This window comes from Argiope bruennichi, chromosome X2 (assembly GCF_947563725.1).
Source record: "Argiope bruennichi chromosome X2, qqArgBrue1.1, whole genome shotgun sequence".
NCBI classification, from domain to species: Eukaryota; Metazoa; Arthropoda; class Arachnida; order Araneae; family Araneidae; genus Argiope; species Argiope bruennichi.
The window spans coordinates 18,507,851-18,652,029 of record NC_079163.1 but is presented as its reverse complement, the minus strand read 5'-3'; the positions used below and the strand labels follow the sequence as shown (position 1 = coordinate 18,652,029).

The 144,179-nt window shown below is 27.9% G+C and overlaps 3 protein-coding genes across 11 annotated transcripts in view; 2 read left to right on the top strand and 1 right to left on the bottom strand.

Annotated features, from left to right (window-relative positions):
* Nucleotides 1–40,052, top strand: part of LOC129960269 (kelch-like protein 5) — a 40,853-nt gene extending 801 nt beyond the window's left edge. The window contains exons 1-10 of one of the 4 annotated variants that reach the window (XM_056073560.1): nt 1,143–1,281; nt 2,619–2,988; nt 4,334–4,530; nt 5,511–5,723; nt 8,847–9,036; nt 11,954–12,178; nt 12,708–12,870; nt 25,427–25,639; nt 30,300–30,471; nt 32,545–40,052. In XM_056073560.1, the coding sequence (XP_055929535.1) occupies nt 4,495–4,530; nt 5,511–5,723; nt 8,847–9,036; nt 11,954–12,178; nt 12,708–12,870; nt 25,427–25,639; nt 30,300–30,471; nt 32,545–32,604 (1,272 nt within the window). In that variant the 5' untranslated portion in view covers nt 1,143–1,281; nt 2,619–2,988; nt 4,334–4,494 and the 3' untranslated portion in view covers nt 32,605–40,052. Of the gene's footprint in view, nt 1–958; nt 1,282–2,618; nt 2,989–4,333; nt 4,531–5,510; nt 5,724–8,846; nt 9,037–11,953; nt 12,179–12,707; nt 12,871–25,426; nt 25,640–30,299; nt 30,472–32,544 lie in introns of those variants that run through there. The other 3 variants (XM_056073561.1, XM_056073559.1, XM_056073562.1) reach the window with 3 other exon arrangements.
* A 31,750-nt stretch (nt 40,053–71,802) lies between these two features.
* Nucleotides 71,803–85,534, top strand: LOC129960016 (leucine-rich repeat-containing protein 59-like). Of its 4 annotated transcripts, none has more exons than XM_056073018.1 (9): nt 71,803–71,929; nt 72,330–72,460; nt 72,549–72,608; nt 75,885–76,148; nt 76,240–76,263; nt 77,535–77,607; nt 78,993–79,151; nt 81,631–81,681; nt 85,142–85,534. In XM_056073018.1, exons 2-9 carry the CDS (start codon nt 72,380–72,382, stop codon nt 85,432–85,434), a joined length of 1,005 nt encoding a protein of 334 aa, XP_055928993.1. In that variant the 5' UTR covers nt 71,803–71,929; nt 72,330–72,379; the 3' UTR covers nt 85,435–85,534. The 4 variants fall into 4 exon arrangements, with proteins under 4 accessions (XP_055928993.1, XP_055928992.1, XP_055928997.1 ...); XM_056073017.1 differs by lacking the exon at nt 71,803–71,929 and adding an exon at nt 71,968–72,119; XM_056073019.1 differs by lacking the exon at nt 71,803–71,929 and adding an exon at nt 72,086–72,194.
* A 1,075-nt stretch (nt 85,535–86,609) lies between these two features.
* LOC129960014 (proton-coupled zinc antiporter SLC30A9, mitochondrial-like) lies at nt 86,610–143,841 on the bottom strand. Of its 3 annotated transcripts, XM_056073015.1 has the most exons (20): nt 143,641–143,841; nt 134,429–134,537; nt 133,378–133,481; nt 132,072–132,202; nt 128,004–128,216; nt 124,958–125,063; nt 123,911–124,003; nt 123,155–123,237; nt 122,121–122,188; nt 118,276–118,331; nt 112,162–112,264; nt 112,012–112,067; nt 107,719–107,854; nt 106,093–106,132; nt 105,927–105,998; nt 101,522–101,732; nt 100,994–101,056; nt 90,989–91,118; nt 90,119–90,232; nt 86,610–86,894 (listed from the first exon to the last, which is right to left on the bottom strand). In XM_056073015.1, the coding sequence occupies exons 4-20, from the start codon at nt 132,193–132,195 to the stop codon at nt 86,850–86,852; spliced, it is 1,713 nt and encodes a 570-aa protein (XP_055928990.1). In that variant the 5' UTR covers nt 132,196–132,202; nt 133,378–133,481; nt 134,429–134,537; nt 143,641–143,841; the 3' UTR covers nt 86,610–86,849. The 3 variants fall into 3 exon arrangements, with proteins under 3 accessions (XP_055928990.1, XP_055928989.1, XP_055928991.1); XM_056073014.1 differs by lacking the exon at nt 133,378–133,481; XM_056073016.1 differs by lacking the exons at nt 133,378–133,481; nt 134,429–134,537.
* Between the last annotated feature and the right edge of the window lie 338 nt (nt 143,842–144,179).

Here is a 144,179-nt window from a genome sequence, read left to right as displayed (position 1 = left end):
CCACTCAAAATTTGGCTCAATTATTAATTTCTACATTGTTAGCAATAGCCATGTATTGTCATTTAAAAAAATACTCTGAATAATTTGCATGATTATATTTTATGTTTTTGAATCGGTGAATGTATTCATGAAGAAATTACAGCACCCAAATTTTTATACTGCCTCTTTATTCTATTAGTCTAATTTAGTAAAATAGTCTTAATATATTACTATTTTAACAACAACAAAAATGTTCTACCTATATGCTACCAAGATATGACATTTTAATCATTGATGTTTAGATAATTTTAGATTCAGGAATGCATGCATGATGCTCCACAATTCAGTGAATTTTGGTTGTAGAAGACTTTTAATTTTTATTCTTTAAAATGTTGCTGTATCAAAAATATTTTATTAAATTTAATTGATAGGATCAAAGGTCTGCATAAAATTTAGACATTGTAATTTAAAGCTTACTGACTGCAGCAATATAAAATACTAGTCTTTATTTCATTATAGCATTTTTCTGATTGGAAGTATATACTTATCTCTAAAAATTTAAAAATTCATTGTTGGACTACTATTACAATGGACACCTTGTATGTTTTCATTCAAATTAAAGATTCCTTAATATTATTTTTCTCAGTGGCTGGTTTACAGCCATTATATTTTCATAACAAAATGTGTCAATTTTATTATTTTTTATAAATTAATACTCATTTATTCTAGCTTAAATATGTCTTGTGTTCTATTGTGTATTTTTCAATTTTCCTTTAAACTTCTGTGTTTCTACAACTTTTAAAACTGTTAAAAATAACTGATTGTCCTTTGGTGTAATAATAACTAATGTATTGGTATTATTTTTTTAACTTGTTGTTAAGTCATTTAAATTTTTCTTAATCAATTTCAATTTACACTTATTCTAAAAGTTTTGATTAATTTTATAACATTTTTTTTTCATTTGTTTTTGAAAATTTAGGTTGTGCCATTTATATTTTATGATTTAAGTTAATATGGATGCTGAAATTTCACCTAGTTCTGAGGAAATTTTCACTTCTGACAGTCATGCTAAAGACAGTTTAAAGAAAATGAGAACTTTGTGTCTAGCACAGAAACTTACTGATGTAACTCTTGTTGTATCAAACATTGAAATAACTGCTCATCGTCTTGTTCTGGCTTCAGCTAGTGATTATTTTCATGCTATGTTCACCGGTGAATTGATGGAAGCCAGTATGAGCCGTGTTCATCTAGAAGGCACACATCCAATTGCTGTGAAAGCTTTGGTTGATTTTTGCTATAGTGGTAATTTTTTATTCTGTTTTACGATTTTCTATTTTATGATTTACAATTATTATAATTTTGGTGTAGTTACTAAAAATTGTTTTAAATGTTATTTTGTTTTATATAATTTTTTCTCTTTAAAACCGTATTTTTTCTGTTATAGAGATAGTTGCATGCATAGTATTGATTTAATCTGCTATAATTTTTAATATAAGAAATTTAAAATAATCTATTTCAGGATAATTATTGCTTTTAAAGCCTTTGTTCTGAAATTATATTATTTCATTTCTAATTGTTTTTGTAACAAAATAGCTATTTGTAACTGTGAAGTACAAAATGACATTTGTATGGTGTGCTTATGCATCCATTTGCTATACTATCCTAGGTGCTGTTTGCTATATTATTTGGAATTGAATTCTTCAGATACTCGATTTTCATAATAATAATTTTTTTCTAAACTTAATTATTTGAAAATAGTGTTTTTTTTAAAAATACTATATGAAAATTTCCCATTTGAAAAAAATTACTTTACTATGGTATGAAAACTGGAAATTCTTGGGGGAAAAAAAGAAGGAAGTTATAGATCAATGAAGAATATTTAATATTTTTGAAACCTTAAATGAATAAAAGCATATATGTTGGGAAAGCAAATTTTAAATTTTATATGAAAAAATATTGAATATATTATATGACAGAAAAGCATTTTATAGTTAATTCTACAGTAATCAGTAGTTATCAATTTAAAATTGATCTTAATGTGTTAAAAAAATAAAAAAAAAATAAGTAAAGATGTGAATCCAATTAAGGCTCTTAATTTGTATGAATTTTTGTTAAATACAAATAGTTTGTGAATTAAAAAAAAGGATAAAAAGTGTGGTTAAAGGTTTTACCCCTTGATTCAAATAATAATAAACTCTCTCAGTTCTATTTCTTTAAGTTTAAATAATATTCAGTAAGTGTAAAAACCATTTTAATGAATTGAAGGCATTTTGTATTCGTTTTTTAATTTTACTTGTCTTTCCACTGGGTTGTTCAGAACTTTGTTCTTATAAAAAAAAAGGGTGTTGTAATAAAGTAAAAACATTTCCATCTTAGCCCATTATGTGAAAAAATAAGTCATTTTTTTGACCATCGCACTATTAATATTATTCACCATCACCCTATGTATTATTCACCCTGTTTTGACCATTACCCTATATCACTTTAAACTCTCAATATGTTTCAAATATATAAATTTTTAAACTTTAATTTATTAACACATTTTGTAAACTAACATTTCTAGATTTCAAAATGTATGCCCATTTAAAAATGTTACTTATATGAAAATGGAAAATAATAACTTCAAAATTTAATTTCAGATTTCTTAGGCAGCAATTATACTTAATAGAAAACATATGATTTTAATCTTTGAAAGATGATAGAAAAATTCAAATTATCAAAATTCATATTAATTGTCTTACAGTGGAGATTTTGAAAAGAAGAAAAAGGGAAGTACTTTCATTTATTTTCAAGTAATTGGAAGATAATGTTTCTGATCTCCCTTGATTGCCCATTGAGTTTTTATTTTTATTTTCTCTTTTTAGTAATCAATCTATACATCACACATGAGATGACTGAGTAGGAAAGAGAAATGAAATCTTAATTGTTTATTACTATAGTGGTTTACCAGCCTCTAAAGGAAAGCAAAAATCCTTCAAATACTGCATCTTAACTACCCATAGTTAAAAGGTTAATTGACTTGCATTTTTAAATCATATTATCAATGAAATCAATTATTCAGTAAACATATATTCATTACTTCTAGCCATTTTGTAATATATGATTTGGATTTGCTTTTGAAGTACTTCATTTCCATTGATATTTAAGCATAGATTTATTTTCTTAAATATCGATTTCATTTAAATTGTAATAATATTTTTATTTTTTTAAGAATTTATAGATATGACATATATTTCACTTTTTTATGTAATATATTTTTTCTATTAATGTTGTATTAATATAGAACAGATTATTTCATTTCTCTACTTTCTAATTAAATAGTGATCTGACAGGTTGAAAAATAGGGAAGGAGGACTCTAGTTAACTTGTCGATGAGCTTATACCTTATATTCAAATTTAGTCATTTTATTAGCATCATGTATCGAAAACTAATTGATACAGTATAGCAAACGATGCTTGGCATTTTCTTATATTTCCTTTTATATATCATGATACAGGGCAAACATATCTTGACAAGTTTACCAGAATAGCATTATGTTTCAATGGCTATGATCACCTTTAAAATATCTTTCACAGTTTCTGAATTGATTACAAATCATAATAACGATTGACAGCTATCTAGAAAGTCTGATTCTCTTGGGTTTCAAAAGTATTCAAATAGACTTTATATTTATATTAGAAGTCTAATTCAATGTCTCTTCTAAAAGTTTTCACAAAATTACTTGTCCCATCAATCAAACACATACTGGTAAATGCAGATTCTTTCCTTCAATTGTATATTGTCCCCTGCTGTTATATCTCATTTTTCAAAATAATTTCAAACCTTTCTCTGTAAATGTAAATTACATATCACAAGAGTATTTTAATTTTTGCAGTGTTACAATTTAAAGGCAAAATAATTCATGTAACATTTATGTGAAAAATATTTAAAAGATTAAAAATACAAATAAAATTCTACATTTATGTGCAATGAAAGTTGATTTTTTTTCAATTTTTATTTAAATAGGAACATTGAGTTTTTTAGATTAACATTTTATTTTAATAAAGAACCTCTTAATTGCTCGAACATATTCTACTGTTCCATAATGAGATGGTTATTCATATGCTTAATTGAGTCATACTAGATAGAATGTTTGCTTCATGCATTTTGTCCTCAATTTGTAAACATATGCTGATTTTATAAAATCAATTTTTTAAAGTGTCCAGCTTTTTGTCTAAAATCTTGCCTATGATATTTTAGTAAAATATTAATTTTTAAATAATAAAATCTGGTATCATTTAGGATATCATTTTGTGTATTTTAATTCAAGGTATTGTTTCAGTATTCTTTCCTAAAAAAATTTATTTATTCCAGGAGAAATATCTCTGAGTGAAGATAATGTTGAAACAATACTTTCCACTGCTAATATTCTACAGATTGCAGAAGTGGTAAAAGCTTGTTGCACATTTCTAGCCTGTCGTTTGCATCCATCAAATTGTATTGGATTTTCAATTTTTTCTGAATCTCAAGGCTGTATGGATTTGCACCAAATAGCTCATACATATGTTATGGTGAGTATGTGTCTGATGATGTATATTTAAAGTATATATCAAATTAACTAATGTATTTCTATCTTCAGGCCTTTGAATCAGTTATAATTTCCCTGAAGAAGCTATTCTAAAGATGTTATACTTTTATAGAGCTTGTTTCATATGGTAAATCACTTATAGCAAATATATTAAGTCAAAAACTCACTGGAACAAAGAAACGTTTGCAACATCTTTGCTAACAGTTTTCCACCTTGTAAGAAGTATTTGATTCTGTATCTCACAGAAATTTTATTACTATTTATAATTGAAAATTTGTTTTTACTGATAAGCACTTCTAAATTTGCCATAACTGTGTCTTTACTACATGAAAGAAGAAAGGGGGAAAGGATGTCTGATTAGAATTTCATGAAGGATGAAAGCTGAAAATGGTGTTATTTTGAAATTTAAATTTTTTGTAGATGCTTCTATTGTTAGTAAGAATTGAAAACCTCATATATATATATATTAAAACATTGTATATATAATAATGTTATTATTTTTTTCGTACATTTTGAAAATTCACTGCTGTTTTCTTCCTTGTCGGATAATATATTTACTTGCAAATTGCATTGTATTAATGAGTATATTCTTAAATGATAAATCTGTAATTGTAAAAAAAAAAAAAAGCCAAATTAGGAGTATTGTATAAATTTATGTAATTTGTATTAGTAAACTTATACGTTTATATGCAAGTAATTTCTTAATAAATTGGTGGTTTTCATTATTAATAATATGACTTTTTACCTGTTTGATCTTAAAGCCAAAAATTTGTGTCTGCATTAGTATTGAAAAAAAAATTAGCTTTTTTTAAAAATCATTATCTGTACTTTGCAAGAGTCTTTGATTTACTTCAAGTATTTTTCAATATAAACTAAGCAACCCATTGGCTGATGTTTTTTATTCCAATATCGTTTATTGCATATACTATAATAATTCTGTGTCTTATTAAAATGCCTTTTCAGGATCATTTTATGGAAGTGATTTTAAATCAAGAATACTTATCACTCTCAGTTGACGATGTCAAAAAACTTCTATCTAGTGATATGTTAAATGTTCCAAGTGAAGAAAAAGCTTTTGAGTCTTTAATGCTTTGGGTAAATTATGATTTGGCAAACAGAAAAGATGATTTACCCAGCCTTTTAGAAATGATTAGACTTCCTCTCCTGTCACCTCAGGTATTAAAATTTTGTAGCTTTACATTCTAGTTTTTTTTTTAATAAAATCATTTAGCTTTTTTTTTGTTAGTAGTGTCATATTTTTAACTTATACTTTGATATAGGAAAACTTTAAATGTATTAAAATACACAAATGTATGGAGAAATAGAAAAATTCAAAGAAAGCTTGTTTTGATATACAATGTTTTTTTGTGTTCAAACTTATATGTTATGCAAAAAGGAAATTCTTAGTAAAGAAAAATTATGTTATTGTGCTTTTTCAATGTCTTCCATAAATTCTACTTTATGCTATTGTAGTGTAAATATGAAGTTCATATTGTTATAGTTCAGATAATTCATACATTTTTAATTCTAATTTCTGTTGGTGTTAACAGAATTGAATATTAACCTAACCCATTAGTGAATGCAACTTTCTAACTGTCATATATATTTAAATTTTTATATAGATATTTTTCTGGTTTCTTGAATTACTTATTCAATTAATATCAAAATATTTTTGATAATTCGAATTGGTTTTTGTGAATTCATTATATAAACGAGTATCCATTTCTAAAATTTTTATTATTTAAATATATTCGTGTATTGATCTTCAATGTTCATAACAGAACAATTTTCAACTTCATTATGTTATTCTAAAGACAGCAGGAAGTTTTATAAGCAATTAGTGAGAACAAAGATTCAATTATCATAATTCCAGTTTCTGTCAAATTTCAGTCAATTCCCCCTCCCCCTCACTTTATATATTTTTATCCACAAAACCTATTTTTAGCTGTACAATATTAGAAAAAGAGTTAAAAATTTTTTTTCATACCCTATGGTAGCAATATGCATAATGATACTCTTGTAAATCTCTATTATAATGATCATTGTTATCTATGTGCTTTGAATGCATTTAGATAAAATGCATATGTAATAAATAATTAATTAAAATGCATATTAGATAAAATGTGTATGTAAATGCATCATCAAAATAGTGATTGAATACTTACTATAATTCAAACAAATTTATTCTAAATCTTCATCGATCACCCCCCCCACACACACACACACAATTTTCTTTCTTTTACTATTTTGTACAAAATTATATATTACTCGACTGAATTAGTAAAATTCTACTTCGGACATTTTTTCAAGAACAAGAATATTTCCTTGGGGAATTGAAGGGCTGTTAAATTCTGTGAAAAATATTTATATTTTCCAAATGTTTCAAAAGTACCATTTAAATTACAGAATGTTCGATCTTCAACTTCCAAAGTTGTTCATATGATTCTAATATTATCTTTATCTTCGGAATCTTGTGAAAGATAATTTAGTACTCTGAGGTTAGCTTTCCCTCTTTCAAACAAATAAGTGCGATTGACGTTTAGATTAATTAATGTTGTTTTTTTCTTCAAAAGTCATAGTGCTAGATTTAAAATTTGTGATGTAAACAAATTATCTCAAATCTCTGTAAGGTAAAGCAGTTGACCAAGCTTTTTTTTAAAGAAAACTCTGTAAGAACTATTATTATTCATAAAAGTAAGTTTAATCTTGATAGAATCTTTTGTGTTTATTATCATTCATATTTATTTTTTACATTATTAATTTTTCCTGAATACTTTGCAGGCTTTTTGTATCATTGCTCTTTCATTACTTTCTGAACTAATTGATCGCATGATGCAATAATAGATTTTGTAGGAAATATAATCTTCGAATTTTGAATTAAAAATAAAGTTAATTGAAAACGATGCTGTATCCCCCAATATATGAACACGATTGTTGATTAAACACCATAGAAATCTTTTTTTTTAAGTCGACAGCATTTATTACAAGAATCAGTACTTTTATTGCTTAAACCCTCTTCCTCCTTCTATATAAGTATGATGCTCATTATATCCTGGCCATGCTTTGTTAATTATTTGATAAATGCTGCAAGTGGTGTGTAATTTTGGGATAATTTGCATCTAATCACCCAGCTGACGATATCTTAGTTAAAATTGCAAATTCTGTGGATATTTAAATTTTTTCATTACAGTTTTTTAAAAGTTGGAATTAATTTATTATTCTTAAATAAAATGAAAAGACAAATAAATGCCCAGAGATGCATTTCAAGAAATAAAGAAGTTCAGTTGGCAGCAAACGCCGAAGAGCATTTCAAAAGAAATTTTCTGTTAAATGATTAATGAAAACTATAAAATACAATTACACAAAGCAATTATGTCTTAGAATTCCTTATAGTACTTCATTTTGCGATTAGCTTCTTGTTTTCTATGCCCTAGTGGTCTCTACAGTAAGTGGTACAAAAAAGTTCAAAATTACATTTTCGATTTGCTATATGAAGGGAAAATTGCGTTCTGCAATACTTAAATAACAATAAAAAAAATATTCAAGTCTGATAAACCCTTCAATATTGTTTAATTATGCCTGTGTTTATTGCAGATCATTAAAAAAAATAGTAAATTTGTTTTTAAAATTCATGAAAATTATCAAAATAATGCATTTTTCGTGAATTTTAAGTTATTTGTGTGATCGGAAAATATTGTCTTTGTAGAGAAATAATTTCCTTTTCTTTTATAGCTGTTACAATTGCAACTTCTTTGTACTGTAGCATTAAAAAAAAAAAAGCGGGAGAAAAATGTTAAAAAAAATTAGTAAAACACATTATAATTCTCCATTTTTAAAGAAAATATTTTGACACTGTACACGATCGGGAGATATTGTTATATTTCAATATTTTTCTTTATAACTTAAATATGCACCATTTTTGGTAACTTAAATAAGCATCTTTCCCATGCTTCTAGCGGGAATAAAATATAAGTTTGAATTTTTTCTTGGCACCTACTATAGATGTGTCTGTTCTTAATATTGTCTGGTTTATTTTTAAATCGAAATATCGATTATTATTTCTGAATAGAAAAATTATTTTCAGATTATTTATTCTTTATCGTTTAGGTTACTTGTTATATTCATGGTTTCTGAATGAATTGGAATTTAAACCTTCATAGACAAAATGATATATTAATGCATAATAATTCTTTAAAATATAACAATCTAACTCAATCTGCTTGTAAAAATAAGATTTTGAATGCATTATCCTTTTTCTTATTTTAGAAACTATAAGTAGGTATCTCTGTTTACTTGCAGTATTTAACGGATCATATTGAAAACAACCCACTTCTTAAAGAAAATAATCATTCCCGAAATCTTATTATGGAAGCCATGAAATATCATCTTTTACCTGAACGTCGCTCATTACTTCATTCTCCTAGAACTAGGCCCAGAAAATCCACAGTTGGTTCATTATTTATGATTGGTGGTATGGATGGTGGTAAAGGTTAGTATTTTTTTTTTTTTTTTTTTTTTTGTAAATAAGCAATGGATTTTATTAAGTTATTATTATTTTGAATATGTTATTTTAATTGAGCTTTCCCCCCCTTAATATTGGTAAGATTTATTATTTTATTTCACCCTAATAATAGTTTTTTTATGCAAATATGAAATCATGCTTCATCACATATATGCACTTCATTTTTTATGACATATGCATATGTTTAATCTGTTACTCTTCATTACTAATTTCCACCCACTGCTTTTGGATTTTATTACACATATTAATATTCTATTATATTCACAGATTTAATATATCATTTCTGATTTGCATAGGGTTTTTTTTGTATTTAAATGTTTTGAATATTTATTCTTAAATAATATTCCGGATTTTATTAAGATTAATCAGAATTGTTTTCAAATAACTTATATTAAAGATCCCTTCATAACAGAAAACATAATCTGCAAGTAAATATTTTTATGTGCTTTATTTAACATTTTATTGCACCCATTAGGAAGTGTAGCCATCTTATTTTAAATATATAAAGCTTAATATAGTAGTGACTGAAATTTTGGTATCCTTTTGGAAAAAGTGCATTTTTGAGATTTTGATGGCTCATGACCGTAATTTTATTGTGAGAAATACTATAAAGCTATATATCATTTTGAAAGTAATTGGATCAAAAAGTCAAAAAATATCAATTTTTATAATGAATACTAGTTTTGAAACGATAGATATAGTAGAAGCAAATATAAGGAAGAAAAAGGAACATAGAAATAATTACACATACAAAATTTATTACTTATGGCAGTTAATACTTGGTTGAATTACCTTTAGTATCAATAACATCCTGCAACTCTGTTCTTTCGCGCTCACGAATGGTTTTAGTTCCTCGGCTGTTATTATGCAATACCCTGATTGGATCAGTGCTTCAATTAATTGGGTTTTATTGATGGGATGCTTCTATGTAACAAGTTTCTTTAGCCTACTGCAGAGATTTTCGATTGTGTTAAGGCCTGGACTACTCCCAGACTATTCCGAGGTGAAATATGATTGTCTTGACACCTTTTTGACATATAGTGGCAACGTGACATAGAGGGGAATCCTGTTGAATTATAAATTCTTCATTATCTGAGAAACGATCACATGTACATAAAAGGCAGCAGTTCTGGAATGAATATTTCATTTATATATTTTGGAACATTTATATTTCTAAAAATCACACAAATTCTGCATATTCTTATTGCTGTCATACATTCCCTGGTTATATTTTTTATTGCGTGTTTAACAACAAGTGTGATGCAGTCAGAATGGAAATTTCCTAATCTTTTCCTTGCATATTTTATACCATCTACTAAATATGGAGATTTCTCATCTCGCCATATCACATAGTCCTATTGTTTTGGTATTTAGATAACAGGACTTTTTACGCCCAATTTAATCTTTTCAACTTTTTTATTTAAAATGGCTTTTTTTCGTGGAATTTTGCTTTCAAACTAGATTTCCGCAATTTGCGATGAATGGCCCTTGAACTCTATTTCACATTGCATTGCACCATTACCTTTTTATGCTGCCATCCCCATATGATTTCATTCTATCGTTTAGACACAATTAATTATTCTATTATCACTTGTGGTGTTCACTTTTTCCTGCTTTTACCAATTTGGTTTTCTAATGACATTAGAATTAATTCATCAAGAACCGACTTCGACTTTAATACGTTTCATGTATGAAAGAGTAATCTTTTTTTACATGTACACTAGCGAACAAGCATGATTTCTGTTAAACTGACTTTCACATCCTACAGCCAAAAAATCTTGCATTTTTTTTTTCTATGATGTTTCCCCCCCCCCCCCCTTCTTTACTGATTTTTTTTATCATTACTTTGCTCCCTATGTCGTTTATTTATTTTTATGTGTTTTGTGTATGTATCTTTCATTTTGTACTTTTCAGTTTAAAAAATAAAATTCATCTCTTTCCATCCAAATCAGAAGTGAGCCTTTTGGCTTTAAAAATAGGGATGTTGCTGGTGTAATATAAAGTATTTAAAATTGGTTTCAACTTATATAGAGTACTGTAGTAAACTGAGTTAATTTTTAATTTCAGTTTTGACACCACTGTTAAATGGTATATTTACTCAAGTCTTTTAATAAGGTTGTCTGTAATTTTCTTCACATATTTTGGTTGTACTAATGTTAATTTTATGTCTGTGTGATATTGTGTTTGGTAACTGATTTGGAATTTTATTGAGTGAACTATTTCAATGTAAAAGATTTTTTTTTATGCAGCGTAAGATTTTTTTTTTCCCTTCAAAATCTGATTTTTCATCTTATTGTGCTTCTTTTTTATGCTCAATGTTTCAAAATTCTGATGAATCGTAGAGAAGTGTTAATGGAACTGAAAACCAAATTCATTTGGCCTTTACTCAATTTTATGCAAATGATAATAATAAGCAGTAGCTGAGACTAATTCCTAAAATCTTATTTAATATATGAAATGAGGCACTATTTATAGATAAATTTGTTCATTTGGCTCTCAAATTATCTAATATAATCTTTTGTTTCCCTTTTTGCTTTCTTTCTTTCTTTTTTCTAAATCCATTCATTCTAAAAGAAGGAAAACATTTCAAATTGTGCTGCATGACAGAATTTTGCTTCCTATGTAATCTCTACCCAACAAAATTTAGAAAATAATAATAATAGTTTTTAAAACATCTTTTTTTTTCTTTTTTAATGTTCACACATTTATTTTTTCAATATGTTACGAAATATGGACAGCCGAAGTTTATTTAGTTTAGGATTATTAACTGAACTGAAATTCGAATATGACTTGTTCGTACAAAAGGATGTACCATTATTTTCATTTTGCTTCTATTTTTTTTTTTTTCATTTTTTAAAATTCCTACTACTTTTTCTAATTGTAGGTTCATGGCGAATTGAAAAGTATGATCTCAGAAGTAATACTTGGAGTAACTATGGTGTGATGACATCAAGGCGGTTGCAGTTTGGCGCAGCTGTGATAGATGATAAATTATATGTTGTTGGAGGCCGAGATGGTCTAAAAACTTTAAATATAGTTGAATGCTATGATTTTAAAACTAAAACATGGACAGCAATGCCTTCTATGTCCACTCATAGACATGGGCTTGGTGAGTAATTTTTTTATATTAATTAAATTGTATGATTTGTAAAATAGTATTTTGTACAGCTGTGTTTCAAATATATGGCTCAGTTTCTACTGTGAAATTAAACCAATATCATGCATAAAATTTACCGTAAATAAGATTTGAAAATTAATTCAAAATGTCTCATTTGTTCAGTAATAAATTAGTTTTGTTAGTTCATCTGTAAAATGTCATCTATTTTGTTTTATTAAATGTTATTAATTTCTTTGAGAAAGTAGCTGTAAATACTTGTTGGTGATTTGTATGTTAATATTATTTAAAAAATGATTTATTAAATTAATTCAGTTTTATTTTTACTATTTATAATATAAATGAATATTTATTGCATTAAATAATTTTTATGCAATATAGGGAAATATTGATAAATTAATGTTGTTAACCAGTTAAAATCTATTCCAGCTACTACTGTTAACTCACTTTTTATATTTACCAGTAAAAAAAAAATCAATTATAATGTAGATTTTTAAATCCTTGTTGCTTTTTACCTCGAAAGGTGTTGGAGTATTAGGAGGTCCTATGTATGCTGTTGGAGGCCATGATGGTTGGACTTATTTAAGTGCTGTTGAGAGATGGGATTCCACTACTCTTCTGTGGAGCTATGTAGCTCCTCTAAATACTCAGCGTAGTACAGCAGGTGTTGCTGTTCTTAATGACAGGTTTATAGCTTTCTAATTTTTTAAGAACATGAGAAAAATTTTATGAAATTAACTATACAACCGTCAAAAAAGTATCCGGACATTTGTTATTGTACATAATCTATAAAAGTTAAATTGAAGGGGGAAAAAATGTCATTCGTTTTGAAAGAATGTCGTCTTTAAAAATATGTAAATGGCATTCTTACAAGGGACCATCTGCATATTTATGTTTGCATTCTTTTCAAATTTTTCATGTTTAACTCCTAATTTTTCGCCTTTTAACTGATTCTGCATACTGAGAAATCCCTAGATATAAAATTTTTGACAAGTCGGTTCAAAATAATGGGAGATATACAAAAAAAAAAAAAAAAAAAAAAAAAAAACCGGTTTAGGGATTGTTTCAACACATGCAAACGTTGCAAATATGTTACTATATTAATGCTTTCAGTTATTTATTTCAATCATTTATACAGTAGCTTATCATTACTAGAAATAAAACAGAAGTAGATAAGAATTTGAAATCCATGTTTTTATTTATATATTTAGTTAAAAATAAAGAGTAGGTAGTATTTTCAGAGCATATTGTTTAAAATAATCAAACATTTTGGGTAATCTTAGCAATTAATATTAAAATAATAAGCTTGACTTAAAAGTTTTTGGACCAGCTGAAAAACAAAAATTAAACTTATTTTCTAAAACATTCCTTTATAATTTAAACATGAATGACATAATGCTGTTGATTTGCATGTTCGAATTTCCACCATATGATAAGTAATTTTTCAGAATTTTTTTTTTTTTTACTTAATCTTTTTTTACAATAAAGCATATTAAATAATAAAAAAAATAATTAATGGAGCATTTAAAACTGTGTTTCTTGTTTTAAAAAAAATAATGTTTTGTGAAAATCTAGTGATATTGTATAATCCACCGTCAAGGAAATATTTTCGTATTTTATTAAATAAGGTTTTATTTATTCATATAATTCACTCTGTATAATTCACATTGTATAAATATTGTACTTTGTACAAAAGTTTGCTTCTCTGCTTTTTTTGATGGACTAAAAATGTCAGAAGTCATTTATAGAACTGTAATCGATTCCTGTTTGTCCCAAACGAATCTTTACTTGTGATGCAATTGGAGTAGAGTACGTTACAGGTGTCGAATTTTTCCCTTTAAGTTAATATTTACTTTGGAAAAAATATTTTAATCTAAAAAAATGTTAAAAGGCATGCTTTGTGTTTGGTTTCATTTTAACTATTTATTATTCTTGCTAGATTGGAGAGCCCCCCCCCAAAAAAAATACAAAAATCATGCAGCTTTGAAAGCTTTTGGTTATTACCTCATACTTTTAAAAAATTATTTGACAGAAATGAATAAAATTTGGTATAATCATGATTTAGATCTTGCTTTTTTAATTGGTATCAAGATTTGAGCTTCTCTGCAAAATTAAAAGTAATTAGTAAAAAATATAAAATATGCTTTTATATTTTTAAAAAGGCATACATTTTGTGTTGTTTAGAATACTTTAATGCATAAAAAGAATTATTTTCAACGATTCGTTATATCTTGAAATGTATTGTAAAAACGGGAACTCTCATTTAGCACCATGAATTCAAATTTTCATTTGCTTATAACTCATCAATGGTTTACAAAATGCTTGAGCTATTTTAATCCGAATAATTCACATATGTATTCCACACTGAGTGTTATTATTTCAAAACAAATTGTGTTAATTTAAATTTGGAGACGACTTCTTACATGATAAAATGATGCAAACATTTATATTGAACATATTTCTACAATGACAGGCGTTTGCAATTTCATTGTGCGATAATTAATTTTGGAATAAAGTGTAATGGCCGGATACTTTTTTGATGGACTGTAGGAAGAGAGTTTTAATTAACCTACAATTATTAACTGATATAACTTTTCAAAACCTCACTAGATGCTGTAACGAATGCATATTGTGAGAGATAGTGTAAAAGAAAACTGTTTCATGCTACTCTTACTCTTCTTTCATTGCGTCTTTGACAAACCATCATAGTGAACTAAAGAAACTATCAATCCAAAAATAGTCAATATGAAAATTTACCTATATAATATTTCCTGAATCTATATAATAAAATATACATTGTATTTAGAGAGCGCTAATGATGCTACAACTAAAACACAAATGAACTTAACCAAATTAGAAGAATTATTAGAAATAAATATTAAGTTTACAGCCAAAGAATCAAAAAGAAAGATATACTGAATCCGGCCTGAAGACTCTTTCAAGAGTCACCCTCAGGCAAGGATTCAAACTAGGGATTTTTTCTGTGAGGGGTCTGACTTTCGTCCAACAAACTCACCCCTCGTGACCCGAAAATCCCAGGAAATTGAGGTTTTGGAGATAAAAGTAGTATCACAAATTAAAGATAATTATACAATAACAAATAAAATCATTTCCAAATTTTTTAATCCAAGTAAGAACACAGCAAATCAAAAAACAAAATACCCTGAAAATAGAACCAAATTCATTTAAAAGAGAAAGTAAAACACTTACCAATTGAAAGTACCATTCCAAAAGACAGTGTGAGGCAAAAAAACTTGTTAGCGTAATTGCACTTCGTTAAATTTAATTTTTCCGCGTTTAAAGCTATATACGCCAACCACGTTTCGCATAATGCTTCGTCATCATAATTGAAGCGCCATCTATTGAGTTAAAATTAAAAGTGAATAAACTAGAGGAAGTCAGAAATTAGATAAACTTTTTCTTATTAAAACTTCTATATTGCAAATTTTTTGGGGAAATTCATTAGTAGTTAAGTTTTTAATGTGATTGTTCGTTGCTAAAATATAAAAAAAATTTATTATTACAAATTTTTTGAATAATAAATTGTATTTGTTAGTGAACTAAAATCATATATTTTTTAAATTTATATTTATGTTATGAAAATGCTACACAATAAATACAGAAATTGTCTTCAACATTTCAATGCTGACTTAAGCCATCTAGAACAATAGTAAAAGCCACGAGAAGAAAAATTTTAAAGTTTTGGTTAAAGGGATTTTTTTTTTATTTCATTGAATTCCTGCGTTATCTCGAAAGGTTCTCACTTTGAAAATCTTATCCATTAAAGACCTTTTCCATATTCATAAAGAACTTTATTTGTTATCACCTAAAATTTATTTCAGTTCAAAATTGTAGTTATATAAAATTTACTCCATTAATATATATAATGAAACTCATCAACAAAAAGTTCTTCATTAAACTAATTAGTTCTTATTTGTTAATATTTAATGTATTTGTGGTAGGGTTTTATAATTGGAAACTTTGATAAAAATAAAAATAAATCATATTTTTTAAGAACTTGGGGGATTTTTTTAATATATTGCATTTATCACATTTAATAAAGTGTTTTAAAATAGAAATAAAGTTATGAACCAATACACATTTTATTTTATTTATTTATTTATTTTGTCTTCTTGATTTCTACTCTTTAACCTATGTTTCTATTCTTTAACTGCTGTAAAATATTTTTTCAAAGTGCAGTGGTGTCCCAGTTAAACATAATTAAGATTTTGTACATTCGGTATTTAACTTTGGGTCACGAACTGAATGAATATACCATTTGCTTACATCCCTGAATGTATCACTAAGAAAAATTTTTGTTCCACATAATAGCAGTCTTTTTTAAATTTTAATGTCTTCTTTATTGCCAAGCTAATCATGAAACTTTTGCTTCAACTACTTGTCTTGACTTATTTGTGTTTCAATAAAGAATTTAAATAAAAACAATCATCAATTAAATCTCTTCAAATATTAAAGATTATTCGTTTTTGGTGACCACTTGGTTTGCTTGGATTAATGATTGCTAATAATTTCGATTAAATATTTTGCGTAGCTTGATCTTAATTGCTTTTTCAGCAAAACATTTTTAAATTTTGGAAAATAGATATATAGCCTTATACTGTTCTGTTTTCTTTGCTGCGCATTTTGACTAATTTTCAATCAGTGTCTTAATGCATCTAATAATATTAAATAAAAAGCACATATGTTTAAAGATAGCCACCCTTAAAAAAGTGTTCACCATTGCTTGTTTCTGAAATTAAACCTCAATTGAAAATATAATTAAATTTCAAAACTTTTATTGAAAGCAAGCTTTATACTAAAACCAATTTAACATTGGAAAATAAACTGAATTTTCGTAACTTGATCGTCATCAATGGAAAAAAATCGGGATGAATTATTAGTAACAAGAATAAAAGATTTCAATTTTAATTCAATTATAAAAAATATTGTTTAAAATATACGAAAAATATTCTTTTCATTAAAAATAGAAAAAATTGGTTAAAAACTGGTATCATTGATTAGAAAGTTTTTAATTTTTAGAGGATGTAAAATTAATTTTCATGCTGTAATATTTTCAAAAGTTATGGTAAAATATAACTTTTGTTTTAAAGTTTTGCATAATTTATAATAATTTAAAATTCGAATTTTTGTTAAATGGTTCTGAAGTGCACATTCCCACTTTCCAAAGAATGTATTTGCCAAATTTGGTAACTCTGAGCCAAATGGTCTAGCTTTTTGAGGACTATCACGCACAGTCACACGCATATCCCCCTTTATTATTAGTAGAGATGAAAGTGTGTTGGCGCTTTACAGAACAGACCATTAGAATTAAAGCTACCACATTTGACACATATATCTTGGAAGATGAAAATAAGTTTTTCGGAGCGATTTTTTTTTAAAATTTTTAATTAAAATGTAACGAAATGTTGATATTTTTTCACCATAATTTCCGCAATTATTGCTGCACAAAAAGGATTTTTACATTATCTTAAAATTCAATGACCATGTTAACCAACAGTCTGTTTGCAAATATTCTGATTGTTACCGATGCAATATGACTTGAATTTATGTCTATCATTACTTGTAAAAATTTTGAATTTGTTTTTTCTCCTTAAATTAGCAGGTTTGGTTTTGAAGCAAGGAATTTTATACTTCTATACAAAAAAATGGTTGAAGATAAAGCAATTGATTCAAAAGTTTTGTGACAGACGCGCCTTGATATATCAAGAAGTCCTTTTTATTTAAATTATATTATCGGGGGTCGGTATATCATAAATAATTATATAGGGTGGGTATTCATTCTTAACATGGCCCAACAACTAATTTCCAGACTGCTAGAGACAGACTTATAATTCTAATTTGAAAAAATTCTTTAAATGACGGAGAAAATTGTATTTTGTTTGATTCAACAAATGCATTTCTGAAAAAGTTATGAATTCTAACCTTTTATACGATCCCTCTGCCCTATCAATCATACTCAGTAAGAAATTGTCAACATTCTAAAACGTATGATATAAAATAACTCATCGGTTTATGACAAAAATTGACCGAATTATAATTGTTTAATCTAAATAGAGGCCGTATGCTGATTTATTTTAAAGACAATTTGGAAAAGTAACACAAAGATGCATAATTTCAATTTGCAAACGATCCCTTGTCTCGATGCCACGAATTTATCAGCAAAATTCATTTAAAATAATGTTTTTCAATATTTCCGTAAGTCGATGAATTTTAATCGCTGAAGAATGGAATGTTTAAACTGTTTAAGTGGCAAGAACATTTTACTAAATATGATTGATAGTTCTGGGAGACTGAATAAAAAGTTCGATTTCTTGATTTTTGAGAAATATAATTCAAAACTCAAACAACATAAAATATAATTGTTCCTGTCATTTAAAGCCTTTTTCTAATTGAAACTATATGCCTATCCCTTGCGTTTTAGAAATTAGCTATTGGTTCAGGATAAGAGTGGGCTCACTGTATATTATATCAAATTTTCTCCCGATTCTTTTATTTGGTGACATATTCCTTGGTTCTTGAAAGGTGCAGCGGCCAAACAGGCGATAAATGACTGTTTGTTTATCGCCAACTGGCGATAAGCATCAGTCATACCTATGGAGATGAACTTTGCTCTCCTACGATCACGAGTGACTCACTTCCTTCCTTCGCCAGCTGGCTTAGAACTTCTGCCTCGTACTGGTCGATGGAATTACGGCCAATGTATCATGTTCTATATTTGTTAATTTAATTTGTAATTAAAATTTATTTTTGTTATTTACATGGCTGGCAGTTTTCATTAAGTAAAAATGTTTTAATACTTTAATTTAAAGTAAATTTGGCAATGCGTGTTAAACCACGCACCAAACTGGTGACCCGGTACTTTCGTTTTTACTCTTCTAAAATTTGCGAAGTCCAGCCTCAAAATTTCTAAAATATGCTCAAATCAGATTTTGGTGATTGAGCTTCTCAATTACTTTTCGTAATGGATTATTTTGGATTATTGTGCCGAGAAGTGCATGCATCAAGGACCAGGTATGTGCTCGAATTTTCTGTTCGTTTCTCTGTGATTGGTCAATAATTCATTTCCCCATTATTTTGGCGAAGAAATCTTATTATTTATATTCAGTATTAATTTTTGTGTTATTTTTCGTATTCGAAGTATTAATTTCTTATTACTTTCGTTTTGGCTACCATGTTTATTATTATGATTCTTAACTCCTAATTTTTTTTAAAAAAAATGTGTATTTAAATAATTATAACTTTTTCTAATACTCATAATTATTGTAAAAATTATCAGTTTTCCACAAAGAGAAACCAAAAATGCTTAATTCTGAAAACGAAACTGTCAATGCTGACGCTCCGACAGAGTCGCAGGTGTCCCATCTTTCGGTGAAAATACCACCGCTGTGGAGGAACAATATAAAATTGTGGTTCATCCAAGTAGAAAGCAATTTCGCTCTAGCAAAAATAACGAATGATCTTACAAAATACAATCATTTGATTGCAACTATTGATCCGGAAACTTTATGTGCGGTAGCGGATATTTTACTCGCACCCCCCAAAACCAACAAATATGACGCGTTAAAGACTCGACTTATAGCCGAATTTTCCGCTTCGGAAAATGAACAGATCCGTCGACTGCTTTCTGAACTACATTTAGGCGCCGATAAACCATCGCAGTCACTCCGAAAGATGCGCGAACTCGGTGTGGCACGGGCATAAAAGACGATTTCCTCAAAACTTTATGGCTGCAAAGACTGCCGTCAGAAATGCAGGCAATTTTGTCAATAAGTTCTGAACCCCTGGACAATTTGGCCAACATGGCTGACAAAATTGCCGAGGTCCGTATTTCCTCAACAGATAGTAGCGTCTTTGCCTTAAGCCGAAGCGCGGAAAGTAATGCCATGCGGAAAGCTTCCACTCTGGATGAGTTTACTGCACTCCGAAGCGAAATCGCCGCTTTAAGTAAACAGGTACAACAGCTTTCCCGCGACAGAAGCAGAGGCCCTTTCCATCGGAAAAACAGACAACGCAGTTTTTCGCGTGGGCGTTCCGGTGATCGTGGGAGAAAATTCTGTTATTATCATTCGCGTTTCGGAGAAAAGGCACTGAAGTGCGTATCGCCATGTTCGTACTCAACTAACGCGGATCCGGAAAACTCGCAATAGCGGCTGTCGATCAACCTACATCGGCGGCAGCCGCGCAATCGTATCGTTTGCATGTTTTTGATAAGAGATCACATTTCAAATTTTTGATCGATTCTGGCTCTGATGTTTCATGCATACCGCTCAACAAAAACCAAAAAAATCTAAAGCCTGATTCTCTGCAACTTTTTGCAGATAACAACTCCAGAATTTATACTTATGGATCTAAATTATTAAATGTGGACTTAGGTCTCAGGCGAAATTTCCCATGGAAATTTTTAATTGCTAATGTGCCTGTTCCAATAATAGGGGCAGATTTTTTGCAAACCTTTGACCTATTAATAGATCTCAAAGGGCGCAAACTTATTGATAATGTAACTAAATTTACCCAACCCGGAATAATTTCAAAATCAACAAATTATGCATCTCTAAAACTTATTTCTGGTGAATCAATATACCATAAAATTTTGGAAGAGTTCCCAGAATTAACAAAATTAACATTTGGCTTAAAACCTGTTAAACATAATACGGTGCATTTTACTGAAACAACTTTCCATAGTAAACCTAGAAGGCTAAATCCAGAAATGTATGATGCCGTCAAAAAAGAGTTTCAGTTCATGATGGACCAAGGCATATGCCGACCATCAAAATCACCTTGGTCATCTCCCCTTCATGTCGTTACCAAAAGTTCGGGCATCATTCGTCCCGTTGGTGATTATAGGAGATTGAATGCCTGTACTGTACCGGACCGTTACCCCATACCCCATATCCAGGATTTTTCCAATGCACTCCACGGGAAAAATATTTTTTGCAAAACTTGATATAGTCCGTGCTTATTTTCACATACCAGTCCATCCGGATCATATACAAAAAACCGCAGTTTGCACACCATTTGGACTGTTTGAATTCCCATTCTTAAATTTTGGACTGTGTGGGGCAGCACAAACTTTTCAGCGATTCATGAATGAAATCCTGGGAGATATTAAGTTTTGCTATGTTTATTTGGATGATATTTTAATATTTAGTTCCAGTCAAGAAGAGCATAAAGCTCATTTACGAACCGTACTGGAGAGATTAAATACATATGGATTAACCATAAATGTTTCAAATGCATATTTGGCGTCTCAGAAATTCCTTTCTTAGGTCATTTAATTACTAGTTCGGGAACTAAACCTTTACCCGATAACGTTGAACCGATTCTTAAGTATCCACAACCAAAAACGGTTAAAGATCTTCAAAGATTTTTAGGTTTTTTAAATTTTTTCCGTAGATTTTTACCGAACATAGCAAAACATCAGGTACATTTAACTTCCTATTTAAAAGGAGCTAAAAAGAATGATAAAACGAAATTGGACTGGTTAGATAAAGCGGAAGAAGAATTCCAAAATTGTAAACAATTAATTGCAAATGCTGTTTTATTGGCACATCCAAAACCAGATGCCACATTAATTTTACAAGTCGACGCTTCAGACTTTGCAATCGGAGGATCATTGTCTCAATTAGTTGATGAAGAATTGCAACCACTCGCATTCTTTTCTCGGAAACTCTCCCCAGCAGAAAGAAACTATAGCGCTTACGACAGAGAGTTATTAGCAGCTTGTGCTGCCATCAAACACTTTAGGCATATGCTTGAAGCTAGAAATTTCTCTTTGTTTACGGATCATAAGCCATTAACGTACGCTTTCCAACAGCGCTTGGACAAATGCTCTCCGAGACAGGCTAGACAATTAGATTTTATATCTCAATTTACTACCGATATTCACCACATAAAAGGCTCTGAGAATATATTAGCAGATGCACTTTCTAGGATAAACGCTATAAACATGCCAAATCCCATAGATTATAACGAAATTGCACAAGCTCAACAAATTGATTCTGAATTAAAAAATTTAATCGATAATTCTGAAACATTACAATTTAAAAGAATTGCTTTTCCAAATTCCGAAACTCCCATTTATTGTGATGTATCAACAGGTACAGCTCGACCTTATATTCCTGAATCATTTCGTCAACAAATTTTTGCATCACTACATAATTTATCTCATCCTAGCATTAGCAGCACTTCAAAATTAATTCGATCGCGTTTTATTTGGCCTTCCATTCGAAAAGATTGCAACAATTGGGCTAAGCATTGCATCCCGTGTCAAAAATCGAAGGTAATTCGCCATACTAAAACCCTAGTAGGAAAATTTGTAGACCAATCACAGAGGTTCGAACATGTGCACCTGGACCTTGTAGGCCCTCTACCTCCTTCTCAAGGAAACTATTATTGTTTAACAATGATAGATAGGTTCACGAGATGGCCAGAAGCCGTACCAATTCCAGATATGACAGCACAGACAGTAGCACACAATTTTTTTAAGCACTGGATAGCCAGATTTGGTTGTCCTGTAAGAATCACTACTGACCAAGGCAGACAGTTTGAGAGTGACTTATTCCGTGCTCTCTCTCAACTACTAGGAATTAAAAGGATAAGATCTTCTCCTTATCATCCTCAGGCCAATGGCTTGATCGAAGAGTTCCACCGCCCATTAAAGGCAGCTTTGAAAGCCTACAACACAGATCAGTGGTCTGCAGTACTGCCCACCTTGTTACTCGGATTCCGATCCGTCTTCAAAGAGGATCTACAAGCGACAACTGCTGAGCTGGTATATGGCAAGTCTCTGCGACTACCAGGAGAATTTTTTGATCCAACACCTGGAGACGCATCACCAAAGCAGCTCGTGGATGACTTAAAACGCCATTTTGCAACGATGAGACCAGTTCCAACGTCCTGTCATGGCCAAAGAACAATCTTTGTGCATCCTCACCTCAACGTGTGTTCACATGTATTTGTGAGACATGACGGTGTACGCAAACCCCTGCAAGCACCATATGATGGACCATACAAAGTTCTTGTCAGGCGACAAAAAACGTTTGATCTCGAGATCAAGGGAGCTTCCCATACCATCTCTATAGACCGCCTGAAACCTGCTTTTATTATTCCTCCTGAGTGTTCCAGTATACCACCGGCCAAGCAAGAAGCAAGTTCTACTACTGAGTGTACCAAGACACTTCCAGCTAAGGCATCCATCGTCGTTCCAGCAAGACAAACAACTCCCACAGGGCGACAAGTTCGACCCCCACGTCGTTATGTCCATTTCCAATGAGACTGCGGAGGGAGTGTGCAACGGCCAAACAGGCGATAAATGACTGTTTGTTTCGCCAACTGGCGATAAGCATCAATCATACCTATGGAGATGAACTTTGCTCTCCTACAATCACGAGTGACTCACTCCCTGCCTTCGCCAGCTGGCTTAGAACTTCTGCCTCGTGCTGGTCGATGGAATTACGGCCAATGTATCATGTTCTATATTTGTTAATTTAATTTGCAATTAAAATTTATTTTTGTTATTTACATGGCTGGCAGTTTTCATTAAGTAAAAATGTTTTAATACTTTAATTTAAAGTAAATTTGGCAATGCGTGTTAAACCACGCACCAAAAAGGTAATCCTTATTACTTTTGTTTCAGAATTTTTTCAAATTCATCAGTTTTAATAATCTCTCTCTCTCTCTCTTTCTCTCTCTCTCATTCAGTTTTTCTGTTTCTGTGATTCTTTCAGAATGACTTCTATTTCTTATTTTAACTTTTTTTATGCTTTGAGGTGTTTTCTGTGAAACTAATGACTATTATTGCTTACACTTCTCAATTTTTATTTTCACGAACACTGTCCTTTTTATTTCTTCTATTGACTGATTGGCCATTTTGAGTTACATCTTCAAATAAATCTTTTGTATCAAATAAGGCTTCTATTTTCATGTTCCAGACGCATGTACCATAATTCGATTTTCGATTCATTTAGGGATTCTATTGGAGAGATAAATGCAGACTGCCCATTTTATTATCGTAACTAAGCCTAGTAAAATATTCCAATAAATTTTAGTAAAATTACTATTTGAATCAATTTTGCTTTGCTACAAAATTTTTGGCATCCATATGAATTAATTGAAATTATTATTGATTTATCCAAATACAAATTTTATATTAGGAAATGCATAGATGAAATCAAAACCAAGATCCTTAGACAGAGCGGTTTTAATCATTTGAGGATCCTCTGCTTGAGCAATATGGCACTGATTCTGAAATTATAGGCGTTTACATCATAAACAGTATTATTACAAATAAAATAATCACACTATGCTTTGCAAATATTATGCAGTATATAATATTCTTTAATATTGCATTTTATAATATTCAAAAATTGATTATGATGTACTACTAAGAAATTAAGTATCACTTAGCTATTTCCTACTTTATAATTGATACTGCAGAAACTATTAATGCATAATTTAGGATCTTACTGAAGTCTCCTTATAAATATTTATTGAACTGATATGCATAATTATGTGATATTACAGTTGTTGTCTTAAGTACAAGTCTTAAATATGTTTTTACATTTCCCTATTTAAAATTGTAATTAAATATATATTATTAGCCTTAAAATTAAAATTAGCTGTAGGTAAATTTTTGGCACCTTTGGATCAGTGATACCATTGGGCTACAGTCCAATTAGTCCTTTGGATTAGAAGACCTCGACTTATGCTACATGATAGGAGAGATAATTGCATACAAATAAAATCAAAGTTGAATTTATTATGTTTTGAATTACTTGTCGAATTGTATTATTCCTTATGATTATGAAATCTACTATAGAATTTTCTACTTTTCTTTAGTTTGAAAGTAATGTTCTTTTCATTACTGGTTAGTTAAAAAAGTATTAAACTTTTGCCGAAATTTGATCAAACATTTGAAAAAGGAAATAAATATTTGAAGTTCTTCAAACTCATATTACTATTCTCATTTTTATTTTTAAAAAATGCATAAAACAGAATAACTATATCTAATTTAAAAAAAACTGATTTAACCGAAAATAATCGATAGGATTTTAGCAGCGAGGAAATATTGATAATTGACTGTCATAAATAGTTCATTTTATCTACTAAGTACTTATATTATAAATCCTTTTGCAAAATTATGAATGATGTAACCGCTGTTCATAATGTTGGCCCTTTTACAATTTTTCTACTTGTGTGAAGTGTTAAGTTATCAATTTACAGGTTGTATGCTGTTGGAGGACGAGATGGAAGTGCCTGCTTGCGTTCTGTAGAATGTTTTGATCCTCATCGAAATAAATGGACTTATTGTGCTCCAATGTCTATTAGAAGAGGTGGTGCTGGAGTAGGTGTAATCAACAATTATTTATTTGCACTTGGTGGCCATGATGCACCAATTTTAAACCCAGGAGTTTCCAGATTTGAATGTGTTGAAAGGTAATTTCAAAATTTTATGTAAAAAAAATTGATTATTCTACCTGTTTTGAGTATTTACAATTGAAATTTCAGTTTGTTAATTTATATTTGTCTAATTTTTTTATTGGATAATGCATTTTTTCTACTGTATCAAAAGTTTAAATAATTTTAATAAATAAGACTTGATTATTACTATATATTCTTACGGAAATTCCTCCATTAAGTCCGTAAATTCAATGAATTCCCTTATAGTGGGTGTATGGTGTAAAACAATCAGCAGACCTCACTAACAAATAACAGCTTTTATCGACAAGAAGACACGAATACACAGACGACAAAACACTGCCGAGACGTACACAAGCAATACATAGCAGCACACTTAGAACAAATAGCAGCCCACGTAGTAATCGGTAGTAATAAGCAGTTGCAGCATACAAAGCAGCCAGACAGAACTCACGTAGCTATTCACTAAGGTCTGTCCAAATGCCTGCTGTTATCCACTGTTTCCTCGCTTTAGCTGTACTCAACTGCCAACTCACTACTATACGACTGGCTACTCCACACACGACTCGATGCTACTTCAATACTTTTCTCTAAAACTCGGCGCATGGTGCCAATTCTCAATCAACTCAACGCTTGCACTTCGCTGAATTATTCCAACTAATTCATCGTTGACTCACTATACGACTCCATGCGACTATATGACTTATTACCTTTTGGGCTGCCGGCCTTTTATAGTTCCAGAGCAGGGCAGAGAAAGTTCTCGAAGAAGCAAGCATAACTTGCCCCTTATTGGGCCTACCGCCAAAATTCTTGAAGATTCTAGTATTATCCATTTTGTCGCCAAATGTCTTGTCAGGCCCGGGGGTCATTGACAAGGCATCCGAACAGCATCCTTTGGAGCTGATTGTAAAACGGTCTTTCCTACGATGGAACTAACTGTGCTGGGAAGCAACATTACAGATTCGTAACAATATACTTGAGTGTATGATTTAATTTTATGTATCAGTTTAGTTATAAATGTTGTTTTGTTAGATAAAACATTCTTCATATGAGCTATATTAAATGATATAAAATTCTTTTATTCATTTATTAATGAATACAATTTGAATATGAGCTAGATTATATGAGCTAGATTAAATGATATCATATGAGCTAGATTATTATCATATGAGCTAGATTATTATCATTATTGTCATATGATATATTATTATCATATGAGCTAGATTAAATTATATAAAATTCTTTTATTCATTTATTAATGAATAAAATTTGAATACAGTACCATTTATTTATATGTATATGAATATTTTTTTGAAAGCAAGTTAATTATCTTATTAGTTAGCTATATAACAGTATGTATTATAGAAAATCACATTTAGTAAAAATTACTTTGAAAAAATGTTATCCCCTTTCTAGACCATAATAACCTAGTTTGGAGGAACTTGACTTTGAGGCTGAAATATTAATCTAAATTTGTGTCAAACGTCTTCAAATTCAAGTGGCATTGGAATTTGGAAGATAGAAAATTGGCTCATATATTGTCTTTGTTATATGATTTTGATTCAAAATTATGTAGTTGGTCTTTAAATAAAACATGTATGATTTTATAATGGGACATTAACCTTTAGAAAAGCACTATAGATTATTCTTTATATTATAAAATTATTTATGAAAAGTGAAGATGGTGATAATAATTAACTGGATGAAGAGTTGGTTATTAGTGGTAATACTTGAGTTCATTATTTTAATTTGCGTAATTAAATTTCAAAAAGTTATTGTTAATTCTTTTTTATTCATAGGTATTTTTTATATATATATTTCGTTTTATGATACTTCTAATATGTCTGTGTCTCATAATTTTAGGTGAAGTATATGTATTACACTTAAGTATAGAATCTATTCTTTTTGAATGCAGGGCTTCTTTTAATTTTTTTTCAGTTGCTGATAAATATTAATCTTATAAATTGAAGACTTAAAATAATAAAAGATACAGGTAGAGGTGGTGGCAAAAATGTTCCTATGGGCAGAGAAGATATATTCAATGGGAGGAAGCAAGCACAATTTCTTTGATTCAGCTTCAAAAAAACATATAATTAAAGGCAAATTAATATTAGCTCAGTAAAATTCTTCACACGTTTAATTTTCTTTTTATTTAGATTCTGACACTAGTTTTTCTCTCATTTTTAAATATTTGCTTGGGTGGGATATTTGTAAAACAAATGTTGAGAAGTTTTTCTCAAATTCTTTTACAGGTCATTAGAAAATTGTCCTTTATTTGCGTCTGTTATTTAAGAGATTTTTAATTGTACTGAGATCTAATTTTCGAAAAAATGTGGCTATATTTCTTACTTGATTTTAATAGTATATAGATCAAAACATGGGTTGCAGTAATAAATCATCTAAATTTGTTGTAACATGATCAGGGAAATATTTAATCGTATTTTACTGAGGAATACATTTTTAGCCACTTTGAATTCGGCTCAAATTTAGCAAAATTCTTAAACTTCTGGTTCTTTTTTTTAATACTTAAATGTTTCAGTTACATCAAAAGTGAATTAATTGCACAGAGCTATAGTAATTTAAAAATACCTAATATTGGATAATAATGACATCCAATAATGTTTAGTTAAATGAAGTAACTGAATCTAAATATGCATAAGAAATTTCTTGGTGAGTTAATTTTCTTGAAAGTGAACAATACTTTTATAAAACAGAATTATACGAAAAGAATTAATGCTCAAGACACTGTCGACAAAAGTGCAAACATGAAAAAGATAAATCGTATATTTATTTTTTTAAAAATCGCTTCCGATTCAGAAAGAAAAAAAATATTTACCTGTAATTACGGTACCTTGAAGAATAAAAAATCTTTATCGTTTTCAGGTCGATAAATTTTTGAAGAAATAATTGGCTATAGATTTTTTTTTTCTTTTCGCCACTCTCACTTCTGTGATCGGAGCTATCCGATTTTGTTCTAATTCACGATGTTTCACACTCGCTTGTTTTTTTACCCGATTATAATCAAAGCGTTTTTTACATAGAATGCATTCAGCTTTGTATCGGTAGCGCCTGGATGATTTAATAAAATAATTAATGAAATATATCCCGTTATAATGGTGGCTATATAAAATGTATGTAGAAACGAAATTTAAACGGTTTTATAAGAGAAATTTTTCAGAAATCTTAAATGTTTTATTAAAAAATATTTGATATTTTCGCCAAAAATCGATCTTTTACCTTTGCCACCTACTTGAAAACTTTTTTCAATAAAAATTATAACCAATGAACCGGAATATAACTGTGTTTCGACTCTGATGTGAATAAAGTAATGTGCACGAACAACAATTTATTACTGTTTGGGCACGAACGATTTTGAATGCGGAAAAAATACGATAATATTGTTGTTTACTAAGATGGTTGGAGAAAATATTTTGTAAATATATGTATAAAACCTATTTTTTTATAAATTGCTTAGTAAGATATGAAAATACGCTTGTGAAAAAGGAAATATTTCCCATGTACTTATTTCCATGTTTATATTTAGGCTCAAAAGCAAATACATTTTACTAAGAAAACATTTATTAAGAATTTTATTTTACATTACATTAGATTACATTTTATTAAGAATTATCTCTCCTGTCTTCATTTTGAAGCACATGTTTCTATCATTAACTCCCCCTTCCCCTTAATGATTTTGCTAATGATTCCACCAAATGGTAATTAGAATAATGGATGAAAGTAAAAAGACAATTTTTCATCAATCCTGATTATATCTTCACCGAAAAAAAAAAAACTGTCAGCAAAAATGCTACGTTACCTTAGCTTGTTATCCCATGGGTCCTTCTACTAAGTGCAGAACAAACTATACACTGAATGGATGACAATTACAATCAAATCAAATTTCTGACAATCTGTCGAACATGCAGTGTTGTCGACATCCATCACATTGATTTCTTTGTCGATCAACCAAAATTAGTTACCACACTGCAACATCTTATTCATTTTTCAACCTATTGGCTGTTTTTATCACCCTATTGGCTGTATCTTGGTAATGTAGTCATTCCGTCTACTTAAACCGTTATTTGGATATTTCTACTGTTTACAATATGTTAACTTTAAAATGAGTTTTAAATTATCATGCTTATTAATACACAACACACCATATCACTGTTCTGAAGTTGCAGACTTTTGCCAACAAAACTCACAATTTTTTGCCGACAACCCCTCCCCACTATCGCCGCCTCTGATCAAAGTGCCAGAAACAAAAAACCAAGCACTGTTTGTCTAGTTAAAATGTCAAACGAACAATGCTTTGTTATGTGTTAACTATGAAAACTTCCTGGTAATCTTCTTAAATAATTCAAAAGAGTGTGTAAAGAGTTGCTAGCGTTTAGTCCCTAAGGGCTGATCAAATAGTTCTTTCGATTTTCTAATACTTTTTCTAGCAATACGTAATTTTCATTTGCAACCTCTTTGTCTATATTGTTTTTCAAAAAAGAATCTATAAGAAAATTGTGTCTTAATAGTTTCATTTAATATTCATATGAAATATGCATTTTAAATGAGTATTATAAAAATCACTGTATACCCATCATCGTACTTTTAATATAAAAGATTTTTCTTGAGTTTTTGATTTAATTTAAAATTTATTTATTTAATAAAACTTTTGTAATTTTAGATATGATCCCAGAACTGATACATGGACTTTAGTTGCACCAATGCGAAGAGGAAGAGATGCCATTGGTGTTGGAATACTAGGGGATCGCTTGATAGCTGTTGGTGGTTATGATGGACAATCATATTTAAAAATTGTTGAAGCATATGATCCTCAAAACAATGAATGGGAAGAGGTAAATTCTCATTGATAGTAATCTTAAAATAATTATGAATGAATCAATATATTTATATTATCAGAATTTTGAATTTGTTTATATTAACATCTTGATGAGATTATTTAATATTTAACATCTGTTCGCTAATTTAGTAAAGCTTTTTCTGGAGATAAGATTAATAATTGATAGATCAACTTTGAGATTTATTGCTATCTAATCAAAAGAAAATGAATTTGTATAGTTTTAATATATTATTTTTATTTTGTGTAAATTATGTGTAAATCGGATCTTACAATAGGTGATCATAAAACAACATCTTAGATGTGCAGCAGCGAAAAAACGCTTGTCCATCATTCAAAACTGCAATTTCTTGGATTTCAGCCGCACAGGCATGAAAAGAAACTGAAAATTATTTATTTATTCTTCGATGCTTACATTATCTTTACTTTTGAATAGGAATGCGTTGAATATACTATGGTTGGCATCAAGCTTGTGATTTAACTAATCTAGAACAAACCATGATGTACTAGTCAATCTTTTTGTATCAGTCAGTCTCATATTATTACATCTTATCTAATAGTCATTTTTAGATGTGTGATGAGCTTCATAACTCCTAGATTCTCAGATGATCTGGTCTTCTTTCCAATTTATCTTCCCTTTCATCTTCTGCGTTTTGTAATGTGTTTGACAGTAGAGAGGGGACTCTCCATGAAAAGTTATTACTCTCTTTGCTTTTTGCGTCTTATGGACAGCAAAATATCCTCGTATTGGCTTTGTATGGAAACCTTTTAGATGACTTGTGCCCCTGTTTATCCCCAATGTTTCCTCTAGCTGGTAACTAGCCTCAGTGATCAATCTGCAAGAAAACAAAGTCGTTTTCAGGAATTGGTGTTGATCAGTGTTACTGGATATGATTCTGATTATACAGACCTTGGCTAGCGTTAAGATAAATTTCGACGCTGAAACTGCCTGCCGGTAACTGCTTTCTCTAATTAGACTGGGTGGTGATTGTGATTAGTAGCACTGGGACCTGAATTCGTATACTTTGCGTAGGTAATCTAAAAGGGGTGGAACAGCTTTAATATTGAATAACTTTCAATAAATGCCCGTTTGTTGACTGCTTCTGTTTATTCCGGGCTGCTGTCAATCCTACTTTTGTTTACCATTTAAAAAATCATTGTTGTAATAGGTGGAGTACCTATATCTGTAAAGAAACTGAAATTGAGTGATTTATCTTCTTATTGAAATTGCATCAACTGCTCGAACACAATCCTTCTTCCCTGCTCATATTTTATTCAATGCACCTGTTAAAATTTTGCTTCTTAATACATTAAACTGATCCCTCATTATCATTTCAGAAACAAACAATGGAACTTCGGCTAGCCTTATCAGCTCTGCAGATTCATATTTTTTAATGAAAACTTCACCTTTTATATTAAAACAAAAGCGGTTTGCAGAAGTGAAAGCAAATTAAAACTTGAATAATTTTTTGTCTAAATTAATTCTAACATTTTTTTTTTTTATGTATCTCAATGCTTCTTTAACTGTTTCTGTGTGCAACTACTTTTCAGGTTAATAACTACAACTCCAGTAGCTGTGCGAAAAATTTTGCTATGACTCCGAAGTTTGAATATAATTAGAAAATAGACATTTAATAATAATAACAAAAAATTTTAATTTAAAAAGCCATTAATTTAAATTTATAATAAATATTTTTAGTCGCTATTGTTTTCTTAATTATTTTTGTATGCAGATATTAGATTCCAAAATAGGTCTTGCCCTAATTTTTGAAACCATACCATTTTAAAGCCCCCCACGTGTGATTGACACCCTTAGCTTAAGTCCTGATCTAATTTTTATGTAAAATTATAATTTGTATCTTAAAAACATTTTTGTATTCATATTTTTAAAAATATATCAAAGCACTTAGAAAAACAATCATTGGCGAAGTTCTCTATTTCAATTCAAGTTATAAACTGAAACTGTATTTAACACATTTAATATGCCTTTATTTGAGAATATTTTTGTGTTCTCATTTTTATTCATATGTATGTCACATATATTTAATAATATACTTCTCATAATTTTTAGATTAAAGAACTTGAAGATGGGAGAGCTGGAATGTGTGTTGTAGTTGTAAAGGGTTTCTAACTAAAGTAGATGGTTAATCTTCAAACATGAAACTTACAGTATTGTATATGCTTGTTCTGTTTCACTGGTTCTCAACTGTTAGCAGCTATAGTTTTTTTTTTTAATATCTAAGTATTTTCATAAATGTTTTGTATATTCTTTTGAAATTGAGCTTTGTAAAAATACTCTCAATTAACCTTTAAAAATTTGTCATGGCAATTTTATTTATCTCTTAATGATAGTATTATCTTTATAATTTCTATCATTTTTTAAAATTAGTTATAAAAATCTAAGTAATATATTATAAATTTTAATTTATTTGCTTTTAATAGAATAGATAATATGCTTATGTGTCTTAATTGTCATAAAACTAATGTATCATACAGTGATATATCAAAGTAGATTTCATAATTCTGGATGTTGTGAACTTAAGATTTGAAAATCTATATAATTTTTATTTGTAAGTGCTACTAAATATACAAAGGATAATCAATCGTTGCACTGTTTTAAACAAATGGAACTTCTAATATTTGAAAAGAGAATATCGTTGATATGTAGACAATTGATTTCACTGTTGAAATTTTAATTGTTTAAATATAAAATATGTGTTCACTAGTGTTATTTTTATAAGCAGTGCAATATCCCTCTAGAATCCAAAATGAGGAATCCAAAGTAATAACCTATACCTTAAAATAATTATCATCTTATTATAAACATTAACATATTCTTTTCTACGATGTCTCTTGAAGACTTGAAACCAAGTGAGCTTAAACTAAATTGCAATATGATCGATTACATTTGGCAACGTCCAGACACTGTACTTTTTAATGAAAATATAAGATTATTTATATTAATTTTAAGTTAAAAAATACTTTTCGAATGTTGTTTGTATCTGTACTAAGATATAATTTTAAATCTTTTATCAGTTTGGAATTAAATAAAATATATACGTGTAAATTTCTCTTTTATAATTGAAGATTTTGCATTCTAAGGCTTGTGATAAATGCACAGTACGAAGTTAGATTTTTGATTAACTCAGCATATTAATTTTGTTAATATTGCTAATGCTGCATTTTTTTCATTTTGTTAGTAGACTCTTTATCATCATTAGAATTATTTACTGTTTTTAACTTAAAGTCCTAGCTGGAAAATGTGTATCACATTGGGGAAAAAAAAAACTTTGGATATTTCATTTCTTACATATAACTACTAAGTTCTTTGTGTAAGAAAAAAAATTATTAATTTTTGAATTTTCTTTCCCAGTAGACACTGTGAATCAATATTGTTAAATTCTGTTTTAATAATTAATAATAAAATATCTATTTAAGTTTCATTACTCCCTCCTTTATTTTTTTATTTTATTTTATTTATTTATTTACTTTTTTGCAGCATTGCTGATTGTATATTTATTAATTATTTCTGAATATCCCTCCTCCATTTCTCCTAGAAATGTTTTTGTATGATTTCATACAATTTTTCTCTGATTCTGTTAAGTGCTCTGGGTTAAAAATAAGAAAATATGGCAGAAAATCTTTTATAATAACTCCTATTTTCAAATCCAATATTTGTTAGAATGGTTTGTTGAGAAGAGCAGACTTCCATTAATTTTTGTTCTTAGAATAATGATTTTTTTAAAATGAAAGACAAAATTTTTTTTCCAATTATTTTCGTCGAAATTATATATATTTTTTAATGTAATAATAACTCTGGTTTTATATAAGTTTGTCTTAAAATTTGTATTCGTACAATAAAATCTTATGAATGGTTTTACTTGGTAAACCACATATTCATTTTTCTTTAAGATTATATTTAAAAACCTCTCCAAAGACTGTCTCTGAGAACTTCTCAAAACTCAGTAGTGGTTGAGAGTTTTTCCCTCTAAACTGAAAAATTTGACTTTTTCCCAATTGATGGCTCATGTAGTGTAATTGTAGGGATGCTGCAACTTTTAACATGCTACTGCACACTAATATATATTTGTACCACTTACGTTTTTTAGCCTTTCTCATTTATTTTGTGTAGTGAATTATTTAATTTATAACTTTATATCATGTTTATATCAAATAATTTAGTATTTTAATTAATTAATATTAGTTAAGCTGGAAACTTATTTTTCAGTTCCTTTTCCTTAATTATGTTTGAAAAGATTCTCGTAACTGCAGATGAATTATAAAATGGCATAAAATATTAGCGCAAAATTAATTTTGTTACCGTTTAGCAAAAAAAATTACATTGTCTAATCAATATAAAAATTTTCCTAATCAAATGCTATTTATTATTATTGTTAAAAATTACTTAAAAATTAAATCTATTCTTATTTTACTTCCATCAAATACATTATAAACCTTTACGGCAATGCTTGCATAACTATTGAGGAATGATTATTTGGTGAGCTTGCGAGGTCCATCTCCAAATAGCCTTAGTGTTGCTTTAAAAAGGGGCATCAATATAATAAACTAAACTAATTTAATAACATAACATCAAAGCAGTTATATATGTTCCATCCAAATTCATATGGTGCATCTCAGAAAAAATATATATTCATTTTTAATGTTAAACGGAAAGTTCATCGCAGGCATCTTAATAGGAGATACAAAAATGAAAAGGAAAAAATAATAATAATAATTTATTCGTTTGAATCGATCTAAAATAGCACTTTGATATATTTAAGCGAGAATGCATTTATTATTTTCTTTTAAAAATTCTGTTCCTTGAAATTTTACCTTATTTTATTTGAAGATGAGGCTTGTTAAACTGTGAATTACGATACCAAATAGGATCCTATATTAAAATACTGAGATCGCTGAAATTTAAAAATCTTCCTTTCAGATTCGCAAACATTTGTATCAAAATATTACCTGGATTGTAAGAAATGTCAGTGAAATTTAACTACTATAAAAATTGTTTTGAATTATATGTTTATTTACTATAATTTATTTTTAATTGCCATTTAATGCCTACAGATAGGAACTTTATTTTCTGCCTACATTTTCCCTCGCGTTTCACTTGAAAATCATAAGATCATTGCGTTAGATCGTTGATGAATTTAAATATTAAATGCAAAATAAGTAAGGATTAGATTTACATAATGACAAAAAGATGGATGTGTTGCAGTACCACATTATCTATCCCCAAACTGTCCCTGCATTTTTACTTTCTGTTTGGTTTTGATTGTGAAAAGAAAGTGCTATGTAATAATAAGTTTAAATTTCAACTATTTTTTAGAATTGAATTGCTAACAAACCAAAATTTACTACTATAATTGAAAAATCCTTTTATTTACATAAGATATTTCAATTATAGTTGTAGACATTGACAAAGAAATATTACAGTCGGCACTTTCTTTGTTTTCGTTATGTTATTCGTTTCGAAGAACATACGTAATTGAATTCTTAATTGTTTTTGTAATCGACTGATCCAAATTAAATGTGAATATTTCCACTTCATTAAAATATTCCGTTGTTAGATTTTCAATTTATAATATGTTGTAGACCTCTCCAGTTTTGAATCTCTGTTTAAGAGAATGAAACAATGAATTTGAGAAACAATTAAGTTCGAATCACTTTTTCCCCCTTCTTTAGAGATGCGCTCAAAAAGTGAAAGTACAATTTACAGGCATACATATAGCATTTAAAAGCTTTAACTAATAATAATTAATTTATTAAAGTAATTAATAGCACTTCCAAAAAGTGTCGGTGACATCAAATACTTTTAATCAACTGAAAAGAATCATATTTTTATCATTTTTAGGGGCTTGTTGTGATGCAGTATGCATTTATAAAGGTAATGAAGCATTGGTTAATGTTAAGTGCTTGCCTTGCCTTGTAACATGGAAGTGAAACTGAAGAGAAAATGATCTAAAATTGATACAGTGGTTTTCAAAAAGGTTATTTGTGCTTAATACATTTTCTGCTCTTACAAAATATTAATTGCCCTGATGGAACAGTTTTGTTTATTGTTTTATAATTTTATTAATTCTGTAGTTTATGTGTGATAGATTCATTAATTTTATTTCGTATTAGTATAAACTAGTTGTGTTGACTCTTCACTATGATCTCTGAACAGTGACATTTTAGTGGGACATGGAATGTATATTCGCATTTTAATAGTTACTTGCACTAAATATACTTCTTGATTACTTTTAATTGGTTTAACTGATTGAGGACCACTGTATGATAGTTGTTATAGTTTTTAATGTTTATATTTGTAAGATACATTTGCAGTGATGTAGAAATTTATTTATTAATTAAATATTTGGCTTCATATTATTAGTGAAATGCTATTTATAACCTTTTACTGGTAAAACTTTAAATATTTGTACAATTTTGCTGTGCAAATCTTTGACATGTTGCTTTCTTGCTCACAAGTAATCACAGAATATTTATCGAGCTTCATGTGAGCAAGTAAAACGAACTTATTTTTCCTGAAATTCGTCATGTCATACTCAGTACATTTGTGTGAGATTTGATCTCGTATTTGTCATGTTTGAAATGACGTGAGATATTAGCTTTATCTCGGTCGAGTCCTCTCTATCATTATTCTCTGTAAGTTCTAATATAATTTGATTTCTCTTTAAATCATACTTCTATTAAGAGTTTTTCTATTTTTAAAATTTATCAAACTGTGATTTTAAAAAAATAGTAATTACTGATCTGTTATTGTGTTTTCTTTGTTGTGTTATAAAATGTATTAAAGGGAATCATTTTTAATCAAACGAAATGAGCATTCATTGCTTCATTTCATTTGATATTTCCTATTCTTTTTTATCTTGTTGTATATATTAGTATCAGAACTTTTACTGCAAATATTTGTGTAAACATATGCTTTTATTATTTTGTATTTCATAAAATGAGATGTTGTAAATTTTAAATAATGATCATTTTACTCTCTGAGAAAAAATTTTAAACTAGATTGTGATAAAATTTTTTAAGATTATATCTATCCCTTTGTGTGAGTAATGTAGCATAAACTTTGTGCAATTTTTTAATAGTTTTGTTAATATTTACTATTTCTTATAAAGCGTATAAAGAGTCGGTTACATTCCTATAATATGTATATCAGTATTATCCAGGACACCGATACATTGATGCATTCATTTTCTTTTCGACTTCTATGAAAATTGTTTTACACTCTAATGCAGAAGTTTAAACAATGAAAGCGCTCGTTTTTTAATTTAAAAAAAGTAGTTGTTTTATTTCTATGCTTGTATATTAAGCTTATCTTAGATTAATTTCTGTACTTTGTATCTACTAAAAAAAGAGGAAAAGTTCTCTTTAATTTGCTGTAGTCTTCAAATATTTTTGTTGAGTAGGAGGGGGTCTAATAAATATTGAATTTAAAAAATAAAAACCCATATATGAAATACTGTGAATAATTGCCGAAATATACAGTGAATGGCTATCAAAGTCATTGGAATGTTAAAATTTCTATTTTTAAGAGAAAATTTCTGTTCGAAATTATATTGATAAATATGAAAATAATGCAATTAAAACACGAGAGAATTTTATTGAGAATTTAAAAAAATATATCAAGATATTCAGTTTTTTAAAAAATTTATATAAATATTATGTTGAAAACTTTTTTAACTGATGAAACTAATGCAGATTTCAAAATGCATGTATTTGCTTTAAAATGGGATTATAAACCTCAAGTCCATAAATTAACGATATTCACAGTTTATATGAGTTAAGCTAAATAAGCTCAAAAAATTGCTAGAAAGAAAAATGTTGTTTAATATTCATACAGAACAAAAATTCCTAACAGTTAAGGGAAAGTGTTCCTTGAAGCTAGGAAAATATATTTTTCAAAAAATTAATATATATGTATTTATGAAGATCAATAGATAATGTGCTTGATCTGTACAGCTAAACCGTCAGTACGACGCCCAGGCATTCTGATCACTAAATTACAAAACTGTTCTGTTGGTATGCTACGAGATCAGTACTAATGAAGATCTAGGATAGATCTAGAGGATCGATAATGTACTGTAACCCATCGTTCGAGTGTATTTCATACAACCGAACCATACAACATAACCCAGTTGAAATCTGAATAGAAAGCCAACTATTACAAATGGGTGATGTCTTCTAATGCATTCATCCTCTGAGCTCTATAAGGATGGAAGTTGTCAGCTATTAATGTAAAATCCGCTTCCATTATGTTTCTTATTAGACTAACAGGTTACAGAACGATATACGATAAATGTGGCTTTTTATGATTACATATTGGTTGGAGATCTGTTCAAGAACCACATTAATGCCATCCCAAACCAACAATTCAGTGCCACTGCAACAATGCTGTTTAGTGAAATTTTCTTGATTGCAGCATGTACGAGCATTATACTTTCTGTATAAATATATGTTTTGAATCGGATTAAGAGGAAAAACTCGAATTCCTCTGAAAAATAACGCACAAGCCACTATTTTGATGTTCTCTGAACCAAGCTAACTGGCACTGATCTGCCATGAGTAGTGTACATAACACATGGTGTGAGCTTATAGACTATATCCTCCCTACTATTTGCTCACGATTTTCCTGGAACTGTGATATCTATAAATTCCGACACCTTGTTGGGCATTCCTGCTACAATACTTTGTCAGTTGGTTTTGATAAGTACTGCTAAATATCGGTTGTTTTGCAGGTTCCCTAAGTCAATGAAAGTTTCGGGACCACCCCTTTCCCCTCTCTAACTTTATGCTCCAGATATTTTTTATCGATTTAATATTTCTATAAAAGTTATATGTAGCAAATTCGAATCAACTGGAGAAAATTAAATTTTGGGTTCCTTCCAAGATAGATAGTTTGAAGATAAATAGATAGTCGCATATAAAGAAAAATTCAAGAATCAAATTTAAATTAAAAGTAAAGAAAAAATACTTAAGAATGCAATTTAAATATTATTTAATTATAAAATTTTATATTTTTAAATTATAAAGCATCATGCTTTTTTATTATTTTTGAACGACGTAAAACTTGTAAGATATTTATTTAAGAATATTTAAATAATGTTCTGACTTTTCAATGTTGTTTGATTTTACTTTTTCCGTGCATAGCATTTGCAAATTAAATGAAGGCATAAAATTATTTTACTCAAGAAATATGGCAAAAAAGGCATCGAATTGCGGGGCCCCTAGGTTTGGTAATTTGGCTCTAATCGTATAGTATATTTACATGCAGATTACTGAAATACATTCCTTTTCAGCAGGAGAGTTAATGCTTGTCTAAACTTCTGCATTTAAGTAGTTATAATTGGCTTAATTAAGTACAATGCATCAGAATTTCAGCAGTGTGTTAATAGAATTTTCATCCTTAACATTCCATACAGTTGTGTGTGTGTATTACTATAATTCTCCATCATTGCTCTGGTTTTTTGTGTATATCAATGGTTGTTTTTTAAATATTTTTAAAGTTTTTTCTATTATTGTAAAGAGGAACATTTTATACATTTAAAGAAAATTTTATTGCCTTTGTGTATTTTTCATTATTACATTCATTTTGTTTCATGCTATAAAACGTTTCTCGTATTTTGATCATACAAATTAAGTATAAATGCGTAAAGATTTGTGATTAGCATTTAAATTTCGCTTAAGAAGTATATATGTATTATAGTTTCTTTTTTTTTTTTAGACATTTTAGAATTTTAAATGTCTAGTTATTCAGAAAGTTTAATATACAAAATGTCTGGGCTAAAAGTCTAGAAGTGATAGATTATACAAAAAGAGCAACACATGATAAATTATCAAAATGTTACACTTTCTGTAGTCACTCTTTATCCAAATTTTCTTTCGCGAACTTACCCTTGACAATTGTTCTGGGATGCTTTCCACTGTAGTTATTTATTGTCTGTCTTTCATCATGTGGAAAACCCAACATAATGATTATCTCTTGACTCCCTTCCCCTCCTTTAGTTGAATTTAAATCGGCGAACTGAACGAAAGGTGGAGCTTTCCGCAATGTAAACCCGATCAATATTATAAGTAAAAGAGATCTTTGATTTTCTTTCAACATCTACGGAATCACTAATAATATGTGCATAGAATTTAATTGCATGACTCATCACATTTGGTTAGCTTTAGCCTAGACATCCTATTTTTAATCACTTAATTTTAAATGTTTAACATTGTATGAAATTATGATGCATTAAAATAGACTTTTTATTCGGAAATAATAATAAAGATTTTTATTCAAAATAATATTTTGTCTTGACTCTTAATATGAATTATCAATTTTAATTTCAGTTTCTGTTTGTAAAAAACTGATAAACACATCGTTTGTTTGCTTTGTTCTGTAAAAAAAAAAAAAAATCTGTTTTGATCCCTTGTTTTATAAATGGAATTTATATTGGGGTGATATATTTTTCCAGTATCAAATGAAGTCTTCTGTAAGCAACTCTTATTCTCTAGATCGTAACATACCGACTGTTAATGTTGAATGCTTATACACTCTTAAACACTCATTTATGAGCGATAGGGGCAAAATCCTTTTGAGTTTCCATATTTAGACCGTAAAATACCTTTATTTAATTATTGTATGATTCTTGTAAAAATTATTAACTGACAAATTATTTTGGTATCTTTTAATAATTATATTTATTACAAATGCTTTCTGATTTAATACGTCAAATATTGGCCTTGCAAGATATCATACTAAATGGTATCCTTTTGTGCATTGTACGTTGGCACATTACTTTGGATTAAAAAATGATACTGCTATAGAAATGTCCATTATCGAAAACGTTAGTCATTTTTATATCTAAAGTTGTAAAAATTAAACAAAATTTGTATGAAAAAATAAATCTTTTATAAGGATTTTGGTTTTTCTGGTTTTGAGTTTGACTAGGGACTGTAATTTATTTTCAATAATACTTTTAAATAAAAATAATTATATTTTAAAAAACTCGTATTTACCATTTAAAATTTGTAAAGAAAGAGAAGACATTAGAGACCATGGATCAAACTGGAACTCTTGAAGTTCCGAACTTGAATTTTGTTGAGAATCAAGATCAATTTTTTTATAATTTATTTAAATAGAATTAATTTTTTTATCAGTGAGAACCAGAAAACATAGTATTCAAATCTTCCCTAAGTCGAAATATGTAAGCTTTTTTCACAATTCTTTCATTTTGATCATCATTTCATTTATAGCTTCCATCATAAAATGCGCATACAATCAATAAAAGCTTGATATTTTCAATTTTCAGGCTCAAATGGACAGGGTTGTAATAAATTCTGTAGGAGCCCTTAGGCAATTGCAAGTCCCTCCTTCACCTTCTAAAATGAGACATTTGTATTGATTTTAATTTTATCTTGATGTAAGTCGTATTTAAGTAAAAATATCGGGAGAAACTGAAACAATAAAATGTTTAATTACGGATCACCTTCAAGATAGTTGGTTTCAGCGTCTCGCCCATGAAAATAATTCAATAATAAAATTTAATATTCCTGAATTAATTTTCTAATAAGAAAAATTACAGAACTGCTTTAACACAATCTAAATAATCTAACTGCTGTATCGACCGTTTTTTTAATTATCAAATAATATTAATATTTTAGAAATATAAAATAGCAAAACAAACAACAACTAATTAGGAAAAATCACTAAAAAAAATCTCAAATATTAATTTTCGTCTTTTTTTTAAATCTAAATTCTTTTAAAATATCTTGAAAATCAATGCTTTCTAAATTTTTCATATTTTCACGGGAAGATCGAAAACATGAATTCAGTTTCAAAAACAATATTCACCACTAACACTAGTGATCATATTAGAATCAAAATTTATATAAGATACAAAAAAATAATTTCTCGATTTTAAAGAAAAGTCTGCTCCGAAATTCAACTCAAACTAAATTCCCATTCATTACTTTTGCAATCACGTCATTTGATTGGAAGAAGTTTCACATTTCAAAATTCTTTTTCGTATTTTATGGTTAATTTATGTTCATCCACTGGAATTGTATATATTTGCATGACTTTCTTAGATTTATTAAAGCAATACGATTTTATAAGCAAGAAATTAACGTGGCAAAAGCAATGTAAAATAAGTAAATCATAATACAGTACACTCTCGAGTATCCGGCCTAATGTAGTCGAAGGGCAGGTCGGATAACAAAAAAGCCGAAGTTGATGAACTCATTTCTTTCCAACCAATACCAGAAAACACAAGTTTTTATACCAAAATTCACAATTATAATACGTATTTCCACAATTCTTTTCATCTGACCGCGGTTCAAAATTACGAGGTCCGTCCCAAAATAGTCCTAGTGTAGCTTCAAACGAGACGTTAATATAACCAAACCAATCCTCAATTCTTTTTTAATACTAAGCCTTCCATTTATCTCAAGACACATAGAATGTGAACGCGACCCGGTGAATCTTAGAAGCAGTTATCGGTAACGTGTCTAGTTAAAATAGAAGGCTCGGTACTGGTAGTTTATATATGTTTATATGCTGCTCTTCTCATTTCAAGAATTTATTAGAGAAAAGGTAAGTTAAAGGATATAAGCTGTTCAGATTTTAACATAAATTCTGTCCAACTTCCATGCAGGAAACATAAACAAAACATTAACGTAAATCGTAGGCCTAATTCTTAAGAAAATTGACTCAAAAACTAATTTTATTTTTCACTGATAAATGATTGTACAGATATGAAACGGTAACCCTAAGATAAGAGTCAAAACATTTTTTAGTTTTTGAAAAAAGTCCTCAATTGACGTCTGTTACACACTGACGAAACAATGAACAACGAGCAGAACGCTGCTCTTTCCTGTGACTACTTGTATTTTAAGCACAACACGTAGTAGGATCGTAGCAGATATCCGCTTCCAATTCAACGCTTTTTCTTCCTCATTTAATTACGATAAAAGAAAACTAGGCCGGATAGTCGCCAACCAGATACTCAGGAGTATACTGTAATAATTTAACTAAGCTTCTTTCAAATGAGGTTTCGCTGCAGAAGTTGCAGTATTTCCGCAGAGCCATGTTGCTCTTTGATTAATAAAAAGAATACTAAATTTGTTCTAAAACAACTGTCTTGAACCGAGATGTTTATCCATTCGGAATATCGGGGCTTCTGTGATACGAAATTAAGTGCATTAGGATCAGCCTAGTTCCAATCCCATTTTCAAAAGTGGTTATTGAAAGGCATCCAATTACATGCTTCTTAAAATATTCAGCTATTAAATGTTTCCTAGATTTGGAAGATAAATGGCTTAATGTTGCCTCAGTTATTTATTTTCAATGTTTCTAGACATAGTTATCAATATTTTATATTTAAGAGGAAGAAGGTGTCCAAGAGACAGAGCTTGGAAATGTTTTTGCAGCATTAAACGCAACAAATAAGTAAATAAAAATAAAAAGTTGTTGCAGAATTGTTAAAATGATGCATATAGATCTTCAAAAGTTATTACCCTTCTAGATACTATTTTTATGAATTATATTGTGTCTTTTCAAACTACCCGAATTTTATAAAAGTAAATAAATGTGTATTTTACGGTAGAAAAATTCTCAAACTATTATTCCTCTTCATGGAATGAAATGTTAGCGGCATTAGATTTTGTCAATTATTAAACTTTTTGGTACAATTTCTGATTTGAATTATGTGATTAGTAACTACTACTATACACGGTTTAGGATGTTACAAGTACAATAGAGAAGTGGAAATTATCAGCTAATCAGTTGATTCTAATAAATTTTAGTCTACAAAACTGAAATACATGGTGGCTTCTAATAATTTAAAGAAATTCTTTCAAGCTAATATTTGTTGTAATTAATATTAGTATTAAGGAGTATAATGTAGTGTATGTAGTATAATGATCTAATATTCGTTCTAATATATCACAAATATAATTCAGTAGATTTTTATACTGAAATAATGAAATTATCATGAGAAACAATTATTCCAAAATGTATTATGATGAAATTTAATATGCAATAATACGCAGACATCTTTCCATAACCACGTTATCCCCTTAGTATAGTAGTTATATGATTATGAAGAGGGCAACATTTTCTTTTGCTCTACGAGTAAAAATAACAAGCCTTAGTAAGTCAAATCTTCTTTTCTTAGCGTTGTGGAGTTTTATTTATTTTGTGGTAGAAGATCAAGTTTGCCAGTGCTATTTATTTGTGAATCAGTCAGCCAACTGTCAAAAAAAAAACGCAATAAATTTGTAAATGAATTTGAAAACATGAAAAAGAAATCCCAAAAATAATATTTTTAGATTAAAAATATTTTATTTTAATTTGAATGAGTGCAATAAATTATCATTGTAAATCAAATGAAAGCCCAAGTCTAAATTATTCTAAATATACCACACATAGAGAGGAGGGAAAAAAACCCCGAGATCCTTGGCAATTGCTTATTTGATAACCCAGTCCTGCAAACGAGATAATGGTTACCAGGTTGTCGACGTAAACCCAGTGAACTTTGTAGTGACGTCATCTAGTACCCCCGTTTGGCCTTTGGCTTCGTCGGGATTTATTTATCTAAATACATAATAAGAAATCTAAATGTTGGCATAAGGTGTACATCAATATTTCTTATTTATCATCAATAGTGGGTTAAAAAAAACTGTTTCGTTCATTAAAATTTCTACGTTTTTATTATAATATTAATTTGAATTTCAGTGTATCGTGGAATTCTCCTTTACAGAAAAAAAGTTATAATATTCGCATTAAAATCATTGATTTTAACTCATTCTTTTTTTTAATAAACTAATTATTTCTTTAAAATATTTTTAATTGTAATACAAATAAATAAACCGTCACTTTAACATTAAGTTTTTTTGCTACGAAGTGTTTGATAAGTACATAAAAGAAAATTAAAGCATTGGTTTTATAGACTCGAAAATATATTAACCTATAAATTCTCAAAAATGTTATTTCAAGAAAATGCCGGTAATGGTCGATGAAAAAAAAATTCTGAAGGGAGATGAATGGATGATAAAGAGTTGTAACCCGCTTTTCGACTGTCAGTCAAGCACACTCCAGTCTCTAATGTCTACATATTGTTTTTATTGGAATTGCATTTTATTTTTTCAGAGAAAGATTTAATTAGAGAAATGTATACTAAAAATCAAAATTTTATTCATTATAAAATATTTCTTAACAAAATAAAAAATATCCTCAAATTACCTTTTTAAGTGTTAAAATAAGTGCGGCAGTTTTAAAAAAATTCTATTGTAAATTTCTTAACCACGTTTCATAGAATTTTTTTAAAAAATTGGTATCGTTTGTAAGTAGAGCATAGTTAAATTACTGTGTTAATGGCTCTCAAAACTATATAGTCTTTAAGAGTTAAAAATTTAACATTGAATTTAATATATTGTTTTGCTAATATAAATATTAATTATACATAATAGCATTAATGATTTCTTATATAAAAATAAATCAGTGATTTCAAAATACTGTTTATTAAAATCATTAAAGGTGTTAAAGATCGCAAGTTGTAAAGGTCTCCGCTTTCCTTTGTGTATTTTACCCTTTAACTAGGCAATTCAACAGAAATCTCCATAAGTTTTAGTGAATTTACACAATTTTCGAAAAAAATCTGTTTTTTTCTTGCTTAATAGTTCAATCATACAATTTACAAATAAAAACACATTATAACGTATTCGTACAAATGATACTATTAGTGGTTTTTTTATTTATTAAGAGCTTAAAAATCTAGATGAGCCTATAAGATACTCTTATATAATTCGTGTAGCGCATAAAATTAGTTTACTCAAATTTAATATATAAGTTAAATAAATCCCAGATTTGGTTCTTGCATAGTATTAAGAAAACTGTAATAAATCCGGTGAGTTAAATATGATATTATCTATATTTGTTGTTCCCATGCAGATCACTAAAAACTTACAGTTATTCAAGCAAAAATAATATATTAGTTAATAATTTAATTCTGTTAAATTTAATAACAGAAAAGGAGTGCCATCTTAAAGATTCCTGTTCACCAAATATCCGATTTAATCAGTGTCAATAAATGATAAATTAAAAAAATAATAGAAAGATATATTTTTCTTTATTTTTTAACTATAAAGACTAGAACCTCTTTATATCTTATGCATAAAACAATTTAAAGCGTTCCTGATGTCACTCGTTATAAAACTCATGTTATTTAATTGTAATTTTTTTATTGACAGATGTTTTATCCAGTTAACTCAGCGTTTACTCCCGAGTTCAATCTTTCTGAATTCCGTTAGAATTAGTGAACGCCGCCGCATATCAATCACTGTCAAGGGGTTACTCCTAGAGAGAACATCTGTTGAAAACTTTAAGCATCCGAAATCGCCTTAGACTCGCAGTATAAGTAGAGGCGCTATAGCTGATAATTTTTTGTTGTTGTATTTCCTATGCAATAAGATTTAAACGTTCTATCATTTTTGGTTTCATTTATAAGATTCAACAGAAAATGTGAATTTTCCATCAAATGAACTGTTTCTGTTACATCATACTTTTATTAAAAATCCAAAATTAATCTGAATTGGAGAAAAAAATGAAATTCCTTTCATACAATATCGCACGAAAAAAAAAAGTCGCATTAAGATTTTGCTTGGAAATTAATGAAAGTTTTGAGAGATTAAAAACAAAACAATGGTATTGACATTCTTTCATGCTAAATAAAATTCATAGGATATTTGGAAATTACTTCTTGCAAATGAAATGTTTTGAAATGTTATATTCTAAACTTATAGCAGGTAAAAATGTCTTAAAAATATTTCATAAAGGAAATAAAATGTATAATGCAATGATTTCAAATGAGGAATTACTTACCGATTTAAAAAACTATATGCCCGAAATATAATTAGTGAGCCGAAGGTCAACTTACCCGAAATTCTTTTATTGAGAGCTGTGCTTTGAAAAGAGGAGAGAGAGAGAGAGAAAAAAAGAACTCTTCTAAAAATTGACTAACATCTTAATATGAAATATAAACAAAAAAAAGTAAAAGTCATTAGTTTTGGTTGGCTATGGATCTTATGGCCTCTACTTTTTCTCTTTATAAAAGCATTAATATTATTGATACCTTTCATAATTTATCTAATAAAATCTTTTAGTAATACTTTGAGTTGTTTTTTAAAAGTAGAGGATTTTGAAAAAATATTGTTACATCTCCTAAAATTATTAATTGATATTATTAATCTTATAACAAGGATATTTATTTTATGAGAAATTGCTTAGTAGCTAATTTAAAGTTATTATTCTTACAATCAGAAAGGTTGTTGAAATTCCATGGTTTTGAAAATTCGGGGCCTCTTAAATATACTAGTTTATAAAATAAATAAATAAAACTTTTTAACTTGTCAGTCACAACGTTCAAACGCATACTTTCTATCTACATTTCTATTAATAATAATTAGGTATAAATAGTTTATAAATTGTTATTAATTAGTTTTATAATTTTTATTGACTAATTTGAAAGCTTTGAACTCAATCACTTAAAATTGAACGTGGTTCTGTAATCAATTTAAATGTAACTCAATTCTCTAATGAAATTAGGAAGAATAAGATTATTTTTAAATTCTGGACTATGAAGCAATTCTTTCTAAAACTTAGTTTTCTAAAAATTATTTTTCATTTCCTTTCGGATCCCCATTTTATTGAATGCGTTGTATGTAAAGATCCTTCACTATGCATTGAAAATAATTACTATAATCGCCTATAAAGATTACTATGCAGTATAAAAATCTAACTAATTTTTTCTAGATTTTGTTTAAAAATTATTCATTGTTTTTAGATGCATCAATAATAGTTGTTATTATTTTACAAATAATAGTATATTATTACTCACCAAATATTAAACTGATAATTTAAAAAAAAAAATCTTTTTTGAAAATCGCTGTCTACAGTATTCGATTCACTAATCTTGATTTCTTCTAATCCTTTGCTTCATTACTATGATTCTGATGCTTTAAAGCAAATTTTTAAGTGAAATTATAGTAGATTTCACTTTAAAATATACTTAAAATATAAATTAGATGAATTAAAGTAAAAAAATAAAATTAAAAGATCGCTGGATATTATACTATTTTATGAAAGAAAGACTGTTAATAAAGCATTCTTAAAAATGTGTTTTAAAAGGCATTTGGATGGACGCGAGGATTTTTTTACTTTCTAGGAAACTGCATTCCAATTAGCGATATAAAAAATATAATTAAATTTTTCGTTTATTGCCTAATACTATTACATTTTCCTAAAATTATAGATCGAATGCTTTCTCAAATATTTCGAAACTCTAAATCAAAACAGAAAGATTATTTAAAGCAAATATCCACATATTAAAATTGGAAACACTCAGACACAAGAAGGCAAATGTGAACATTTACTATCAAATATTTAGAAAATTTCAAATGTTTATGCATAATAATCAACACAAATGTTTATGTTCTAATGTACACAAAGGTAAATGATACCTGGGACATAGTCATAATTTGCTCCCTTTGAATAATTTGCTTTAAATATGAAATGAACTCATTACTGTTTTGTTTTCATAGTATTTACCTTTCAATGCCGACTCTGATTATCACTACCACCAGAACTACACCATACAGCTAATCCATTTTGATTTTTAATCAATAGTGGATTTAGATTGTTACTGATCACTGGGTTCGCTTTGTAGTGGGTGTATGGTGTGAGAACACAATCGGCAGGCCTCAGTAGAAAACAACGACGACGTTTATTTAAACACGAATACATAGACGAGACGAACACAGGACAGCACACTACAGTAAACAGTAGCCCACAAGTAGTATTCGACCACAGCACACAATGCGGTCAGACAGAATTCATCAGGATAGGGGATCCTTGGAGCTTCACTCTACGGTCTCTCCAGACAGCTGAAACACTTCTCTGTCTCGTCGCTGTAGCTGCCGACTTCCTTCTTTTCACAATTGGCTGCTCCACACACAGAACTTGATGCTGCTTCCACAGTAGACAACAGGACTAGGCATACAGCAGTATAGCACTCGCTCCACAGAACGCTGGCACTCCGCCGTTGCTTCGCTATCCTCTCGAAGACTCGTTACTTGTCTACGACTCCGACTACGCTTCAATTCACCACTCTTGCAGCTTAGAAGTGAGGTTAAGGAGAGCCCGCTTCAGCCAGAAGTTATCTCCTGTATTGGCGGAAAGTTGGAGTAATGTAGCCTTGCTTTTGGTAAATGCCAGGGACTTTATGTGGTCCTTGGTTGTTGTTGGTGGAAGTTGAACTGGCGCTGCTCTGCGTAGCAGAGCAGTCCCCTGATGGAGAGGGAGAGGAAGGTGGAACGTCGTCCAAAAGGAACTCAGCTGCAGTGGGGAGGGTGCGTTGGGTTGCAATGCGGATCGGAGTGTGTAGCCGGTAAGAAATTGAGTGTACTACTTAGGATGATCTATTGTTTGTTCAGAGCCAATCAGCATGTGTTTACAAGGGATGGAGTTGGGTTTGGTTTGTCATGATAGCTTGGGAGAGGGAGATGATGAGATTTTAGAGTAACATTACTTTTCTTGGTCTATTGATATGGGGTTGGGGGTTATACTTTTCAATAGCTTTAATTGCCTCGTTTTCATGTTTATCAAGTTTGTTGAAGAAGCTGGTTGCTATTTCCTTTATTGTTTGCCTGAAAGTGGGGTACATGAGGGCTTTGTAGATTTCAGAACTGAGCATGGCCCAAGTAGCACCACATATTTGTCTAATAATTCTGTTTTGCTGCCTTTCTATTAATTTTAGATTGGTTTTGACTGCATGTCCCCAAATTTGGCATGCGTAGGTCAATATCGGACGCAAATAGGCTGTTTAAATAAGCATTTTAGTGTTCCTGTGCATCTTTGAATTCTGAGAAATCAGGGGAAAGTATTTGCGCGATTGTGCTCGGAATTTATCCTTAACGTAATTAAAGTGGGCCCTCCAATTTAATTTCCTGTCCATTATGACACCTAGGTATTTGGCTTCCTGAGACCACGGGATGTATTTTCCATTGACTTTTATTCTTTCGAAGTTTTTGTCTCTGGGAGCTTTGTGAAACAGGACTGCGATCGTTTTGTCTGCGTTAATTTCAATTTTCCATCTGGTCATCCATTCTGTGATGCTATCCAGATGTCCTTGCAGCTTGAGACTGCTGTCCTTTTATAGTTTCCGGGAGGCGGGCCGAGAACCCTCTGGGCCAATCAGGAGTATTTGGACGTATCTCAGTTCCTATTGGATGGATCGAGAAAATTCTCGAAGTTTCCAGCAGTATAAATTTTGTTGCCACATTCGTTGCCAAGTCGCCAAGCTCTGAGATCACTGACGCGGCACTCGGTCAACATCCACAGGGCTGATCGTAAAATAGTCTTTCTTACAATGACACTAATCATGCTGGGAAGTAAAATTACAGATTTATAACAAGATTATTCGTTAAATATAGCAACATGAATACCTATCGACCGGAGGGTTAAATTCCCTATTAGCATAAGATATTGTAATAATATATCCACGATGCTGCTCAATATTCTGAAAGCCTTGCAACATTGTGAAGCTATTGTAGTAGTGTAATTTTTGCTATTGTAGTAGTGTAATTGAGTTGTGTAATTTTCGTTAATAGGATTATTTCCTCAAATTTTGGACCAAAATGTCTTTATAAATCTTGATCAAGCTACTACAGAGAATTTTCCAATACGTTAATGAATATTTTGCATCATATATTATTACTTGCTTGTACTGGAGTTTGAAATTTCATTTTTAAAAAAATAGATGTTTTTTTTTTTCTTTCTGCTTCAATAATTAAACGTGCTTAGCCTTTCACCCGTCCCCCAAATGTAAATAAAAAATACAAAAAAATTACAAAATATCGTGATGAATGTATATAAGAACAAATTAAAGAATTAATTATCACAAAATACTTGTAAATTTTTTAATGTGAGCTTTATCACGTTATTTCTGTCATTCGGTTTAATAAAATAAGAAATATCTTTAAATTGAAGTTCATATTACAAAAAATATAGGAAATTGAGAAATTCCACTCTAAAAGAGCTGTGTTTCAGAGCAGTGCATATATATATTACGTCATACATCTTTAAAAATTAGATTTAAAATAGACATTATATATAAAAAAATTATAACTTTCAAAATATAATTTTAAGAATACAAGAAACCTCCAAAATGGATATAAAATTAGCTATACTTAACTTAATCCATTCATCTTATTCTTCTTTTTAATTGTGTAGAACAAAACGAATTGATTTCTTTACAACGACCGAAAATTATATTTTGTATGAAAAGGAATCACATAATAACATTTTTAAAAGCTTATTTTCAAAATATGTGAAATAAAAAAAAAGTCATATAACTTTCTATGTACTTTAAGGGAAAATAAACATCGTCGGAAAGAAAATGCGTTTAAAAATTTTTTTTATTAGTATCACACGGTAGGGATGACGAATATTTTACGAGCGGTTATTACGTAACGAATATCAAAAAGTCACAAATACAAGTGATCAATACTTTTCAAAGAGGGGTGTGATTCAAATCCTTGATACGATCTTATTGGTGATATTTCGATTACAGGTTTTGGATCAAGATAGAAAGTAACAATCGATACTATATCACTGAAATTTACCGGAGCGGTAACTTCTCTGGAAAGTAACAATCGATACGATCTTCCAATAGAAGCTCTCGAACATAGCAGAAAAGGAGAAATCTGTGAACGGATTGAAAAGTGAACGGCCGGTTATTGGAATCATCGTATCACTGAATTGCATATCACTGAAATTTATCGGAGCGGTGACTTCACTGGAAATTGTGAAGTCGCCGCTCCACTTCATGAGAGTAACCGGTCTTACTGGTATTCGTATGTGTTGATGCACTGTTCCGTACAAATCGTTCTTAATTGCTTGTGATTTGACTTTGCATATACTCCATTTGTTGCAGGCGCTATCTATTGGTAGAATATAGAATTAAAGTAAATAATTTAAAGAAATGACATTTATATTTAATTCAAATTTTTCAGAAAACGGTTTACTCCAATACAGAAATTAAATAAATAGTTTTGAAAAAAATCGAATTTAAGAAGTAAGCGAAAATAGATAAATTAATTCAATCACATGTTACTTAAATTAGTAAATTAAGTGTTAATTACAATTAATAAATTTTATATTTAATATTAAATAATAATTTAAAAGTAATAATATGATTGAATTAACAGATATTTGGAACAAATATTTAAAAATAACAATATGAAAATTATTTGTTATTCAAAAAATCGTGGATTATGCATCTCTATCACACGGAACCTCATGATAAACACCAGACCAAATACTGCAGAAATGAGGTAGAATTATTAAAAGCTCTTGCTACAAATTCAAGTGAAATGATTAAAATTTCAAAGAAATGCTTTTCGTGATTCATCACCATTGATATTTTTATTTCGTGTATTGAAAAATAAAATACATTGTATTCATTGTGCTTAAAAATTAATATAAAATTTATCATTACTGTAACAAATCGGTGAGTATATTGTAAGTGAAAAAGAAATAAAAAAACTGGTCGATTTCCATCAAACCAAAACCATAAAGAAATAATTCCCCGTATTGTCATTCTGTGGCCGAAAGTTAAGCGAGCTGACCAGACACCTCCGAAAGAAAGGGTGAGCCCCGCAGGAAGGCAGGAAACGCCAGAAGTAAACTTTCAGAATTACTGAATCATTCGAAATCGCATAGTACTGTAATAGAGGTTATTCACAGGAATGTGATGACTTCTTGACTTTCCAAAACTAGTGACTTAGAATTTGATTAGTGTCCCATAAAAATGATAGTTGAATTTGAAATGAGCTTTTATTAGAGTTCATTCTACAGCTGCCATCTATTGATAAAATATAGAATTAAAGTGAAAACTTTAAAGAAATGACATTTTTTTTTTAATTTCAACTTTTTTTTAAAAAAAAATACTTAACTCAAATTAATAAATTAAATAAATGGTTTCTAATAAAATTAAAATTAAATTTAAGTAAATAAATTAGATCAATCACACGTCACTTAAATTAATAAATTTTTATTAATAATAATTAATGTTCTTTTAATTAAAAGTGATTGAAATAACAGTTATTTGGAACAAATGTTTAAAAATAACAGTATCAAAAATATTTGTTATTGAAAAAATCGTGAATTATGCATGTCTACCAAAAGCCTTATGAATCAATAAATCAATATAAACATGAAATTCAAAGGATCATTGGTAAAGCCTTATTTTTCCAAGTAGCACAAGCCGGTAAGCATCATCTTCAAACTTGAAATATTTGCAGTGGATGACGACGTTAATTTCGAAGCTACATCCTGTAGCAACTTAATTTTTTTTAATCCTGAAAGAGGAACGCCAAACAAATGGAAAAGCAAATAGTTTCAATCCCGAAGTATTCTAATGTTTATAATTCAGCTCCTCGTTATTCTGAGCAAAAAACTCAAGTTTTGGGGGAAAAGTTAGTTAAAAAAGAAACTTTCTACGATGCCTTGCAAATTTTAATTGCATGGCTAGAGAGAGGGGAATGTAATGTGAAAAATTCTGAATGCTTTAATTTTTTGATTCAACTATGTTGGTATCATGTTGAAAAATTACAAGCTGAGCTATACAAAAATTTGGAGAATGCTAAAAAGGATGAGAATGGTTTCTTGCGTGAGTGTAGAAATATTCAACTTCAGTTGATTGACATTGAGGACATATTCAAGGTAATAGATGAGCAAAACATATGGGATTTTTTCAATCCGAATCATTTGGAGGACCTGAAATGGATACAAGCGAGTATTGTTGATGTCAGGAAAGGTATCTGTGGAGAATGTAAAGATATTGAGGAAAAGCAAAAAAATAGGAAAAAATCAATTCGATCATAGATGGAGATAGCCAACATAAAGTTCCTGTTGTTAATGTTGCATTTCAGACTAATCCTGAGTATAATGAAAAGGAATCAAATATTGAAGTTGTGCAACCAGAAAATAATGTTCATAAAATGCAACCTAAACGTGGGGGTTTCACTTATGAATTAAATACTGCTTATCAAGAAGCAGAAGAAATGGAAATGAACTGCAAAGAATGTGAAAATAAATGGCAGGAAGTAAGAAAGTTGAAAAAAAGTAAGAAATGCGAACAGGGAAATAATTTGATCATAGATGCCGGTAACACACACACAAAAAAAACCCTTGTTGATGATGTTGCTTCTAATACAGTTCAAACTACTCAAAATAGAAAAAAGAGAACTAATTGCATCATAAATGGAGATCGATGTAGAAGAAAATGCCAGCAAGAAACTATTTCGATCAAAGATGGGGATAACAGACAAAAAAAAAAAAAAAATGTTGATGTTGCTTCTCAATATAATGCAATTTTAGCTACTCAAAGGGAGAAAAGAAAAATTATTGCATCACATATAGAGTTAGAGGGGTAAGAAGACAAGAACAGCAAACTAATTCGATCATAGATGGAGAAAACAAACAAATAAACCCTATTGATAACATTGCTTGTCAGTATAATGTAATTGAAAATACTCAAAAGGAAAAAAAGAAAACTAATTCTATCATATATAAAAATAATTTTTAAAAAATCTGTTTCTTTTCAGTCTAATACAGATGAAACTGCTCGAAAAGAAATAGAATCAATTGATATGAATAGTAAAGCTGTGTAATCTGAAAATAATATTCAAAAAATGCAACCTACACTTGGTAATTTAGCTTATGAATTTAATATTGTTTCTCAAGTAACAGAAGAAATGGTAATAAACTACAAAAAAAAAATTAAAATAAAAGGCAAAACGTAAGGATATTGAGAAATAGAAGAAGATGCCAACAGAAAACTGATTCGATCATAGATGGAAATAAAACACCAAAAAAAATCTTGCTGTCAATGATGTTTCTCAGTCTAATGCAATTCAGACTACTCAAAAGGAAAAAGAGAAAATCGATTTGATTGTAGATGGAGATAGCCAACAAAAAAAAAAAAAAAAAAAAAATTGTTTCTTTACAGTCAATTGAAACTGATCAAAAAGAAAAAATGAAAACTAAATCAATTGGGGATGGAAATAACACACAAAAAATATCTTGTTGTTGATGTTGGCTCTCAGTCTAATGCTTTTCAAATTGATCCAAAGGAAAAAGAGAAAATTAATTTGGTCATAGATGCACATAATACACAAAAAATTCCGGTTGTTGATGTTTTATCTATATCCAATTTAGTTCAAACTGATCAAAAGGAAACTAATTCAATTATAGATAGAGATAGGCTTTAAAAAAACATGCAGTTGTTGATACTACTTTTTAGACTAATACAGGTCAAATTAGGGAAGAGAAAAAGACTCTTGTTTTAAAAATAACTATTTTTTTGTCTTGCTTTCTTGAAAAAGCAAATGCAGTTTATATCGCCTCCTATATATAAAGAAGTATCATCCAATAAATATACAGAATTTGTTATTGAAGTACAGTACCCTCATCTGTTTGAAAAATTTTTGGCAAATGGGGCCACGCAAGAAAGGAAATAGACTTGTACAAATATCAGCCAGAAAACCTTAACAGAATTGCTTAGTAAACAATCAATATATCTCCAAAAGTATTTAGTTGTTTATCTAAAATTTTCAAAAATGTTTTAATTATTTAAAAGTATGATTTCTTTTTTGTTTGATTGGAACTTAACTACTAAAATTGAATCTAGTTAAATAATGTCAGCTTATTTTATGTTGAACTGATGAGCAGCTACTAAAAGTGTCAGTAAGACTGCCATTTTAAGCTTAAACAGTAAATATTTGTTTCACCTCAGTTGAAGTGAAAGACATCAGTTATGGATGAATAGGGAGGCAGTAGTTGAAGTGTAACTTTAATTTTATGAGTATGCACTTCTTTTTATTTAAATTGGATGATGTAGAAAAAAAAAAAAAAAACTACCAATGTTTCAGTTTCAGAGCTTGAGAATTTGTTGTGCATTGATTTGTTGTATATATATATATATATATGTTCTGTTTGTACTGTAACTTTCTTATTAAGGCATCAGTGTAAATGTACTTTCTCCTTGCCTTTTGTAATGTCTCGTTTCTCTAGCAATGTTTTTTTATACAACAGTACAATTCCAGTACTCTTATCTTTATTTTCACATTGTGTGAATGCAACTATTATTCTTAGCTAATTATATTAGGAATTTTGTTGTATCTGAAGAAAATGTTCTTGCTTTTTCATACAAGTATACTAACTCTACAGTCGTGAAAAAGAAACTGAATAATTAGATATACTAAGATAAGGTAAATATATTTTATCCATTCTATCTAACAATAATGTCCTTTCATAATTAAATTATGATTTACAATATCTGATTGGAATCCTGAATGTTTCAGTCTGCCTCTAATGTGTATTTGATATTTTGCAACAAATTTTAATCTCTTACTTTTTTAAAATTCTGACCTTTAAGTGAAATGCCTGTTTCTGTAATTTCTCCGTTGCATTTCTAATTGCTAATTTAATTACACCTGTTACATTATTCTACTAAATTGAGTTATGTGTTATTTAGAAGCTATAAAATTCCATATATGATTTAGTTATAATGAAATAAAATTAAAATCTGTTCTGTTGCAATATTTATTTATTTATTCTCTGCACATTCCTTCTAAAAAGGAGGAATCCTATTTAGAAGAATCTGGTTTCTATGGAAATTGCCAGGAATATATATGGCTTGAACATGACTCATTCCTTCAACCATGTTCTTTACTGACAAATATTATTAAAATAACATTATTAGATAAGGAGGGCTTGTAGCCACTCCTGTAAAATTAGATTTATTCTTTAAATTACTTTCTTTGTGATTTCTATGAAAAAATAAAATTTACAGAAAAGAATTTGTAAGTAGACCATATATAATTATTGACCTTCTCGTCGCTAAATCTGTACTCATAATTTAGCTTAATGTGCCAGAAGAAAAATTTATTTTATGTTTGTCTTTCTGTAATTCAGCTGCTTTGTGCCATATTACATTAAAGTTCCTTTTTTTTTGTAATTTTTTTTAAATTGTTGATTATAACCATATTTTGTATATTTCATTTGGTAATGAAATGAATTTTCTCTTCTTATCATGTTATTTATCACACAAACTAGATTATTTTCCATTTATTTTTTCAGTATTAACTATATGTCTGTTAATTTATTTTTTAAATTATAAAAAAAATTACTATACTATTTTTAATTTGTTCTACAGTTAATAATTTTTCAAAAGTTGGCAATTTCTCCCTGAAATAAATTTATTCATAACACCAACCCCCCCCCCAAAAAAAAAGAGGGGAAAAAACCTATTACTTGGTTACTTTTAGGCATAGAGTAATAATTTTTTATTGCTTATGTTAGGATGTGAAATTAGTATTATTTTTTAAAGATAATAAGACTGTAGGAGTGTATAAAAATTTAAGCATCATAATTTTTTCAGAAGTATTTGAACAGCATACTAAAATAATTGTTGCATTATTTAAGTTTTTTTTTTCTTTCCCCAATTGGATGCTATGTCTCTAATAGTTTAGAAAAGCATTTGGCTCATATTTAGAGTAGACTTCCTGTATTTTTTTACTATTGTTATCAAGAATATTCTCAAATCTCTCATAGAATCTTAAAACTGTACTTGATATTGAGAAAAGCTAATTTAGGTTTTCCAAAAGTAACATATATAAAGAACAAGGAAACTTTATATTTTATATATAAATTCAAGAAAAAAGCAACATACAATGTAAAAAACTTATTAAACCAATTTGAAAAATAATGCAAATTCAAAATTCGAAGCCTATATTTTGATATATTGATCATTTAGATTTGAAAAAGCATATAAAGTCCCTTAATAGATATGAAATATATCAAATATTAATTTCTTAAGTTCAACTGCATCAGTGTTTCATTTTTTTTTTTTTTTTGTCTGTTAAAGAATTTTATTTAAAAGTCACAAAATTGAATTTTATATTTGGTAGCATTAATTTTTTATGGATTTAAAATTTAATTTAATTTATTTTTTTTATAAGTTTTGTAGTGAATTTATGAATGGAATATCCTATTACACAAATTTATCAAATGGTAATTTTAATTGAAAAAATTACACATCTCTTAGTTATATCATTAAGGAGAAAAGTTGCAATTATGGTTTATTTACTGAATTGTTTATAAATTATGATGCTTTACAAACTGTAGTTTATGACCTCAGATAGGATTTATTGAAAGATATAGGAGTTAGTAAAAGCTTTTTCATGTTTTTTTTTTTTTTTTTTTTTTTTTTTACCCAAGATTATTATTTTTAAACAAAAGTAACTGAAGAAATTATCGTAGTTTAAAAGATTTCATTAAAATTTGGTAAGCAGCTGTTTCAATTTAAAAAAAATTCTGATATCATTAAGTAAAGCTTAATTTTATTGTTTACAGTTGTTTGGTCATAGTAAAATTTTCCAGGATACAAGAGGATTAAAAAAAAATTCCACTCAATAAGAGATCACAAGTAATAAAAGTTTTTAGAAGCCATGATGTAAAATTTTAAAAAAATACAAGGGTTGTTCAAATGAAAAGGCACGAAACGTCGTAACAGTTAACATATTTGCCTATGCCACTATGGGAGAATATTGTGAGACATCTAGGGATGCGATTGGAGTCTCCGGCATAGATCGGAGCATGCGCAAGAGAGAACAGAGGCACTTATAATGAGCGCCGTCCTATTGACGTGGCAGTGCATGTGAAGACAGGATGGTGTTCACATCAACTCCGATGTGTACTGTGAAACACTCCGAAGACTACGCAGGTCCATCAAGAACAAAAAAACTGGAGCTACTCATGGAGGGTGTGGCTCTACTCCATGATAACGCACGTCCACACGTCTCCAGGGCCACACACGCAGAACTGGCCAAGTTCAAGTGGAAGCAGCTCGACCATCCGCCCTACTGACCGGACATGCCGCCCTACGATTTTCATGTGTTTGCTCCCCTGAAAAAACATCTGAAAGTGAAGCGCTTCAACTGGGGTGGCGAACTCAAAGACGCTGTGAAGGACTGCGTCTCGTCACGACCACAGGAATTCTGGGAACAAGGAATCCTTTGGCCCATTAATCAATGGGATCGTTGTGGTCAGGTGTATACTTTGAATAAGATCTTCATTTATACCCACAGTGTCATTTCATACTTTTCATTTATACACCCCTTGTATTTATATAGGAAACGCTATAATTTTAAAAAGAAAACTGAGAACTTCTTAAATTAGAAAGAAGGAGAATGTAGCATTATCCATTTCCCACAGTGACAATTCATCCATGAGGACTCAGAATTGCAACCTCCCTAAAAATAAATACAAAAGAAAATATTATTCCTTCTCTCTCTCTCTCTATCAATCAATCATTTTTAATTTTTGAGAATGTATGTTAACATTTTCTTACTGATATTTAAGTGGTGATATAGAATTAAAATTAAAAGATGTTTTTTAATTCAAATGTATTTCTGTTGTGATTTTGAAAATCATTTGTTGTCTTTTAAAATTCATTTCATATTAAAAGAACACTTTTCCATGAATTCAGTGAATAAATTGGACTTTATAGTTGAACAGACAACATGTGATCATAGAAGAATTAGGGAAGAACTTTTTCATATCAATTTTTATAATGATTCAATGATAATGAATAGTATGATTTCAAATGAATGTTCTTGTGTCGATAGTATGGTGAAAACAATGTTTGACAAATGCATTAAATTGATGCATTTGATTAGCAAAAGCAATCTAGAGAACAGTTATCTCCACATAAGAATCCCTTGTTGGTAATTATTAAATTAATACAGGTATTGCTAAAAAACACATAATTTATTTTTAATATATAATTTGTCTTCTTTTAAAAATGCTTTCACATGAAAAAATCGCTGATATAAATGAATTAAATTTTATGTGAACTAACACATTTTATTCAATTTATAATAACTATGAATGACTTAATTTTACTTTAGAAATACTATAATTAGATGCATGTATGATACATAGCAAACATGTTAAATGATTAAATAGTTGGCATATTTTATGTTTTATAAATTTTGATATCATACTTGGTTTAAATACTTTTTTCATTAATTAGGTTATCATAGATATGCAGTACCTCACTTCTAGTGATTTTATTTATAAGCTAATTAATAAATGCTTTTTCTCATAAACACATATGCTGCTAAATTTGAAGCTGCCTTAAATTATGTTAATAACATTAACATAACATAACAAGTACTAGCACATCATTAAATATTATCTGATTATGCTACTTTACATATTAGCATACCTTTAACAGTTAATAAATTAATAGTTATCAATAGAATTATTAACAGAATTGAACATGAATATTTGTCTAGCATTGTTTAATTTTTTGTCAACATCAAATGCTGTGTTATTTACTTTTTTCTTTTTATTTAATTCTGTACATAAAATGTGTTTTTAGTCTCTTTAATGATATTAACAAGGATCATTAAAAAAAACTACCTGAAATCTTAGTGAATCAACTAAAATTTCAAAATTATTACATAGAAGAAAGGTAGAAGGTGGGATTAGTATGATATCAATGCTAAAATAAAAGTGTGCTTTTTTTCTTTAATAAAAACTGAAGAATACTTATGGTTTTGCCATTGCAGTATTTTAAGTATTACAACAGGTTATGGAAAATTATGAAATGCATTATATTACTTTAAATGTATTTTTAATCTGAAATGTTTACAAATAAATGCTTTAAATACCAAGTAATAATGAATGCTATGCTTATGTGAGTTCATATACTGTGTATTTTTGATAAGCAGGAATTGATAAATGTTGCACTGTTTTTATGCTTTGAACTTAAAATATATTCTATTAAAGTTAACATACTAAGCAAGTGTGATGTTTGAGAACATCATTGAACATGCTTTGAACCAAAAGCATATTGTACTTGTGTTGATATATTAAGCTGTGAAATGCATTTTTGGCCTTTTAAAACGTTGAATGTGGAAAAAGTATTTTACTACAATGGAACACAAAGTAGTAAAACTGATTTATATCAGGTAAATATTATGTTATTTTCCATATAATGTGATTAGTTTTAGGTAAAATCTCATACGAAATCACAATTTTCTTAAAACTGTGTTGAAATTAATAAGATTAAAAATAATAATATAACAGTTAAAAAAATTCCTACAAAATAAAGATTACCAGTAGAAGTGATATTTGCCAAACTGATTAAAATGTTCATTCTGTTCATAAAAGTTACTGGATTTTAAAATTTTCTGTTTCAAAAGTTTTATTTATTTTATGTCTGTGGTTTTTGGATTTCTCTATATATACAATGGTAGCCAATAAAAAATGCATCATTTTAGATTTTGTCATATTTTATGTATGAACCTATATAATCCCTTAAAGAATGATGCAGTCATAAATTTCTATTACTGGCCATTCAAATTACCCCCTTTTCAATAATATTATTTATCCAATTTAAATTTATAGTACCATATTTTTTTTAAAAAAACAAATGGTGCATGTTTATTTTCCTTATTATATTTTTATGAAATTTTAACTTTTATTGTTAAATGCTTTAATCTTCTCCCATTCCAGCTCTTGGCTTTCCAGTATTTAAAGATTCCTTAATACTATGTCATCTTGACAGCAGTATATTTCATGAAATTTTTGTTGTATTGTTATGAAAGTAATTTTTTTTTGAGTCAATGCAAATTTTGTGGTGAATTCACATTTTTTGTTTGTGTGTGTTCTTTGAATGTTAAGAATGGAAACTCAATAATTTTAATTTATTAAACCATGATCTTGTGAGTAATTTTTATGAAATTAGACTACTGTTAATTTATAAAACTGCAAGTCTGTATGTGTTTACTGTTAATGTAATATTTATACCCTGTGTAAAAGAAAGTACCATTCTTGTATATTGTCTTTTCCTATTTATATTAAGATGAATTTCATTTTATATTTGCACAGTTCAATTTTTATTTTTTAGTGCATCAAAGTATTTGTCATAATATTTCTTATCTATACAAACATATATTAGATATTTCATTTAATTAATTTTTAATGATTGTCATAATCATTATTTGATAATGAATATTTGTATATGTATAAAGAAAATATCAGTATTTTTTACATTTTGATCTTTATTGTGATATATGCTCTTCTTTTCTTCTGTTAAGTCAATTAAATTTATCAGGGATTTTAGGTTTATATTTCAAATATGAATTTGCTCTTTAACCCTTTTTTATGCCACAGGAAAATATACATTCCAAAATCATTACATATCAGTAAAATAATAAAATCCTTCCTCCTTGCCTTTCAATTTGCATAACCCTAATAATTTCTCCACGCATTTCGCGCGTTTTAAAAAGTTGCCACCATAGTGTAACATTTTCCCAAAATTTATCCTGTTTCAGCTACCTTTCCGTATGCATTTTAATGACCTTCAATTAAAATTTTGTTAAAATGGCTGCAACTCCTAGATTTTTATCATTTTACAACAACTCCTAGAGAGCCAAAAGTTTGAAGTCATAGTCACCATCTTAATCACTTTTCCTCTAGATGCATGATGAAAAATTTGTTTTTACTTTTTTGACTGGGTTTGGACATACGAAAATTATACTGTCTTCTGCTTGGGAATGACGATTTTCCTCTTATAATTCTATTATTATCATTTCCAAAATAATCAGTAAAAGTTAGTGAAAAAAGTTTTTGGAGAGTGAGAAGCTGGTGTTTCTTATGTAGATTCGCCAGTAGAGTATTTTTTTTTTAAATGTTTGGTAATTTTATGCATAGTAAAGCTGAGTTTAAGCCTCTTTGAACTCAATGCAATTCTCGAATCATTATAGATAACTATTGTTTTCATGTGTTTGTTTTTATTTCTTTTTCTCACTTTTCCAAAAATTTATTTTTATGTAAGTGTAATTTAGCTATTTATTCTTTTATTTCGTTCTCATTATTTCTCTACCGCTTCGTGTAAGTTAAGAAATAGTCTTTATTTATTATCAAACAAAAAAAAAATTCTTTATTTTTTTTAAACTTTTTGTTAATTATTTCTCAAAGCATATATATATATATATATATATATATATATATATATATATATATATATTTGTTTTCATAAACAGTACTTTGGAAAATGGAAAGCAGATATTTCTTTTGGAAAACTGCTAATTAAATATTCATTTTGCTTCACTTGCATTTTGACACAAATCAGGAATATGAATGTTTGGTATAGTTTTGATAAATTTTGCAAAGACATGAATAATCTTGATTATTTTTCGTTTTACCAAATATAAAAAAATAAGCACTGTTAATTGTAAATATACATCAAGAATAAAAATATTTATAAATTTAAACATGAGACATTTTTTAACTTTAAACTAAAATTACAATTTTCTTATGATTTATGTTACATATTTACATAGAAACAGTCTTTTATTTTTTACACGATATTATGTATTCAATATTTTGGTAGGAAATATATAGTTATTTCTCATCAGTTAAATCCATATATCTTGGTTAAGGATGAAATTTTGCTTAAATGTACCGGTTTAAAGGTAATACAATCATTGTACGAAAACAAATTTCTGCAGATATTCTATGCTCCAAACAAATTTCATATGCGATATCCTTAAATAGCCATGGACACCATAATTACTATTTTTCCATGATTGAAACGAGTTGATATTCGCATAATTAAATTTTCTGTGCCTGGTTAGCATGAGAATTCCGCTGCTCTGAATGATTGCCCAGTTTTTTAAAAACAGATTTATAGTTTATTTTTAAGATTTTTTAAAAATAAAAGGAATATTTAAATAAATTGCTAATGATAAATTTCTCTTTATGGAATTTTAAAAGCATTTTGGGTGATGCACAGAAATTCATCCAAATGTAATTTTTTTTAATGTATAACAAAAAATCTAATTGCTGATATCACGTATATATCAATACTTTTGTTTACATATCATCAATATTATGGTTGGCAAAGAAAAAAATGTTTCGTTTATTAGTCAGCCATGTATATTCTAGATTGTATTATCTACACATTATTTTTATTGCAATTGTATTTTATTTTTCAGAGAAAGTTTTAATAAAAGAAACACACGTAAACTATATTAAAAAAACCTATAAAATTCCATTAATTATATAATATTTATTATTAAAACTAAAATACCTTGAAATTAACATTCTTTTATTTTAAAATAAATTCTACATTTTTAAAAATGTCTATTGTAAAATTTTTAGCCATGTTTCATAGAAAACATTTAAAAAATCGGTATCGTAAAAGACATAGCTAAATGCGGTGTTTGTGTCTAGCAATACTATATACTTTTAGGAATTAAAAAAAATAACAGTAAAATTAATAAACTATTTCGCTAATATAAATATTATAATTATAAAGGTTTTAAAAATTGTAATTTATAAATGTCTCTTCCTATCTTTGTGCATTTTACTCTTTAACAAGGTAATCCAATTGAGATCCCCTTGAATCTCAGTGCATCTACATAATTTTCAAAAAAAAAAAAAAAAACTGTCTTTGCGGGATTTTTTTTCCCTTATTTCAAACATCATTTTATAGCGGTATTCGTAAAAATGATACTATCTATGGCTTATCTTTTTCATTAAGAGTGTAAAAATCTAGCTGAGCCTATGAGATACTCTTATATGCTTCGCATAGCACATAAAAATTACCCTAATTTAATATATAAATTCAATAATTAAGTATTTCCCAGATTTGGTTCTTGTTAAGAAAACTTTAAAAAATCCGATGAGTTAAATATGATGATATTGTCTATATGTATTGTTCCTATGCAGATTATTAAAAATCGAAAACTATTCAAACAAAAATAATAAATCAATCAATAATTTAATTTAATTTAACTTAACAACAGAAAAAGAGTATCATTTGAAGTATTGTTACACTTGAAATATCCAATTTAGTCAGTGTCAATAAATGATTAATAAAAAAAAATTAATAGGAAAAAAAGTGTGTTTTTTTCTCTTTTTATTTATTTATTTATTTTTTACTAAGAAAAGCTAAAAAAAATTTTTATATATTAAGCCCAAAATAAATTAATCCTTCTGAGTTCCGATAGAATTAGTTGACGAAACGACATGTCAATGATTGATAATTAATCACATTCAAGAGACTTAGAATCTCACATAGAACATCTGTTAAAAACCTGAGATCGCCTCCGACCAGTGATATATGTAAAGGCGTTGTTGTTGCAATAAAATTTTCTCGTTTTATCATTTTTGGTTCCGTTTATAAGTTTAAAGAGATATATAAATTTTTAAACATAAGAATTATTTTTATTACTTCGTAAAGTTCACAAAGAAATTCAAAATGAATCTGAAATGAAGAAAAAAAAAATTAAATTTTTTTATACGACAATGCACGGAAAAAAAGGCCGCAATAGGTTTTGCATATTAATTAGTAAAAATTTTGGGAGATTAAAAACAAAACAATGGCTTTGACGTTTGGCTTTTATGATACAATAGATTCATAAGATATTTGGAAATTATTTTGTGCAAATGGAAGGCTTTGAAATGTTATATTATAAACTTATAGGTGATAAAAATGTCTTAAAAATATTTCATAACGAAAATAAAATGTAATGATTTAAAATGAGACAAATGCGTACCGATTTAAAAAACTGTATACTTGAAATATCAAATTTTCTGAATATGTTTTATTGAGAATTGCGCTTCTAAAAGAAAGAGAAGGGGGGGGGGAAATTCGCCTGAAAATTTACTAATATCTTCTCAACATGAAATTAATAATAATGACACTGCTAAACTCTAAAAAAAGTAAAGGTAATGATTTTGTTTGATCCCAAGTCAATTCTGTAATCCTTATAGATTCTAGACTTTAACTATTATCAAATCTTTAACTATTACAGACAAAGCTATTTCATTCTGAGAATTTGTTATTGAGTGAGAGCATTTTAAAAAAGTTCAGAGATTTAATGCAAAAATTTCGAAATTTTCTAAAATATTAAAACAGTGTGTACATATATATATATATATTAAAATCTGAATCAAAAATGCTAATTTAAATATGACAAGCCTTTAGTTTATGCACAATGGGGGTCAATTCACGGTCACGTGTCAGGTACCAAACAAACCGTTTCTGTTCAATTTTTAACCGTTCTGCTCATGTCGTGTTGTCTGCCGATAACGTTGACGAAACCATTGTTTAGTAAATATTACGCTAGCCGATCAATTATTAAAAACTTCTGATTTTTTTTAAACATATTATTTTGAATTATTTTCTCCAAATTTTCTTAGTTATATAATTTTATTTCTTATATTAAAATTTTAATTAGTACTTTCAATGGAATTATTGTTTTTGCATAGTTAATTAACATCGCTTTTTAATTCGTTTAGTGCCGCTTTATTCTTTCCTTTCCCATATCCTCCCCCCTTTTTTTTTTATCCGAAGGATACATTTTGACAAATGACTATGGCAGTGTTTTTGAAAAATTACATATGTTCTTTTTTACATATTATTTAAATATTATTGAATGTTGAATCTTATGAATATAGTTCCCCCAGTTAGTTCTTTAAAAAAATAATTATTATTCTTAGATAAGTTAATATTTTAAAGCTTACTAATAAAATTATTATATTATTTTTTTCCTTATGCAATTACTTTTATAAATATTGAGACTTTGATGTTTTCAGTTTGCTCAGAGGAAAGAACATGAAACTCAAATTAGTATATATTGAATAAATTATGTTTACAATTTCAAATTATGAAATTTAAAAGTTATGGATACCTTTTTTTAAATCTATGCAACTTATGAATAAATAGTTTCATTCTAATTTGTAAAAATCATTAAAGAAAAACAAACAAAATCACGCTTTCATAATTTTTATTTACACATTACAAATATATATATATATATATATATATATATATATATATATAGATAGATAGATATATCTATATATATATATAGAGAGAGAGATATATATAAAATATATATGTGATAATTGTTTGAAAAAATATGATCAAATGTATGTTTCAATGTACTCACTAATTCAAAAAACTGAAAAAAACACAAACGATTTATTATTTATCAACACTTATTTTTCTAGACACTTAGAAATAATATGAATACAATATGACAAGAATGTCAATGCAAATGATGAAATCAATTTTATTCAACAGAAACATCTTAGATACTAAAGAACAGTTTTTTTATCACTAATAAAGACATAATGTTGAACAATATACTTTTAAAACAGAACATTTATAAAAAAATTTTAAATGCTAAAGTTACATTGATAAAAATTACATTGAATGAATATCATAAAATAAAACAAAAACATACAATACAGTAAATTTAATAAAGAAGAATAAGGTCATGATATAGATATATATATATATATATACATATATATATGCAGAGAGAGAGAAGTTAAATAGGATATAAAGAGGAGTTGAAAGAAACACTTTTATGCTTTCACAGAATTATATAATTCAAAACTGATAGGTTAAAGAATGTGTGCGTGTAATTTTTAGTTTTCTTATGTGTACAAACATTTCCGCATAAAATTATTGTTTGCACATGAAATTGGTTTGGAGAAGAACTGAAATTAATTTTTAAATTAAATGAATTTCATTTTTGGAGAATTGATGCCTTCTTAAATAACATAGAAAAAAAACTTTTTAAAATCAGTTTTCTTCAAAGCATGCCAATTTTTCTATAAGAATTCAGATTTAAAACGTAAAAGCATTAGAAAAGTATTATTTCAAATGAAATTTTGTCCAGATACTTTCCCCTCTGTTTTCCAAAATGTGTTAAATATGAAACAACGCGTTCAAAATGCTTATTGATTGAAATCGGCGCGTAGGTAAAAGGCTTGCGGAAAATCAGCAGATGTTTTGTATTTGGGAGGTCGATTCTTTATTCGCCCTCTTCATGAGTTTACTCTCTCCTTTACCACCTTTTATGACTGGACTTCTGAGAAAAAACGCTATATGAAAAGAGAGGATCAAATCAATATCTTTCATTTAAATAGGCAATTACTAATCAAACGTGGAGACTTGAATATGTTTTTTCTTCACCACTCTTTCTAATATTTGCAGTTTTTTTTATTACATCTTTTCAAGTTTTTGTTTTAAATAAAAAATTTAATCAGAATAATCTTATTTTATTATTCTCCAAATTTTAAATTGATAATTATTTAAGAATCTCTTTCGAAAACTGCTGGCGAATATATTTGATTCACTAATCTTGATTGTGATTATTGTAGATTTAAATTCAAAATGCTTTTAAAATATAATTTAGCTGACTTAATGTAAAAAATTAAAGATAAAATGCAAGATAGCTGGAGACTATACGATTTTATGCAAAAAGGAAAGTTAATAAAGCATTCTTAAAAAATGCATTTAAATGACATTTGGATGGACACTAGGGATTTTTTATTTGCTTGAAAACTTCATTTCAAGTAGTGATATAAATAATATTATTGAATTTGTTGCTTATTGTATAATACCATTTGTAATAATTTGAATTTTAAAGCAGTTGTACATCGTATAAAATTCTTACTTAGTTATTATTATATTGTAAGATCAAATTAGTCTCTTCTTTATTTTATGTACACAAAAGAATATATAGATTCGTTTAATGGCAATGCAGCAGTAAATTTAACCCATAGAAAAATGATGAAAAAAGTTCAATCCCTAAGTCCTTCTACGGTAAGCTTATAGAATAGTGTAGTAGAATAAGACTATTAGTGAAAAAAAAAAATTGAAACATTTTAATACGGTAGAAATCTTATTTTTATGGAGAAGCAAACATAGTATTTGTAAATTTTAAGTGAATACTATGAAGAAATGTGGTATAATAAAAATTAATAAAAATGCAGAATAAATAAGTAAGATTTTAATTCATTAAGGGTTAGAGAATATTCAAACAATACTATTTTTTGAATACTACAAATCAAATCAATTCTACTTATTCTTTAAAATGCACACACACACACGCGCGCGCGCGCGCGCGCACAAAACACAGATACAAATATTTTAATAGTGGAACAAGAAATAAATTCGCCCCATATAAAAAATATTCAAATATATACATATTTTTTTTGTTTCAAGAATTAAATCTTTTTCCCTAATTTCGAGAAATAATTTTTCAATTCAATATAATAAAAATGTTTTCATAATTTAAAACATTTTTTAAAAAAATTCAAAGGATCGAACACATTTAATTTGTAACAACTAGACCCGTATCAAGGCAAAAATTATAAAAATTTGCTTTTTACTTAAGTTTTATGCAGTGTTATATGATACAACTGAAAAACGATTACTAACTCCCACACAGATTTGCTGCGTTTTGAAACTACAAGACAATTTCAATTTTTCTCAGAAATCGAAAAAAAAGAAGGACCTATTCATCTCACAAAGCGAAAATTTGACGCGATAAGCAACCGGTGTCCTGACACTGCTTTCGGGTGGCTAGGAATTAATTAAAATTCCTACTGGGCAGAAAATATGCAGAAGGGGTAAGTAATATATTTGCCCAATTTGTAGCACTTAAAAATAGTAAACAATGTAGTAAATATTAAACAATATAGGAAATAGAGAAATTCAGTTTTAAAAGAGTCGCATTTCAGAACAATGCATAAATATGTTACGTCATCCAACCTTAAAAATTAGATTTAAAACATACATTTTAGATTTTAAAAAGATTATATTCTTTCAAAATATTTTTTAAGAATACAAAAAAGCCTATAAAAGGAATATAAAATTAGTTAAGCTTAAAATAATCCATTCATCTAATGATTCTTTCTAATTGTATAGAAGAAATGATTTCTTTTACAACGATTTATAAAAGTTTGTACTTTGTATGAGAAATATTTACACAATATCATTTTTTAACTTATTTTCAAAATATATTTAAAAAAAGAATATGAAACCTCTTTGTCGTGGAAAATAATCAACTTTTTTAAAAAAGGAAATTTTCTTTTCATTTTAATATTATAAAATTGATCATTCTCTTGTTAATGTACCATGAAACCTCATGATAGACACTAGACAATGCTTCATTATCAAAAACAGCAGAAATGAGATAGAAATATCAAAAACTGCAACTTCCAGTAATATGAATCCCTAGTTTCTCACTATTGCTATTTTTACCTTGAAATTGAAAAATACAAATATTTTATTCATAATGCTTAAAATTTAATATACGATTGATCATTCTTAGGTGAATGTACTAAAAAGACATCGAAGGAATCAGTCGATTTCAATTTTATGTGCGATATTAATGTAAAATCTTAAAGTCTGTAATAGGCAAATGTATTGAAAGGGGAAAAGGAATAGAAAGAGTCACGGACTTCCTTCAACCTAAAACGGGAAAAGAACAACTCCCCGTATTAACATTACGCGGCGTCAGTCGATACTTCTCAAAGAAAAGAAGGGGTCTCGGCTGATCCCCGCTCTCCCGGCGGAGGAGAGGAAACGCCAGAAATACAAAACATTCTTCTCTTGTGTCCTCAGGGAATGCCCCATTCCCTTAACAAAAATCATAAAGAGAAAAGCAGAAATCCGTGAATGGGTTGAAAAGTGAACAGATCGGTTATTCTTAGAATTATCGTATAATTGAATCACTAATCACTGGAACTGGAGCTATCACAGGAAAGTGTTCATAATTGTGAAGTCGCCGCTCCGCTTAATGATAAAAACTCCGCTTGACTTTCCTTCCTATATTCGCATTTGAAATGTGTTACCCCATGACGATCATTTCTAATTGTCTGTGACATGACTCTCTAATGGCATATATTCTGTTTACGCTGCAAGTGCCATATATTGGCAGAATATAGAACTAAAAATAATATTTTAAAGAAATGACTTTTTTTTAAATTCAACTTTTCAGAAAATGGTTTACTCCAATAAATAAATTAAATTAATAGCTTTGAAAAAGAAATAAAAAGTAAGCTGAAATAGATAAATTAATTCAATCATACGTTACTTAAAATAGTAAATTAAGTATTAATTCCAATTAATAAATTTTATATTTAATAATAATTAATACATTTTAATTAATAATATGATTGAAATAACAGATATTTGGAACAAATATTTAAAAATAACATTAGCAAAATTATTTGTTATTGAAAAAATCGTGGATTATGCATCTCTACTGGATTATGCTACAAGAAAAACAGGCCTTTGAACCCTGACCTTTGAGCCCTGATCTTCTAATTCCGCAAATTTGCGAATTTACTACTACTTCAACTGTTATTTCATTAATCCGAATCCGTAGAATCGGTTCGTTTCTGAAAATCATTTCTATCAGAAGAAGAACGTGATTCCAAATAACACTTTCAGCATAAATTAAATGTACTATATGGAAAATTTCTTGATAATGTAAATGCCTAAAACAAGGTATGTTATATTTTATTTGATTGAAAACATTCTTTAAAATTACTATGTCAAAATCTTAAAATATAAAAGCATCTGAACGTGAAAGGCATCTCCAAAATGGATCCATATGTGTTCATTTCCGGATCCGAAGATGCAGAAAGACACATCACTGCTGTCTGATATTTGTACTTGTCCGTCTTAATTTGGCACGGTAATATTATTAAATTTTTAATGATATTATAATTTGAATCAGTTTAATATACTCATGAGAACTGAAGAGAAACAAGTCTTGTTTTTTTTTTGTTCTATATTTTGTGTTTTAACCACTTTAACTTCCTATAAATTATCTTTGACCACTGTTTTTTCCCGGTGTTTAAGAAATTCTTGTTTATGTTGACGTGTTGTTATTTCTTCCTCACAGAAGCAGAAATCTTGTGTGCATTTTGAGCGAAATCGACATATAATTTTGTGATGTCTTTAAGAGATAAAGTTGAGGGACACGAACTCGATTTGAGTTTAAATGTGCTGACAGAAATACCTGTCAAAGAATTGGTAAGATTCAGATTTCATTATAATATCCATGTTTTAAAAATAATTTCATCATATTTTAACCACTTTTATATGTTTTTAATATCTCTAGGCTGCTGCATCCAAAGCAACTCATTTGGATCTTTCATGCAACCAAATTCAATCTATACCGGTAAGTTAAGTTTAATAAATTCGGTATATTTTCATTATTCTAATTTTAAACAAATTTTCTGCGTTTGAAATTAATTATGTACTGTATTTGTATTCATACATTTTTAAGAGCATTAATAATATATGTCAACTTATTTTTTAAATTATTGGTACAAATACTATAGTATGAAAAACATGTTTCATTTAATAATTTCAAACAAAATTTGTCAGTGAACTTTCATTAACATTAAGAGGAAAGAAAGAGTTATTAGTAAGAAATCTGAGTGACATATGTTTCTATTATTTTTAGACAAATTTGGTGAAATGAAGAGATATATTTGGAAGATTCCTTCTTAATGCTTCATTTGCCATTTAATACAATGTGTTGATTGTGATTTAAGAAGTTACTATAGTATCTTAAGCTGACAGCAACTTTTTATGTTTCAAGTTTTTTTTATCATAATTTTTATTCTCTTTTTTATCTTTAGATTATATAGTTATATTTGAAATATACTAGCTATGAAATTTAAAACTTAAATCTTACAATTCTGTTATGTTGGCACTTTCCTTTCTGAACTATTTCGACTGTTTGCCTCTAGACTGGGTACTCAGAAGATAATAATAGTTTTATTTAAAATTTTAAATCTTTTTATTCACAATGAAGAATTTATTTAAATATATTGAGATTTGATATTTAATGGAAAATATTCAAGAAATTGTGTTAAAAGTTAAAATTAAAGGAAATATTTTTTTTAACATGAGTTTTTAAATAAAGTTGAATAAAACCCAAATATTATATAGATATCTAAAAATAGCATTTATTTGTAAATAACATTAGTCAAATTTGCTTTAATATGATATGTTTAAAATTGCAAATTAACACTAAGAGCAAAATCGCGAGATTCACAGCAAGTTTCTAAATTCTTTTCTTAGTTTTTTTTCCTATTTTATTTCTTTCTCCAAATCTTGTAATAATAATAATAATAAAAAAAAAACATAAATAATATTTGAGAGTTGCAAATATATGAAATCAGCAAATTTATAGCTCAGAAAGCTAAAAGCTTTTTCTTAAGATATTCTGAGAATTAATTTACTTCACCAAAAATAGCAACCCTAGTGACTTAGTCTGAAACTTCAAAATGTTAACTTAATCTCTCATCTAAGGGTACTGGTTTTAATATTTTTGGGACAGATTTGAAATAATTTTATTGCATATTGATACAAGTATGCCCCATTAAGTATGAAAGAGTTTAGAGAAGTTATCAGTTGACAGATAAATTTATAAATGGTATGTTTGTTTTAAAAATGAGAAATCAAACTATTTTAAATTTTTGAATTATTTTATGTTTGTGTGTTTAAAATGCTAGTTCATTAAAAAAAGTTTTTTAGAAGAAAAATTGATATAATTAAAATAAATGAGTACTTAAATTTGAAATATTCTTTGAACATCTTGTATTATGCCTTTAAGATTTAGAAGTGCAGTTAAATGCATCTTTTTTTTTCTTTAAAATTAATAATTCTTTAAAAAATGTTTCTGAAAAAATAATTGTTTGTATGCCACTTTATTTTGTTACACTGTTATTCATTTATTTTTGTTACATTATATTACACACTGTAAAATTAATTTGTTTTATTTTTATGAATAAAATCTTTATTTTATTGCAGTAGTGTATAAAATTTGAATCAGCATTTTATTGTAAACAGAGCATTGTTGTAAAGAAATAATATTCCATTAAATTGTTTATTTTTAAATGTTTCATTTTGGTGATATATTTTGTGATCAAGATATTGAGATGACTAAGAAATAAAATTTAAACAGTATGGGAAGTACTTGAGCTTTAAAAAAAAAAAAAAAGCTGAATTAAATTAGTCTGGTTAAAATAATGATTGTTAACTAAAAGAAGTTGAAATATTAAAAGATAATTCTTATTTTCTTATGATATTAGGTAATTTAAAACTAAAATACTTTTGCTAGCTTACATAATTCTAGTTGATGTATAAAGACTTCTAGATGTTGTACTTATTATATTTCTAGAACAAAGAATTCTTAATACTTCAGCATTTATTTACAATGCTTCTTTTAACATCTTGTATCCCAGCAGTGGTTGAACAATTTCTAAATTCTAGCTACTGTATGAAATCTTATTTGTATATACTAGTATTACAATGCAAGTTTCACAAAATTTATTTGTGATATGATAGCATTTCTGAACTCTTGGAATTATATCTGGGTTTTTGGTGCTTGTTAATTGAGCATAACTGTATATATATATATAGTTTAGGAGAAAACTGCTACATATTTTTATTTTATTCTAAGATTTATAGAATCTGAAATATACAAAATCAGTTTTCCATCTTATCACGAAGTCATTTATATATCTATGAAAGGGAGTTTTTCTTTGTTTTCGATACAGGATTTGTAAAATAAAATTTACCATTTGGTATTGTATAGCAGAAATTACTAAATGCTGGAACCCTAATTTTGTTAGAATCTCAACTATGGCAAAGGGGGAGGGGGATTACTTAGCTAAAAAATTGCAAATATATCACTGCATATCATCTTAGGATATTCTATTTATTCATTTCATATTTTTTTTTTTTTTCCAGTCTGGGAGATTTGAAATATGACATATTGATGTAAAGAACAACTGATATACTTCCAATAATGTCTACTTTGCATGATTTAAACTTTTCATCTGAGTTTGAAATATGCATAATCATAAAACATAAGATTGTTGAGCATTTTTTAAGATTAGACATGTGTATATGTTCTTGCTGTTTTTTGATAACACATTTTATGCACCTTTTTGAAAATTAATAGTGTAATAGTTGTGAAATAAATTTGCTTTGGTAATGATTTTTTTTAAAAAAGATTATTATGTGGAAACTTCCCCAAAGTTGTTATGTAAGCCTTTATTTAGTTATGATGCAGTTTATCCAGAGACTGAATCTTAGGGAGAGATAATAGAATTAAAATGTCTGATATAATAATATTATGGGAAATGGAGAACAATTTTTTTAATAAACAGAACATTTGTTTGATTTCATAAGCTAGCAGAATTAATGCATATAACCAAAATGAAGTCGAACTGAAAATATATCTGCTATTGATAGTGTTTTATGAACTAAAAAATATGAAAGCTTGTTTAACTAGCAATCCATGGATTATTCTGTTCAGTTTTCTGTTTTTTTTTTTTTTTTTTTTTTTTTTTTTTTTTTTTTTTGCAATTTTAAACACTTTATTATTAACTTATTTTTATAGTACTTTATTCTATATTTCTTTTTTCTTTTTATATAGAATGACTTTGCTACATTAACACATTTAGTGAAGATTGATTTGAGCAAGAATAAAATTAAAGAGCTTCCAGCTAACTTTGGAAATCTCATTAACTTGCAATATTTAGATCTGTATGGAAATGAAATTACTAATCTGCCTGTTAGTTTTAGTAGACTAAAAAATTTGAAATGGTTAGACCTGAAAAACAATCCCTTGGATCCTAAACTGAAAAACGTGGCTGGTGATTGCCTAAATGAAAAGGAATGTCAAGCATGTGCAAGAAAAGTAAGTATAATTGTGTTAGCTTCTTATTCATTCATTTATAAGAGTTTTTACTAATCTTAAATATTTTTAAATGCATTTCCTAAATGAAAAGGAATGTCAAGAGTGTGCAAGAAAAGTAAGTACGATTGTATTAGCTTCTTATTCATTCATTTTTAAGAATTATTACTAACTATAAATATTTTTAAATGCTGATTTAAACTTTATTTTTCATTTAGAAGTCAGAAAAATAAAATTAAAAAATGTCATTTTTGTTTGGTTTTTGACCTGCATACTTGTTACTGTAAGGCTTGTTTTGTTTGATGCCTATATGGTCTAATGCTTGTAAAATATTGTAACAAATAGGATGTTATCATTTAAGGTAGGATGTTTTGGTATTAGTTTTTTTTCTTTTTTGATTCTGTATAATATATAATATATAGTAATCTTTGTCTGGTTACTTTATCATCTTATTTTGTTACTAAAGCTAAACTAGAATTAGTTCTGTACTTTACCCAGCAAAGGAATTGTCTAAGCACTGTTTATAGTAATATATATGATTACTGCAGTTCCTGTATGCATTTTAATTATATAATATAATATAAAGTTATTTTTCAAGGAATGTTCTAGATTTCCCCCACAAAATAAATCCTTCACAAATTTTACCTAACCACTACAGACTAATTAGACTATGAAAGAAAGTTGTAGACTATAAAAGAAAATAACAACATCCTTATTAAGATAAATAAGGACATAAAAAGGAAGGGGAAAAAATTCACAATCTATCAAATAAAAAGAATAATAATATGATAGATTGTGAATTTTTATTTCTTGTTACTTATTTTAATAAGGGAGTTGGTTATTTTTTTAGCCATTTTAATTAATCTGCTATTGTTAAATAATACGCAAATACAATTAGATACTCTAATATTAAGTATATTGCAAATGTCTGGAATCAATGTGCAATTCAAATCAAATCATAGTTTGCATTTACAATATTTTATCTACTGTATGACTAGTTAATTGTCTTGGAAGAATAGGTTAGTGATAATTTAAAATTATGTTTTGGAGTTAGTAGTTTTATCTGAAAGATATGTAGAAAAAATGTTTTTAGGACTTATTTTTTAATAAACCATAAGGTGTAATGTATTAATAGCTTAGAATGTTTTAAAATTTGATAAGTAAATTCCTCTTAATGATTTCATGCTTAAAATCTATTTTGATGCTGTGTAAAATTATGAATTCCAATTAAATAACAAACATATTGCATATTTGCATGCATTAAATTTTATTAGTAATTACACAATTTGCAAGTTAAATGTTTGCTTCTTAAAACAAAATTTCATCTATCTTTCCAAATAATAATTTTAATCACTTATTATTTTGTTTTTTTATTTCAAATTCTTTTAGGTTGTTGCTTATATGCAGTCAATTGAATCTGAATTAGAAAGAGAAAAACAGAAAAAACTAAAAGCTACTAGAGGTAAATTGCTAAAATCTCAAATATTATTTAAATCATTAAGATGCTATATTTAAATAATGGATTGCAATTTTAAATCTTCATCAAATGATCCAGTATTGTATCTTCCATTTTTAAATCTCCCCCAAAATAGCCCTAGTGTTGCTTTAAAACGGGACGTTAATATAATTAAACTAAACTAAACTAAACTGAACTCCATTTTTAAATATTTATGAAAATAGAATTTAGAGCAAATTTTAAGTAAAAGTTTATCCTGAACTTTTAAAAACAATATCTTTCATATAATTCTATACAGTTTAGAGTGCTTAAGATTGGTAAATCAAAAGGCAAATTTTTAAGGAATTTTGACAGTTTAGCTGAAGCAGCAATAAATGTTTCAGACTAATTATTTTTATTAAAATATGATAAATGTATGAATTTAAAAACTATTTTTTGGTCGCTGACTTATGTGCCTGCTCTGTATTGCTTCTTTCATATTTTGGGTAGTACAGCTCCAGAGCTTACAAAATTAATCATATTAGATTCTTATTAGAAATTTTTGAAGTTAGTAAATGATTGAATTGGCTAATGTATTAATTCCATAGCATTTAAAACAACACCAAATTCAAATAAGCAATAGTTTTATAAATAAGCAGTTAAAATGGAATGTACAAAGGGGAAAAAGAAAGTTAGCCAGCTTTTGAATTTCTGCAATTTAAATTACTAGGATCTAGAATTTCAGTTTACTCTCATTTTCATTGTTATCAAATGAATTAAATATTAAATTCTAATAATATGGAACTGTGACCTCTTAAAACATTTTGTGAGATAGTTAAGCTCAAAACAACAGATAATGTATGTGTACTAATATGTAAAACTTAAAACTTATTTTTTCATTATGCCTCATTATTCATTAAAAACTCCTTTTTTCCAATATATACATTGATAAAAACTGAATAATGAAATATAAATGAATTAATAAAAAAAATGTGGTTAAGCAATAATTAGTATTTTGACATTAATTTAAAAACTAACCTATTGTTTTGAAAATTTTAAATTTTAATTTCAGTTTAAACAGGCTGCATAATTAATTTTAGAAAGAATGCACTTGCTAATATTTTTTTGTAATGATTGTGCAGAAGTAAAAATAAATTATAATGATTAAAAGGATGATTTGCCATAATTTTTATTGAATGTTTTATGTATTCTATTTTGAAATACTTTATGTGCTGTGGAGACTTGTGAAAAGACTAATAATTATATCATATAAAGTGAACACATGAAAGTAAACTGTAAATGCTTTCAAATAAAAAGCATGCAAGGCAAATCTTGTTGAATGCTTCATTGTATTATATTTCTGTTTAAATAAAACGGCAGCTAATTTTTCTTCTTCTTTATGATGCATTTAGAGAAAGAAGCTATTGAAAGAGCCAAAATTGAGCGAGAATTAGAAGAACAGAGGCGATTAAAAAAAGCTGAAAAGGAAAAAAGAAAAGCCGAGTCAAAGGCTAAAAGAGAAGCTCGGGATTTGCAACAAAATATTCGGAGCAGCCATGAAAGAAATTCAAGTAAGATTTAACATTTTTTTTTTATCAATTCCATGTTTAAAGTTCATTAAAATTTCACATATGATTGCATTTCAATAATATTTCAGTTCTGGTTTTAATCCATCTAATTGTAATTATGTAGATAGTTTAGTTAAGATCCTTGTACATTAAGCATGTTCTATCTCAATGTCAGAATTGGTGTGATAATCGAAATAATTCTGTATCAATTTCCAATGGTAACTTAAATGCTCAATTTCAAGAATGGGGTTTCAACATGATGGGGATCTAACTCTTAAATCTTTTAAACTGAAAATTTTTTGACCTATATATTTAGAAATAACATCATTGGGTACAGAGGCCATTGTGTAAATGACCCGTGTGATCATCATGGCATCCCTGTGATCATCATCAAATAATATAATTTCCTTTGAGCTTAAAAAATCAAGTTTATGGAAGAGACATCTCAAATAAGTCGAATGTGATAAACATATTATTATAGTATGTAAATTTGTTACAGTATAACAATGTTGCAAATGTGTAAAAATTTGTACCAGCGATAGGTTTCTGTATTTTAGCTAATGGTAGTCATTTCAAACAAATTTTGTGCCAAGTGATTTTTATTTTAAGTTTATGGAATTATTTTTTTAAATTTTAAATAATAGTTTATTTTGTAATGAAATGATATACAGTACTTTGCAAATTAATTGGGACAAACACAAAATTTTTCACAAATGTTGTTTAATTAGTATAGGTTAACTTACAAGCACGGTACAGCAACCTAATACAAAATGTGTCCTCCTCTAGCTTGAATGAGATCCTGTACACGGTTTGGCATGGATTCCACTAAATTAGAACATAAATTTTTGATCTCGTCATCACGAAACCAAACTTTTATAGCATTCTCTATCATTGTTTTCTTTGTTGAGCAGTCCACTTTACTCAAACGTCTCTTTACAATGCTCCACAAATTTTCGATGGGATTTACATCAGGAGAATTACCAGGCCAATCAAAAACCGTTATTTTCTGTTTTTGAAAAGTATGGCATGGAGCAAGATCTTGTTGAAAGATACCAACACTACCAGCGAACGTTTGCATCAAAGGCACAATTTTACTTTCTATTGTAGAAATGTATTGTTTAGAGTTCATCATCCCTTTAACTGGAACTAAGCTGCCAGGTCCTCCAGAAGTAAAATAACCCCAAAACATCTGTTTCTGAGTGTCCTTAACTGTTTGAATAAGATGTTGTTCTCTGATGGGTTCTCCACAGTTTCGCCTCACAAATCTTGGTCGAAACCCTTGCACAAAAATATGCATTTCCTCGCTGAATACAACCTTCTTCCAATCTTGTGCAGTTCAGGATTGATATTTCCTGGCCCAATCCAAACGTTTTTTCTTCATTGTAGGTGTTAATAACTGTTTTCGGATTGGTTTTCTTGCAAATCTCCCAGCTTCAATAAGCCTTCGTCGAACTGTCGATGAATCCACGCTCACACCAGTAGCTAATAATTCTCTCTGAAGATCTCTACTTGTTTTGTAAGGATGCATTGTACTATTTCGTACAAGAAATTTGTCTGCTCGAGGTGTGATCTTGCATTTGCGTCCACATTTACTCTTTCGTTTTGGAGACACTGTCCCAAAATTCTTTTGCTGATTAATAATCCTAGAAACACTAGATTTTTCAATTCCAACTGCTGCAGCAATATCCCTTACAGTCATAGAAGTATACTGACTAAGGGTAACAAATCTAGTTCTTTTCCTGGGAGTGATATCCATTTTTTAAATACATGTCAGAAGGAGACAATTCACACAATCGATCACTTCTTACAACAACTGAAGGGCAAAAAATTTCGAGATGTCCTGATCCCGTGGTCAAACCGGTTTAGACTAGTCCAGGGCAGCCACACGTTGTAAGAAAATGCAGTTGAAACCGGTTTGAGGCAGAAAATCACCAAGAAAGGAGCAATTTTCTTAAAAAATATGCTTGTCCCAATTAATTTGCACAGTACTGTAGTTTCTTTTAGTATGATTTTTATTTATAGCACAAGCTGTGTTATTTTTTTATTCTCTTGTTCTTACAAACTGTTCATGCATTCTTTGTTTTTCCCTCTCAAATATATAAACCTATAAAGAAATATTGCAATGGCATTTTTAATTTCATCCAAATATATTAATTTTTCAAAAGCTAATCATTTTTCACCAAAACAATAATATTACTCTAATAACTTTGTAACTATTATAGAGTACCACTCTGATGGCATACCAGAAATGAAAACATGCAATTTAGTAATTAAATGCATTATAAAAGTTAGTTTTTACAACAACAACAATAAAAAAATTGGTTTTAGCCATTTAAAAAGAGTGGTCTGAATGACTGCTCCTACTCTTTTTAGGTATATGAAAAATGCCATCTTTTTTAATGTTGAGAATTTAGCCTGATTTGACATGCGTACATCAAAAAATTGTTTCTTGTGGTTAGATGCATCTTTATTATAATTTCAGATGTAGAGAATAAGACTGATGATGGACAATTCAAGGGAGACGAAGGCAAAGGTATGTCTTTTATTTTATTTTTTACTGTAAAGTAATATTTTAAATTTCAGCTGATTTATGTTTATAAAATTTTGAAACTTTATAATTGGTGCAGCAAAGCAAGATTGTCATTAAAATAATGCTTTCTTGATATGATTTAATGACAAATTATAATCATTTGTCTTTCATTTTATTGGAAAGACAGAAAGGGAGGATACTATAGTAGCTATTTCTTTTTTCTTTTTTTCTGTGGTTTAAGTTTGATCTTTTATCTTAACCAACTGTGAAAACTACTTTATATTTTATTGCTAAAAAGATAAAAATTTTATTAAAAAATATAAAATAAAAATATAATGTAAAAATTATATTATCTAAACAGTTTGAAGAATTACTGCACTTTAGGTTTTAGTTTGAAAAATACATTTTTAATATTAAGCTTCTATGTTAACCAAAAACAAAATGAGCTAAATTGATGAAATTGAGTATATTATCTTTACTTCCGAACTGTAGCTGTGTATCAAGTTTAGGCAGAATTGATTAATGGCTTAATTGTTCCAAAATGCATACTCAATTCAGTTCACTATACAAAGTTAAAGGCTAAAAATTATCATACTCAGAAAGTCTGAGATAAAGGCATAGGAAGAATATTACCAGTTGTTTTTTAGAATTTAAAAATAAAGCTCATTTTCTTAAGTATTCAAATTGATGTTTTAAAATTTTGAACTCTTATAAAATTAATTTTTCTTAGAGGCTGAGCATAAAATGACATCTTTCATATTTCTGTATATTGGATATGTTGTGGGATAAATTCTATCTAACTGCTTTGTTTTAAAACCGATCTTTCTAAAAATCATGTAATTGAACTTTATTCATTTTTAAGGCATTGAAAAATTATTCATTTGTAATTCTTAACAGAAACATACTTAGAATCACTACTAATGTGCTTAAAAAGAAATTTCACAATTTCGCATCAAACACAGGAACAGGACATGTAGGATGCAAGATATATTTTGTTTTACTAAGAAAAAGTTAGTGTTATTGATTGTATTCCAATCCTGTGGCAGCAATATGTTTAGGTAAAGTTTTGAAGTTAAATTCACTCTGTATAGGGGGGGATAATAACTAATTAAATAATAAAATTATTAATTAAAAACTAATAATTAAATAATAAAAATAATAATAAATAAACGTGTCTTGAATAATTTAGTTCTCCAGTTTTGATGTATTTATCTTAGAGTTGTTAGTATTTATTGTCAATAAATTGTGGTGGCATTTCAAACTTCTTTTAATATTATATAAATAATTCATACATTTCTGGAAATTTTATCAAATAGGAGCATCTTTTAAAAATTATCCATCTTTGAAGTTCTTTCAGCTATCTTTTCTTTTTGAAAATAAATTGCAAAATTTTGAAACTATAATAATAAATTCCAAATTAAGATATATACTTATTGTAGTGTTATTAAGAGGTCAGATTGTTTTATGGCTAATATAATTATATAAATTGTTTGTGCTGAAGCTCATTTTTTGTGAAGAAAATTTTAATTGAATGAGAAGAAAACTTTAATTGAATATAATTCTTTTTGGTATAATAATAAATATGATTTGAATATAATTCTTCATGGCAGAGGGATGTACATATGATTATTTATTAATCTGAATTATTCTTTATTTCATAGAATTATGAAATTGGAGTAACTGCAGCCCCCCTCCCCCAATTATAGGATAAAATAGCATTTTGTAGATTTTATTAATGAGAGGGGAGTATGGGTTGGAAAATTCAGTTCAGGATTAGATTCGATATATTGGTAATATATCTTCAGAATATTCACTCATTAAAATATTAAAATGCAGTAGCTAACCAATTCTGAAAAAATAGCCTTCAAATTTTTAACAAGCTTTGAACTAGTAAGTTCTCTATGGTGGAAGTGGATAAGATATATGGAAGTAATATTTATGCATAGTGACAGCGAGGTCAGGTTGTGCTCCCACCAAATTATTTCAAATTAAATTAACAAGTTATTAAATATTTTTAATTTATATAATGCTTATTTTTATGCAAAGAATAGTACTCTTAACTAAAATTTAATTTTTAAACAGCAAAATAATAATCTTAATTATGACAAATATTAACTATTAAGTATGTCACAATTATTTTTATTCTATTAATTCATTCTTTTATTAATTTTTATCTCTATGTATTATGTTAATCAAATTAAAGAACAATACAAAATACTTCAATCACAACAAAATGTGGAACTGAGAGACAAGTTTGCTCAGAAGAATATGTGAGGAAGAGCTGTAGAATTTTAATTGATAATATAAAATTATTTTTTCCATTGGTCCTTCTCGATTGTTAAAATTTTGAACATTTACTGACATATTTAGTAAGTTTAACACCTTCTCTTTATTAATTCCTTTTATCATTAAAGTTTAGACCATTTGCTCATTTTTTTAATGAATTTAAAGTTGCTCTGTACAATTTAAGGATAAAAATGGGTTTGTAGAATTAGAGTAAAGAATTCTTAACTATTATTAAAATCTAATGAGATAATGATAGTAAATATTTTTTATCACTTTAAAAAATGTATTCAATATTATTTTGATTATTTAAAAATTAATTTATAACTAAAGTATCTTGTGAATGAAGGTTTATTTCTTGTATAAAAAAATTAGTAATATATTATTTGAAAACATTTGTAAATTATTTTTATTTAAAGTAATTTTGAAAAACAAATCCATACTACTTTGTCCCTATCCCACAGAGATGACTTATATGCCAACAGTTTAAAGGCTGAATATTGCACTAATTAATATTTTTGAGTAAACATCCTAAAGGTGTTTCACTAAATATACCAAGTTGCATCCAAAAATGAATTTCACCAACCTGCCCTTCCCTTTTAATAAACTTCACAAAATAAGATTTAGAATCTGCTAACAATGCAGATTGTACTTTAATATTACATGAAATACATTCTCAAATTAGCAAACATTTTTAACCAACTACAATTCTTTGAACTTAATTGCATGTTTAAAAAAAATTGAAACATTATTCAGTTTAGGATGTACTTATAAAGAATAATTTTAATAGCTCTCCAATTAAAAAAAGTTCCACTAAATTATAAAATAATTTTATTTTGTTTTAAGTTAAATAAAATAATTAGCTGAAATATTTTTTATTCTTGAAACCTAAAGAGAGTTGGTATTTCTATAAGTTTTTGTATAAAAAGCATTAAAAGTACATGTCTTTTATGCTAAAAATTCTTATGCACAATACAACAAATTATGGTTCACATATTTACTTTTGTCAATAAGCAATTTTAAAGTTTACAATGATTTAACATGTTATGAAGTTTTTTTGTTTGCAGTAGGCAAGCATAATTATTTTAAAATGTAAGTTTAATATGATCAAAAACATTAATCTTCTGAATTTAAATGCATCTATGGATTGTTTTTTAAAAAAAGTTTTATTTTTTTGTAGGTATAAGTTGCATCCAAATCTTCATGTACATTATTTTAGCTGCATGTGCCATTGCTGTAATAGGTTATGCATGGGGAATCCATGTTGGATACTTCTCTGTACCGGATGTCAAGCCTGTTACTGAAAAAATTGCAGTGGCTTTACATTTTTTTATTTCTGAAGTTATAGAATTAGTTAGATTTTATGCGCCCAAAGTTAAAGGATTCTGTTTAAAAATTATTCATCGTTATATGACAAATGTGACTTATTTTGCATCTCAGATTGAACATATCCTTGCTCTTTATTTTCATTAATATGATTTTGTTATTATAAATCGTCTCTAATTCTAGATTTGTTTTTAATTTTGCTTGTATATTTGCGATGAATTTTGAAATACATTTCTTTTTTACTGGCTTTAAGATTTTAGTGTTCATTTTAAATTTGATATATCGTTGACTTTTAAGCAAGTCACTAGATCAAAAACTACAATTGCAATATTATGAAAAACAGTATAATGTAACTCAAAATTTCTAACATCTCATTATCAAATTCTAATTGACAGAGTAGTCTGTAAAAACTTTTTTTTATGACTTTAGTAACTTTTGCTTGAAGGCCAACAACCATATGGAATATATTATGTAGAATGCCAGTACCATTATGTTTAGAAACACACTGGGTCATTTTAACTTTTAAGCAATAAATAAAAATACTTGCATATTTATTCAACAACCATAAAATTAAGAAATGTGCTGATCCATTAAGTAAAATCAAACTGTCAGGTATACAAGAGAAAATGATTAGCATTTAATAAAATCACAATTTGTTTTAGATAGCTAAATGTTGACACTGATAAAAGTAGAAAGGATTTCAGATCTTTTGACATCTTAATAAGCATTGGTTGATATATGGGGGGGAAAATCCTACTCAGTATATCATCAATTGTGTAAAACCGTATATATATGTCTTGAAGAGAGCTTGTGACTATTACAACTTCACTGCTAATGTGTTATCAAAAATTTAAAAGCCGAGAATATATTTTTGAAATACATAATTTTTTAAAATGTGGAACATTAAAATCATTTCCACCTTTCCTGGACTCATATGAAGAGCTCTGAGTTCAGGATTGCAAAATATTCTGTGATGATATAAAGGAATATAACTGCCTGATTTAATGAAGCCAAAATTGATTAGTCAACTGATAATTGATCAATCTCGTTTTTCAGTAAAATGGGCGGAAAGTACATTTCTGTAGAATGACTGCTTAAAGTATATATTTCTCTTAATCGCATATTGATTCGTCTTCTCGCTTTTAATAAACTGCGACAGTCCACTGTTTTAGGTTTCACAGACTAAAATTAGCCTACCTTTCAATAACTTTCAGAAAATGAAATAAGATTTCTGGTGTTCAAATTCTTAGAATGAAGAAATTTGGGACTATATTGCCTGTATCTAAGGAGGCGTGTTAATAAATATATAATAAAAATAAAACTTCAAGCATATTCATTTATTTACTAAAAATAAGGATACACTTTGAACACACAGTTCTACAAATAACTTCATAAATTGTACAAATCATAATTAAAAATAAGCATTGGTGTCTTCACAGGTACTGTGCTTCTATATTGTTCAGTAAGAATAGCACCCTTACATTGAAAAACAAAATACATGGTTTAAATACAATTATTTACAAATTTCTACAACTTTCAAAGCTAATGCGCAATGTAAGTAGTTATAATACTTCCAAATCTACATGCCTGATTTCTGGATTCTTTTTCTGGGAGAAAAAAGAAAAAAAAAAAAAAAAAGAGCATTATAAATAAGTTGACTATACATAATTAACATATTTAGAGACATCTAATATCAGGTAAATTCTTTTATATTTTAAATATAAAACAAAACTAAAAAAAAAGTTATTTGGTCATAAAATGAGAGAATTTCATGATAACACCAAAATAATTGAATCACTTACATTTGTTCAGTATATAACAGACTGTTTTTACTTTTTCATGCACAGTTACAGGGGCTTTTATAATTCAGAATTATATCAGCTATAAGAACGTTTCAAACTGTTTATTGAACTTTTTACAATTGCACTTAATTCAATGCTTCGTTAATTAATGGAGTTGTAAAATATTATTAGGAACTTTCTGGAGAGTTCTTGTTGTCACCAGAAGCTCCATTCAATCAGAGAAAGATGTAAAGGAAATAAGAAAAATATTCTTAGCCATCGCTAGACGGGCAACTGCTATGATTTACCTACGGAAACTGACGACCTTATCGTCCAAAACAATTATTTCACACAAATATTTTTTTTACATCATTTTTAAACTCAAAATGTTAACCTTTTAACCCTTAACTGGGGAGGTGCGGTCTACGAGATCGCATTTCATTTATACTCAAATTAAATTTTCTAATGAATGCATTAGTATAAAAAACTGCCGAAATATTTTGCAGACATTTTTCTTGATATTTAGAAGTTTTTCAAAATATATTATCATTGAAAAAAGTAAATGCATTGGAACATACATTTTCTTCTCAAATTACATGTTACAATAAATAATATTCTTGAAAAAACATATTACTTTTTCCTTTTTAAATCATATTTAATTTTACAGTATATGAAGGTGTATAGAAGACAATATAATGTAAAATTCAACAATTACATAAAAAATTGACAATTTGTAAAATTGGCCCTTTTTTTGTATCAGCTTGTGTTACTTTCATAGCACAGTTTTCTTGGGCATTTTAAACATACAGGTTAAGAACTAGTATAAAAATAAACCTATAAATTCTGCATATATATATATATATCTTGGTATATTAATATATTTTATAAATTTTTCAAAATACATTATCACTAGAAATATTAATTATGTTTGAACATACATATCAGAATCAGTTGAATGCGAACTTTCATCGAAAAACTCTTCTGTACAATTATCCTTATCACTAAAATCACTTTCTACTTCATTTAAAAGTGTCTGGAGCACTGCTTCATAATAGGATCAGTAAACTGAATGATATTTCGGTCCCACGTTTTAGCGCCATCTGCTAAGCCTTGTTTATCACTGGGACACTAACGGGGAGGTGCGGTCTTAGAGACCGCGCTTAAAGAAATAACTGAATTATTTTTAAAAAAGCATCATCTGAAATCGGTTGAAAAAGTGCACGTGTATTGAAGGTCACAAAACAGGAAGCTACAGGGTCAATCCATTCAATTGAGCTAAAAATAGAATAGGGGTGACCGAAAATCCATCGCTAGCGGTCTCACAGACCGCACGACCCCATTAAGGGTTAATATATATTTCATTCCTGTGCTATTTTTTTTTTAATGTAATACACTATGTTTTTAATATAATGATAAATTCGAACTCGTCTATCAAAATATTTAATCGCGTATCTTTGCTAATGTTAAAATAAAAAAAAAATTGCTTTCTCTAGACAATAACGGCGAAATAGGATTCTCACTTTCGTTTTTATTTCGTGTTATAGAGCAGTATCTTGTAACACAATGATTCAATTAAATTCAATTTTTTTTTTCAGTTGCATCAAATGACAATGATAAATTTAAAAAAATGCACTCCATATCAATGATTTAAAAGCCTTTGAAAAAGTCAGTCTGGGTGAACAAGCTGGTTTTCGAAGGCTTCTAGTATAAAGAATGAGTATGTTCTATAATAACTGATAATATAGCCTAGAGAGCATTACTCAAAGCCAAAGATGTCCAACTTGACAAGTTGATAAAGAAAAATAGTGATTTATTACAATGCTAAATATCTTTAAGACTGGCAATTATAAATTATTCTTATCCAGTCTTGTCAATTCTTTGAGTAAAAAAATTCTTCGTTCAATTCAAACCGGAATTAATGTAAGTGCTTTATACCTTAAGGGTAGCTTAACTGAGCATAGGCAAAAGAAATAATTGGAGAAAAACTAGAAAAAAAATCATTTCAAAACGCAAATAATTGTAGCTATATTTTAAGATAAATATTTTCTCCAAGCACTGTTCCTCATCGTCGTTTGAGATTTCCATGGAAAAGGTGCACTATACGTTTAAAAGTATTCAAATCCTTTCAAATTTACACATTTTAAAAAATTTCTCAAGATGCTGGACGAACTGTCCTTGCATTTCGATCATGTAAAGAACCTGTTAGAACACCCATTTTTAGGATAGATATTAACCAGGATCAAAAGTTAACAGTTATATATAGCCAGAGAAGAGTAATAATTTATAGTAATTATTCAAATTGAATACACAAAATGTGGAGAAAATCATAGATATGACACAGGCTTGGAACAAAGAACTTCTTAAAAAATAACATGAATTATGCCAAAAACTGAGAAATAAAATAAATATGATTAATTGAAGAATAAAATGAATAAACATATACAAAAATTCTTAAGATATTAAAAATATTGCACAGTTTCAGCATAAAAGAAAATTAATCTATTTCAAGAATGATAAAAATCGTTTACAAAATAGCTGAAATAAGTCATGCCTGAAATTAAGAGTATATTACAATTAATGCAAACAAAATTTTCTATTTGAAAGGCTTTCCATGGGATACAATTATAAATATAAAAGCTTTTTAAAAATTTTTAACATAAAAAAATCCACTTGAAATTCATGAATTTCCAAATTAATTCATATTTGTACTGCATTATATATAAAAAAAATTCTCAGTACTTTTGCTTATTATTCAGTATGATCATCACAATATTTCATTTTCATGTCGGAAGTAAAGAACTCACCCAAAAGTTGTCATGTAAATTTTTTTCTCCATATTTTAATGACTGTTACCTTTAAACTAAAACATAACAAAACAAATGACTAAAAAAAACCCAACTAAGCCTAAATATGAATTCGGCCTGTAAATAGTCAATCTTACTAAATTTTGAATCTTAAAAAAAAAAAAAAAAAAAAGGTCCCATAATTCTTGTAAATTTGTTCAAACAATATTGAATACACTACACTTCATAAAGTACTTTTAAATTTACCTTAAAATTCATTTCGATTCTATCGATTTGACCACCTAACATATCCACAATACTTTCACCATGTTTCAGAAAAAATGCTTCAACTTCTTCTATGGTTTTCAATTTTTGCATTTCCTAAAACAAAATAAATAAAAAATTATGTAATAAATTATAAAAAAAAATGTAGCACATACAAATAAAATATTAGTTACTAATGAAGAACTTTTTTACTACCTTTTTATTAGAAAATGAAAAAACAGATTTCAAGTAAATAATAAAATCTGGACAGTCGAAAGACTTCATGCCTTTTTAATGTATCAGTGAGAAATATCCAAGAGCTGATATGAAATATTTTTGAAAATCTGAATTTGTAATCTTACAAATGAATTCATAGAAAGCTCTTTGAATTAACCATGGAGGTAAAGAATTATTTTTTATAACAAGTACCTTAAAATTAAAGAATACAGTTACATATATTACAGCAAAACCAATGCTCTAACCTTGCATCCTAACAATGACTAAATGAACATTAAGAAAATTACTTGATAGACTATAGGAGTGCATATGAAAAATAGTTATTATTTCAACAAGCAATATTTTAAAGCATGATACAATCCTACACAAGCTTTTTGAGAAAATTGTGAATTTTTTTGGAGGAAATGGCAGTTTAAACCATTGCTTTCACTTAATGCAAGGATTACAGGAACAAAGCATGGGAATTTTCTGTTTTCCAAATACCAAATGTATTGCGTTGTATTATGTAAACCAATTTCAGCATAATACTAACTTAATAGAAAGTAAAATAGACAGTAATATAAAAGTACATATCTAAAAAGAAAAAAATATCTCATTTAGTATAAAAAAGGCAAGATACTTAGAAATAATAAATACCTCAAGCAATGTATCCAAATCCTGGGAGTCTAAATAAGAACGAGTAAGCTGTCTTCCATCAATATCAATTTCTGCTTTGTAACGAACATAATTATTGCCCATATCAGTTGCTTTTACATCATGAATGGCTCTAAAAGAGTAACATTTTTTTGGTATTAAGGCTTCGTTTATACAAGTAATTTTGTCCTTTTAAATGAAAAATAAAATTTGCAAAATATTTAAAAGAGATATTATTCTATCCAAGTTAATCTGCACTTTATTAAGCATTCATATGAATTTTTCTACACAAGTAATTTTGATAACACTTTACAAACATTTATTTTGTATAAAAAGTTGCATTTTCTAATTTTTGATTTTCGATATCCACAACATTATCTATTTTTTAAAATTTATTTTGTATTATTATCATAAGGTCAACATATTTATATCAAATGAACATATATTTATCTTTGTTCTTTATATTTTATTTAAAAAAAAAACTGTAAACACAAAAAGTGAATGTTTATACTATATAAATATATATATATATATATATGCATAAAATAATGGAGAGACAGGGCTTGATTCTTGAAATTGCATCGTTAAAGCTCCCTTAATAGATATTTTATGAATTACATGCCTTTTTATGCTTCTCTCTCATACATACATATAATTCGTTTTCACACACGCACGCCCCCATTATAATATGGATATAGACATTTTTGAAGAGACTGTGTTCGTTCCAAAACTCGTGTGAAGTGTGTGGGAAACAGGGTGGTCAAGATTTATTGGATACTTTACAAAACTAAATTAATAACAACTATAAGCAGAAACAGAGTAGTTAAACAGAGTGCATAGTCAAATTTGATTATAAAAAATAAGCACTTTTTAAGCGTCTTAGAGAAAAATTTGAACCAACATTAACATAGTATTTCTTAACTATAGAACTATGTGGTAACATAACTTCATGACACTATAGAACTACGTGGTAACATAACTTCATGACACTATAGAACTACGTGGTAACATAACTTCATAAAATATAAAACGTAAAACATCACCAATAACTGCTGAATATTTTTTTAACAATACAGGAACTAAATTATTTAACAGATATAATTGACGCGCACGCACGCACGCACGCACACACACAAAGAGGGAATCAAAACAGTAACGCGAAACAACGCACAAAGGGAAAAACATGCAAAAAGTATGAAATATGTAGTCAATGTAAGTAGGGGGGAAAAAAACTACTACCCACTTAACTTTTATATTCATTTCAAAATATTTATGAAAGAAATCAAAAATAATATATGATTTCTCTTAAAGACACTTTAAGATGTATATTGCCCAGGAAAATATAACTAAATGTATATAAAATAACAAATATGAGGAGAAAACTAGTACTTTATTGTAAACAAACCTCACTAGAATATTTGAACATTTCTTTAATAGTCAACGGATTTTTGCACCTATCTCGGACACATTACTGGCGGTGTTTTTTTTTTTTTTTTTTTTTTTTTTTGCAGTATTTTATTGATATGACACAACAGGCGTTTCATCGTTTGATTTTGAGCATCAGTCACACTGATACAAGCAGCATCGTCAGCAACAACAAAAAGAACACTTTTGTAGCTTTGTTATTTATAATCGCATCTTTATAAAATTGGTATAGATGAAATGGCTTGAAGAGATAGGTTTTTTTAGATAGACAAACTGATGAATCCAGTCAGTCAAGAAGTATCTCAAAATTTTTCAATTGGGGAAATTGAGATTTTTCAATAATTTGATCAGCAGCTTTTTTATATAGATGTATTAAATTTCGTCCCGAAATTCGCAATTCATGAAGCATACTTATTTTGTCTGCAGGAAACTTTGCTCAAAAAGACCCAACCTACCATGAACTGTGTATTAAGTAAATCTCAGCTAGTTATCAACAAAACTGCCGTTTTTGTTTATAGGAATTTCGAAACAATAAACATGATTCGCATTTATCCTCAATATGAGAATGATCTTCAAATTATAAATACTTTTTATTCAAATATTGAAGCATTTCGATTACTTAAAAAAAATTCACAATTAACAGCCATCTTCATTTTTATGCTGAATCAAATACTTTGTTAAGTCATTTTTTTTTAAGTCGCTCATTGGTAAGATGCGAATACTGCAAAGACATTTTAAGCCAACGAAATTATTGTTGTTTATTAAGAGGGGGTTAATTTTATTTTCTGGCGGAAACGATTGTTAATCTGATAGAAGATTATTTAGTTTACTAAGATTATTTCATAACAATAAAAAATATTACACATTTGGTTTTTACATAAAATTAAACAATATTAAAATTTTTTTTTCAATGATCTAATCATATATTCCACATATATCTGATAATACTGTAATGATAAAATTTTAAATTAGGAAAATATTACGGAAGTGAAAGAGTGGGATGAAATTTCACTTATATGGTTATAGAACTGAATGAGTGTAATATTTATGGTGGTGAAAGAGAGAAATAAATTATCCCTCGTCTTATATAACATGATATATTGATAGGGAAAATATTTTTTTTTACAGTGCTAATATTTTATTAAGATTCTGATAGGGATTTCTGATACATGTCAATCACAAGTAAGGGAAACATGCTATTCACCACAGATCTTTTAAAAAAGAATGTGCTTATTGGACATTTTTCTAGCCCTTCACGCGGAGCGTGAGAATGTGTCGGCGTTTAGCCGATTCAGCAGTTTTATAAAGCTTCTCTTGAATTAATTAAGTAAAAACACTGCAATCGGATCAGGAAGTAAGAGAAATTTTTAGAATGAAGTTACTGTGGGTTAAATTAAGATAAAATTTTGGGAATTAATTTGGATTTAAATTAGAGTTTAAAATATCATTACAATTTTCCTCCCACCGCAAGACTTGGAAATGCGTCGGGACCCTCGACACACAGCCATACCTTACAGTAGTGTTCAAGAAAGAAAAATTAAAATTTAAAGGCATATTAAAAGTATACCCAAGTTTCCCTTATCTTTACATTATACAAACATTAATACAGAAATCCCACTCATCATTTTATATTAGAAACATAAAAAGAATTATTTTTGTGAAAATAGTATATAAGCTTAATTAATCATAAATAATAACAACAAAATATTAAAAATTAAATAATATGGTGCACACATGTATTCTGGCTATTATTCTGTAGTTCACTAAATTTGGTGAAAATAATCTGACAGGCTTGCTTATATTATTCTTAAATTCTAGAAAGTTTGACACAACAAAATTATTAAATTAGAAATTAAGTATTAAATTATTAAATATATCAATATTGTTATGATTTCACCCAAATGAAATATCAGTATAGTTATGATTTTAAATGAAGTATTTTAGCTGTAAATAAAAACACAAGATTAAAAACTTCAAGTAAAAAATGATATGAAAATAATATTTACAAAATTGAAATATTTCATATTAAACAATTGGAACTGAAACCATAAATATAAGATTCAAAAATATGTAATGAAAATCTTGGAAATGAAAATAATACTTGTAAAATTGAATGGTTTCATATAAAACTTTTGGAATGATAATAATAATTACAAAATTCAAAAATATCAAATTAAAAACTTGGAGCTAAAAGTAATAAATGCAAAATTCAAAGATTTCAAACAAAACACTTGTGAATTTAATGTAACAAACACAAGATTCAAAATATACTCTTATAATATAAATATTTGTAAAATAATAATATAAAATAACATTTGGATAATTGAAAAAATATATATATATTTGTATTTGTAAACATGTATTTTGACACAGTGATAATAGAGGGTAGCTTAATGACTGTCAGAGATGTAACAATTTCCCCTGAGGCATTTACTACATTATTCTAATTATCACATGCCGTTATGCAGTATATAAAAATCTTGGTCTGTTATTTTTTTCATTCACAAGGTCTGTATGCATATTAAAACAAAAAACAATCAGACACAATAAGTACCAGAGTATAGTTTAATTACAATCAGAGATGTAACACATTTCCTCTGAGGTACTCACAAAATTTCTCCGATATCATTTGTCATTATTTTTATTTATTCTTTAATTTAAAAACCTTGGAGTAAGATGAATTTAATTTAATTTATTTGGGAAAATCATTTTTCTTGATTTTAATAGCATGTAAATAAATTTCAACTTCAACACACTTTAATATTATGCATAAATTTTAAATAGATATGAAAAATATTTTAAAACTCAATATTTTAAACAATAATATGAAAAGATTATTTGCAATTATGTTGTAATTGAAAAATGCAATTCAAAATAAAATCAAAAGCACAAAATATAAATCTTGACTTTCATCCGTTTAGTCAGTTGATGCAGGCTTATTTTAAACACTAATCGCTCTTTGAAGAATAATCACTTTTTTAATTAATTACAAAAAGGCAATTTCGAGCACTGGAACTGGCACTGTAGACTACTGGAAATTAAACGGAAGGTGATTAATATATTTTGGTGATAATAAACACAAGTAATATTTTGAGAAACTGGATGAATCATGGCACAGGTTGAAATTTCTTGAAGATATAAGGAGCACTCACATTAGGATGTGGAGCATTAACACGTCGGATGAGGTCACAGGTTATAGAAGGATTAGCAATAAGCAGCAGGTTAATTCAATGGGAACTGGACCGGACCCTAGAATACGAACGACAGATCTCACAGATCTCATCGGCTTTGGTGGAACGGCGTAGCGAAGAAAGGCCACGATGTAGTTTCGTCAGTCGGCCAGAGCGAAAAGCACCATCGTCGGAAGGAGCTTCTGCGTGATTCATTTTCCTTTCCCGCGGATATAATTTTAATTTTTTTAATTAAGTTGGCTATTTTGCACAGGAAACTATCTTTGTCGACTAAATAATATGTAAGCATTTTTTTTTTTTTTTTTTTTTTTTTTTTTTTTATGTGAAGCAGAATGCAGTTTCGAAAACATTGAAAAGACTTTGTATTTTTCAGTTCGTTTTATTCTCTTCTGGGAAGCAGGCATGATTATTTTACAAGAAGGCGCGGACAAGACACGTCCCCCACAGTGCGGCACAAGAGCAGAAGTGGGGAAGAGAGAGAATTAAATTATCCCTCGTCTTATATAATATGGGATATTGATAGGGAAAATATTTTTTAACAGTGCGAATATGTTATTAAGATTCTGATAGGGATTTATGACACATGTCAATCACAAGTAAGGGAAACACAGGGATCTTTTAAAAAAGAATGTGCTTATTGGACATTTTTCTAGCCCTTCACACGGAGCGTGAGAATGTGTCGGCGTTTAGCCAATTCAGCAATTTTAAAAAGCTTCTCTTGAATTAATTAAGTAGAAACAGTGCAATCGGATCAGGAAATAAGAGAAATTTTTAGAATGAAGTTACTATGGATAAAATTAAGACAAAACTTTGGGAATTAATTTGGATTTAAATTAGAGTTTTAAATATCATTACACAACACACACAGATATATATATATATATATGAAATTAGGTCTGACTGTCTGCAAGCACGCTAATTCAAAAATGGAACGAGTTGGAAAGATGAAAATTGTTATGTGCTTTTTGTCTCAAAATTATTAATTTGAAGGGAGCTTCGAATGAAATCATCTAAAAGAAATCTGTCTAAATCCACCTAAATAGGTGTGGGCATAATAATAATCCAGATGAATGAATTTTTGTGCAGGCTTAATCACCAATCTCATATATCTGTGCAAAATTTTAAAATTCCATTTCTATTAGAATGTAGTGCTCCTCAGTCTGTCTTTTCCTAGATATTAAAGCGTTATTACTCATAAACGCAGCATACTAGAAGCATGAAACTCAATTTGTAGTTACGACACCTAAACTGTTCTTTATCGAATTTTAAATAACGATCAGTCGAAAAGAAGAGACTTAAAAGGTAAAATGAATTACATGCTAATGAAGAAGCTTAATAGAGGCATACTTTGGTAGCATGTAGAAAAATTGTAGAATTTAGTATCGTGTGTTGACTAAAAATTCTTGATGATACATTTAAGTCCTTTTTTAATATTGATTAGCTGATATGCAATCTATAAACTGCATGATGAGGCGTGCGAAAATCATTCAGTGAAACAAAAGGGGAAAAAATAGTAATATAAAGAGTTGCTAAAAGAATTGCAAAATGATGGACATTCTTCCTGTTTTGCAACAAAGACTAAAAAATACAAATGAATCGAACCTAATAAATTATCATATAACGATTTTCGAACTAGAAGCTCAAAATAGTGTTTCAATACAATTTGAACATGAGCAATGGAATACTTTTTAATTCTGTGGAAATTATTAAAAAAATATTTTATAATTCTGAAGAAACCATCTTAAGAATACTGTAAAAATGTCCTCTACTTAATCAAAGAAATTTATGAATGAGTCTTCAACATCAAGCCATTAAATACATCTATATGTACGAATTAATGTTCTTATTTTAGCGTTAATTAACTTACTGAATGGTAAGATGTGAGAATTTTCTCAGATTTTTATTTCATTTATTTGCAAAAGATTAAAAGGTAAAGATTAAAAGGCTGGTAAAGATTAAAAGCTGATTATACATTCCTACAATCAACTGTTCTGCAGTAAAATCGTCTGAGTGCGAATTTTTTTTAAAGTAAAATTCATGATGAATTAAATTCATCTAATACAAAAATAAATTTAATATTTAACTGCGATATTATAATGGCTATTAAAGCTCGTGTGTTTTGAAAAGTATATCTGTAAATACAAATAAATTAAAATTCGGCCCCTCTAAAAGTGGATGTTGCAAATAGACTGAAGAAATTTTACAATTTTTGTAAATATTTTGAAAACTATTTCGGGCATGAGCACAATCTTTTAGATTCCAGCATTTTAGAATGACAGTTTTGCGCCTAGGCAAAAATTTTACAATGTTATAATTTACTTTTTTCCCAGATTTATGTTTAAAAATTCATAAAATATATTAAATTAGTGATATTTATGCGATTATTTCATGATTTTATGAAATAAAATAATTTTCATTGAATGAGTGAATTTTTTTGGAGAAATATATTATAGTTTTGAGATTTCACCAGAAAAATCATTTAACATTATAGAGTCATTTTTTAAAGCCCTATAACTCTCGAAATTATCACCAGAAAACCATAAAATTTTAATAAAGGAGTTAATTTCATGACGACGATTCGATGTAGAAAAAATAAATGATCATCGCAATGGAAAAATTTCGAAATAGTAGTTAATTAATTCAGTTAATTAGCTTGTTGATTGGAACAAATCTATCTTCCGCAATCAATTCCATCGATACCAAATTTGTGAAGATGCGATGATAAATAAAGTTATAAACGGCATCTCCCCCCCCCCTTTTTTTTACGGCAGTGCAAGTTCAAGATGTGGATGGAATTTTTGTGACCTGGAATCTCATTTTCTTACGATGAATATTTCTTTACAATTTGGTAACTTAGAGAGATATATTCTTTGCAGCTTCCTTTGACACTAATTTTTTCCTTGGATTTGATTGTTTGTCAGAAACTTATTTTTAATAAGGGCTTTTGCTCAGTAATTCCTAGCTGCTGAATTCATATTTTGCAGTGACTTCTTTCCATTTTATCTTTAGGGTAGCCCTTTCTAGATAACTGAACTGCAAATTTCTTAAAAAGCGGAAGAAGATGAAAAATCCATAAAACACGCAGATGCGTGAAAGAACCACATCTTTGATTTAAAATGTTTATATGTTCGAAAAGTTTTATTAGTGCACTTTTATTGGATGGCTAAAATTATTTTATTACATTACAATAAGTAATATACAGAAAAAACACCACACCGCTGCTTCATTAACATTTCAATTCCTTGAAAGAAAGGGATATGAATACGTAAAAAAAAGTTTGGACATAAAAGTAATCTTAATTTCCTTAAATATGTAAATAAAAACGTGTTTATTTTTTTAGAGTTACCGTGTTCACAGACAAATATAAGCAATTCCAAAACATTATTTTTTAGAAACCTGAATCGTGGTGATGAAGGAAAATTAAAAAGGTTTTACAAAATTTTTGGGGCAAAAATTTTTTGCAATAAAAAAATATTTAAATGAATTATCATTGGTGATTTACTACATGATATTGAAACTTACAAAAGCTCAAAACAGCATAGTAAAGAAGATGACGGAAAGCTGAAGTCATTTAAAACCTAACACACGTGCTTTTACAAAGATATATAAAATTATCCCTAAAAAGAGACGATTTTCTCTCTGTATAAACAAGCAGAAGGAAGGAAGACAAATAAATAGGGGAAAAATATTTCCCCCATATTATTAGCAGTTTCCTAAACTGAGATTTAAAAAAAAAAAAAAAAAAAAAAAAAAAAAACTTTCCTGCAAACGTTAGGATCCATCGAGACCCGCTGAGAGATAAAAGTTCAAATCTAGAAGGAAAACAATCATATAATCACAGAGGAAGTCATACAATCATCATCATTCTTAAAAAAAATAATAAACTTACCAGACCCTTACATAAGGACCAATAAAAATAAACAGTTTTTTTAGGATTTTTGACGATGCCATACACCTTGTTGAGTTATGCCTGACACGTGCAATTTTTACATTCTTGTTTCCCAAAATTTTATATCGAAAAAATCTGATAGATGGCAATAAGCATGTAATAAGGTCTTCAGCAAGACAATCAGAAGAACATTGTAATCATGCCAGTTGTACAGCAGAAGGCAAAATGCGCATTATAGCTTGTGGAATTGTGATTTAAGTTAAAAGACGTTATTGTTTAAGAATATGGAATGTAAAACTCCAGCAATGAATTTCATTAAGAAATAGATGAAACAGTTTATAGAAATTGGCAGTGTCGAGCATCGTCTCGGAACCAGCAGTTAAGTTTCAGCGATGTGACAATCATGAAAATTTCTGCTGAAGTCCCATCGTTACTGATCGTAAAATGAGCACGGAACCGCAACTTCCGAACAGTTCATGATATCTTGCACAAGAGACTAAAGCTCCATGTTTACAATACATAGATATACTTCATTGAAGGGATGCCATCCCTATTCATTCCCATAGCCATCCCTATTTCACAAGAGATTGCATGATATCTCCATTTTGTTGTTCAATATTCTGAATGTCGAACATTATGAAGATATCGTAACAATATTAATGGCTATTTTGTAAGTATGAACTAACTTTTCATTCGTTAGGGTTTGTGAATTATTACAACTGTTGATTATGGGGCAGTGAAATATCTCATACTGCTGTTGAACTGTAACACGATTCAGCAAAAATTAATATTTGCTGCATCAAAAAAGGAAAAGGAAATTAAAGGAAAAGGAAATTATCAAAAAAGGAAATTATTGACTCTTTCTTCTTTCCGAAAAAGCCATGAACATTTAGATGTAATGGATACTTTTATTATCCCGTAGATCAAAAGATATGACTTTTCAACAGGACAGTACACCTCGACATCAGTTAATGTCTGTGCTCAGCTGTCTCAATAATGTTTTCTAACAGATGGATTGGTTGAGATCATCCAATGCCATGACTTCCTCGATTTCCACTTTCTTGGATTTTTTCATAAGAGATTATGTCAAAAATTTGCTCTTAAAAACACTGGTCTTGATGAAAAGGAACTCAAAGAGAGATTAATAACTACTATTCATCTCGGATGCTTTTAAATACATGGAATTAAATCGAATATCGCGTAGATATACTACTAATAACCAAGGGATATTCTTCCTTGGTGATATGGAGAATTGGGTGACTTCCAATTCTCCACATTTTATATTTTTATAATTACTGCAATTAATAAAATATTAACATGTGTTTATGATGTTTCAGATTAGGAAAGGAAAAGATTTTAAAATAAAAATAAATCACAAATTTAATATTTATATCCTTTGAGAATCTATATATATCCTTAAATAAAATACTTTTAAAATCAAACATGTATTAGAACAATGGTTACAAAACAATGAAATTCAACATTTTTAAAAGTAATAAATACCTAATCATCACATCATTCTCCATTTCTTTGTTAAGTTCTTGCAATCTTTCTTCAGGAATTGATCTATAAGAAATAAATGATACAATTTTATATTCCATTTCCCTTTCACCAAAGAAATTATAATTTTTTAAAGGAGCAATGAAAATTCCTTCAGCTTTAAGAAAGGGAGAAATCAGATTGTAAGTGAATGAAACTAACACAAAAAAATTATACATTAAAAATATATTTAACCTAGTTTTTTAAAAATGTTTACAAATTAGTATGCCATTTAGAAATTAGAGTTTTCTTCAAAATGCCACCTTAAAACTTTTACATAAAATAGCATATAATGGTACCGTATTTCGAATAAAACATAGATCTAATTAAAATCTAACAGATCAATCTAAAAATTTTTAGTGGTACGAAAATTATTGAATTGAAAAAAAATAACATCGAATGACAATTTGAATACGTTTTTCAAAGCAATAACATCCAAATGAATAGTATATGTGACAAAACACAATATAATTTTAATGAAAAAAAAATTACCTTCCAACTAAAGCAGCTGTATTTGTATAAATTATAAATGAAGCAACTGCTCCTAGTACTCCGCCTATAGCCAGTGAGCCAGCAGCATCATAAATAGGCAATCCAGTGTATGATGTCAAACTCATGCATCCAGCAGCAATAAAAATCCCAAACACTGCAGCTATGTCCTCCAATAGAACAACATTCACACTGGGATCTCTACCTCTTAAAACTATTAATGCAAAAGAGGAGTATAACAAAAATTCCATGATTACAGTTCATACACACAAAATGTAAAATTTGCATCAATTAGACAATTACTCATTTACATCTCATCCTAAATAACCCTAATTTTACTTCATGTAATGGAGCAAATCAATACAAAATCATTTATAAAAAAAGACAGACAAGAACTTGTGGAAGAAGGTGGAAAAAAATATTCTTCAAAACAAAATTGAAATGTTCAATATACAAAGAATGATTTACACATTGGCATAATATTATAACTTCAGATAAGAAAAAAAAAAAAAATTATGGTATTTTAAATAAAGTATTATCTACTGCACTTAAGCACAAACAAGCAATTCTTCTATTAAACAATATGGTAGAACTGAAGGCGTAAATCCAATTATGGAGAAGAAATTCTTTTTTTTCCTTCTTTTAATTTCATTGAAGATATTTAAATATTTAACCAAATTTAAATTCAATGAAAAACTTTTACATGCTGCATATTAAAAGCCATTTCTCAACAAGCAGCTAATACATTATTATTAGTCTAATACACAGCACATAACATCCAGTTAAAAAAACTATTATATTTTTATTTAATAAAGAATATTATATAGTTTTTCTCCCTTTTATGTATGCAGTGCAAGATAATAACAAGGGTTTTTTTTTTTTTTTTAACATACCGAGATTTAAATGAAATTTTAATAGCAAAGGAAATGTGTCAGTAGAAACTGTAACTGAAATAAAAGCCCAAATAGCTGTAAGATTTTTTTTTAACCAAGTGTCAATGTAACATTTATTTCACTAATTATCTTTCTCTCCTTACAATTAGTTCTTCTCATTTCTATGAATTAAATTTTTTAAAAAAATAATTTGATAAAAAACATCCCTTACTTAATATGAACTGTTTTATTTTTCATTAATTTTAATTAATTATACAAATAAGAATAACATTATAATTAAATCTTATTATAAACTCGACGCTGAACAAATGGACATTTTTAATTTAATTAAGGGTCGTCTTTTTTCATGCGTAAATTTCATTTCTTGAGAAATAACTGCTCGTTATCCCCTTCCCCTTTTGTCTTAAGTAATTTATTTATTATTCTTGCTTTCAAGTGTTGTCAGATATTTATGATTGATTTTTGCTTTACTTTGACCACTGGGAATCGATTTAGCAAATAAAATATCAGTGATTAATAACAAATGCTAGTAAAAATGTGAACACCAAAAAACTCTTTATATACTTTAATTTAATTTGACTTGTTTCATTTTGTAACAGATTTTTCATTCACTTAATAATGAGATAGAATTTTAAAATTTTGCACACATGCGCTTTTTCTTGGCAATATAATATTTTAATATTAGAACTTAATTACAATTAATCAAGTAATTAAATTAAAATTTTAATTTTATACCAGTGTCATAATTTGGAAGAATCTGAAAAAAAAAATGATTTCAAAATTCCAAAATATTTATGAGTCATTAATTAAGGACTAAAGAGCAGAAAATAATTTTAAAAAATAGGTTTCTACTTTTCAATTTCTAAAAACAGTTTTTATTAAATTCATTTCAAAATCCTGCTTTTGAGCAACTTCAAAGTGATTACAAACACTACAAAAAAATTCTCTGACTAAAATTAGAACATTTCCCTGACTTACAGCTACTAATTATATTAGTTTCTTGCCCTGCCATCCATTCAGAATCACTGTATGTGTACAGTGTTATTAAAAATACTTTTACGAGTTATTTAATATAAAAAATAATGCAATTTTATAAAATTTAATTTTTAAAAGATTGAATGAACATCCTAAAATAACTATTAAAGCAATATATTACATTTCTTACATAGAAAAAATACTTGAAATTTTAACAAAACATTTTACTTCTTAACCTGCATAAGAATTCTCAGAAACAGTAAAACTACTCTTTATAGTACAAATTAAAATTATTTCAACAGTAAAAGTCATCATGATCTTCACTGAAAATTTTAAAACAGATAAAAAAAAATAACTAACTAGTGCTCTTTACATAACTATTAGAATTACATGCTGTAGCATACATATAAATACAGCATAATTATACACAACTAATAATATATATTTTATTAAGATTTAAACAAAAGAAATTGCCAAATATTACTTTCAATCTTTTTCTTCACCAAATCATACAAAGTTATTTGCTCTAACCATAAACTTGTGTCTTTATAAATGAACAAAAGTTTTTTTTAATTCCCATTTATTATTATAATTAATGTTAGATGTAAGTTACTAATTTAAAATTAATAACTCTAAGTGACAAATGCTTACCTATTACAATTAAAAGTGCAAAACATTACAAAAAATAATTATTAATTTAGAAATTGAAATATCAATTATTAAAATACTAATAAAAACAGTTAAAAACAATCAGTCCTTCTTTAAGTGAATTAAAAAGTTTGAAAAGCATATTTTTGCAAAATTTTGAGGCTTGCAATTCCTTTCTCATTTCTGAAAATATTTTATTAGGCTGTTTTAAGAGTTTTTTTTCTTTTTCTTCTTTTTTTCTCCCTTTTAATTATTTGAGATGATACTCTGATTCCCCCTTTTTTTTCCTGTTAACTTTTTGCCTACTTCCTTTTCTTCCTTTCTTTTCTTCAATTTATAATCTTCATATTTGGCTCGATAATTCCTCATACTTAAAATCAATTGTTTTTAATCATCAAAATTACTTATTCCACTGTTTGTTTGAATACAGTCATAAACACTTCTTGCAATGAGTATTCTTTCATATTCTCACGCAGACAAACTTTATTCATAGAAAATCGTCTCTCAGCATTACTGCTGCCATGAAGAAGTATCATTATCATCTTTAACAATATGGTATCATTGCAATGCTTTGAGTTGAGAGCAGGTCGAACCAAAAGTTATGCATTCTATTCTTTAAAATGTATTAACCGATCTTTCTGAAAGTTTCAATAGTGTTTCTTAGAAACATTCACCTATTTATTAACCTTCTTATCCTAACGAAATTCCAAAATGTCACCATACTCTTGAAAGAGAGCCGTCCCAGGTTGCTGTTGCTATGATTGTTTTGAAAACATCAGGCTTCAAACAGAAATGATAGCGCGAAATCGATGATCTTGCGTTCTCTGATTTTTAGATATTTTTATGAATCTTCCAGACTTTTCCTTAATTTCCTGGTTCTGCCACCAGCCTGAATTCTGTTCTAAGCTACAGATCTTGTACAAATGGGACATGATTTATCGGACAATTAGTTTGTTAATTTTATTTAATTATTTGCATTCATTTCATTTTCCCAGTCTAAATCATAAGATACATTTGTAAATTTGAAGTTCTAAAAGGTATAGCTAAATAGAATACTGTAATTTAGCAGAGCTTATATACACACCTGTGATATATTTATTCAAATATTTACCATGTATGTACAAAATAAAAACATTTTTTGATAATAACTTTTAATTTACAGTGAGGCGGCAAGCAGGCTAATAATTCAATTTGAAAAAGAGAAAAATAAAAATAAAAAGAGATGTTAAAAAAATTTAAATAATATTAAAACATGCTAAAATGAAGGTATAAAAATACATTGAACATTGAATAATATTTAAGAGCCTATGTTCAGGAAATGAAACAAATGTAAGTAATGTAATACATACATTTAATATTTTCTTCTTGATTGTTATCTGAAGCTCTCAATGAACCAATTTTTACTACCCATAATTTTTTCTCTTAATCTTAAACAATAATTTAGTTTATAAAAAAATTAATTCAAAGTATACACTGCATTCTAAAGTTCAAGGGTTTTTATTTGTGCGTATTAAAGTATTTTACAAGAACTTACAAAATAAATCAATTACCACTACGTGCAAAATCGCCAAGATTATAATTTATTAAGGACAAAGCATAATTCTTTGCAATGCTTCTATAGAGATAACTACTAATTTACAGAAAGTCAAAATATTTTCACCAACTTTAAGTCTCTCCCTCCCCCAGAAAATTTGTGTTTTTAAAAAATCCAACAAACTTTTCTGTTGTAAGCAGGACATTATATACAAGCAAACAATAAATTTACATATTGTTCTATAACTTCCTATTGAAGAATAAAATTTAAGCTAAGAATTTAAAGACTTTTTAATAATTTCAAATTACATATGTTGAGCCTATATTCATTCTGATGAAGTATACAAATAAAAACATACCATACTGGAAAAAAGTCAATTCATCTCGTCTCGCTCCTCTTAACGTTTCCCTAAATGCTACAACTAGTGTACCTAATTTAAAAATATAAATTTTCTTAGGTACAAACTTTACCAGTAAAAATTTGTTTTCATTTTTAAAAAGTTATAAGAGCAAAAACAAATATACCTCCTTCAGAGATTAAAGAACCTCCTAAGACAACATAAGCCTAAAAATGAAAAGGATATCATATATTTCAAAAGCTAATTTATTAAAATTTTAATGCATACTTTTAGAACAGAAAGCAAAAATTGCTCACATTGATACAAGTATTCATTTCAAGAAACATTAGAAAAAATTTGTAAAGCTTACATATAAAAGTAATGTGACAGGTTAATTAAAGAGCTGAAATTTCGAATTACAAATATAATGAAAGATGTGGGCAAACAAGCAACTTTAAGTTTTATCAGACAATTTATATTTTAAATAAACATGTATTTTTACATGTTTATATAATTTTTATATCAAAGATACACCGACATTTACGGTTCATTGCAATAAGATATAATAATTTTTAAAACAAGTTATTCCAGGATACTAAACATCATGTCAAAATAAAAAAATTGAGAATTTTTTCAATACTAAACTTGCTATGCAATATGAATAGATTTTCCACATTCACTTCTGAAAATTAAATCATAAAAAACAAATTTTTCATGAAAAAATAAATCTTAATTTGATAAGCAATGAATAATTTTTTCAAAAACGACAAGTTAAGTATCAAAAATTGTTTATCACAAAATGTACTTAAGTAAATAACATTGTGCTAATATGAAACTAAGAAAATTATATTCACAACAAATACTTGGAATAAAATATATCACTTAGTTGAAATATTGAACTTCATAGTTTAAAGAAAACTTCCCCAAAGAATCTAATATAAAAAAAATATCAGTAGATAGATTGATATAATGGAGGAAGATGCATAACTGCATCAAGAACTAGAAAAATATGGATTGCTATGAGATATATATCAAATATAGTAAAAAAGTGTTACATCCATCACTATGGGATATATGTTTGCAATTGTTCCTCTTTGTTGGAAGATTTTTTTTGTGGAATCTTTCTCTTAATAAAGCTCCTTTTTATTTGAACCTGCACAGCATCTATACTTACTCTTCATTTCTGCAATAGTTCATCTTATTTTTGGCTAGATAATAGGATTACTAGATTTAGTGCAAATTTTACATTCAACAGGTGATTTTCTACAAAATTATCAAGGAGGAAAATGTATTTAGGACTCCTAATGAGTAAATATAATAAGGCTCCAAAAACATGAATAAGTAAATTCAGCACAGAATGAAGAAAAGGAACAGATCACAATGTTTTTCAATTGTTAATTTATATTATGTAAATTTTCAAACAACGTTTCAATCAGATTTTAAAAGATTAAACAGCAAAAATGATAATACAAAATCAATGAAATTGAATTTGAATAGGAGAGAAAGAAATATATATCCGAATTTGGAATGTAGTCCAATTCTGTAACGATAAAACAAAATAAAGAAGCTTAAAATAAACTTGAAGCACTTGAAAGACATTTAGAAAAAAACTAAAACATTTTAAAATATGACAAAATTGAAATTCTGATGAAAGGCAGAATGAATCCTCATATCAAGAATATCTTAAAAATAATAATTTGAATAAATTGATACATATGCAAAGAATTTCAAGCAATGCAACTTGAACACTATTTAAAAAAATTATATTAACATTCACAATAATTCAAAAAATATAGAAAATATATCACCTCACCCAATACAAAGATTCCATGGTTTCAGGATGCAAAATCCCATTGATTCCATGGTATACTGAAAGTCCAGTGCCAAGAAAAAATACTCCAACACCACTAATAAGAGATGCTACATAACGCATATTATGATACCCATACCTACAATGAAAAACATAGTTGATATACAGCAAACTGCATATATCCTTACAATAGTTTAATCAATTCTACTGTATGTAAATACATTGTTAGATTTAATGTCTTAACATAAGAAGGAAATATGAAAATGGTAATAGAGTCAAGAAAAATTACTAAATCAGAGAATTCAAGTATTAAAAAGTGTTCACATAAAAAAAAAGTATTTCATATTTTTAAGACATAATTTAGATTAATTTATTACACATCATAAAACATTGACATAGGTAAAATATCAACATCGTTTATTCTTATCACCATTACAACATGGAGAGAACCTAATGAGACAATTGTTTACTTTGGCTATATTTTTCTTATTTTTTTTTAATATTAAATGAAAATGTATTGATTTTTATAAATTGCTTGGCTGAAATCTTAAAGCAATCTGATCAGTGTTTTTTTAAAAGACATTTTTTTTTCAGTCCTCACTAGCACATATAAATGTATGCCAAGATAACAATACAAATTATTGACTTACCTATATATTTTTATATTTCAGAGTCTCAATTTATGGATTTACATATAAATAATTTTTTGATTATAGATTTTTTTGTATTTAAAGTTAATTCTACAAACAAATAAGTCCTATTTATAAATTACATAATAATGTACTTTTACTCCTTTATTTCTTTTTAAGGTAGTTGCGGATTTTTCTTTCTTTAAAAATTGTTCGTCAAATTCTCTTTTAAAATAAGTTTCTCGCATTCTTGACTGCAATTTCCCAAAGTTTGATTTGAAAGTAACGATCTAAACTTTAAGTGTTTCAGTAATTAAGTTAAAAATCTGCTAACATATCTGTGTGAGATAATCAAACTTCCAATCATAAATTTTGATAAAATTTAATATTTTCCCCCTATGCGCTCAACAGACAATTAATCGAAACTCTCTGACGACAATCACTAGTCAACAGCCTGAACATGAAACGATAAGACGGAAAATTAAGAAAACAGAGTGCCGTATTGCAGCACAAACTTCCAATCGATTAAAATTATGTAGAGATGGTATCACTTTGATTCTATAAAAGTGTTGAAGTGCAAGATAGCTGAGAAGTTTCGAGAATGACAACATGGACATGATGTCGTTTGAAATAGCTAATGAAGAATTCATAGTGGAATGACATTACGCATTCGAAATTCGAGGAGAATGTAGTACGCGCGGCAGCGCTGTATTTTTCTTACGCTTCTTTTTCACAGTTTCCTTTTATTACTACCCCCCCCCCCCCAATTTCTTGAAAATAATAAATTGCGGGAGAAAATCGCAGAGAAATGGAAGGGAAGAAAAACTGTTAAAAAACAAGAACTCTTGCCAAAAGCCGGGGAGTCGGCAGGTTTGCCAATAATTATACTTTTGCACAAGTGGTTGTGTAATGCTTTAAAAAACAACTTTAAATGAGGGTTAATGTCAGTGATAGCTCATGTGTAGCAACCATGAGGAGCACTAATTATTAATTCTGCAGTGTTACACATTATCTTTACTTCTTAATTCCTTTCTTTTGAATAGTTTATTACTTGTAATTCTGCACTACCCATTTTTTTCCCAATTTGGTAAAAATATAAATAGGCATGACAATGCCTTGTTAAATTAATAAATTTGCAAGAAATACAATTTTTTTAATTGTAAGGTATTAATGATTGGTTACGTACTGGATTATTAAAATCATTAATTATAAAAAATACTGCCGCGACCGGAACGATTCTGACTTAATCTTTAAGCGTGTTTCACTAATCTTGCAATTGTACAAAGTCTTGTAAATATGTTGTAATTAAATTTTCTTTAACTTAAACCTTGTTTTCTTAGCTCTAGCATATTTTAAATTAGGCAGGCAAATTTGTAGGTTAGGTAATTGAAACCAGCACTAACCCACACTTTCAATTGCCCTTGGACAACGTAATTTGAATTTAAATCCATTTTGATTTTATATCCAAAAATACATGAGATAACTAGAGGATGACACAATCATAATTTTATAAATAAAAAACCAGAAAAATAAGAAAAAACTTATTTTTTTAAAAAAAAACAATGAATTCTGGAAAATGGGCAAATAGACATTTACATACTGTTTCATAAAGCTGCTTTTCGTTTGTAAACCATCACTAGTATGCAAATGAACTTTAATGTACTTCAACAGACCTTTAAGGAGATACTTCACTTCAAAATTAAATACTGGTTTTATTAAAAGCATAAAAATGTAAGGAACTTCAAATAATGCTGCTAAATCACAATTTAAAAAAATTATGCTAACAAACATACCAATAAAAACATAAATATTCAAACAAATGTAATAAATATTTATAATATGGCTGCATTTAAAAGAAATAAAACATCTTCCCCAAGTTTCTTTTCTTATTTTTCAATTACAGGCATATGGATTAAAGTTTTCTGCTATTTTATTTAAGTAATTTTCTTTAAGCTATTAAAAATTTACTGGTACTGTCATGTACAATTAGACATTTTAAAAAGTTCTTGAAGCTTCTGCGATATATATAAATTTAAGCAAATGCTTTAATTTTTAAAATATGCTTTATATTCATTTTCTTTTAAGTAACAGTTGAGATTCTTTGTTTTCTGTTTACTTAATATTTTGAAACAAACCAAACTGTTCTAAAACTGACTTTCCTGCATGATAATTTATTTTAAAGTTACAAAAAAAATGAAACTTGAAATTTTATATCCAATTTAAATAGCATGAATTTGCACCTGACTCAACAAATTCCTGTATTATGTTATCAAAAGAATATTTAGGTGTTATGCTTTTTTTTTTTTGACAACACCTCTAGTAAAAAAAATCCTTTTTTATTCAGTTGAAGATAGAACTGCTCCAACATGGAGTTCGGATTGCATGACTAAGGACTAAATGCAGTGGAATGGTTTTCAAGCTAGAACATTGTCAAGTTCAATATACAAAAATTCACACTTGGAATAGCTCATAAATATGTACATATGAACCATACAATATCACAGTTGTAATGAATGCATTGCATTGCATTATTGCAGATATGCATAATATATAGATACATAAACATCTGATCATTTTCAAAATGATGTAGTGGAAGGAGGCGACAATGCATAAAAAAATTTTCTATAATAAGACACAAAACATTTTACACATTCGTGTAAATGTATAAATATTTACAAATTTTAAATAACAGAAGATATTAATAATTTACTTGGAAGACTTTCTAAACCAAATTTTTTCTAATCATCGACATTTTAAAGATATGCTCATTTCAAAACTAACCAAGAGAAAGATTTGAAACTATGGAGCCAAGGGTCAATTTTTTATACCAGATTTGGTGATAGTTCGAGAAAGAATAATGGAAATATCAATTCAAATTCGTTTTCTAAATCCATTTACATAACTTCAGAAAAAGTCTGAGTGCATGATTAATAAAAAACAAAATTCTTAAATATTTATACCAAGTCAACCATATATTTGTTATAATGTATTATTACTCAACAATATGCATGGGAGAATTTTTTCACTGAAAACACATTTAAATATTTGATGAACATTTGTGTTCATTGAATATATTTTTTGGTGATAAAGAGATTTTCCTGCAGTTAAAATGGCTTTTTAAAATAAAGCACTTTCTGAGGGGGAAAAAACAGAAAAAATGCTACAACAGTTCTAAAAATTATGCAGAAAAATAAAACTGGCAAATAAATTATTTGTAGTCTGATCAAACCATTGCCTGCACAGATGGAGAGAATTACATTTTAAATTGTGTACAATAGATTCCCTACTAGAATTTCTTTCTTAAAAACAGCATCATTATTTTATATAAATAAATTATTTGCTGAAAATTTGAAAAAAACAAGATGTTCATTCTATTTCATGTTAGCAACTTTTTTTTTATTGCATTTTGGATGTTTCAGAAATATGAAATTTAGCTCATTTCGTTTAGGACATTTTGAATTATTAATGCTTAATGTTCTACAGGTATATAAAATTTCCCTGCATTTTCCCCTTCATCTTATACATTTTAATGAAGAATTCAAAATCTGCCCACTATGTTACTAGTATAAACTACAAATTCATTTAAATAAGCATAATTACAAAGAATTCATTTTATTAAAAGTTACATTAATGATTACAAGCTCTTAAAAATATTTAACATACATACGGATGGTACTGGGTTGGAGTCTGGAGAGATTTCTTTATTCCATAAAATAATATCAGCTGAAAAGGAAAGAAAAGTGTAATTAGAAACTGTAACAAAAAAAAAAAAAAAAAAATCAAATAATTTTAGCATCACATATGTAATTAAAGTTACCTGATTCCCAGTGTCTGCCAAGGAATGAATAGCTTCAGCAAACATACTATGAGAACCAGTATGAAGCCAAGCAAGGACCTTTAGAGCAAAATTTGTGGCGTTTCTGACAAAAAAAAAAGAAAAAAAAAGAAAAAGAAAAAAAAAAAAAAAAAAAAAAAGAAAAAAATACAAATAAATTTAGGAGCTTAAAAATATAGCAAAGATATTCTTCTTGAAATTGAAAAAAGATGCAGTCAAATTCATTTTGATATAATTTGCTTTCATGGCTCATCTTAAATTTTAAAAAATGTTTTATTTTCTATTGATTATATTTATTCAAAGAATATTTACCATCGGAAATAGATAGTAAATTAACACATACATTTAGGTGAACATTTATATTCATAAAATTTTCGTTTAGCTAACCTGCAACATAGTGATTTAAATCATACAAGGGTTTTGAAGACGGGGGATGGAAAACTTCTGAATGACAATTACATCAATCAATGCATCAGAAAATAATTACTTTGCTTACACAATATACATCAGTACTAATCAAAAGTGAATTACTATTGAATATGCTGTCTTACAAGATAGATTACTATTTATGTCGATGTATACACTTTGTTGACAAATGAATCTCGTTCAATTATAAATACAATTATTTTGCCTTAATACTTGCAATACATGCAATACACAAAGATAATCTGTTTTTCTTAAGATCAGTTCACATTAATCACAGCAATAACGTTACAAATACAATTTACAAAATAGAGAGTATATGGTATGCATTTATGAGAGTTTCTGTAAAGACAAGACACTCTCATAAATGCATGTCATGAAGAAAAGTTTATTTTAAGAGTGATGTAGCAATAAAATCAACTAAAAAGACGATAATGATTGACAATTTAATATTACTTATGACAGCCTGACGGCAATTTTTGTTTCAAAAAGTTTTCGGATTAGAGGCTTGGAATACAGGAGATTATTTAACCAACTGGGAAAACTTTTCAAGAGTGAATGCTATTCCTTAATACAATATTTAGTAACACAAAATATGCTGATATGAGTTTAAAACTTAAAAGCAAAAGAAAATTCAAATAGAAATGGTTTGCAGTACAGCCAATAGACTAACATGATATAAGTTTGCCAATTAATTGCTATTCGTTGGTTATAAAAATACTCATATTTTAGTTAATGATTGTCTTTTATTATTACAATATTTTTTTATACAGTATATTTTTAGTAATGCGGTATACTCAAAGCAAAGGACGACTAAATTAATAAAAGCTCCGGAATAGCAAGGTTCATCGAGAAAAAAATATGTAAAGAACTAAAAAACACGCAGCCTCTGGAAATTTTTAAGCTGGCCGTTTTTATGTAATGTTGCCATTAAATCTTTCTCTTCTTTATTTTTATTCAATTAATTTCATTCAAGCTTTCAATCTTTACTCCATGAGCTTTTAAACAATTTCAAACTATGAAAATGGAGGGGAAAAAAAAAAAAAAGGGTAAAAGTCTAATTTCATTTTTTTTATCAGAAGGTTGATGGCTGTCCTTTGTTTAATTGCTAAATATTCATCTTCAGAAATAAATCAAAAAGGTTTAATTCAGATAAAGTCCACAATTTTATTCGCAGCTCGCATTTCGACACTTTAGCGTACTCGCATAAAAAAAAAAAAAAGAAGCTCCGTTATACCTCCACTTTCGCCTAAATTGCTTGCTGAATTCCTTTCAAAACTAGTTTGAGTGCTCCATCCGTCTTGATAGAACTTCCGATACTTATTTAATTTTCGATACTTATCGAATTTTGAGTAATTTCGAGATTTCGATAGCGATCGAATTTGCTCACAATTTTTTTTTCAAAGTATTGTTTTGCATATCGGTGGAAAATATGTGTTCTTTTTTTTTTTTTTTTAATCCGCATGTTTTTCTGTAGTATGCGCTTTTATATTTCTAAAAGTGTATAATTTTTCTTGTTTTATATCTTTAAAAAATGCTCTTTTCCAATTTCGTTAAATAATTTTATTACAATATATTATTTTTTTATTTAAATAAAGATTATTTTTAACCCTTTTACGGTTAGGGAAATGAGCAGATTTCATTTACTTAATTCGCGCAGTATTACGAGTAAACAGTAGTCGAAAGTGGCAGCTGTTTTCCCCCGCCGTTCTTCCGAAAATGTCACCCTTCTCTGGCGATGCTGTAGATAGATCGCCTCACTCGTTTTAAAAATTTCTTAAAGTATTTGTAGTACTTAAATAACAGGTTTTACGTACTTTAAAATAATTAATAAATGATAATTATTAAATAGTAAATTATAAATGATTATAATCAATTATATAAATAATAATAGTTAATTATAAATATAAGACAAATATTAAATTGAAAGGACTAAATAAATACAACTAATGTAAAACTTTATGAAGCATGTAAATACAGTAATTACCTAAAAATCTTTTTGTGTGTGATACACTTTAAAACATGGAACTGCACATAATGGGGCATTACAGTCTTTGCAATAAGTACGCGTTTCACGGCGAATTCTTTTTCCATTGGCATCATTCTTGCTGCAACATACCACACATGGTCTAGTAGGTTCTTTCTTTTTTTTCTGTAGGTGGAATATAATCAGGAAAGTGGCGTGCTGACAATCTTCAAGTATTCGAAACTGTTTCAGCAGGTTTTGATTTCAAATGTCTGTGAGTGTGATATTTTTTAGCAATTCTTTCAGCTAGTTCAAGTCTGAATTCCAAATTTGATTTTTTATTCCCTTTTTTTTTTCCACAGCTGAAAAGCATTAAAAATTGTTATGTCCAATAAATAACGAAACATTTTCTTGTAATATTTCCTTTGACGAGATCGAGTTACGTCATAGTATCCAATTTGCTGATCCATGCGATCAACACCGCCCACCGTATTATTATAATCTAAAGCAATCTTAGACTTCTCTATTTCCACATTTTTCAATTTATTTGGGACTTTTACGATTTTAGGATTATGAATTGAGCTTATAAAATGAACATATTTTTTATCTCTTCATCGCATGATCATCATCTTACCTCTTTGATAGGCAAGTAAGTCTCTCTTTTTAAGCTTTTCTGTTTTCAGTTCCTTCGGTAGATCTTTTCTGTTGGGTCTTAATGTTCCAAAAAAATCAGATTTAGATTTCAATAACATTTCCCCTAACTTGGGAGAGTTGTAGTAATTATCCATAGTAAGGCAATATCCTTTGATAGCGGCTTAGACAATGTCAAAACTACCTGAGTACGAAACGAACATTCTTTATTTTCTTCAGATATATCTGTGCCTTTACCGACATAAATTATAATAGACCACACGTATCCACTATGAGATTCGCATAACAAACATTTTGATACCGAATCTGGCCCTTTTAAGTGGTAAGTATTGGGTCCAAGAAAGTCTCCCTTTATACAGCAATAGACTTTCACCAATACATATGTCTTGTTCGGGTGTATAAACTTCCGAAAATCTTTTCTGTAAGTAATTTAAAACGGTCCATTTTTTTTTTTTTTTTTTTTTAGTTTTGGCTGAGGATGAGAAGTATCAGTGTTTTCATTCCTATCAAAATGAATAAACTGCATAATAAGGACAAACCTTCTCGAACTCATGAGGTTACAAAAGTTAGGAGTTTCAATTAACTTTCTTTTTGGTTTGGTTAACTTTCTTTTTTTTAACTTTCTTAATTCTTACAGTTGGTTTCGTAATTATTCCTTGCAAAATTAATGTTTCAAAAAATACTCTGAATTCATTCGCATTAGTTTCACTCCAATGATGAGTTCGGGAATGTTGTTTGCTCTTAAATTTATTTAAATTTTCAGCAGCAAAAATGTTGGTTTCGGTAACAATATGATTTACAATCTCATCAGTAAAAAACAACTCGAAGTACTCTAGTGGATCAGAAACATTTGTCACGCAAACTTTCATGCCTACATCACCAGTAAAACTAAATCGGCTAGGAGCGTGAGAACTTGAATTCATTTTACACCACTGTCGAACACTCGAAAAATCTTCCTCATCGCTTGAATCGTCTTCTGAGCTTGATATACTGTGAACAAAGTCTTCATCAGACTCAAAACTTGATAAGCTTTCTGTATCACAATCATAATCATCTAATTTTCGCTTTTGAGCCATTTTACTTTACAAACACCCAAAAAAAAACGCGCCAAAAAGCCATACGCATAAATAGAACAAGGTAAAAAAAAAAAAAAAAAATCCCCCTTCATTATGAAAAGAAATTCATGGAACCCGTACTGTCATCTGTAGACAGTAAAACTAACTAAATTTCACGGGTAGGATTCGTTTGTGACATAATCAATGCAGAATAATAATGGCGAATGAGCTCAGCGCGCATTGAGGAAAAATTTCACTACGCGAGTAGTGCTCGTTTCTACCCATTTCGGTCGAAATCTTGCTCACGAGCGCAACTCGTTTGCGTGCATTATGAAGCACGATTCGATTGCGAGCTGAACTCGTTCATAACCATCAAAGGGTTAATGAATAAATTTTATTACTCCAATTTATTAATTTATTGCACTTTATGTGATTAGATCATATATTGTGCTTTTTTTTTTTTTTTTTTTTCAAATTTTCATGCAGTTTAAGAGCATTTTTTTCTTTTCTTTTTTTTATTCGTGTTCTTTTATTTATTTATTTTTTCAAATACACAGTATTTTGAATTGATTTAAAAATTCCAGCATTCAATTGACTTAAGAAATTTTTAGCGAAGTTATTATTTTTTTGTTTTTAATGTAAAGACATTTTAGTGGTGATTTTTCAATCTTTTAACTTTTTTATATATAATCCTTTTCTCATCCCTGCCTTCATCTTAATTTTTCATATTTTTTTTTTTTATTTCATTTCAAATTTTATAATATGTTAAAATGTTGATAGAAATAAAAGATAATTAGCTGGAATTTTAATATTCAGAAATACAGCGTTGTAGTTGAGCGTTGGTTATTTTTTTCATTATATTAACGATGATATGTAATGACATATTTTTCTTTTATTTGATCATGATCAGACCTTTTCTAAAATTTTTAATGTATTACATCATTCGTCCTTAAATAAATTTACCCTCCATAATATTCGTTATCAATATTTTACACATTTGGAATTACTATATTTCGTCTCTTTTTGAGTTTTGAAATGGTAAATTGAATTATTAATTTTAGTTATATAACATGCTATTGTTAATTTCTAGTGCTTATTTAAATTAAATCTGCCAATAATACTATTATGATAAGAATAAAAATTTATGCAATTCATATACAAAAATTAATTTTTCAAGACATCAGATTTTGAATTCAAGAATTATTAAAACTAATTAAATTTATTTGTGAAAGGCATTATTATGTCGTTTTCCATTTTTTTTATGAAGAATGAAAGAAACTGAAGTTTTTTAAGTCATCCGTGAAAAGGGTAAAATTTTTAAAATTTTTTTATTGCAAAAAACGCAATATTATAAATTGTAACATGCAGACATTGCTCTGGCATTGACACACTATATTAAAGCGGTTTTAACACAATTATTTTCCAACTATTTTTATTTGGAATTGTTTTGATCAGTCAATATGTTAAGAGATGCTATTTATAACTTATAATAGCTATAAATAAATAATGATATCAATATATATCGAAAAATATCGATATGTGTTGGACGATATATCGCGATGATGAAATTCGGTCACAGCCAAGCCCTTCTGGCAACACGCATTGTTGATGTTAGAAACAATCCAAAATTAAGCATAAAAAATCACTTTTTAGTCCTTAGCTTCTAAGATATTGCAGTTATTGAAAAACTTTAAATATAAAAGTAAACAAAATGAGTTTTAATGAAGTGCTAATTTGGCTAATTAGATTATTATTCTATCTCCAATATTAAAGAAGTTATAGCGAAATGAAAATTTCCACCTCCTTTGAGCTAGATGGTCCATTTACGAACTCATCCGAAATTTTTACATTTCTTACAACATATTTCAAGCCAGTTAAAACAAACATACCGAAAAAATTTAAGAAGTAATATACATTAGAATCGAAAATTGATTTCAAATTAAAAAGAAAATATCAGACAACTATACTGTAATGAAATTGGAAGAAAGAAAGGAGTCTTACATTACTACAGCTGTTAACACAACTCGTCCTGAAGTTTTGATGATTAATTCTTGCCTCTAAAAGAATCAACATATTAAAATTATTTCCAAACATGTGTAATATATTAAAGATATTGATGATCAAACATTTTAAAAAATTACTTTAAAATAGTAATTCGCCTTACAAAATGAATTTTACTTTAAAATGCTTAATAATTGTTACTTCATAATCAAAATAACATCAGAGATATGGTAAAGGCAGGGGGGGGGGGTCCCTTTCAGATTTTTCTTTTTCTATTCAGACATTGCCATTTAAATCAAATTAATTGATAAATTTGGAAACAATAATCTAATTTAATATTTTATTATCCACACTGATGATATTTAAATATGATTGCAGCTCTAAAAAAGAACGTGATATTTTATATCTTAAGTCAGTATTTTAGCAAAATATTTACCAAAAGAAAATTTTTTTGACTCAGCAAAAATGACAAAATTATATAAGTTGCTTGGTTCTACTTCATGAAAGTATTATATTCATATTCCTCAAAATTTACTTTTTGCTCAACGATTCAAAAAATAAGTTATTTTTGCATTTATGAGCAGACAGATCGTATTGCTGTTTTAAATAACTACCAATACTTTAGTACCAGTTTTCTCAGATATTACAATCAATAAGATTAGCTGACTAAACAATAATGATGTGAAAAGTAAAAGATTATATGGAATATATTATGAATTGCATGAAAATTTATAATGTTCTGTGGAAACAGATACTGGCTAAAATGATCAACAGAGAAATTTTTTTAAATAAAAATTATATAATTGTTGAGAATCAAAAGTCTTTGTTATTACCGTTATTATTATTATTAAATTGTAAAGTTTTTCGACTTGAATATATTAAGGTTGATACATCGAAGTGGAAAAATCAGGACAAATTTTTCGTTATTTAACTGGAGTTTGATAAGAACAAAACTAACTAGGCTGCACGATTCAAAACAAGTTGTGGATACAATGAAATGCTCATCCTGGAACTAACAAAAAGTCACACAGCATGCATGACTCAACCCTGCACAACAAATGAAGATATGGAGGGTATTGGTGTCCCAGCCAATAGGCTTGAAAATTGCCATGATGATAAGTGTTTTTTTTTTTTTTTAATTAGGAAACAAAGATGCCATTATTCCACAAATTGTTAAAAACTACTCAGGCATTTTTCAATTCCCAAAAATTATTCAGAGGGTTCAATTTATAACGATTTTACTGGAATGCTCTGACTCGAAGATGACCCAAATTTTGTGCAGGCTGTTTGAATTTCCAGCTGAAATAATGCATATATTGTCTGAAATAATGCATATATTGTCTGAAATAATAACATATCTATAATTTAAAATATTCATTGCCAAAATTAAAACTGTGAATGCCTTGTATCTACAGCAATTATACAATAATTTTTTTGCCCTTATTTCAATCAAAAGATCCTAGGAAATTAGGGAAACAATAAGCAGACAAAAATTACCGGAGCATTTTGCGATTAATAAAAAAAGATGTAAAACAGTTTTTCTAAATGATCGATGTAAAAACAAATTTAACAGACTTGGAGCAAAGAAGTGAAATAAGTATGATTAATTGAATAAAATAAATAAATAAACATAGGATATTAAAAATGTTGTAGAATTATTACATAAAAGGAAAATTAATTGATTTCATGAATGATAAAATTTGATTCGGAAAACGCTGCAATCCGCTTTTTCGTGGAAACGTGACATCTTCAATTAAATGATTAGAAATTCTTGTTTTCATCAATATATTCACAGATTTAATTCACCTTCAATTTAAGTTCTATTACTATGATTTCGATTGCATAGAGTTTCCTCAACCAAATCAGTGTAGCAATTAAGCTAAAATTTTGGCAATCTTATATTTTATTTCTATGTTTAATATTTGTACAAGAATTTCAGTATTCATTTTCAGAATTACAATACAACAACAGTTTGTAGAAGATTTTTAGTACAAGTACAGTTTGTAACAAGATTTTTGGAGATGCCCCACATCTACTCTTAATTATATTGGGCCAATTTCAACCAAACTTTTCACACTTATTCTTTAGAACAAGGCAAAAAAAAAAAAAAAAAAAAAAAAAAAAAAAACACCCCATCAGCTTTCAAAAGTGGAAAAGTTAATTAAATATTCAATTAATGAGGAATTTACTGAAATTTTGCTGCTTTTCCGTAGTAATTTCGGAGTAAATAATTTTACAATAAATATTTTAATGTCATCTTAAAATTAAAAATCTTACCTTCTCAGTAATATCAAATTCCTATCGGTGTAATTTTTTTAATTAATTCTTTTAAAATTTAACACGGGCGATTTTGAAATGCAGTAATGGACCCACCACTACTTTTTGAAATCTCAGTTTCATTCTTTTTTTATTGATTTGAAGCAGTTATTTAATGATGCTTAAAAGCACTGAAAGAAAGAAATGATTTGTCTTTCATTTTCAAGCTATAACAAATGCTTAAGGCCAATCAATCCAATAATGATGTATAATTAAAGAGATTGTGTGTAATACAATAATTCATGTAAAATTAGTTTTAACATGAAAAATATTGAACATGAAAGTATTTAAATTCTGGGCAACACCTGGTATATCAACTACTTTCTAATATAATTTGAAATTCAAATTAACATTAGTAATATTAATAAAAATTTATTTTGCTAGATTGAGTTTATTAGTTACAGATAATGCTTTGTTTAAAATTTTATTAAAATGATATTGTACAGCTTTTGGCCCATCAAGTTCAGAATTATATCTTTTCATTCTAGTATGTTCCTACCAAATATCTTTACACATGCAGGAGGTGGGGAAAGAGGAAGAGAAGTAAATTCCACACTTGATCTAAGTTTCCATATAAAATTGGTTATTTAAAATTATCAGGTGATTCTTCACAATGCCTAATATACATAGTACTGTGATTTAAAACTGACGTACTTGTAAAAGATATCTCTTGAAAATATATTACTAATAATAAAGTTTCCATAAGTAATAAATAACCAATAATAAAAAATAATTAATTTCCACAACATAATAAATAACATTTCCACAAGCCATTTTCATTTCTTTGTTATCCTTGTATGGTTTTTATTTTTCTTTTCATGCGGTCAATAGCTTTTTTTTTTTTTTTTTTGCCAATATCATAATAAATGGTTAGTTAAAATATTTTTTTTAAGTAGGCAAAGTTTAGCGTAGAGTTGGCATTTTTAATAACTTGTACCTCACCCAAAAGTGTGCCCCTTCCCTAAATCACATCAATTCAAAATTAAGGCCTTGCTCTATTGTGAAAAGATATAGATAAAGGGGATAACAACTGGACTGGTATTACAATTTCTAATATCTAAAAATTAACATAAAACAAGACAATTAATAAATCTTAGAATTAAAAATCATCAATCATTAATTTGTGAAATATTCACACGATCCAACACACTTTTATCAAAAGCCAAATAAGTAAATACAAAAGTAACTTCCTTAGACAATGCTCATTATTATTATTTTATATAAAATATGAGATAAATGAAGTGAGGGAACATGATATACAGGAGTGAAACAAAAATAAAAAGTGCCCAAAGTATTTTTTTTTTTTTTTTAACATCTCAGTTATTATCAGTAGCTTAGCAAGTTTAAATGGAATTTCGGGACGCGACGTTACTTTTTCGCTTTCTAATTCATATTTGGCGTATATAAAAGTGACATAATTCTATAATATTTCGTCTCTACAGCACCCGAGATGGTACTTGGGGTGCCTATGACCCCTTTTGACCTCTCCTAATGCAACGTAACTGATAATTAATAAAAAAAACACTTACTTTACGCTCTTCTTTATGCATTGTGGAGCGAGTATATTCTTTCAATATTTTCTTCACATGAAATATATCTATTTGAAAAACATATTAATATGAATTAATGTTTTTAAAAAACAAAAACACCCAACAAAAATACATATTATTCCCTTTTAAATCCAAAATTATTGTTTCAACGTACATACAACAAACTTTATTTTGTGAAGTTAAAAACTTAAAATTTAGTGAAATGAAAAATAATTTTGGAATATTTAAAGTCAGGGGTAAGGTGAATAACAGTGCAACTTACACATATGGAAATTATTGGTGATCTTTAATGTGAGTATATAGATAATTTTAGATAAATACAAAGAATGCTTCTTTACCTTAAGTTACTTTTGTTTATTAGTAATAATTCTTTTGGAGGAAAGTAAGAGAGATAAATGCTTGATTAATAGATCTGAGGATGTCAGAAATTTTGTAAATTATAAATGAGGACAAGCAATTAAATTATCTAATTTAATCCATTATGGATTATTTTCTTCAGTAGGGAGCAAAAACCAATAAAATTTCTATTTTGAAAAATAAACACAAATTATAAGGAGTATTCTTTATATTCATCCTAGATATCACAATGTTTTATAAGGAAAAGCCATTATTATAAATGGTTAAGAAAAATTTTGATTTTCTTTTAAGTGCCAATTTTTGGTACATTTGCATTTTTTAAGGAAAGAATGAAAAAAAATTATGCATTATCAAGAAAACAAATTTATTGTTATCAAGAAAATATACAATTTTATAATAAATTTTAGAGAATGCTAGGGGGAATTTACACCATTAAAGAAAAGATTGACACAAATGAAAAAAAAACAAAAAAAAACCATCAAATGTTATTGGTCCTTTATTAAATTATAAAATTGAATATATATATATATATAAATATATAAGATATTAGGTAAGGACAATTCTAGTTACGATTTACAAAACAAAACAATGATACTTATTTTAGAATATATCCAATGAAAAAAAAAAAAGAAAAAAAAGAAAGATAAGATACATACTATTTCGATATTGTTCTTCATCCTCCTTGCGTTTTTTAAGTTCTCGTTGCAAAGCTTCCTCACTTCCCCAAACTTCAATGGCTCTATTATTTTAATAAATAACAACAGTCAGAATCAGAAGCACATCAAATAAATTATAACGGCAACTGGGCCGCTTCTTTTGTTTCATATAGTTTAATACACGATTCAATAAATTTTTTGAAATTTTAGATAACATGTTTTATATTATGTCCTCTGGAAAAAAAGGAATTATTAAGACATTTTAATTCTACCTTACATGTAAAAAATGTTACTAAAGGGCAGGAAGACAATGATTTGGTTATAAATTTATCTAGGTCTTACTAATAAATTCGAAAAAGGGTGAGTTTGGGGTAATTTTTTTTTTTTTCATTATATTACTTTTTTAACTTTTTTGGGTTCGTAAATATTTGAGCATAAAATAAGCAAACAAAATTTTAAATTTAAGTACAATACCATTGAAAACATTTTAAATCGTTCATTTAGAAAAATCTGACTGCTTCATCAGTTTAAATCAGTCGAGAAATCTGAAGAATAGCACAAAAGTTTATGACACTGTATAAATTGTGTAAAAAAATAGTGAACAGAAACAATGTTTTACAGTAATTAAATCAACTTACACTTTCAGCAAATATATATGTTTATTTCTCTCTTAACTGTACAATTTCTTCTCAAGTACAAAATATAAATATCCTAAAAATGTACTAATAAAATTTTTGCAATTAGAAGAACTCTTACTTCTGTTCAACATCTCTGCGTAAGTAGACTTGTATTGGAGGATTATCTTCAAAAGGGCTTCTTCTAGTTGTTTTTCTTAAGCATTCAAGATCACTATTGATAGAAAAAATGAAATATTTAGTAAAGAACAAATAAAAGACAGCATATCTAAGGAAAAGAAAGAAGCACAGTGATTTTATTTGCATGCAAAAAACTTATCTAAGAAAAATTTGTAAATTATGAAATGATGAGATAAAATTGTGAAAGAAATTCATCAGTCAGTGGAAGAATAATGTAGTTTTCTGGGTTTTTATATTTTTGTTGTATATTAACATTTTTATATTACATCCAAAGTTTGGATTTTATTACATTCACAAAAGATTGATTAAACACAATCGATTTTTTAAATGTCTTACAAGATTAAGTTGCATAGTAATAATGAAGGACATCTCAATATATCAATTTTCTAAAGATATCAAATTTACTGACAGCAATTTTTAAAACTACTTTATACATATTTTCAGGCATTTAATACTCTAGGAAAAAAATTTGTTCATAAAAATATATACTGTGACAATAAAGAAAATTCACTTTTAAAAAATAAAATTCCATACTCTCTTTTTTACATTGAAGATTAAAGTTTCCAGGAAAATATTTCCAGATATATTTCAACTATCATCAGAAGCTATCTTTCAAGCATATATTTTCTATAATTCCTCATTTGAAGGATTACAAACTTTTTGACTCCTATATACTATACTCATATCTGGTATTAAAATATCCTAGCTGTGGTACAAAAAAGGAAAAACTGCTAATAGCAGCTTACTAACAATATATTTTTTTTTACTTTATTAATAGTGAAATGAAGATTAAAGTATTCAAAATATCATACAAATAAATATAAAAAAATTTAAAATCCGCATCCCAAAGATGATATAAACAAGTGAATATAACAAGAAATGTAAAAACTTAAAATTCATGTTTAGACATAAATACATTGTTCACACTACCCATAAAACAATCGTCGTTTATACAAAATGTTACGCAATATAAACGCTTTCTACATACCTAGGTTTTAAAAGATATTCATTCATTGCTCTCAAAGGAGTGATGAAATTCCTGTCTGTAAATTTTTTGCTTAAATCCATTTTTTGTCTTTCCTCCTTCCTTTTCTCTGAAAAGCATAAAATTTTAATTAAAAAAATCATAAAGGGTATTACATGAATATCACAAATAATAAAAATTATAAACAAAATTTTATTATTTCTATATTTTGAAACAGTAATTCAGAATACATTGAAACAGCTAAGCCAAAACATACCTAAATAAATATATTTATTGAATTACCTGATTTTGAATCGGTTGCCGAAAATAAATGTTTTAAATTAGTTAAATTATTAACGAAAATTTTAAATTATTAAGAATCAATGTCAGTAATAAAAATTATAAAAAACGGTAGAAAGAAAATCGGGTGGTTAAATATTTGACGAAACAATGAAAACGGTTTGAATTTCTGGTCAAAAATGTAATCTATTGTTAGAAATTAAGCAATAACATATTTTTAAAAAATTGCCAAAATTCCCATGATTATTAAATTGGTTATCATTAAAAAGACAATTTCATATATTTTAAAACGTTGCAAAATTCATTTTTGTGCAGAAATCCTTTTGGAAATTAACGAAAAAATTCAGGTTAATTTTTAATTAATTAAAATTCTAATTACAACATTAACAAATCGCTCCGATGTGCGCATTCCCACTTCCACAGTATACATGCAACACGTTTAGTAGATGTAAGTCAAACGATCTGGCATGTAGAGTGCCAAAACACATACATTCCTCTTCATTATTAGTATAAATTACAACAGTAACGTTATAGGTACTAAGACTGACAAAAAATGAAACCTTATTTTCAATAATTTTACAAATTAATATCTATTCTCATATTTCAAAAAGTCTTCTTGGCATGGAACAGCACCAATTCTATTGAAATAGGTACAGATTGTCTTCCTAATATTTTTGCTAACTAAGTAAGTTAAATAATAAAATGCAACAGTAAGAAGTGCAAAACCAAATCTGAAATGCAGATGATGATGTTGAAGAAGTAGAAGCAGAAGAAAAAGAGGAAGAAGAAGTAACAATGGAAAATTGTCTAAGAAGCAATAAAAAATTATCATAGCGAGCCTTTTGTTTTACGATTGTTAGATTGAATACTAGTACCTCCATCTTTTGCACTCAAAGTCATATCTTATGAAAAGTTGCATGTCTGTGCTCGTCTTTCATAATTTCCCCAGTGTAGCGATTTAAAGCAGATTGAACAGCTTAGATAAAATCAACTTCTTAAAGTTACATTAAAGCTATTTGGCAATGGACCGCAACATTTTGAACCATGGCCAGATGGCATCTCATACAATTGTCCCTTTTCAATTTCTTAATCATATTTAGTGAAAGGGATAAGACAATTTTATGGTTTTGAGAGAAAGATTACAGTATTGTGGTATGCAAATGTAAGCAATGAAATAAATTAGTAAGCTAAGAATACTTTAAAAGTCGGTACTAAAAAAGTACATTTCTTAACAATTTTGTTATAAGTGGTTCCAATTGATTTCATTTTTAACTCTGAGTAGAAAATAGAATATATGATACAACAAGAGAACCGAGTACAATTCGCAGTAGTATGTTGTGTATTACCAATTCTTATTGCATTCATTTATTCCTCTCAGTCCCCATATGGGAACTACATATTAGAATGGCTTAACATGTTTGAATAAAAATGCTTGATATTTGAGTGAAAGCCTGGGATGCCTTCCAATAACAAAAGTCAAAGATGAGATTTGACTTAAAGTATATCGTAAGAAATAAATACTCTGTAGTTTACTCAAATAATGTAGCTTATTTACTCCAAAAAAAGAGCTTGTAATAATTGAAGCCTATACATTTGACATAAGCCTGATCTAATGCAGTCAATCGAAAATTAATCATAGACTAAGCTACTTTCTTTGAAACCAAATATCAAGTATGGATTTAAACATGGAATTGATAATTGATAATTTTCTTTCATGTAAAAGAACCATGCATATAATAATGAGCAATTTTTTTACTCTTTGAAATTGCAAATTCTAATTTAAAATGCAAATTCATACAGTTGTGCCATCAAATTCATAAAGAAGGGAAGAGAAACTTGAAAAAATTGAATATATATCAGAGAAGTACTGGAAAACTGAGCAAGAAAAAAAAATCGTCGCTCCCACTTGTGTGCTTTCTAAAAGAATGACATAGACATATTTCAGTAACAAGGAAATTTGAATATGCTCGTGATTTATACCAAATGTAGTCATAATGCCATAGAAACATACATATGTTGCTTTCTGAATTCTCGGAAACCTGCTAGGAAGAATATTCACAAAACGGTTTAGCGATTACAAACTACTGGTTCCTTACTTTCTCTGAATAAACGGCGTGGATGAGGCGTTATACATGCGATGTAGTAATTGAAATTGCGGAGTATTTTTCAAGTTACCCACATGATTAGTGTATGAATAATCTGTCCAAAAATTCAACATTCTAAAACCGAGACCAAGCAGAGAATATTTCAATGTAATAATTAGTATATATACAGTTTTCATGGAATTCATGGACTGATACACCAGGTTCATCAGCAGTGGCAATTTTCTATAAATGTGCGGAGTAGCAATTTTACAAACTCTGATTGATTCCATTTTGTACAACAGTATATTGAATGATGGTCAATATATTACAAGTCAGTTTTGATTGGTCAAATGTCTGACTTAAAGTATGAATTGGTTTTGGCTGAATACACTCTGTAGATCTCTGCTGAATTCAAAAAGCCTGTCTAGGTCAAAGTGATGAATTCGATCGGATATGCGATTAAAAGAATGTATAGGCGTCTCTCTCTCTCTCTCTCACACACACACACAAATGAATCATTAGATAATCAGCAGATATAAACTGATACACTTCACAATCGAAAAGATTAAACCGTATTGTTTTTATTAAAGGAACTTTGTATTAATAGTCTAAAGCTTAACTGAGTTCAGATTTATTTTCCTTTCTAGGGAAATAAGAACATGTATAATAATTTTATTCTCACTTACGAGATAATGATTTAGCTGCTTCCTTCTCTTCCTCACTTTTGGTTCCTTGAGTAAAAAAAGACGTTTTATCATTTGTCTGATCATAATAAATGCTGCCTGTATGAAAATTGCATTGAAGTGACTTTTCTAATTGCTGAGAATAAGGACACAGAAAGCCACAAACAGGGAATGTCACTGGTGAAGGAACAAGCAGAAGCAGACAGCTTCCATAGCCTAAAAATAAAATATTTCAATAAATAAAACATTAAAAATTTTTTTTAAAGCTGACATGTCTTTACCACTTTTAAAAATCTTAGAAAATACTAATAAACTTAAGATTTTAGAAAACTTTTGAAATTTCCTTCGAATTTATTAAACAGGCTTTGACAATGTTGCTTTGTCTAATTTCATATTTCCTTTTAAGCTAGTATTATAGAACTCACAAGCAAAACGGTTAGTACCATTAAAGATACTCACAAACAGCAGATAAGCTTTAACTATGTTACTCTTAAGTCTGAAACTATAGTGTTTAATAAAATAGCATTCAGCATAAGACTCTATTCTCATGTATGTTCAACTAATATTCTTGACACAACTTCGCCTGCAATATGCAATCCATATAGTATCCATAAGTATATTATAATAATAAGTAATCCATTAAGTATATTACTTCTCCAGATAGCAAAGCAGGAAAAAAGACTTACTGAATGCAAGTAATTTTAAAGAATTTTTCTTTTAAATTGCAGTTATAATTCACCATTCAAACAGGAGAATAACAAAGTTGTTAGAGAAAATGCCTACGGAATATCAGAGAAATATTCCATCAACAACCATAAATTCTGCCAATCAGTTTCGTTTATTACCATAGCAAATCTTCGTTGGTAACTGCAGCAGATCAGATAGAAGTGGTAATCTGATTATACCAGATGGCTTTTCAGGATGAAGGCAAATTCCCTGGCTAATGGCCACAATTCCCTTGTTATAATTGAAATGAGTAAAAATCTAACCTTAATTATCAAACATATTAAAATAATGTTCTGTCTGGAAAATAACTAATATTTATCACAATAATAAACTTAAGTGCAAGTATTAGAATATGTTGCTTCTAGAAGTAATTTTTGCAATTAGAGAAAGAACTCTCAAAAATTAGGCATTAGAAACCATAGCTAATTTTTAAGAACCTGACCATGATTGGAAGTTTCATGACAAGTCAGCCAGTGAATTGTATTTGGCATTTATATTTGTATCAATTGATAGAAATAATAAAGTTCAATATTATTAGACAAACTGTGGGGAAAAAAATCAATCTCAAGAACTTGATTTTCATTCACATTTGAGTGACAGATGGAGGTTTTAAGTTTAGTCCTTGAGGAAAGGATTTGGAGCATGTCTGAGAAGCATTTAACTCATACTACATTTTGGAGCTTTAACCTTGTATTCTTCCTCATACTCATGTACCTGTTTAATTATTTGTGATCTCACCCAAAATGTGAGCTAAAGCAAAAACTATGTACAAATCAACACAGTAGAAAGATGCTCATGAAAACAATAGAACATTGTCTAAGCCATATGCATTTCATAATAAAATTAGTATTTAAAATTAACTTTGAATTAACTGCAAAAAGAAAAGAAAATATGAAGCTGGAACAAGGATGAAAAATTTTATTCATCAAATTAAATAGTGAGAAAGAAACAAAAAAGTTTGGAAATAAATTACAAAAGCTTTGTTTAAATTCTACAATTCAGAAATCTTGCTTTGCCAAAGAAATCAAGTTTATCCTTCACCAAACACAATGCCAAAAAATAAATGGTTACTAATTTAATCACATTTCTTATTTCTAAAGTTAAATCTTACTTCAAAAGTAAAAGCAATAAATACAGGTAGACTTAAAAAACATGATGTAGTTCCATTAATTAATCTGTTCACTTATGTCTTTACTATGGTCTAAAATCATACTATTGTGCAAGAAAATGTTAGCATTAAGCAATATTTTTAACATAATTTTGACAGAAGAAAAAAATGAGCATGTAAAACATTTAGGAAAACAATAATATTAATTTAAATTTCATCACAACAAAAGAATGCATTGTGACAAATTGTGTTTGAGAACATTTTGAAAAATTTATTCAAATTAAATCAAAAATTGCATGGAACTGAAATTCATTGCAGAAAAACTAATTTTTAAAAATTTTAAGTTGATGTAAAAATAGACTTAGAATGATAATATGTTTCAAAATAACTGCAGAAAAAGTTTAAAATTTAGAGTAATTTTTAATTAATTAAAATTCCGAAAAATTCTTTCTTAGTGATCATTTGCTTACGAAGAAGCAACCATCTGCCAAATTTCAATTCTTTAAGACCAATGGCTTGGATAGTTTCATGATGAGTGAATCAGTCAGTCAATCAATCAATCAATAAATCGCTGTTGTCTTTTATATAAAGATAAGAACAAAGTAGAGTAATGAAAACAAAATAAAATGGTGCAATGTCCAGCTTATACATGTGATGAAGTTCTCGTATTTAAATCTAAACACTACGATTTTCTCAATTAATCTGGCTTCATCAATAGACTAATTCAGGAGCAGAGTTTTGAAGTTTTAATTGCAAGAGTTAGGTATGGCCATCCTGCAACAAGCACATAGAAACTAAATTAGTTATGATCATAACAGGTTACTATTTTTTCAAAAATTTCATTATCTGTTTTTGTATGAAGCATATAAATATTTTGCAAAACTCAATACTTTCTGTTTCAATGGTCCAGATCAGCAGATAAAATTCACCATTAAATGAAACTGAAAGGGAAACTTTAGAAATTGCTTTTCAGACATTCATATAAAAAAAGGAGAAGAATTTGGGGGCCTTTCTTATTACCTCTTTTTTTCTTATTTGTATGGAAAATGCTGCATTCCGCACAGTACTAAAAATTAAATAAAAAAATACTGAAACTTTATGCTACTTCTGACTCAATTTCTGAATATATTACATCAATTGTTCTTGTATTCTTATAATTCAAATAACTTATTCCAACTTAAACTTGTAAAGATGCAAACTAAATTGGTTACTCATGAAAAGACATTGTATATATTATTAAAAATTTGTAATGTTGCTTTCCAGCACAATTAGTTCCATCGCAGGAAAGACAGTTTTACGATCAGCTCGATTGGATGCTCATATAATACCGGATCAATGACCTCCGAGTTTGGCGACAAAATAAATGATACTAGAATCTTCCGGAATTTTGGTGATAGCACCACTAGGCGGCGAATTATGCTCGATTGTTCGAGAACCTTCTGTGCCTTGCTCCGGAAGCTATAAAATGTCAGCAGTCCAAGCCGAAGTCAGTCGTCTAGAATTGTATAGCAGTCAGCGACGAATTAGTTGGATCAATCCAGCGAAGCGCAAGCGTTGAGTGGAGCTCAAGTGATTAGTGAATAGGGCTTGCGCCGAGTCTTGAAGACAAGTATTGTAGCAGCATCGAGTCGTGTGTTGAGTAGCCAGTCGTATAGTAGTGAGGCGGCAATTGAGTACAGCTAAAGCGAAAAGAATAGCAGGTGTTTGGAGGGACCGTAGTGAATAGCAACGTGAATTTTCTTTTTCTGTTAAGTTCTGTCTGGCCGCTTTGTGTGCTGTTGTTTACTATCGATTACTACTCACGGGCTGCTGCGTATTGCTTGTGTACGTCTTGGCTGTGTTTTACCGTCTTGTGAATTGTTAATAAACGTCGCTATTTGTTACTGAAGCCTGTTGACTGTGTCACCATACACCCACTACAGGCGCACCCATCGTCGAGTTTAATGGAATTTAATTTCCAGTCCGCAACAATATTTTATATGCTTTTGAAAGATTGATTTCGGTATAAAATTTACTGTCAACATTTCATACATTTTTTATGCCGTGCATTAAATAGTTACTCCAGTAAAATTTCAGAAGTTAGATGTTCTTCTTATCTTCAAGTTCTTGCAAGCAGTTAAGTGGAAATAAATACTTAAATCAGAAGATGTCCTTCATATATCTACATATAACATCATTTTAAAATGCAATAAATTAAAACAAACAGAAAAATATACACGAATATAAAAAACATTTACCTTCTATATTGCTAAGAATTTTAGCATTGCCACCTGTGCCCTTAAAATTGGAAAATGAAACATTTTGGTTGAAACATGAACGTAAGAAAGCTTTAGAATTTCTCCCAAACACAACTTTGAGCATATTTTGCCTAGAAAGTTATTTATAGAAAGAAAATATTTGTAAAACACTTTTAATAAAATATATATTTAAATGATCTTAAGTACTTTAAAAACTGTTTAAAGAGCTGTAAATCTGAAGAACTTTTATTGAAAAGTTACTTCAATAATATTTTAAGAAAATAATTAATCTTGAAAGAGATTAATAATTCTTCAGAAAGGAAAAGGCATTTAAAAATACTGATAAGAAATTAAAGGAAAAAAAAATTGGTATAAACAAAGGATAGAAAAAGACATTTTTATTTTTGCGAATTTTTCATTCTATGAATTTTCTGAAATGTTGAATTTATATGGTTTGCTATAGCTTGTAGATGAACTAACAATAATAATGCATATTTTAAGAGAAATATACCAGACAGGGAGATTTTCAACAATGTTCTAAATAATTATATGTCATTGAAATTTATATTCATTTTTTTCAAAAAATATTAATATAAATAGTGGACAAGTCCAAGAGACAATAAAATAGCTATTTGTTGAAAATAAGGCAGTAAAAAAAAGTTTTAATGGATACTAAAGGATGAAATTCATATGAATGTTGCATTTTACTTTCAATTTTGATTGTTCCTATTTATAATACATCTCTTCAAAATATAGCTATTTCATTACTTAATAAATTTCATACCTAAAAGAAGGTAGTAACCACAAAAAACTGTTTTTACATGAGATAAAATATAACACTATGTAGTTTCTTATGTCTTTTTTTAAATTATTATTATGTATAGTTATAATAATATACAGTGATTTGTATATGTAACTTTTTCCATGTACTACAGGTTTCATAATTTCATGTATTCTCTTAAAATTCAGATGTCATCAATAAGATTTTTTATTACAAAATTTGGCTATTTGTATTTAAAATGCAAGAAGAATGATATGGAATGTATTAGCTGTATATTTTTAAGGTCTGTTAGTAAAAGTCTTGAAAGTTCAAATATGAAAAGGAAAGGATATTTACCTATTTTTTTTCAACATTCTAGACATATATTAAGTTCCGTCAATAGATATTTTCAATCATATGAAACAGATAATGAAAATTTAAATGCTCACAGGAATTTTTTTACTTTTAGTTTTTAATTTAAAATTAAGAGTTATAGTAATTTCAGTATTAATAGTAATTTAAGAGTAATAATTTCAATACTCTTACAAATTGCAATTTTTGCTTCTTATTTCAAAGAATTTATTCCTTTTTCTTTATATTTCCAATGCAGCATTAGATTTTCTAAGCAGGTGATATCTGCATAGATAAACCTTAAACAGAGAAAAAAAAAATTTTTGTTCTCAAAACATATATAAATCTTAATTTGGCTACAAGTAATTAGGGGGGGAAAAACTGCAATAATAAATTGGTGGAAATTCCTAGTTTTAAAAAATTAACACTACTAAACATTAAAAATTTTTCTGAAGTACTTAAGTCCTTGTACTTTTTTAAGACACTATTTTACTACACCTCATTTAATCCATGAAATAGACAGGAAAACATCGTAATAGATGCTTCAAAGAAATGTAAGAGTTACTACAAACACCATCCTTGTTTTAAAATCAAAGTTGAACCATATAGCGGTTTCAGTTATTTATTAAAATTTTCAAATCAGAAAGAGGAATTTAACTAACAGATTAAAACTAATGTTCATTTTAAAATACCTGTGGATAAAAATATACTATAAATAGCACAAAAAATATGTATATGCAAGAGAGTATTAGCTTTTATTGTGTCCTGATCCTTTTTATTTTTTAATAACTTAATCAATTTATTGAAAATTTGAAGTCATCTAGCAAACTGCTTTATAACTTATATTTTTATTTTAGAAGTGTTTTGAAATTTTTGTTAGAAAATACTAAGTAACTATTATTTGTTTTACATGTTGTTGGATTTTTTAATATTGTTGTTACATATCTGAAAAATGTAGAAGTATATTAAACAGTCAAATTTTTGTTATAGGTTAATAATGAAAAATAATATATACATAATATCTTTTCAGAGTTTGTAAAGAACAGGAAATGAAACGTGCAAAACTGATTATCTTCAATAAAATAATTCCCAAATTGCATTCTGAAATAAATATTTCTTTAATTCTTTAAATTTTTTGCAATTAATTATACCTGCAACATGATTTCAAATACCAATGTATATATTTAATTGTAAAAAGGGTATTAATTTACATCCATAATAAAAATTAAAATAACACTATTATTACCTTTAAGACTTGGTAAGTTTATAAATTAATATAAGATGTATTTTAATATTCTTCCATTTTTATAGCATATCCAAATATTTTAAGAAATCAAATCCTATTGCAAGAAGGCCTGAAAAAAAAAAATCCTATGAGTATATCAAATTCAACAGCAATAAATTATAAATAATAAAAAGTTATTTTACGAATGCAATAGCAAACATTCATTCCACAAGGGAAAAAAATGCACTGATAATTTACATTATCTGGCAAGATAGTGCATAATAATATCACAGTTTATAATTTTGAATGAAATGCATCAAAACATAGCATAAGTTTTTGTACACCATTAGCACAAAATTCTCTCGTTTTATTTTATTGAAATCTAATAAAGCATTACATTAATTTTTTGATAAATTCATTACATCAATCTTTTGATTAATTCACTATTAATGGTGGATTACAACCATATGGCATTTAAATATAACTTATTTAAAACATAAACCAAAGACGAATAATTCACATTTGATGTGCATCAATCTCATTAGAAGTAAATTTAATACTTTAAATGTCATGCAACATGCAGTTACTGCATGCTAAATATACCATTAACAATATTAATTGCTTGCAAATCTAGGCATCAAAATAAATTACTTGAGCAATATTACATTATATTGACACACCACTATATGTAATCATGTTTAATTCAAAATACAATAAATTCCTCATTCTCAAGATTCTCAAATGAAACTAACTATTCCAAAATTAAAGACATATAAAAAATCGGCAGTTAAAATAGTCACAATAGAAAATAGGACAAGATGAAGAACACATAAAATAACTGATGCCATAGTCCAATGTCTAATCATAAGATTTACAATCTTAGCAATTACAGATAGAAATGAAAATTATACTACCAAAAACGATCAATCAATAGCAGAAATGTAGACTGTTACAGTAAATTCCAAATAAAATAAGACATGGAAAGCAATGCTTTAAAAGAATATATAAAATGAAATAAAATGATTCAACATTCTTAAATGGTAAATCAACATTAATCTTTAATTTCAGAGCCTTGAGTATTGAATATAGTGAATCTGCTTAGTTTTTAAAATATGTTGGTTGTGTAATTCTTCAGTTGTTACCAGTATATTGCTTAATTCAAAACTTCAGAATCTTTCTCTTTCACACAATAAGTGGTAAACATTTTCTGAAGGTACTAATTTTATTCTGAATCTAAGTAAATGAATAATACTTTTCTTATATAATATGCACATTCAAAGATTACTTTAGAGCTGGAATTTCAGTAAGTTTTTATTAAACATTAGTTTAATAAGTAAATCAATTTCATGGCTGGTTTGCTCAGCAAAAGATTTTTTAATTTGAGGAAGAAAATAAGAAACAGGCTTATTACATTTGTAGAAACTAATGCTAAAACTGAAACAGAGGAATAAGTAGTTTGTTTAGAACAACAGAGAATTCTAGTTAATTCAGATCATAACATATTTGACTTGCACTGCAAATCTTCAAAATTTTCAAACAAATGCTTATAAAATTTCAACTATAGTAAATTCTGTCAAAAAAAAAACAAAAAAAACTGCAGATTGTACATATTTTAAAAAATTGATCTTAGGAATTATCAAATACTAAAAATATTTTTAGTTAAGGACAGTTTAAAATTTTAAATAAAGCATATATAAAAACTGGAAGTATGACTATTCAAATAGCATTTTAGAAGGCAGACAAGACATGTGCACATATATCTATGATGGAAAATTTATCTGCTCAGCCAATTTATGTTATTTTTTTAAGAACCCATGTCGATTCATATAATATTTAAAGCTCAACATCACCGCTCACAAAGCAAATAAATGGGAGAGAATGCTGATCACTGCAATGATGGTAAATGGGATATATAATCTTAAAGTAATCTCCAAAAACAGTTCTCCCTTCATGCTCCCATGATACCAATCAAATTATTCAAAATTATGGAGAGCAAAGGTGGAACCGACTAGGGTTTATACACTCAAAATCAGTTTAAGAACATTTTTTCCATTTTAAGTAAGAGTCATGATAGATGGGATACATTAACTACATTAAATGATGCAAATCTAATTCACCAGCTAATTGAAACATTGCATCAATTACAATAATAATTTACCAAAAGCAACACCCACAGCTGATATAGTGATAAATTAACATACATGGTCCATAATAAAATTTCTTTAACTGGCTAGGTATTTATTTTCACAATGTATAAGTAAATATTTGGTCATATTGGTTAGCTGCCATACACAACGAATATGCACAGATATATGCCAGAGATGCTAAAAGGAAGACAACAGTAACCTCCTCAAACAGATCTCTTTCTAATTCATGTAAAGAGAGGGAGGAAGGTAAAAATTAGACAACTGGAGAGATTATTCTTTCTAATAAAAAGGATAAACTAGCAGAATAGTTCAAAACCATAAAAATTGACAACTGTAAAAAGGGCATGTCGAAAAAATATGAAAAACATGATACTTTCCACCCTATAATAATCAAAAATATGTTCATATCACGATAAGGGAGAATAACCTGTAGATATAATGTTTAAGATACCCAGGTAGCTTAAGATTACCATGCAGCTACTTAGGGCCATTGGGTAGAGGAGGGATCAGAGGCGGACCTAGATAAAAGGGTGCTCAGGGCAAAACCAAAACCGAGCCTTTTCCTCTCTCTCTCTTTTTTTTCTTTTTTTTTTGAAACAGGGCCCTTATTTTTTTATTATTATTTTTACTCTTTATACCAAGGAGTGCAAAGATTGAAATTTCAATTAGAAATATTTTCATAATGATCATTATATAAATAAAAATCCCTTAAATATAAAATATATCGGAAAATGTTTGGACAACAAATTTTATAAAATCAGCTAAAAAGTTTTATTCTAAACTTACAAAATTTTTTCCTTTCTAACTTTAATAATTTAAATAAGGCCCAGATAAAAAAAAATCAAATGGTAGTAGGTGTGAAGCTTTTAACACATTAGAGATATACAAATAAAAAACAACTTTTATTTATATCACAATTGCAAAATATATATAGAATATACATAAATCTCTTAATTCATCAAAATGGAATAAATATACAAATATTGATGAAAAAGTTAGTTATAATATTTTTTGCTTATAGGCATGTTGAAATAAATCCTTTGTTAAAACATAAAAATCAGAAAAAAGTCTTAATAATTAAAATAATATATATAATTATATGCAGAATTATTTCATGCATACTGTCAAATTTATCTATCAAAATTTACAATCAATAATGCTTCATAACATATCTAGCACCCTGTGATAAAAATTACATGACACAAAATAAAAAAAAGGGCACAATTGCACAAAAACTCAAAGATCTGATTCAAAGACAAAATAAAATTAACACAGTATTAATTTGTCTATGACGTAAAATTACACTCTTTTATAATTTTACTAAAAAATCTTTATATATGTATGAAAAGGGATACATTACTTCTAAAAAATTTTAAATGATTTAGATGCCAGAAACGGTATAAATTTATCTTTCGCACTTTTATCAAAGTGAAGGTGTTTCTGATTTCATTGAAATCCATACAAACTCAATATAACAAATTCTCAGAGTTGTCTCTTTTTTTTTTTTTTTTTTTTTTTTTTGGTCACCCTGAAATTTTGAAATATGAAAATATTAGCTTTTGATAGCTAAATTATCATTTACAACTATACTTGATGGTGCTTCTATCAAAAAATCAGCAGAGCTGCCTTAAATAATTCAAAACTAAAGAAATAAATTTATGAATGTGTGTATGCGTATGTGGTAAAAATATTCAATAGATGTTTTGTAACTACATCTACATAGTCTTAAATCACAGTACAGATTTTTTATGCATATAATTTTCATCATATGTCCTTTTAGTTTTAAAGGAAATAATTTCTGGTTTTTCACATTCAAAAGCATTAGTCCAAAATCCAAAAGATCAGTTATTCAAAACATTGTTATTTTTTTCCGATTAATAGAGGTTTCAATGAATGAAAATAAATACGACCCTTCAGGCTCATTTACATCTAATTTGGCACTGCGGTTTTCCCCATCAATTATTAACACCCTAAATAAGAAAAACTGGGAAATTTCTTTTTATTATATGCACTTTCTATTCATTATCTTGAAATGTATGTCTTGGTTATATCAATTATAAATATGCTTTCCGATATTCATGATTTGATTTTCAGGAACATAGTTTTCTGATGATCTGTTTAACTGCCCAGATATTGGAAAATCACTTTTTTCTGAAATATATGATATTTTTATTGAGATTTCAAAATTTATAAATCTCTAGTTATGCTGTTGTTGATTATTTGTTGCTTTCGCAAGAATCAAAAAGTAAAGCTATTTCTTTTTAGAAAAATCCGAAAGATCTAAAACTCAACTTCTTTCATACAAAATTTCTTTTCATACAAAAATAAATAAATAAAATAAATGAATTCATCTGAGTTTTGAAAGCTTTGACTTTATTGACTTTGAAAGCTTTTAATTTTCTCTCATTTTGCTGGTATCGTTTCAATTTTTTAAAATCCAGGGAATAACAGCTTAATAAAAACTTAATTTTCTCTTAAGTACAGGGAATTGGTTCCTTAATTTTACACCCAAGATACTTGCCCTGCCCCTCTCCCCCCATCTTACTTACGCCACTGGGAAGGAGGGCAATTGCAAGCAGATCAATAGAAAAACATTTTTTATAGCCTAGTTGCGAAATAAATAAATTTGCAAAAAATACAAATTGTATAAGTTAAAAAAAATAATAGGACTACAAGGGTTGTTTACATTAAATTAATAAAATCATTATCAAATAAATTTATAATCAATGACTTTCACTTTTATTTGTAAATAAGAAAATCAATAACTAAAACTTACCGATATTTTGATTGAGTTATTAAAATAAATCATTAAATGTTAATAAAGTTAAAAATTTATTCAAATAATGAAAATAAATTTATCAGTTATTGAAAAAGAGGCTTCTCATAATGTTTGCTGGGGATTTAGGCATGCACAGCACTGCTCCCAGAAAATATAAACCAAAAATCATTAAAATATTATTAGTAACAAAGATATAAACGTAAATAAACTTTAAATGATGATAATCAAAGATTCCTCAAAAATAATCTCTGGTAAATACTAATTTTGATGTATTCACTCAGGTGAAGCTTGAGATTACTTAACCAACTGGGACTAGATGCATAGTAAGAAGTGCTCAGAGGGATAATATGAATTCTTTTATCCTTAGTTGTCATCAATGGCTTTAATAAATATAAGGAACACAAGAGATATGGTATCATTTTTTTTTTTTTTTTGCCTTCTCATAATTTTCTTTAAAAAACCCGACAAAAATGCATAAACATTTTGTCTTTATAAGAGACTAATCCATTTATTCTTCTCTTGCTCCTATTCACTATGCCATTGCTCACAATAACTGAAGAATTTTTCAATTTCTATACTGTTTCACAATGCCACTTGTTCCCAATAACCAAAGAATTTTTCAATTTTTATTCTATCTGTGTTCTAAATGCCAGACAACCCTTCATTTAGACAAATATTTTACATAGAAATAAGAATCGCAATTGCAGTTTTACATACAAATATGACTCAATAATTTTACAGACAGAATGTTTAAACTTTGAAATATTTAAGATTATACAGAGAACCTACGGCAAAATTTAAACCCATAAGCAAAAAAAAATTAAGCTCCTTAGTACATCCATGATTACATATTTTCTAAGCATAGGATGTTTATTTTATAATACAAGGTTTTTATTAAAAAATTTAATTTTTTTTAAATTTCAATATTTATTTCTATATTTACACATCTTTTATTGTAAGTTAAAAATGTCCTTTTGATTTGATAAAAAGAAATGATAATACAAACTGTCAATACCAAAATATTAAATCAAGTTTTATAGACTGATAATACAAATCTGTGATCTTTTCCAATATTTCTCAAAATAAACAAATTACCAGTTAGTTTAGATAGATAAATCATTTCTGAAAATGCCAATACTGATGTAGAATCATAATATGACCAAAATATTTTAGAAGGGGAGCAACATTTTTTTTTTTTTTTTTTTTTTTTTTGAAAACTGCAAAAAAGAGCAATGCTATGCTTTAATTTTTTTAAAGAAATTTTTTAGTTCAACTTTAACAGAAAGAATAGCAACATTTATAAATGGTCAGACTATAAAAAATTATCTTGTTACTTCTTATTTCTGAAGTTTAAAAATAAAGGACTTTTTCCAGCATTCCATATCTGCAAAAATTTACTCTTCAAAGCATATGCAATATAATTTCCATTCATTAGCTTTTAAAATATTACAGAAAAATATGATTAAATATTTTAGAAGAAATTAAAATGATTTAACTATTCCTGGTTTTAATACATAATGGAAACAATTCTTTTCTTGATCTCTGATTTTGATTTATTATATTTATGTCTGGGGATTTTAAAAAATTTACTTTGCACTTCTTAAGAAAACTGAGCATTTTTTAAAGATTTTCTTTTCAAGCATTTTTAAGTGTTTAAAAATTGTTTCCAAATTTAAATAAATTTCCAAATTAAATTTTCATGACTCTTTGTGCTTTGTAGTAGTTTTACAGAAATGAAATAATCTATTAACTATTTATTTTTTAAATATGTGCCTTTATTTAACACAATATTATAAATTCTGTTTATATTATATTACATTCTGTTTAAATATAATAATATTATAAATTCTGTTTAAAAATTGCCCTTTCTGGTCACTTAATTTGTAAAATCTTTCATTATCTCATAAATTTAAATACTCATCCATTTAATTGACAAGGTTGTGAAGTCAACTAGTCACTTCAGTGATATATAACGGATATTTCGATAAGTTTCAGATAAGTAGGAAGAAAAGAGGGAGTACTAATATAAAAAGGAAATTATTTGCCAATTTATCAAAACTCTTTATTTTTTTATTCAACCATTTTATTTTCTCGCATTTCTATTTTGACACCATTAACATTAAAACTAGTAAATATAATATTATATACAATAACTATTCTAAAACAATTATTTCAATTAAAACAGGCAAAAATTTGTGAAATTATCGGTCCAGAAATGTACTGGAGGGAAAATGAGATCCACAACATAATATAGTCGCTTAAAAGATAAAAAGCATGCATTTTCTTAAAGCCATTATGTTTAAATTTTAAGAGCAAAAGGAACTAGGAATGAGAAAAATAAAACTGAATTTTCACTTTTCAGAATTTGAGTATCATTTTAAACTGCTAATACAATTAAATTTCTTGTGAAATTTAATTCTTGTACAATTTAATTTCTTGTAAAAACAAAATTCAAAAAATTGCACAAATATGTTAAGATGCGGTATGACTAAGCTTAATTACTTGTTTTACAGATCTAAAATTACTAAATATATATTAACTTATTTAACAAGTCAAGTTTTTATTCTTCCACTTTAGCACAGTATAATTATTTTATAATTTTCAGAATTATTCTTTCTTTTGTTTATGCTAAACACTGATATTAAAGAACAATCTTTTTGATTTTTTTGTTGCACATATCTTAACACAATACTTATGTTTTTCAGTCTGTCATTTGAGCATAGGTCACATAAATGTACTGAGTAGATTTACACTCACTGCGTAAGTAAATCTGCAGTGAAACACACCCACATGAATTAACATTTTGTACATAAGTTAAAAGCTGAATATTCATGTTTTTAATGTTTATTTCATATGCTTTATGCATATGTATTTTCTTAAAATCATAATATATCTCAACATTTAGAATTGAATATTTTTAAGTTTACAAAAATGTCAGTTCAAAATATAAAAAGATTTAAATGTTGAAGGTTTCAAAATACTAAACAAACTCTAGTAAAGTGTGAAATTCATTATTAAAACAGATGATGAGCTCAATGCAATAGTTGAAAAAAATGTAGAAGAATGTCATTTCATAACACTACCCATAAAATTATAATATACATATATATAATATGAATTTTATAAAATTTTTCAAAGCATCTTTTTTCAAAAGTAATAGAAAACTCATTAAATAATACCTGATTTCTGGTTATATATGAGATTAAATAAGATCATTTTGCATGAAAACACAGGACGCTTAGCATTGCCACCCCCCCCCAAAAAAAAGCATAAGAAAAATTCTACAATATGCACCTTCTATTCAGCTAGAAACTGCAAACAATAATGTATTTCAAAATGTTCAACTAGTTCAGAACACCTAATACTTAATTTTACATGAAATAAACTGTTTACGAATGTATACACATTTCATTTCACAAATTTGATAATTTATTACATTAAACTACATATGCGCAATTATTTACAAAAAAAATTTTAATTCGTATCTTTATAATTAATTTACTGAAAAAAAAAACAAAGTACTCTTTATATTTTAATCAAATTACTAAAACTTTTCTTTGATAAAAAAAAAAACAGTACAAGACAACTTGCTAATCTTTAGCAAGACAAATATCAGCTGCTACATTTTACCTGCTAATTGAAAATATGGTTATATATCTTTTTATTAATATCTTTCCATAGCAAAAATATCATTTTACAGTTCAGCTCATAAATAATCAAAAGCCTTCACTGGCCGAATATAATAAATGCTGCATATGTAAAGAAAAAACTTTCACTTCAAAATGAGATATGAACAAAAGTCTCAAATAAAGCTTCTATGTTTCTGTATAAACTAAGATCGATAAAATTTTCGATGCTTTAAAATGTATATTAAGATATTAATGTTCTAATTACTCTTAACTTCATGAATAAACTGGAGCTGAATATTAATGCTGCTTTGACATAACAAAAATTTCTTAAGAAAATATTATTCAGAAGAGAAATGCCTTAGTTTTCTACCTTTCGAGTTTTAATTTAGTTCCCTTATTCCTATTCGTCAATACTTTGAACCCCAATTGTTCAATTAAGCCATTGAAACTTCTCAAAATTACAACTGATTGCTCAATCTTGGACATTTGTTTATGGTGAATAATGATGGTGAATTTTTAAAATACCCGCGAAATAATTTACTAAATTTCCCACAACAAATTTCACACAATGATAAAATAAATGCAATTAAAAAATAGATGTATTTGTTTTTAAAATTCGATTGTTAACAGTAATAAATAATAATGAGATTTTGATGAGTTCATGACACATAACGCTACCTTTCTATTGCTTTTCAGTAACCAAAAATTCAAAATGCATGAATTTGGCTCAAAATTACTGTTTTAAAACTTTCCTGAAGCGATGTATTTACAAAGGGAAAAACATTCAGTTAGCTGCTTAGCGAAAGTATTTAATCAGACAGAACCCTTCACGAGCCACATCGTTCTTTGCAGAAAAAGGAAAAACTCGGTGTGTGTTTGAATTAGTTGTAAATTGTAAATAACAGCACTGATCACGGATATGACGAAACATCAAAACAAAATTTTCTTTTGTGATCATGCATGGGGAATCGCTGGTTGAAATTAAAACAAAATTTATTATAACTTTTAATATTCGCATTTAAAGACATGGAGACTGAATTTTAGTTTTTTTATATGAAACAGATGGTTTAATTAGCAAGATTTTATATTTATTTTTTTAAATTACTACAACTTTAAGTGATTAACAAATCGAAAAAGCGGCTTTCCTATTGGTCGAAAAATGACAAGATTTCATACCGATAGAAGAAAGAGCTCTGAATTGCCAATGTTATTAACTG

What these genes read in the sequence shown, in the direction of transcription:
- LOC129960014 (XM_056073015.1), bottom strand. Translation starts at nt 132,195, where the DNA reads ATGCTCAAAGTTGTGTTTGGGAGAAATTCTAAAGCTTTCTTACGTTCA. An exon ending in GAATATCTTTTAAAACCTAG is followed by an intron (nt 124,004 to 124,957) that starts GTATGTAGAAAG and finishes TTCTATCAATAG; the next exon opens with TGATCTTGAATGCTTAAGAA. An exon ending in ATTTGGATACATTGCTTGAG is followed by an intron (nt 90,233 to 90,988) that starts GTATTTATTATT and finishes ATTTTGTTTTAG; the next exon opens with GAAATGCAAAAATTGAAAAC.
- LOC129960016 (XM_056073018.1), top strand. Translation starts at nt 72,380, where the DNA reads ATGTCTTTAAGAGATAAAGTTGAGGGACACGAACTCGATTTGAGTTTA. An exon ending in ACCAAATTCAATCTATACCG is followed by an intron (nt 72,609 to 75,884) that starts GTAAGTTAAGTT and finishes CTTTTTATATAG; the next exon opens with AATGACTTTGCTACATTAAC. An exon ending in GTCAAGAGTGTGCAAGAAAA is followed by an intron (nt 76,264 to 77,534) that starts GTAAGTACGATT and finishes AAATTCTTTTAG; the next exon opens with GTTGTTGCTTATATGCAGTC.